The following is a 108,804-nucleotide window of genomic DNA, read 5'->3' on the forward strand; positions in this document are numbered from 1 at the left end:
TTTGCCAGGCTTAGTTTCTTCTCTGGGTTGGTCTGGGTCAGATGGCAGTCGCTTTCGTAAAAAACTAGTGCCTACGCCAATTCTTGGGATTAGTTGCCAAGCGGACCTCAGGCTTCCATGAGCCGTGGTAAAATGCCGGGATAACGCGAGGAAGATGATGATGAACCTTGTATAATAATTGTGGGATGAATTTCGTTTGTTTAAGAAAGGAACGAAACAAAAGAAATACTACTTTATTTGGTTTATGTAAGGTTCTAATTAGATTGAAACGAAGTGGATATTATAAAGCACATTGGGCCTTACAAGGTTAACCTAAGTTTATATTCATACGTAGCTAAATAAGATATATCTATTTGTTATTTCAACTTAATACACACTAAAAATATCGTAACCCTACCAACTAAGTACAGTAAGGAAAATTATTAAATAAAAATCCAATACGCGAAAAACCTTGCGTTTGCAAAAAAAAAAACAAAAAGTACAGTAAGTATACCTACCTTTAATAATATTGATAGTAATATTATTTCATCCTGCATCCAGTAAAATTCAAATTGGGACTTTACATTTTATCACAAAAGAATCATAAAACTGCAGTAGGTATATACCTACTTATATTCATATTATTTAAATGTTGTTAAAAGTTACTGGTAGATATGTTTCTATAATTAGCTTACACGATACGCGTATAAAGGATATCGCACACATATCACATCGGCACTGCCCGGCTTAATTCCCGTGTTGTCACCAAATAGTCAATCAAAGCGCGTGTCGGTCTGGCCATTAAAGTTGAGGTGAATGTACAAATAATAATTCTCTAACTGTACACACAGGTAACAAAAGGTAATACGGGTAATTTCGGAAATTGGGCAATTCCGGAAATTATTTAAAAATCACTCACTGTTGTAGTAAGAGTCCCTTTTCGGAATTAACCCCTACTATTTTTAGTTTTTTTCCTTTCGGAACTACGCGAATACACCTACACATTTAAAAGAGACAACACCTAATTCATTAAAAAATAACCTAATTTAATAAATAGAAACGTTTAGAATAGTATAGTGAGGTAGTAGTATTTTACTCAACGAAATACGATTAAATAAGTAACTGTTATTTATGATTTTAGTGGCCGATTTTTCAGTTAACCCAATACATACGCACTTTTAACAGGGAGTTTCCAAGGCAACAAAAGCAATGGCGGCAAAGGCCAGTTACACCTACAAACTCTTTCTAAAGAGTTTGTAGGTGTAACTGGGTCACAGCAAAATTCTTTTGGAACCCTAATTTTAATCATGATGGCGGTGAATATTTCGTCGTAAGTTCTATAGTTAGCCTATAAAAGCGTCGGATTTACTTCTTGGCTGTATAGTAGTAACTATGGTGAATATCGTAATATTTTATTAAATTATTTTATTAAAAACATAAATAAATCGAGGGGGCATTTAAAATTCCTTATTAAACTAATACTATTCTAACGGTAAAACTTCCGTCCCATATACTTTTTGCACTAAGGACCGAATTATTCGACATCTAAATGGCGCATATTAATATAAAGTCTTTAGGTACTTATCACCATTTTACTTAGTACCGTTTTTGTGAAGTAAACACACAACAAAACCACTCACAACAGTTGATGGAAAACTTGATAGCAAATTTCGTAGTAAAGGAACTATGAATTCTACAATGGTATAAAAAAGCACTATAATACAATTTCAAATACTACTATAGTATAAAACAAGCACTATAATGGGATCTCAAATGCCACTATAGTATAAATTAACACTATAATGGCGTTACTGACAACAAATTAGCACAAAAGTGATCATCACATCACTTTTATAGACCTAAAACGTCACGACTGACACTGCTACTGGTCTACTATATCACTGAATGGCACATAAGATGCGCCATTTCGGCTTTATACAATCTTCTTTGGTCTTTTATAGGACCTTAGGTGGTATTTGGGAAACGTTCTATCGACTACTATAGAACCACAAATTGTTACTTGGGATACTGACGCTTCTAAGGTGGATCCTGCAAGATGTGTGGGAGCAGCGGTGTGGATTCCACGGTACAATATCGTCCTTCCATTTAAATGTCCTCCTCAAGCGTCCATTTACACAGGTGACGCAGTTGCTATTCTTGAGGCTGTCAAATATGCAGACACACATAACATTAAAAAAACAATTATCTTCTCTGACAGTAGGAGTTGCCTGCAGGCAATAGTAGGCAATCAATTAAAAATTAAAGCCAAATTTCCTTTGATTCTTGAAATTAAAGCTGTGCTACGTAGGTGTGAATCGAGGGGCCTACATATTGTTCTCGGATGGGTTCCAAGCCACTGTGGTATTAGAGGCAATGAGGTGGCTGATATATGGGCAAAACGGGCGATTGAGATTGGTTCACTAAAACGGGAAACTTACAGTACTGACCTGTTGAGTTGTGCGCTATCTGATATGTTTAATACATGGCAGAGGCAATGGGATATCTCTAGATTGGAGACTGGTAAACATTATGGCTGTGTACAACCTCGAATTACTCGAAAACCATGGTTCTATCGATTCCGTACTTCTCCAAAGTGGGTAATATTATCCACCATTTGCCGTTTACGCTTAGGCAAAGTATGTACTCCGTTATTTCTGGCTATGATTGGTGTCCGTGCGAACTCATTGTGTGAATGTGGGTTGGATGAGGGCAACTTGGACCACATCTTCTTTGCTTGTACAAAATGTAGCTACTCACTATACGATATATTACCCGAAAATGTTCCACGACCTATATGCTTTAGCTCGCTTCTTTGCCACATGGATACTAAGCTAACTTCTATTCTAATTAAATATTTACAAACAAATAACATAAAACTCTAAATATTGTCTTATCTCTTCTAATTTAATGCGTATAATTCATGTCAATCTATACTCGTTTTATTTTATTCTATACTCTATATTTCTATATTATATATATCGTTTTCTTCTCTTCCACTTCCTTCATGTTGGCACTACTAACGTTCTGTCATCCGCTTCCCGCTTTTTTGCTAATCGTTGTATTCGTCATGTGTTTGTCTGTGATGTTCATAACAATTATTTGTTTTTAGGTTTCTCCAACTACATCCTCCCAAAAATGCAAAATTATTATACCGAACATTCTCCTCGCGTGTGAAAGTCAACACCGACATTGGCAAATCCACCCTGTGCAAAATTGCAGGGAGTAAGCCAGAAAAAAAAAAATAAAAAAAAAATATTGTTCGATAAATGGGCCCCTGTATGGTTTTTAATACATTCATTGCCATTAAGTGCTATGGGTTACGCTCGTAGCGCGTAGCCACGGTTTCGCCGTATGGAGCGCGTAGTCGCTACGAACAATGTACCCGACAGTCGGGTTCTTGGCCCTGAATGTGTTAAGTACCTAAGTATAAAAAGAAAGATACCGCTTGCTCTTAAATAATTGTGCTGAAACTTGTCAAAAGTAATCATTACATTCATATATTTCATATGTATTTATTATTGCGGTGAAATTTCGACATTACTTATTGGTGGACGGAATTCGGAGACGACAGATAACCACGTCCCTGTATTGAAATAAAATTTCTTCAAAACTTTATCAAGTCTGATCTAAGTAGTTAATCGTTAAAAGAATTAGGTAAATAAAGTGTAAACAGCTTCTTGTCTTAAGTTATTTTTAAACACAAGCCACGCTGACTTGAAGTTTTCCAGACCTAAGCTACTTAAGGACCAATGGACTCACATTTATTTGTCTGGCGGGCTCTCCGTTTCTCTTCGTTAGGGTTCGACCTGTTGCAGGTGACACCGGTATAATTATGTATTATGTTACGGAGACTATTCTCTGAGGATTTACTTACCTTTGAGGCCAATTCGAACTTTTATTGTGACATCAAAATGATATCTAAATGATGTCAGTCGCTTATGCGTCTCGCTTGCGCCAATACATGTACGGACAAGTAAGAGCGAAATGGATGCGCGACTGTTCATTCAGACACTATTTTAATGTCACAATGTAAATTTGAATTGGCGTCTTGGACATAGACGAAGATAATGTTTCTTTAACCGCCGATTAAAATTAAAACATGCTTTTATTATTTAAGTCATTTTTAGTTCATTAAAATTAGAAATATTTGGTTACAGTGTAACCTTTAAGTGTAACTATATATGATTAAAAGTTTAAACAAATAATTATTGTGACTCCTGTAGCAATCATTCAGCGCGAAAGTGTAAACGTATTTGCTACGCCGTAACGCTTACCAAGTATATATTTTCAAGCACAAAATTAATTGTGCTACATTCGTAAGCAAAAGGCCCTTTATTCACCCCTTTCTCAGCACTCATCATATTGACTACATTTTGAGTTATTTCTTGTTATCATCAGCGAATTTTTTGTCACAATTTGCCGCCCCTAATAGGCTAGATGACAAATTTTCACTTATGGTATCAATCAATCAGGTTTGTTTTTAGGATCAAATGTCTATATGGGACCCATTGCATTAAAGCAATACAAAAGTCAGAAATGATTCAAATGATAGTCAAAGTCCGACAATCGTACTTCACTCGCGAAACGCTCCTAACAAAACGATAAGTGACCGTGACGTCAAGGTCACTGAGAGTCCATCTTGAAGTATGAACTGTATGAACAAAACAAGAAAACTGCGCTTTTGTTGGTGAAATGTTGCGTTTATGGATATAGTTGCTATACAGTCTTTTTTTGGATAAAATGTGAGGAATCGAATGGTATCCTTACTTATTTCGTTTTTGGAAGTTAAAAAAAAACTTAAATTTTGAAACTTTCAGGTGCTGTATTTTTGTATTATTTCCATATATTTTTTTAATATCCACAATATTGTGATAAATTGCTCATTTGCTATCTATTTTACTAGATTTTGTTATAAAATTCAACATGTGTCATCAATAGTCATCATCCCTATTATCTTGCCGCCCTAGGCCCGGGCCTACCGGGCCTTAGGGCAAATCCGCCACTGATTTCCGTCGCAAGTTTCACGCGGAGCGCCATATGTTTTGTATCTCTAATTTCCTAGCTTTACGCCCCTTAACGTTATCGCATCTCTGAATCTATAGCTTAATATTCTGCGAAACGTTAAGTATTTCAATCAGACACTCCTAGCCCGTTATCATCGAGTGAAACGCAGCATTGATGGCGCCCTGCTGCGATGATCGCCTCTTGTTGCCGAAATGATTGCGAAAACACCGATGATCTGATTAAATAAATAGTAATTTTATTCAACGATCTAACCATCTGCCATATACAGTCTGTTCGGAAAGAGAAGAGTCGTGGAATTTATTGGGCCCAGTAGGGCTACCGCCAATACCGAAATTCGTAAATTGCGGGGATCTTACTCTTTTACTCCAATGAAGGCGTAATTAGAGTGACAGAGAAAAATGCCCGCAATTGACGATTTTCGGTATTGGCGGTAGCCCTCCCAAGTAGCATGGAAGTGTCGGCAACATCAATATAGCAGCCAATTAAGAACTTAGAGTGATTTAAGGGACGTATAAGAGTGTCAGAAAAGATTTAAGCTGTATAAAAGGTACTTTACAGACATTATACAGCTCAAGCTGTATAAAATCATTATAAAGGATTCTGCGGAAGCATGGGGTGCTTTATCAGAATATAAAAAATCTACTATAAAACTAAAAGTGTTGTGAGAGACTACAAGCTAATTCTATCGTAAAAGCTGTATACAGGCTGTATTGTAGTAACACTTGGCACTTTTAGCTGTACAAAAGTATCTGTCAACTCCGTTTTAAAACATTAAGTGTTGTGAAACACTACAAGCTAATTTTATCGTAAAAGCTGTATACAGGCTGTATTGTAGTATCACTTGGCACTTGTAGCTGTACAAATGTATCTGTCAACCCCGTTTTAAAGCTATTTCTTATGGCGTAATCTTACTCTCCTATAAGAATAGTAGTTGTATAACTTCTGTCTGTAAGGGTATTATAAAACCAAATGAATAAATGGCAGCTATAGTACAGCTTTTTTCTGTATTACTGATAGAGTCGCTTATAACAATCTTTTGGCGTAATTTTACACTCGTATAAGTATAGTAGTGTAATGATTTCTGAAAATAAGTGTATTATAAAACTAAAGGAATATACGACAGTTACAGTCTTCTTCTTCCTCGCGTTATCCCGGCATTTCGCCACGGCTCATGAGAGCCTGGGGTCCGCTTGACAACTAATCCCATGATTTGACGTAGGCACTAGTTTTAGTTTTTTTAGTTTTTACGAATGTTTTTAATTAATGACAGTTACAGTACAGGTTTTTTATTTGTTATACGGATCTCTAAAGAGAATTATAACTTATGTACGGAGAACCGAAATACAGCCAAACGAATACGAATATTCTATTATAAAGCTGTTTTAATTACAAAAGCTGTAAAAGACACTCCATTTATTACACAGCACAGCTACTAAGATTATAATGCTCTCCAACTATCCTGTAGGCTGTTTAAAAATTGTCGCCATTTTACAATAAAAAAAAAACGTATTTGTAAATATAATTAAAGAAATACTTACAAATATTTAGCAGACTAACGCCGTGTTATGATTACCAGCTAAAATAAATTGTTTAGCCTTAGAATTAATGTTTATAAATATTTTTGATACTCTAACCTTAAAAACAAACAGTAACTTTACCGATTTTTGATATTTTCCTTATGGTTTCTCTTTGTTATTTTGCAGGCGCGTAAATATTTTGCCAGAAAAGGTACACAGGTTCACAATAAATAATAATCCGCACTTACCAATAATGTAAAATTCCATTCAAGTCCTGTATAATATTTACTTTTACTTTTACCATCCACTATAACACTTTATTGTCGCCATTACTATATTACGAATGAACAAGATTAAGACATTTTAGTTTCTTAAATGATTATTATTCTCTTGTAATTCTTTCTTATAACTCATTTAAAACTTATATTCTTATATCGTACTTATAAGAGATTATCTGTAGTGTTAAGGTTTCCTGTTACACCGAAATATAGCTGTAATGCAGCTATTATGCAGCTTATGTATTGCTTATACAGCTACTCTACAGCTCTAATAACGCCAAAGGCTGTATAATTTGGGCCCTTTTTTTACTTATAAGGGCTGTATAAGCGCTTATACAGCCTTTGTACAGCCTAACTGTACAGCTTATAGTATACAAATAAACTTTAATACAGCTTATATACAGCTTGCAATGCTACTTGGGCTACATACATTCCACGACTCTAACATGAAACATGACTATTAAAGTCTATATGTACTTGGTATCTATGTCGGGTACTAGTTTTCGTTGCTATATAGATACAATACGTTTCGACCAAATGATGACTTTGACTTTTCGTCGGATCCGTCATCCCATAACATTTTTAGACTGCGTTTCTACCAGAGATGAGCCAGGATGCGTAGCGAGGGATGTGTTTGTAAGCACCAATAGAATCACTACATTTGTTTTCCTCGCTCAGCGTGCATTGGTTTTTAAAAACACATCCCTCGCTATGCATCCTCGCTCATCTCTGCTATTTAGAAACGCAGTCTAAAAATGCTATGGGATGACAGATGCGACGAAAAGTCAGAGTCATCATTTTCATAAATTATGGTCTATGAATTAAAAAAAACTCTCGATTGGCGGTTTGGCGGTTTCTGTTTACGATTGCCAACTGGCGAGACCCCACGCTATGAGCGTTTCATTAGTTTAAAAGTAAACAACTTCTTATAATCTCATAATGATTATTTAAAAAAGTTCAAAAGTCAGATGGAGAAAATGAAATATGGCAAATAGAGAAACAACTACGGCTTTTGCCTTTAGACAAGGGGTAAAACCAATTGCGCCGTGCCGCGCTTTCCTTATGTGACCCACCATACAAAATGTAGGTACCTGTTTTTAATTTGAACCTTGTAATATTGAGCGCTGGTGGCCTAGCGGTAAGAGCGTGCTACTTTTAATCCGGTGGTTGCGGGTTCACGCCCCGGTTCAGACCAATGAGTTTCTCGGTATGTACGGAATAGGTATCATTTGATATTTGCCAGGCTTAGTTTCTTCTCTGGGTTGGTCTGGGTCAGATGGCAGTCGCTTTCGTAAAAAACTAGTGCCTACGCCAATTCTTGGGATTAGTTGCCAAGCGGACCTCAGGCTTCCATGAGCCGTGGTAAAATGCCGGGATAACGCGAGGAAGATGATGATGAACCTTGTATAATAATTGTGGGATGAATTTCGTTTGTTTAAGAAAGGAACGAAACAAAAGAAATACTACTTTATTTGGTTTATGTAAGGTTCTAATTAGATTGAAACGAAGTGGATATTATAAAGCACATTGGGCCTTACAAGGTTAACCTAAGTTTATATTCATACGTAGCTAAATAAGATATATCTATTTGTTATTTCAACTTAATACACACTAAAAATATCGTAACCCTACCAACTAAGTACAGTAAGGAAAATTATTAAATAAAAATCCAATACGCGAAAAACCTTGCGTTTGCAAAAAAAAAAACAAAAAGTACAGTAAGTATACCTACCTTTAATAATATTGATAGTAATATTATTTCATCCTGCATCCAGTAAAATTCAAATTGGGACTTTACATTTTATCACAAAAGAATCATAAAACTGCAGTAGGTATATACCTACTTATATTCATATTATTTAAATGTTGTTAAAAGTTACTGGTAGATATGTTTCTATAATTAGCTTACACGATACGCGTATAAAGGATATCGCACACATATCACATCGGCACTGCCCGGCTTAATTCCCGTGTTGTCACCAAATAGTCAATCAAAGCGCGTGTCGGTCTGGCCATTAAAGTTGAGGTGAATGTACAAATAATAATTCTCTAACTGTACACACAGGTAACAAAAGGTAATACGGGTAATTTCGGAAATTGGGCAATTCCGGAAATTATTTAAAAATCACTCACTGTTGTAGTAAGAGTCCCTTTTCGGAATTAACCCCTACTATTTTTAGTTTTTTTCCTTTCGGAACTACGCGAATACACCTACACATTTAAAAGAGACAACACCTAATTCATTAAAAAATAACCTAATTTAATAAATAGAAACGTTTAGAATAGTATAGTGAGGTAGTAGTATTTTACTCAACGAAATACGATTAAATAAGTAACTGTTATTTATGATTTTAGTGGCCGATTTTTCAGTTAACCCAATACATACGCACTTTTAACAGGGAGTTTCCAAGGCAACAAAAGCAATGGCGGCAAAGGCGAAGACGAGTTGATAGGTGATTGTTAACTTTTAAGTGGATGAAGTTTCAAAATCTACCTAAACAGAAATATTTGAAATTTGTCAATATCTTCTTATATTCGATGCCATCTTCTTTTAAAGAAGTTTACTTAATTATATTATCAACAAATATTATCATTTAATATATTTTTAATACATATGAGTGGTAAAAGAAAAGTTGTGAAGTACCAAAATGACTTCTAGACGAAGAGTTTTGATGTATAATATATGTATATTATACGTAGCCGGACCACAAAGTTCCTTTCAAACTCGAAGATTTAATGTATTCATCAGTTAGTAATGACATAGATTCACAAAAAAAAAAATCATAAACAAATCTATCCCGTTTAATATTGGTCAAAATTTTACTAATAAGTAGTAATCATATATTTTTTCAAAACGAGATTGAAAATTAAAAATAGCATTATTACACAATTATAATCGCCTTTAAATGAATCAATATGAATTGAAATTATTTAATACTAACTATGTTAGGATTGTCATTGTGCATAATGTCCTATATAATATTGTGTTATGTTAGTGGTCGGTTGGTACGGGTATATAAGAGGGGAAGCGTGCGGCTCTGCGCGTCACTCTCGTAGCAACTTTCGTAGCCCGTAGCACCGTAGCAATGGCAATGGGGTAAGTCCACATTTCTTAATTTCTAAATGATTTTTAAAACGTGTTATTTCATCATTTAAAACTGTTTTATTCATATTTAGTGACAAACAATTATAGTTTAAAATTTACATTTAGAAAATAAAAGCAGCGCAGACAATGCGTTAATGCATAGAAAAATATTACTTCAAACAAACTTTCATATTCATTTACATTATAGTTTTTTAACAAGTTTCTAGAAAGTTATAAAAGTTATGCCGTGAAGTTTGCAGACTGCGTTGCATTAAAGAAATATTTAATTAAAATATCTTTGGCTCTTCAATTCTGTTTAACATGAATAAATTAATGTTCTATTCATTTTATGCACGGACTACCATTGAGATGGATGCAACATCAACATTCAACATCCCGTAGCAGCCTATTACAAGCTATTGTTTTTTTTCATCTCGGAACATTATACATATTTCACAATTAACATAAATTTACTACTCTTTATGTTAAACATGATTATATTCTAGTTATTTTTCGAAATCTCTAAATTATTTAAACAGTAAATCAATGTATATATTTATTTAAATTTATTCCATTTGAAATTAAAAAAAATATATATTCTCTTGCAATTAACCATGCTAAGTATTTTAAAACTATTGTTACGCATCGTACGAGGACGATAAACCTATTAGAAAAAGCAATAGAACTCTGTACTGTATTTTTTATCGTGATTCTGCTTAGTACAGCCAAGTGTAAAAATATGGGTGCACAAATCATACTCAAAAATATGTACCATACCTCTTATATCAACAAATTAAGAACGATGGGACATATTTTTCAGTAAGTGTCTACACCCATGTGACTGTACCTATTTACTGTGGTACCTAATACAATATGGATAAGTGAGTATTTGAATAAGATTCTCAAAATGTAAAATATTTTTTTACGGCTTATGTATATTAATCTGAATTAAGACCACCACGTGTCCCACAAACTGGGCAGGGCGATAAAATAAGGAATTAGGCGTATTAGGAACACCCGTATTTTTTACATTCTGTAAATCTCGCCTTTTGGTAATTGGACTGCAAAACTGGCACATCGACATTCACTTTTAAACAAAATATAATTATTGTATCCAGTATCACAAGTGAGCTAAGCCTAGAAGTTCTAATCTATTTATAACAAAATGCATACTTAACTTAAGTTTTCAAGCCATAAATAGTTTAATTTGCGTAGTGTGTCTGAAACTGGTAGTGTAACTTTAATACATGTGGGAAATAGACACGTACTATCTAATTTAACTAAGTGAAGTAAAAAACCAAAAATAAGCAGCACCAATAGCAATATACAGGGTGATTCATGAGACGTGGGCAGGACTAATCCTGCACACTCCGTAACTGATAATTGATCGATCACCGTCGTATTTAGGTGAAACAACCACACTTTTTCCTATTTTTTAACTTTTTGGTGAGGGCAAATTTAATCCTCTACAATCATGGTCACCCTACAAGACCTAATTAATGAGTATAAAACCTCTTCAACTTTTTGATTACGAAGAAAATAAACTGTCAAACTTGAGTGAGATACGAGTTTTCAAAAGTAACCAGACCGCGATGACAGTGATGACATTCAATTTGACACAGAATAGCGGTAGTTTAGTATTCTAATTTTAGGGTGACCACGCATGTCGTAAATAAATTAATAACTTTTGTTTTCAACACGACTAGAAAATTAACGTTAACCTCACTAATACTGATACGAAAGTGTTGCTTATAATTTACGAAATGCGCAGTATTAGTCCTGCTCACGTCTCCTGAATCACCCTGTATAGTATGTGTCACCAAAGTATATTATATTTTATCTTAACATCCTTGATAATTGAGGCGAGAACGATTTGAGGAAAATTGTGCCGGAAGAAGCTTTGAGGCAAAAATCCGCGATTCATAAATATCATGAAATTTGTGGCTTCCCCATAATCAGTGTTTATGGTGGCTGAATCCAGGGCAGTATTCGATACGCGTAGTTTGCGGCTGTTACATTGCGAAATGTTATAACATCTCTTTACAATGTCATAGAATAACTTTTTTTAAGACTTTTATTTAATATTCGGGTATCAAATATCTTAATTTTAAATAAATTACACTACAATATTTAATGAGGATAAAATCAATCTATCTAGACACGTGTAATGCAAATACCGTGTTATATTGATTATGTACGTTCATACAACATATAAATTACAATAAGATAGTTTTGTATTTGTCCGTACAGTTACTGTAATACCTCTGTATACAGGATGGAACATTTCTAGAGACTGTGCTGAAAGGATAGTGTTATCTAAGTGATCTACAATCGAGTTATTATAATAGTAAAGCTGGATTTAAAAGTAAAATAAAATCATTAAAATGATATATTATGATATGAAATGATATATAACAGTGACAACCCTACCAAGTTATTTACATTTTAAATTGACACATGTCATGTCATTCAATAGGATCTACCTGCTAGGGTTGAAACATACAGACTCTTGCACTAATGTTTAACAAACTGTATCTCAGAAACGGTTAGAAATATTGACGTGATTAATAAGTGAAAAATAAAGTACGTAGCCTGAAAAATTTCCAGTTTGCGTAAAAGTCCTTCGTTCTGTTCCACCCGATATATTATCTACTATGTAAATAAATGCTAAAAGAATAATTTAGGTAAAAAAATTACAATGAAAGAAATATGTTTTTAATTACACTATGATGCGTTCAAACACCGCAAGTTACGGCCAGCATTGAAAAACTGTTTTGTTAGAAAAAAAATCTTATTTGTGAAAATGTTATTACTTATTGCGTAATAATAACATCAAATTCGATATTGACATCCAAATTTAGAACATCTCTGAAAAGCAACGGAATTTTGATTTGACCTCAATTCTAATATCAGTCGAGATTATGTTTTATTCGAATTGAAATCTCAATTGCAATTATTTGCTATTAGTTAATAAGTTTTCTTGCTTAATGATTGAAGCTAGTGCACCTGTTTCAATTTCATTTTGAAATACGCTGTTAAGACAATATGCGGATAAAATACTACAAAGGAAATAGTATTTGATGACTTTGGTAAGATAATATTGGATTAAACTTTCGAGTTGCTTATGTCCAAGATTAAAGCATTCTCTATCCTCTTCTTTATAATACAAATAAGATTATAACGTTATGGTTTAAAACTGAATTCAATCGTTTTTTATCTCCGTAATAATTTTCTACCTTTTTAAGTACCTATCTATATACTATATGTAGATAGCTTATATACTTTCTAAAAAAAAATACCCACTTAGTGCGTTCAAGTTCCCTGAAAAACTCTGTATACACGGTGTTTATTTTAAAGTCTGTAGAAAAAGTTAGATCACCTTAATTTATTGCAAATAAATAATAAATTATACTGCGGTCAAGCGTTTATTTTTGATACGTCCACTGTATTCTGCCCATATGAATTATTTTTCGTACCTATGTTGTATTAAAAATTCACGACATGTATTTTTCGTAATAATAAAATTCAGCACCCAAAAATTTTAAAATTAATTACACTCTGTTAGTCAAGGTAATTTGATTTTTTTTATATCTTCTCATGGCACTGAAACTCACGCTTCGATTTCATTAGGGTTATATTTAATTTAAAATACACGCTTTATTCTGTACGTAAGCTGAAACGAGACAGACAATTCAGTACTTATCAATTAACTCGCGTTAGCTGAATTAGCTCATTTCAGATTAGGGTTTCATCATTAGATTCAGTTTTATCACGATTTACTGACATATGTATCTGCCCCACAACACATAGCATAAGTAGGTGACATTGGAAAACCAGTTTAAAGTTAAAACTTGTTGAACGAGAACATAACAAAATGGAATGAGTTTCCAAATGTCACTTACGGTTGTGCGTGGTGAAGCAGAAGTATGAATTTGAGCAAAATATTACTAGTGGCTCTGTGAGCTGTAGACCTCGCGAGCTGAGCTTAAAACTGAGTAAATGTATGGCTTCGTTGTTTAGAAGAATTTAGAGAATCTAATTTGACAATTAAAACCTTAACTATCGAACCTGCTTACAAAATTCGGGAATTGGTTTAGAAATGCGACCAGTAGAGTAGAACAGATGGACATACGAAACAATTTTTGGCTAACAGGCCAATTCAAACGTACACTGATATCAGAATGACGTCTAACTGATGTCATTTAGTTATCGTGCATTTCGCTGGTTCTTGTCCGTACATGTATTGGCGCAAGCGAGACGCACGATGACTACTAAATAACATGATAAAAATATCATTCCGATGTCAGTGTACGGTCGGTGCCCCAACTTAAGTATCCACGTCGCCATACTAATTGTATAGAAAAGTGGATAGAGTTAGACCAAGAACAGTCTGCAGAGCACACGCAGTGCCAATGTTATTTGTGCCAGTGTCAAAATCTCTGCAGACTTTTCTTGGTCTAACTCTACTTATGTTAGGGAACCAACATTACCTTTTAATTAGCCTGTAAACTGCAACTGAGAAGCTTCGTGCGCGTTTGGTTTGCCAGTCTTTTCAGTCTTTGTTCCTCCTCGAGTCGCAATAGAAGGAGTTTCATGCTTTTAATTTTAGTCGAGTAAGAATTTAAATATCTAACTAATCTAAATTCTAAAGAGAATAGATTGTATAGGGGACGTGCATGAACTATAGGGGGCAGCACAGGAGCCGTCAGATCTTTGGCGCGAAGCGTAGATGTGTAGTTTATGATTCCGATGTAGCCCACAAGATGGCAGAACCTACTATGCACAAGAAAACGTACCTACGAGAACGGTTGATGGTAGCACTTGCTTTGGCAATGTACATGTGCACATATGTTTCCGATTCAGGCCACAAGATGGCAGGCCCTCCAACGCGCACGGTCCCTATAGGGGGCGTGCGTGAACTATAGGGGGCGGCATAGGAGCCGTCAGATTTTTGGCGTGAGGCGTAAATGTGACGTTTATGCTTCCGATGTAGCCCACAAGATGACAGAACCTATACTATGCATAAGGAAACGTACCTACAAGAACGGTAGATGGTAGAACTTGCTTTGGCAATGTACATGTTTCCGATTCAGACCACAAGATGGCAGACCCTCCAACGCGCACGGTCCCTATAGTAGAGGGTTATTGTCGTACTAAATTTTCTAGTCACTGTAAATCAGTGCTGTAAATTTACTGCCATCTTTCGATACAGGATTAAAATGAAAATGAATAAAAAATATCAATAAATGTATATATGTATGGATGAATGATTTTTTTTTATTTTTAGAACGCCATATGATTTTGACCCATGTTCTTTTACTGATATGAGTAAAAATTGTTAAATATAAAATGGTGTCGCCATCTAGACGAGCATAGAGGCCAAAGGTATGGCGCCGTATATTCAAGAATCAAATTTTCTTTAAAGCGCTAAAAGCCATCATCTCTTGCAAAAATTAAACAAATACGCTTAGCCCGCGCTTTTCAAAATAAAATAATAAAATAAAAAACAACAATTGATACGAAATTTAAGTATAAAAAAATACAAAAAGTTGTGTAGCAGCATACAATTACTGGGGATGGAACCATGGACCTCCCGATGCAAACAAAAAAAGCGAACGTTTGCAAAATGCGCCATGATAGTTCTTACTAAAGCTGACGAAATTTAGCTACTCATTCTCAAGTAAAAACGAAATATCTAAATACCGCCAAAACCAGCGATACAAATTTTCTGAATTTTTGGACATTTAATCTATAAACATATATCAAAAAGAAAAAACTCTTATGATATCGATACGATTATTTGTTTAAGCGCTAGGTATCACGACTCCGCCATTTTTAAAAATTTCCAAAAACCGGATTGACAAAATTTTTTTATTTAGTCATAGAATCTGGTCACAAAATTTCATGACAATCGGTTAAGAATTGCGACCTGTAGAGGAGAACATCCGGAAATACAAAACTAAATATCTAAATACCGCCTAACCCAGCGATAATTTTTTTCTGCATTTTTTGCTATTAACTCTGTAAACATGTCTCAAAAAGAAAAAACTCTTATGATATCGATACGACTATTTGTTTAGGCGACAGGTATCACGACTCCGCCATTTTAAAAAAATTCCAAAAACCAGATTGACAAAAATAAATTATTTAGTCATAGAATCTGGTCACAAAATTTCATGAGAATCGGTTAAGAATTGCGACCTGTAGAGGAGAACATCCGGAAATACAAAACTAAATATCTAAATACCGCCTAAACCAGCGATAATTTTTTTCTGCATTTTTTGCTATTAACTCTGTAAACATGTCTCAAAAAGAAAAAACTCTTATGATATCGATATGACTATTTGTTTAGGGGACAAGCATCCCGACTCCGCCATTTTTAAAAAATTCCAAAAACCGGATTGACAAAAAAAAAATATTTAGTCATAGAATCTGGTCACAAAATTTCATGAGAATCAGTTAAGAATTGCGACCTGTAGAGGAGAACATCCGGACATACGAAAGCAAATTGCTCGAGTCAAAACGTAGACCTTCGCTACGCTTCGGTCAATTAAAAGTACAGTCAGCAGAAGCTGCTAAGCGGGCGATATGTTCAAAATTACCTTGACACGCTCTTATTCTCTTAACAATAAAGTCGCGTCAAGATCATTTTGAACACCTAGCCTGCTAAGCAACTTCTGCTGCTGACTGTACATACAGGGCGATTCACAAGAGCTGGCACGAATGGAATAAATGAGTGAATGAAAATATCTATGTGTGTATCACATTAATCAATAAAATGGTAGCTCTGAGAGTATACCAATACAGGTGTCAGCTTTCGTGAATCAACCTGTAATTCGAATACTTTATGAGTTATTACCATTGAAGAGACTGTGCGAGCAATATAATGCTTAAAACATAAGGACAATGAATAAGTAATAGCAGCCTATGTGAATTGCCTCGCGGAGCATGCCGGGACACCTGTTGCTAGTTGGATTATTCATGCCACATTTCGTTGAGCGCTGAGCTCGGGCAACAGGGGCACACGAAATTCTACTGTTGTGATCAAACTACATATTTAAATATAATAATATAACAAAATTGCAAAAAAATGGGGAAAACGCATGGATATAATTAATGGCGTAAGTAGTCAGACGGCCCGATTCGAACTTTAAGATAGGTATTTGACATATTAGGTCTAGATACGATGGATTAGATATGTCAGCGTCAATAGTGCCGTTTCTTCAAACAAAAACATCACTTTTCACACTGACATATCTAATCCATATCGTATCTTGGCGTAATATTCGACGATACATAAATGTTAAAGTTCGAATCGGGCCGATAGCTTACGATCAAAAAGATGCACACTGATCTTTCTTTCCCACTACGCCAAAATTTCCGCTACATTAAACAAATTACTTACTTCGCGCTACGCCGTGGCATTAAGATTTCAGACGGGATAAATATTTTTTATTTATATCAGTATAAATTGCAGTCACTAATTTAATTTCATAGTGTTGGTTTATAAACAAGTAACATCACTGTGTCGTGTTTTAATTACTAAAATCTGGGAGACCGAGCTTTGCTCGGAAAACGTATAAAAAATCAAAAATGCGCGTTTCCCCAGAGATAACACCTAGCTAAATCGATTTTTCGCCGCGGAAAACCCCCGTAGGTATAGCAAATTTCAACGAAATCGTTAGAGTAGTTTCTGAGATCCCCGAAATATATATATATATATATTGCTCGTTTTAAGGTATTAGATAGATAAGATAGGTATTGGTTTCTATGTATATCAGTCACAGTTTTTTGTTAAATACATAAATAAAACATTTATATATACTCAAATAAATAGGGAGACACCCGTGACACAAATAAGTAAATGCCTTTACCGTTATTTGAACCCGGGATCAATGGTTTCATAGGCAGGGTCACTACACGACTACTACTATACTACGAGGGATTTTGCTGAGAAAAAAATGTATCATTTATATTTATTAAAAAGCTCTACGTTGATGATTTCTTGGAATTTTTAAGAGTCCTTTATAGAGATATTCGTTAGTGTGAAAAGATGGGTAGATAGATACAGAATGCTGTTTCACGCAATTTCTTCCTGCGTTTTAGTTTCGGAATTTTTAGGAGCCGTTTTTGCTACAGAATTACAGTCTCCCGACATCTGTCAGCCCTTCGCGTCTTGGCCTCCAGATTGCACTCGTAATTAAGTGTTTTTACAAGCTAGAAGTTTAATTTTATTACTACCCATTTATTTTATTCAGGTAAGTTCACAGCGTATTTATTTGATATAATAAAGAATATAATAATATGGGGCATCCAATCGATGCAATTTTTTTGACAATTAACTTTTTTTATGTTTTTATACCTGATTAGATACGTTGTAAGTTTTCTGAGTTCATTACGCCTAACTACGGAATTATGGAACTCTTTTTTTATATGCCATAGTGTCAAACTCTGCAAAAGAGCGCTTAGTAAATAATAAATTCAATAGATGCCCGCACTAGGTTTATATTCATCATAACTAATTCCAATGTAACTAATCCATTCTGCGTGGCGCCTTACTTGACACATTGGCACATAACACCACAAATAAAGCTTTATTTTAAACGATAATTTTGTGTCTAGCTAATAGGTCTGAAGCTTTAATTTTAATCACATCAATGTCTTTAGAATAAAATCTTAAATAAAAAGGAATTTGTTAACATTTTGGAGTTATATGCGCACTGTATACGTCAGACCTTCTGTATGGCTCCATTCAAAATGGAAATTTCAAAAAAATAAGTTCAAAAACTAAAACCCGACTACTGCAAATCGCGCTCTAAAAAGTATGAAACAAGATAGAATTCTTATCTGAAATTAAAGATATTCAAAGGATCGCCGTGGACGTATGCCACGATTATAAACTTTAAGGTAAAGTGGCATACGACTACGGCTATCCTCTGAATCTCTGTAAATATATAAAAAAATTATAACTCTTATAATTTTCCTGTATGATAATTTCAGATAAAAATTCTATCTTGTTTCATACTTTTTAGAGCGCGATTTGCAGTAGTCGGGTTTTAGTTTTTGAACTTATTTTTTATTTAATTAATTTTGGGGTCAGGATTTCGTTACTTACTAGTAATATTTGAAGTCACTTTATATTACTTTTGCGAGGGCGTCTTCAGTACAGAAATGCACGCATAGCGCCGCATATATCGGGCTACGCCCGACAACCTTTGGCATTAAGGCGCCTTCGGTGCCTGGCTTTGGAACGCGTACAGCGAGGCTCGTACGTCGGGCTACGCCCGACTCTTTTAGTATGAGGGCGCCGAAGGCGCCCGGCTTTGGAAGGCGTACATCGTGCCTCGTACGTCGGGCTACGCCCGACACTTTTAGTATGAGGGCGCCGAAGGCGCCCGGCTTTGGAACGCGTACAGCGAGCCTCGTACGTCGGGCTACGCCCGACTCTTTTAGTATGAGGGTGCCGAAGGCGCCCGGCTTTGGAACGCGTACATCGTGCCTCGTTCGTCGGGCTACGCCCGACTCTTTTAGTATGAGGGCGCCCAAGACGCCCGGCTTTGGACCGCGTGGAGCGCGCCACGTACGTCGGGCTACGCCCGACTCTTTTAGTACGAGGGCGCCGAAGGCGCCCGGCTTTGGAACGCGTACATCGTGCCTCGTACGTCGGGCTACGCTCGTCTCTTTTAGTATGAGGGCGCCGAAGGCGCCCGGCTTTGGAACGCGTAAAGCGAGCCTCGTACGTCGGGCTACGCCCGACTCTTTTAGTGTGAGGGCGCCGGAAGCGCCCGGCTTATGAACGCGTACATCAGGCCTCGTACGTCGGGCTACGCCCGACTCTTTTAGTATGAGGGCGCCGAAGGCGCCCAGCTTTGGAACGCGTACATCGTGCCTCGTACGTCGGGCTACGCCCGACTCTTTTAGTATGAAGGCGCCGAAGGCGCCCGGCTTATAAACGTGTACATCGTGACTCGTTCAAATGATATACAACACGTCATCATTACTTATTTTTATTTTTTTGGTTCGTGACTTTATGACCTCTAGAGGGCGCCGTGTTCATTTTTTTGTGACGTCATATAGCCTATAACCAGCGGACAATTAAGACGATTCGAATGACACGTCGTTTGTCAAATTTCAATGAGTACTTTAGAAGTTATGAGGGAACAGATGAACATACATACATACATACATACATACATACATACATACATACATACATACATACATACATACATACCCACATACATACTGGTCAAAATCATAACCCTCCTTTTGCGTTACCGTAGTCGGGTAAAAATACCTTATGACAACAGAAGCACCTTTTTAAGTGTCGTAGGTAATACATACCCTAAGGGTTGATTTTATAAGAGAGCCACTGCGTAAAATCACTTCTCACGTATTTATAGCCCACTTCCGTGAACGGGCGTTGATAAAATCAGTATTTTACGCTGCCTTTAAATATAGTAATTCAATAAACATCGGTTCCAGGTAGAAAACTACATAAGTGCATATATGTTGTACGTGTAATAAATAACCCGATGCAGTTTTGCAACATTCAGGGAAAACTATATTACCCGCAATGACGGAACGAGCGTAGCTTAAAATTAAACCTTGGAAGTACTGGGCGTTGTTTGAAATAGTCGTATTATTTACTATTGTTACCTAAGTGTTGAAAGGGGTAAAATTTTATACAGATAACCCTTATTTATATTGCATTAAAGTCAGGAGAACCTACATTGAGACTACCGACCTCCTGCCTAGTTCGCTTAGCATAGAGGTGTTAGAAGACTCTCAGGAGATGCTCTAAGCTGTTTGCCCTCTCAAGCTTTCAAGCTTCAAGGCAGGAAACTTGAACACTATGCACTGCTATTTCAATAGCGTCGGACTTAGTCTCCTTTCCTTCCTGGAATGTTTAATACATATTTACATAACAAAAAATTTACCGCAGTGAGTGAGGTATTTATTCCGTTTTGATATTATTGAAATAGCTTAAAAGTGTTCTGATTCCAGCAATAACCGCTATAAAAGTAAAAAAAAATCATAATTTATATAATTGCTAATTTTACAAAAAGTCAGTAGAGTCTGTTTGGAAAGAGAAGAGTCGTGAAATGTATTGGGTAAATTCCACGACTCTTCTCTTTCCGTACAAACTCTATAAATTGCTTTTTTAAGCATGATGAGTTACGTATACACCGCCTTTGAATTATTCCCGAAAAATAATTCTTCTTTTATAAGAAGGTGTAAGTGTTGCAAATAAACGCTCTTTTGTTATAACATTTTTGTTTTTGTTTTAAGGGATCCGTATCCGGTGATAAACGAAACGGTACTTACGGGGAAACATAAAATGCTCAACTTTAACATAAACTATAAAAGGTAGTTATTGCATGCATACTACTTTTTTTTTGGAATTTTATTTAACTACACAGAATAAAAACCGGTCAAACATTGCATGGTAATATTTATTTAACTAGGCATGGCAAAATTTATTTCAAACTGATCCATCAAACAGAAAACGTCTTACATATATCCTCATAACGAGTTTGTTAGCGGATTAGCCTGTGTGTACAGGCCTTTATTGGCAGCTTTATGAAGGGGCTATTGTGCCCACCTGCTTAGATCTATATAACTTAACGCTTTGATGTAAACTACGTTGGAGGAAAAGGTTTTTATTAGCAGACATGTATCCAAACATATTTAAAATATAAGCGAAGTTATATAGCTATTAAGCTGATAATATTTAAGTGCTAAGATCTATCTTAGGAACATCGTGAACACTTAAATAACCGTAGGTTTGTTCCATCGTCTACTACTATCCACCATGTCACTATCAGGAAATTACTTTTAAGTGGTGATTTAGAAATGAGAAATAATATAATAAATTTAGATTAGATAAATAACGTTCCACAACCCATTTTCCTCGCAATGTTAAGATGAAAAATCTTATGTTTCACTCAGTAGATGGCAGAGTTGTGCCTTAAAATTAAAACGCTTAGGTAGTTCAATTTTAGTTAGAGTGTTAAACCAAAACTTTGCTACCTAGTTAAACAAATATCTATTTCTCGGCAGGTTCACCTCCCGCTATCTGGACTCAGTAACGACCAGCTTTTATTCATAAATAAAATAAATATAAATAGGTAACACTAAATCAATATAAATAGGACATTTACATGACCTAGGTCAGGTGGACAAAATTAGCTTTCCAAAACTAATAAAAATGTACAAAAAATTAAATTATGGGACATAAAGTTAAAAAAAAGCAATTTGTCTAACATTTGATACCTTAACATTTTCCCTAAATTAGGGGAAATTACCCCATTATCACCTGCTGGCAACAATTTACTTGTCAAAGGCATCTAAATTCGCATGGCTTTGAATAGCAAATTGCTCGTTACGGCAGTTTAGGAGTCTGCGAGGGCAACACCATCAACACACCTATACTGTTTCGTGTGCGTTTAATGTTAGGCTAAAAATATTAAAATTTGAAATAATTAATTTTGAACATGTAATTATATGTACGAATCACCTCTTTGTATGCAATCTCCATAACACATCAATCAATTTTATATTCCTCCCGGTCACCTAGTGTGTCAAATTCGTTTTTAAAAAAGGTTACTTCTGTGGAAAATATAATAAGAATTAACGACTCCTACCTACATAATGTATAAATATCCCGTTTTTCTTATTTGAGTCTCAAGTGCTGAAAAAATGTATCCCGCCTGTATAGGTGTGTTTTTTTAATGATATAAGAGGCAAACGAGCAGACGAATCGCCTGATGGTAAGCGATTACCGTCTCCCATGGACACCTGCAACACCAGAGGGGTTTTAAGTGCGTTGCCGGCATTTAAGATGGGAGTAACTACGCTCTTTTCTTGGGGGTTTGAAGGTTGTATCGGTCCGGAATTACCGCAGGCAACAGTTCATTCCACAGTTTAGCTGTGCGAGGCAGGAAGTCAAAGATCAAAAATTTGCTCTTAACTGCTCGATTCGAACTTTAATACACGTCAATTAATAGAACTAGAAACGATATGGATTAGATGTGTCAGTGTCAAAGGTGACGTTTTTGTTTGAAGAAACGTCACATTTGACACTAGGGTTGCCAACCGTACTATATTATATAGTATTGTACTATATTTTGGCTCTCTGTACTATATACTTTTGGAAAAATATATACATACATAAATCACTGGCTCAGTGACCCAAAGAGGATCTTGATGGCCTCTGACACAAGAGAGCGCCACTCTGCCCTATTCTGCGCCACTTCACGCCAGTTGGGTATTCCGAGGGCGGACAGGTCTTTTTGGGCTTCGTCACTCCAGCGGTATCTGGGACGCCCTGACGGACGTTTTCCGCCCGGGTGCCCCACATACGCTCTTCTCACAGCACGATCCTCCCCCATCCTCTCCAGGTGACCGAGCCAGCGGAGTCGTGTGGCTTTGATCTCGCCAATTATATTGGGCATCGCAACAAGCTCCTCTAGCTCCCTATTTTTCCTTCGCCTCCAAGTCCCATCTTCCTCTCTGATAGGCCCCAGAATCTTCCGCCAGATTTTCCTCTCCGCCACTAAGAGCTTGCTCTCTTCTTTCTGAGTCAGCGTCCAAGCTTCACACCCATACATCAAAATTGGTCTAATTACAGTCTTGTAGACTCGAATCTTGGTCGGTCTACTGATCAGCTTGGACACTAAGACTCGATGGAGCGCTGCCGAGCATCTTAGGGCGTTTTGGATTCGGATATCTATCTCTTCCTCCCTTCGGTTGGTATCAGTTACTGTGCAACCAAGGTACCTAAAAAGATCCACACCTTTGTAGGTGGTTGCTCCGACTACTAGGTCTTCTCTTTTCACTCTGGTGTTCTTGTACCTTTAAAATACTATATTTCCGATTAATCGTATATTACACTCATGTTTAGTATTTTATCTAAAAGTACTATATATTTTTTGAAATGTACTATATTTTTGATGCCTTATTCTGGAAAATACTATAATCCAGCAAGAAAAAGTTGGCAACCCTATTTGACACTGACATATCTAATCCATATCGTTTCTAGTTCTATTAATTGACGTTATGTATCTTAAAGTTCTAATCGGTTTGTCTCCTTACTTTGCGATGTCTACACGAAAGACGTGTTAGGCATACAATAAAATCTGTATGACCCACTTAAGTACCTATAGTTACATGGGTATAAGTAAACTTCACCAAAGGTAGTGTACGGCTAACATAGTTGTGAACCTTGCCTTCAGTAAAAGTTTGCTGATGCGAGTGCCTTAGGATACCTACTTATTAGGTACATTTCGAGATTCCTACTGAAGTCGGAACGACGCTGAATTAAATATCGAATACTTAAACTTTTCCATACGCACATCGTCAGTCATAATGACTACTATTATTCTCTCTATTTATTTTTCTTCTTAAGTTAGGTTGTTTATAACATGATTATAAAAGTAAAATACAAAAGCACATAAAAAACAATAAAAATACCGCCTTCTGCATCTGCCCCTTGATCCAACCACCCAGCGAGAGTCTCTCTAGGTGTTGGTCGAGACTCTTCGCTATGAGACCGTTCGCTGACACGACTATAGGAACAATGATCGTCGAGTCAACATCCCACATGGTGGTTATCTCTTGAGGCATTATTATTATTATTATTTGTATGTCTTTCCATATCTCGGGACCATGGGGTCCCGGACCTTTGGGAGGCATGCGTGGGGCCGAAGCCAACAGCACAGAGGCCCTTTAAGACAAGTTTGATGTTATGTAATACACCAGCTAGAACCCATTCACGGGTACAAATAGATACCCGTAAATCGGTCCCAGCTGGCATAGGAGCTATTGTAAATGAGTCAAACAGATCACTGTGTTATGTCTTTCCTGTAGACATACACGAGAGTTAAGGGCTATAAAGGTTAATTTTCTTATTTAACCCTTATCCACGTGAAAAGGTCCTCCTTTTATTTAAAGAACTATGATAAAATCATTACTTACATGCCCACAAGCTGTTAACTATTGCCCACAGGAGAGAAAACTAGTGTGTTCGCGCGAACAGTGCATTTTTCTCTCCTGTGGGCAATCCCCGGGCAATCTCCTCTATAGCCCTTAACTCTTGTGTATGTCTACAGGAAAGATATAACACAGTGATCTGTTTGACCCAAATGCAGTGGAGAAGAGTGCCGGTTATGGTGTTGAAGTTTAATAAAGTTTCTACACGTTATCGAGGCAGGCGGTGACTTGCCGCTAACTAGATGGGCCCCTGAAACTGTCGTCGTAAAGACGACGGAGCAACACCGGTGTAAGCGTCTCAGGGGTGTCGAGAGGTGTGCGCCGCTTTCTACCCAGTGGCTGTTAACAGCCACTGTGCCAACTCGCGTCTTATGCATCTTTCACTTCCACCCCTGGAGCATATAGCTCTTACGACTCCCCTCTGGACGGCCAATGAAGGCAAGCCAGAGCTGAGAGTCCTGCGGGTCCCCTTGGGGTCCACTCCGACCGACGAAGACACGCCGGAGACGGAGACCCTGACCGACTCTCTGGAGCACTCGGGTCCGTGGGGTCGTCACTCCCCAACAGCTTATTATTATCAGAAATACATTTACAAATGAGTAAGTAGCAGGTACCTAAGTGTCGATGAATTTGTGCGAGTAAGTATAATAAAATAATATTATGCGTGCTCGCATATTATACATATATGTTTAAGCAACGGTTGTGATTGTTCACATAATGCATACGCAATTCGATCATGAGACCATTTATATAAAAAATTATATAAGACACTGCTTTATCGAAAACGTAACTTACTTATAGTTAGACAATATCAATTCAAGGATAGTGTATTTTTGCTCGATCAAACGAGCCCGCCGAAGGCGGGCGAAGTTCGATCGAAATTATACGAAGCGTCTCGTTCGAAGATGATAGATAACATGTAGTACTGTTAAGTATGCTTAAACTTCACAACGTTTAGAGATTTAAATTTGAAAAATATTCCCGCGCCCGAAGCTATCACGTCGCGCGCGCCCGTGCCGGACGCCATATATTTTAGAGTAACTATGCGATATCACAGTTTCGTGTAAGATGATTACAGGGATGGGTTTCACTTTTTACGGTATTCATTTGAAATATCACTTCTTTTTTATGGGTGGGAAGTGATCATCTTCGAACGAGACGCTTCGTATAATTTCGATCGAACTTCGCCCGCCTTCGGCGGGCTCGTTTGATCGAGCAATTATACTACGCGTCTCGTTCTCGATGATAGATAACATGTAGATTTTTAGAGTCTGTGATAGAGCTATGTTTAAAAATATTTGTACTCTTTAAGTATAACATTTAAATTAAATGATACAAATATTTTATAACTTCGGCACAGTCTTTATTAATTATTCATAATCAACAAGAAAATAACAATTACAATATTTATGACATGCATATAATTAGCACAGCCTTATTTATCTTTAGTTAGAATACTAATAGCGAACTTATTATTTGTTTCTATAATAGGTTTGTTATAGAAACGTGCGAATGTTGTTGACCCCTCTGTCCAACCCGCAGTTCTTCTAATTGTATCAATGTCTATACCTCTCCTATAAGCAGTAGACACAGAGGCATGTTTTGCACTATATGCACTAAATTTTTCAGTATCAATGCCAGCCTTACCGAGTAAGGATTTGATCCAATGACCAATTGTCTGAGGACTGATTGGATTGTGAGGTTTCACCGATGACAGAAATAGTTTTTTTATTTCCTCCTCTAATTGTTTCTGTTATTTTTAAATAATGAAGGATTATGGTGGCTACACAAACTTTTGGTCGTTCTCTGAAGAAAGGAATCATGAGTAGGGGTTGATTTTTTCCAAGTTTTGATGTCTTTATCCTATCAGGAATTTTTATTTGGAGCCCTGATGAACTTATATTTATCTCATCTATATTAATCAAGGCTATAGTTTGTAACCTATGGGCTGTAACGAGAACTAATAGTGTAGTCGCAATCTCTGATATTATTTTTAGGTTTAGATTCTCTAAATTACCTTGGCTTTCAATATATTCTAAAACTTGCTCGATATTCCATGTTTCTGAGTATTTAGGTGCAGAAGGACGTCTTCTGAAAATGCCCTTAAAAAATCTGGATATAATGACATCATTGGATATGTCTCTTTTTGCTATGAGAGAAATTGCTGATCTTGTAGAATTTAATGTACCATAACTTGCATTTTCGTTGAATCTCATTGTCAAAAACTCTATAACATTAGCACTGGTGGGATCAAATATGTCATATTTATTACTTGTAGCAAAATGTATCCATTTTTTGAGACATCCTTCATATTGCTTAAGAGTGGATTGTGCTATGAGTCTATAATAAAATCAACCGACATCTCTGGAACTCCTTTTTTCAGGTACGCCTCCCTGATAATTTCCCTACCACTAGAGAAAGTTTGTGTGATAGAGGATGTATTCTGCTCCTGCAAGGAGAAAGGAGTAGGTCAGTTGAAGGTTCCAATATTATAGGAGATTCACACAAAAGTGATGTAAACATCGGGTACCACGCTTGCGTGGGCCAATTTGGTACAACTACTATCCCTGTTGCTTTATCATTAATTATTTTCCTCAATACTGGTAATATTACAGCAAAAGGGGGAAAGGCGTAGAAATGTTCTTTTTCCCATGAAATCGTAAACGCATCTACTACTGATGCTTCTGGATCAGGGTAACGGGAGCAAAATGTTTTGCATTTGGTATTAATTCTGGATGCGAACAGATCAATACTACAAGTACCAAATTTTTTTACAATATGCTTAAAATATTTGCCCGCTAGCTCCCATTCGGTGTCTAAGTTCGTATCGCGGGAAGCAGCGTCTGCGTCGACGTTTTCTTTTGACGCAATGTAAGAAGCTACTATCCATATTTTTCTGCTTTCACACCACTGCCATATTTTACGGGCTAATTCACTCAAGTGGGGAAATTTGACACCTCCGGCCTTATTAATGTAAGAAATAGCTGTAGTATTATCTATTCGCATTAGAATTTCACAGTTACTTAGTTTAGAGGCAAAACACTTTAATCCGAAAAAGGCAGCTAGGAGCTCAAGATAATTTATGTGAAATTTTTTATCATCCTGGTTCCAGAATCCACGGGTAGTTATTGAATTGGATTCTGCGCCCCAGCCTGATCTAGATGCATCTGAGGAAATAATTATTTTGTATTTCTTTGTGCGTATGGGGTTAGAACCAGTCAATACATTTAAGTGCCACCAAGTAAGATCTTCTTTGACATAATCAGTAATTTTCATATAGCCTTCAAAATCATCATTATTTACAGTTAACGCTAGCCATTTAGCTCTCTCTAGTCTCTTACAATATATTTTACTATATTGAACTGCATGTGATGCTGCAACTAAAACTCCTAGCAGTTGCGCGAAAAGGCGGATCTTGTACTGATTTCCTACTTTAAAATTGCTTATGAAATTTATAATTTGATTTTTCTTATCATCTGGTAAATCAACTGAGTATTTTTCTGAGTCTAAAAAGAAACCGAGGTATTTGCATCTTTTACTTGGATTTGTATGGCTTTTCTTATAATTTATAATAAATCCTAGTTTTTCTAGAAATGTAATAATACTTTTTATATTATTTTTACAGGATTCATATGTATCACTAATGCACAGTAAATCATCTAAGTAAACTAAGGATAACCAGCCATTTAAGCGTATATTATTCATAACGGGTTTCATGATTTTGGTAAAAATATAAGGACTAGTGGATAACCCAAATGGGAGACATGTGAACTGATATAAAATACCATTAAATCTAAACCTTAAATATTTTCTGCTATTTTTACACATTGGGACTAAAAAATAGGCATCTTTTAAGTCTAATGTTGCCATATACATATTAGGGGAAATTAAGTCTCTGGCTGCTCTAAGATCCTCCATTTTAAAATGAGAAGTTTCTATGAACTCATTTAATTTTTGCAAATTAATAATAAATCTATAAGAACCATCTGGTTTTTCAACTAGGAAGTAGGATGACACAAATTGTCCCTCGCAATCTGAACATACTTCAATAGCCCCTTTAGATAGAAGTGTGGAAATTTCTAGTTCTATCTTTTTAAATTCACCCGGAGGCCAGCTGAGAGTTGGCTCTCGGAATTGAAAAGGTTTGTTTTTGAAAGTTATACCATAACCTCTGATACAATTTATAATGAAGTCATCAGTTGTAATGGTTTTCCATATATCCACAAAATGTTGCAGGCGACCTGCAGTATAATTTACCTCTACTTCTTCGATGCTGGACGGTTTTGTTTTTGTGTTGTGGAGCGTCCTGCATTCTGTGAAGACTTCGTCTGGAAGGGCTTCGGTTTGTATCTCACATTGGTGAATTGCCTCCGTGGATAATAGCCCACCTGTCTGGGTCTCGCAGGTGGGCCTCTCCAGTTTACCTGGTAGGGCTGATAGGAGTAATAGGGCTGTTGGTATGGCTTCTTAGCTGGTGGTTTTTCTGGTGCCTTAAGTGAAGCTGAAGCCTTCTTAATATTTTTGGCATCCTTTACTTGCTCATTTAGTTTGATACCATAAAGCCATTCATCAGAATCTGTCGCTTCTAGGGTAGATTTAATGTCCTTATCAAGATTTGGTGTAATGAAAGATTTTCTTGCAACTGAGTGTTGATGAAAAATATCTGACATAATTTTTCCAGTGTCCCAAAGATATTTCATAAGTTGCATGTGGTCCACTCCTTCTTCAGGGTTTTCCATTAACATTGATATAGCTGCCCCGAGTGAAATTAGTCCGGTACCCACACAATTTTGGGTGTCGGCAAAGTGCTGATCTCTCTTTTTAGCAATTTCTGTTAAGTGGCTCACTATCTCCATATTTATTTTGGGTGCTTCGGTGCGAAGAGGTCCTTCTCTAGAATATTTTTTGATAAGACCCTTTCGAGTCTCCTCTGTTAGACCCTTTGCGATCCAATGAGTCCACTGTTTCTGTATAGTCTCATCAATATTTGTGGTTGCATTAGAGCAAGGTAATTCCTCTCCCATCATTTCTAGGAACTCCTGGTTCCAGTCTTGTGGAGCCTCAGTTGATTCTTGAATATTATCCTCGGGTGTAATAATATCAACATCGGAAGAAGTGGAGAGTTGTAAGTTACAATTATTAGCAGATTTGTCAGAGTCTGTATTAGATATCTCTGGTATATTTTCTTTATTAGCCTCCACAACATCTGCAAATGAAAATATATGTATAATACATATATATGACGTATTACGATATTGCACTTGTAGTGACGCAAATTCTTTTAAAAGTGAGTACTTTTTGTACAAAAAGCGAACAAGTTCTTGTTGAACTTCGTCCGATTACAGCAATAATTGCCGTATTTTAAAGAAAATATGCTTGTATTTCGAATGGAAAAAATAATAAACTCATGTTCGTATAGAACTGAACAAGCTCGTGTGGAGCTGTTCAATATATGATGTTCGCATAGAACGTTCATATTTAGTAGCTTTGACATACAAAACACCTTTATATTCCTTACCTGGAGTATTGTTATCCTTTTTTTGGCTTTGGATAAACTCCGTCATACATTTTGTTAGGTTATCAATTTGTTCCTGCATTAACTTGAGTTTTTTACAAGTTTTTCGATCTTCCCGGTCTTTAGATCGCGAACGTGACCTCTTTGGCATTGTTGAAACGTGGTTGAAACACAATCATCATCATCATCATCATCATCATCATTCAGCCTATATACGTCCCACTGCTGGGCACAGGCCTCCTCTCACTCGCAAGAGGGCTTGGGCTATAGTCCCCACGCTGGCCCAATGCGGATTGGGGACTTCACATACACCTTTGAATTTCTTCGCGGATGTATGCAGGTTTCCTCACGATGTTTTCCTTCACCGAAAAGCAAATGGTAAATATCAAATGATATTTCGTACATAAGTTCCGAAAAACTCATTGGTACGAGCCAGGATTTGAACCCGCGACCTCCGGATTGAAAGTCGGATGTCATATCCACTCGGCCACCACCGCTTCACACAATAAACGATAATAATTAATTAATTTAGTTTCTCGAACGTCAGAAGCTTTGCACAACAAAAACAATATGGCGTCCGGCACGGGCGCGCGCGACGTGATAGCTTCGGGCGCGGGAATATTTTTCAAATTTAAATCTCTAAACGTTGTGAAGTTTAAGCATACTTAACAGTACTACATGTTATCTATCATCGAGAACGAGACGCGTAGTATAATTAGCCTCACAGTTTGACAATTCGGTTTGTTACGATTTCCACTACCGCCGACTATCTCTGTACATCAACAAGTCCTCTCTACTTCATCAAAACAAGCAAGTCAATAATTAAACTTTGTTCTAAAATCCTAAACAAATAAGTTAATATCGCTATGTTCAAAGGACGGATTTATGTTATTATATTAGATACAATGACGTCAAAAAGCAAATAACATGAAAGCCCATTTTATTAAACCGCAAAAGCTAGGTTGTGGCTGCCAAAAAATAGGGATCTGATGAATTCCAAAGTAGTTTTCAAACTCTTGTAAATAAAAATGAATAGGTACAATTACAAATAGTTATTCCTTACAAGTCCTAAAAATAGGTTTTACATATTAACGGTTGTTTCTATCTATGCATATGCTCAGGTAGGCGGCTATTTAATTAAAAAAAAAACCGGGCAAGTGCGAGTCGGACTCGCGCACGAAGGGTTCCGTACCATAATGAAAAAAAAAACGGAAAAAAATGCAAATAAAAACGGTCACCCATCCAAGTACTGACCACGCCCGACGTTGCTTAACTTTGGTCAAAAATCACGTTTGTTGTATGGGAGCCCCATTTAAATCTTTATTTTATTCTGTTTTTAGTATTTGTTGTTATAGCGGCAACAGAAATACATCATCTGTGAAAATTTCAACTGTCTAGCTATCACGGTTCGTGAGATACAGCCTGGTGACAGACAGACGGACGGACGGACGGACAGCGAAGTCTTAGTAATAGGGTCCCGTTTTACCTTTTGGGTACGGAACCCTAAAAACGAGGAAAAGTTGAAATAAAATCGTAGATATAATGACTAAAGTCGATGAATGGATTATCCATTTTAATTAATTAAATAATTAACAAATATTAATGTCATGTTTTTCCACAACACATGAAAAAAAAAAATTAGTACCTGTTTATGTAGATTTTTTTTTGTTTACGTCGGTCGGTTGTCGGGTTTTGAAAAATCAAAATTTTTTGGGCGAAAATATTTTGTATACTTACTGGATATCCACAACAAGCTTTATCAAATAAGGTTATCTTCACGCTTTGCTAAATACGTTGTATGCAAACATGGGTTGTGTCCCCCCAGATTGTTCAAAGAACAACACCGAAGCATGTCGCCTTTGTAAAGCACTCATTCTTTATCTAATTTGTATATATTCCGTTTTCATGCTCCATGGCTTTGTGTACCCTACTTACAGTTTTTAGGGTTCCGTACCCAAAGGGTAAAACGGGACCCTATTACTAAGACTTCGCTGTCCGTCTGTCCGTCCGTCCGTCCGTCCGTCCGTCCGTCCGTCCGTCTGTCTGTCACCAGGCTGTATCTCACGAACCGTGATAGCTAGACAGTTGAAATTTTCACAGATGATGTATTTCTGTTGCCGCTATAACAACAAATACTAAAAACAGAATAAAATAAAGATTTAAATGGGGCTCCCATCCCATACAACAAACGTGATTTTTGACCAAAGTTAAGCAACGTCGGGAGTGGTCAGTACTTGGATGGGTGACCGTTTTTTTTTGCATTTTTTTCGTTTTTTTTTTTGCATTATGGTACGGAACCCTTCGTGCGCGAGTCCGACTCGCACTTGCCCGGTTTTTATTTCACATCGGCAGGCCAAGGCGAAGGTGCACTGATATCAAACCGATATAAATAAAAACCGGGCAAGTGCGAGTCGGACTCGCGCACGAAGGGTTCCGTACCATAATGAAAAAAAAAACGGAAAAAAAATGCAATAAAAAACGGTCACCCATCCAAGTACTGACCACGCCCGACGTTGCTTAACTTTGGTCAAAAATCACGTTTGTTGTATGGGAGCCCCATTTAAATCTTTATTTTATTCTGTTTTTAGTATTTGTTGTTATAGCGGCAACAGAAATACATCATCTGTGTAAATTTCAACTGTCTAGCTATCACGGTTCGTGAGATACAGCCTGGTGACAGACAGACGGACGGACGGACGGACGGACGGACGGACAGCGAAGTCTTAGTAATAGGGTCCCGTTTTACCTTTTGGGTACGGAACCCTAAAAATATTGGAATCATAGGTATCAATTAGCTGTTGTTCGTGTGAGCGTCTCGCTCGCACAAAAAGGTACATGTGCAGTGCTTGTGACTTGTGAGTGAAATGAACTGAACGCGCGAATGACATGCATGTTCGAATTGGCCTGTTTGTCGACTTCTTAAAATTTTTGGACACTGACGTAACTAAGACTTCTTAACTTTTACCTATGGGTCAATTTTTGAAGAGGGTGTTTTTCGACATTTGTATGGCAATTTTAAATTTTTGGAAAATCTGATTTATAATCATAGTTTTAGGAAGGGTTCTTAACAACAAAAAATATACTGTACGAGGCACCACTCTACTTTTTATAGTTAGTTAGATATGGACGTTTGAAGATCGACATTTGTATGGCAATATTTTGCCATTTGTAAGGCGCTTTTGACATGTATATGGCATTTTTTCGACATTGTATGGCAGTATCTACTTTTCTATGGCACTATTTATTATTTTTGTGGCATGTATAAGACCCTAGCGACAATTGTGTGGCACCTTTTCGACATTGGTATGGCATTATGTCGACATTTGTATGCCACAATCGACATTTGTGCAGTCTAAATAGCCGTATAAATGTAGCCAATAATATTTTTTTGCGAAATTTACTATATATTTTAACACTATAGTTGCAACTATTATTATAAAATACACATTTTTATTTCGACTGTGTACCAACATAGTAAGCGTCCATACAAATGTCATTGTAGTCGTACCAAAATATATCGAAAGAGATTCTTACCTGTTTTTAAATAAATTAAACTCTTTCCGCGTCCACATTCGATGGCAATCGACGCCCAACCAACCGCACTATTGCGTCATAAGTTTAATCTAACCGTTATTCAATAGACAAAGAAGATTTTGGGGGGTATCTTTAAGTCATAACAAAACAAGTGCCGCGCGGGACAACGATAAAAAGGCTTCCCTTGATTTATTAAATAACGCATTAATTTATCGAAAAGATTAAATCAATTCTCTAGAAAATGCTCTTTATAAAAATACAGTGTTATTCATAATACCTTGCGTTTTTTTTAAAGTATGGAATGTAATCATGATTTATTTCGACGTAAACAATATAAAATTAATAATACGTTACGTACATCCAAAGTTATGATTTTTTTATTGGGCTATGTCGCCACAGGGACACGCAAAAAACGGCAAATTTCGCCGTTTTTGGAACTTCAAATGCGATTTTGTCAGACACAAATAATATTTAAAGTACCTTTTTACTTTTTTTTAAGCTTGTAATACATTGAATGAAAATATATACATACCCAGTCTTGTAGTCCTACGGACTTCGAGTTTTAGCCGTGGGACAGCAAAAAATGTCAATTTGAAAATTGATTGATTGATTGAATTGATTTGATTGTAAAAATATTTATATTAACAAAATAATAGTCAGTATAGGTACAACACTTAGCTATAAAGCCCCTTTTGCTCGTGTGAGTACCTAATGTGTTTTTTAATACTTATGTTGTATCTTTTTTCAACAAAAAAAGTGGTACCGAATTTACCGATATTATATTTAAAAACATGTACTTATATCCATCTAGAAGTTAAATATCAGCCACACCGCTAATATGTAAATGTGAGCTAGAATCTGAATAAAAATATTTTAGGTATAATGTTAACAGCAACTTGCAACAACTCCAAATCTGGATTTAAATCATACTTACTTTATTAAAAATTAAAACAATCGGCATCGTCATACCAATGTTTGTGGTCGCAATACGTCCGATTATTCCCCGAGGAAATTCCGTTCATTGGATAGAGTTTAATCAAACTTTGTTTAGACATATGTAAGTGCAAACACATTTTGCTTTATTTATTTTTAATTAATTCTATGTTGGCAACAGAGTTCCCTTTTGTTGTTTAATAAATTATGTTAAATTGATATTTTACCAATTTTGAATTTTAAATACGTATATACCACGTAAGTGCTTTGGTGCTATACTGTCAACTTATGTGTAAAGTTTTAATAAATAAATAAAAATAAAAATTGCGTTGATGTCATACAATATCGGCAATAAAAAGCTCTAGTTCTGGGAGTGGGAATGTATATATGTATATTAGGATGCTTTATTTTTACACTAGAAGAAATACCACATTCCGAATCCCACGGGCACTTTTTGAACCCAGAACCCATTCTATAATGTTACTATGAATCTCGCAATCACGTCGCGCTGTAAACACACAAAAAATATTTGTAAATGAAAGGGAACAGTTAAAGCTAGAGTTGTGCTCTGCATATTTATTGTGCTGGCAATTAGTTCACGATGTAATTAACAAGGGCTCGTGGTAACGCATAATGTGGACGCAGCCTAATTCATCATGGCCGCCACAGCTGTCACTTTTTGGCGCGCAAAGACTTTAAATGAAGAGCAAGTTTGAGATATTGTTGAAATTGTGTTTTGAATCTGTTAGTTTTAAATTAGTTGTTTAGCGAGTGACTTCTTAGGGCCACTTGCACCATCCCGCTAACCCGGGTTGACCGGTTAAACCTGGAGTTACTCTGGGTACCAGTACCATTTGACACTGGGTTAACGGTTTAACCGGTTAACCCCGAGTTAGTGGGATGGTGCAAGTGGCGCTTAGGGATTAATAATGCGAGCTACCCGCTAGGCGGGTTCTCTATTCGTAGGCGCTTTTAGCACAAACGGTTAATATCGGTTATCTGGCACTTCTGGCAGTGAATGTGTTAATATCAAAGTTTCACTTGTCAAACACAGTGTAGGACTGTAGTGTACCTAATAATATAAGTTTAAGTTTTAAGTATTAAGAATAAACTTAAATGAGGTACTGAAGTGCGAATTATGTCTAGAAGTAATAAGATTTCATACATAATCAGGACGAGGAAAAAATTGTAAATCTGCGTTGCTGGGTTGCGTTTTACAAAGGTATGTACTCGTACCTAACTTGTAATATCTGTTTGACTCTCTTTCTAACAACTAAATTAGTTAGAAAGAGACACCGAGTTACTGGCTTTTATAAAACGCGACGCAGAAAGCTAGAAAATAAATCAAAGTAATTTGAAAATGGCAAATAGTTTCTAGTTTGGTGGCACATTCTACTGTAGCAACAGTATGCAAGATGCCTTCCTAAGCGTTGCAGTACCTAGCTTATGTGTGGCTACAGTATCAAGTGCTTCTGTAGGCCTAACACATGATTGGCGCGACAGTATCTCGCGGCGAGATAGACTACCCGTCTTTTACTAACTATGTTAACAAAAGAGGGACGCATAGTCTATCTCGCCGCGAGATACTGTCGCGCCAATCATGTGCTAGCCCGACTGGGGTTAACATTTTGCAATTTCAAAATTATCCCGCTTTCGAAGTTAGGTAGGTACCCCAATGCACCTTACACCATGAATTTACACAATAAATAAATTATGTATTTTCTTGGAATCGTTTTACCGCGTTTTTAGAAAGAGGCGTAGATATTTTCAACTGACTTTACCCATGCCATGGCATTAAGTTTCAAGAGCTTTTGTATCCTGATTGATCTACTGTGACTTTATTGAAAACCGCTTTGAATCTAAGCAATACATTTTATTTACCAATTTAATTTCACCTGACATTGATACAGACGAAGACTTATTCTGATGGACGCGCTTTAATACAACTAATTCAGACAAGTGTGCGTAAACAGAGAATCTAATAAGGATGTATTTGGACACTACGGAGGCATCGTGGGGCAAATAAAGCCCGGGGTGTCAGTCGCCTGATTTACTTCGTATTAAAGGTGTCGGGCCAAAGCCGGTGGACAAGCGTGGAATTACTTATCGCATTGTAGGCGCCTTAAAAACTGGTTTGTTTTATTAGTTTTTAAATGTCTGCAAGTCCCAACTATAATGGACATAGAGTCTGTGCGGAAAGAGAAGAGTCATGGAATGTATTGGGCCTCATACATTCCACGACTCTTCTCTTTCCGCAAGGACTCTTAACTTATTTCATTTCATGAGTGGCATTATGTCACTTGCATGAATTTGTAAAGGATTCAACTATTTAGCTATATGGAGCCTAATGGAATTTGCAACTATATTGGTGATATGAGAAGAGTGAACTTGTTTATACATAGATATATTTATTAAGGTTAAGATAATAAAATAAAGTAACAACGGTACTTTGTTGTATTTAACTTTAATCTTTGAAAGTTAAATGAGAACAAACTACGAGTATGAAACTAAAGACCTGGGTACCTTGGATGTTCCGTTTACGGTTATGACCCAGTTAAAGTGCTGAAAGTACAGCTTTATTTTATATAAACACAATAAGGACCTTATGTTACCCTTTTGACCTTATATTAGATTATACGGATGCATTTCTGCGAGTAGGTACCAACCAATATTTACTTATATGCATAGTATTTGACTTATATGCTACCACCCGGCCGTAAATAAGTTTCTTTGACGCTTCATCGGTCTAATTCACAGAAATATGAATATAAGGCCAAATTCCTTATCACTGCGCCATTCACAAATAAGCACGTCACTTCAACAGTCTTTTTGACCGTAAGCCAAAACTTGTAACTTCTTCAAAGATTATTCAGCACGCACAGACAGTTTACGTTATTTACATGCAAATGACTAGTTAGTATTCATGTATACGGGTCACTTTTCGCCATAATTGGTGTAGGCCTCAATTTCATAAGTTTATGAAATATTTACATTTCAAAGAAACGTACGGTTGTTTGAAATCTGATTTAAATGACCTTTCATTTTTGCTTCTATGTTAGGTAACTGTTTTAACGTTTACATATTAATTTATCTTGTTTTTGAGATATATTTTTTCCTTGAAAGCCTTTTTGCTCAATGTATCACTTACTCGTAGTAAAGCAATGCAAGGGAATTAAAAATCAGATTATATATATTTATCTATCTATTTACGAAAACGTTGCGCCGGAAGCTCTGGCCCGGGCACGGCTCGGTCTAACGTGAGTCATCCTTAATTCTTGTGTACCTATACAATACACAAATAAATTGCTATGCCGTGTATGTATACATGTTTACAGCAATAAGTATATTAGGTACTATTTTTAAACATGAGTTTACATCACAGCCATTGACATCGATCGATATTATAAGAGTTTAGTTATTACGGAAAGGTACCATGCAGGGGGGAAAGACAAGTTAAACATCCTTTCTATGCCTGTGGACTCTGTTTTGAACACTGTCAACTCGCAAATTGCATAGAAGAGGACACCTACGGGCCAGTAATAACAAGTCTGCAATCCGCAAACCGCACAATCTGGGCCAACTGTGGCATCAATTAGACTTGCTGCCATATAACAAACTAACGGCCCAATTCTAACAATGCTTATAAGATGTCACAGCGAAACGATACCGGTGTCATTCTTTTAAAATTATGGCTTCAGTCCAGTGGGACTATTTCGCCAGTATCCAGGTGTTAACAGCTAAATACGACGAGTAAAATGTACGGTTAGTACAAGACAGTGTACGGTGATTTTATTAGCTCTTGTAAAGCGATAGCTGAACTTTACAAGTAGCACGTGGACTACCGGCCGTTGACTCCAAAATGGTGGTTAAACGCATTTCAAGATTAATCTTCCATTCACTGCACACTACCACATTAGTATACTGTATAATAAGATTAATAAGCTATCGATATTACACTTTAAACAATATTAATAGCAAAAAACAAAGAAGAAGAAGACATTTTAATACCTAAGCATCGTTCGAATTGGGCCGTAAGGCATTATGTGTTTCTGTGTTTATTTATTTTTTATTTTATTTATTTTATTTCAGGCCCATACATAAATACCTTAAAACTAGCATACATATTATAAAAATATATTAGCAGGCACTACATATACCACGCCAAACAAAGGTGAAGTTTATAGACATAGTGCTTTATTTTCATTGTATTTAGGGATATTAGTTAAAAATACTAAATTTAATATACAATCAAAACATTTCATTAAATCTCAATATTAAATTAAATTATTGTAGAAAGACGTATCAAAAATGTTTACTAAGTAGGTTAAGATAAGTAGGTAACTTTAACTAAACTTTTATTGAGTAGGTTGTTACTAATTATAATTACGTTTAAGACACACTTATCTATAGTAGTTTCATAAAGGATCCAAAGTTATGTGTCCCACCAAAACTATTTATATCAACCCTACTACAAGTTGGTCCGCTTCGTATACTTCGTAGGTTTTAAGTTGTTTATTAGGAAATACCTACTGAAGGAAATTGCAAAAGTATTTGAATGCCAACAGAAATGAATGTTTGGATCATCATTCGAGCGTTTCAACTTCCTCTATGAATGAGTGACATTTTTTTTTTTTTTTTTTTTTTCATTTATTTATTAACACAAAATATTTACATATATTCAAAGAATTATGACATAATCGCTAAGCGACAAAGCTCTTTAATAAAGATTTTAAAATAAACTTCCTCTATTTAACAGTTAATTTTTTTTAACGAATTTGATGGCGTTTCTAGTTATTTCGAACTTGAAACCTGTAATCAATTTGAATTTGGAATATCTGCAAATGAATGATGATAGAAATCAGAAATCTATCTGGGTCAAGCAAATCTTGTCAGTAGCAAACGGCGGCAAATTTGAAAAATCGCGGGTTAGCAACACTGTGTTCGAATAATTCGAAAATCGCGTGTCATCTGTGTTTTATCTGTGGAATGTGGATCGTGAATGACAGCCATAATCTTGTTTGTTTACATTCTGAATCGTTTCTATTTCAAGAGATATTTCTGCTGTCACCATTAAATACTAATATATTATATAAGATTGTGCATGCCCTTAAGCAAAGCTAAGGTGCCTACAATGCCTACAGTGCCAACTGAGAAATCTAATAAAATATTAAAATCCAGTAGGTCTACCTGCGGAAGCAATGATTTTATTCATACATTCTTGTTTAACGGCATAGTCCGCTTCTAATTTTATTTTGAGATCTTCAAATTTCTTAATAATTTTGATAACATCGTTTTTACACCGCTTTTAAATTGTCCGTCCATATTAATAACAAAACAATTTCAAAAATTGTCAATAAACCGCGAGTGACAATTTGAATTGACGTACGTAGGGTGCGCGGAAAAAAATGATTTGGTTCGATGTACATTGCTGCTTTCTTAGCGCAATACTGCTGTTTGAGTGTTGCCCTACTTTAGTTTGCTTTACATTGCTACTGACAAGATTTGCTTGACCCACTATACCTACCTAAGCTATGTAAAGGGGCCCAGTGATTAACAGTCCGCCGGACGGTATCGGCCTGTCAGTTATTCGGAACTGTCAAAATTTTGTTCTAACTGACAGGCCGATACCGTCCGGCGGACTGTTAATCAGTGGGCCCCTGATGGGATTGTAACTGCGTAGGCAAACCTCATGTCTCTCAACCATATTAGTGCGATAGAGTGAGAGATGCGTTTCGTTCACTGCGGCGCAAACGGATGTCATTCTGTTTAGGCCCCCTGTTCAAAGAAGCTTGCTATAAGTATTTTAATTTTTGTATACGTATCTGTAAAAATGCCTGTATTACTTAAAGCAGGTAAGTAGATTGAAAGTACCTATACTATTCATAAATTATTAAGTACTAGCGACCCGCCTCAGCTTTGCACGGGTTACACAAACCTTAACAAATTATATAGGTACCTACCTAAACCTTCCTCAATAATCACTCTATTGATAAGCCTCCTCCACACTCGTGCGCGAATCGCGGCGCGAAGCCGCGATTCACGCGCATAGTCTGGAGGGGGCTATAGGTGAAAATCCGTTTAGTAGTTTTTGAGTTTATCGCGAACATAAATACCTACACACCAACAGACAGACGCGGTGGGGGACTTTGTTTTATAGTGTAGTTGATTTGAAACGATAGAATTAACTATGATACATAGGTAGGTACCTATTAAACTATGTCAATAGTGCAAAGGGTTCATGTACTTCGCAATGGGGTTAAAAACTAGCAATTTCCCATTACAGAGGGTACTTTACTTATACTTTGGCAAAAACCCAAAAGTCGTTGTCAGTAAAAAAAGAAAGAAAAAATGTAGGCACATTGCACAACCCTTCGCGCCTACATTTTTTCTACTGGCGCAAATGGCTTGCCAAATTCTAAAGAAAACCATCTTTTGTCTACAGGGTCTGTTTTCCGTTGACAGTTAAAAACGTTTTTTTTTCATAAAATATAGAATATAAATAAGTACAATACAATACAGGTAAATTTTGAGGGATTTTCGTAATTGTGAGAAACTGGTGGTGAAACAAAAAAGGATACCTAAGCATGTTTTTAATTAATACCAGTCAATATCTACACTGCAAATCTAAACGACAACTTGGAAATTGAAACACGACCTTAAGCATAAGTAACTATTTATTTACCTGGAGATTAGCAAGAAATCGATAGACTCTACCTTTAGGTACTTAAATGTGTACGTTTGTTTCGAAATACAATCAAATTGTTTTGACTTGCGTTGTCGCTTTGAATATGGTGGCTTGGATCTATTACGAATTTATAGTCTTAATTGTTTACGAGTAAACTTTTGAAATTGTTTTCATCTGTGGTGAAAAGTTACTCTTTGTTCTCAGTAAAGTTTTAATGCAAAATAACAAGTGTATTGGGTTCTTTTATAATTAAAGGTCAAGGTTCCTTTAAGGTCAGAAAAACAAATCTTTTTTTGTTTATAGGTCCAATTTTATTTCTGACACGTGATTTTGTTATACATAATTTTAATAGGCACTCTACAGCATGTATGAATTGTTACGTAGGTACTAGTAGTTTACCTCGAACTGTGAACTCGCGATTTAGTCACTCGTGCCACCTTCTAAATTCTAATTCTTCGCTAACTGAATTAAATCATCATTCGCTTGCCCTTACCCCATTCATTTGGGGTCGGCGCAGCATTTTTTTTTCTTCCATACCTACCTCTCTCTCGCCCGTCATCTCATCATTCACTTGCGTTCGCTTCATATCATCTCTCACACAGTCCATTCACCTTTTCCTCGGTTTTCCTCTCCCGTTAATTCCCTCCACATTCATTCGTAATATCTTTCTCGTCACATCCCTCCGCATCACATGCCCGTACACGCTAGGCGATTCGCTAACTGAACTAAATAGCGTAAGTTTTAAAGTGCCATCTTTCCTGACGTAAAGGGTAAACTATACATTGGGTCCTGAAATTGCTTGCTGTAATAAGGTCTTTATTTTTCATAAATAAAATTTCTCACAAACTATGTGACCAGTACCTATATCAAGACCCCTAATATACTTAATCAATTTTGGGTTTCCTAGTTCCATAACCCTCAAGGGTCCTAATGATGTTAGAGTCACTACCTATTTCATTTTGAGTCAATGTCAATACCCTGTATTCTTATTTTAGCTCATCAAACTCCTGAGTGAGGTCATGTAGGTGAGGAGTCTTATACCTAAGTTACGAGTATTACGGATTTTAAGATCATAGGTAATTCCACTGGTGCGTCCAAGAACTCGACTCGACGTATTCTCGCTTATGCCACTAAAGAGAATACGAGGCTTAATATCCAGTTCTTCCGCGTCACCGGCGGGGGCGCGTACGCATCGCATTGATAAACTGCAATGCCGTTCAACCGGCGACGGTTATAAATATAATTAGATAAGCTTTGAAAATAATAATATAACCCTTAAAGTTACTTTTAAAAATACACGTCATTATGTGTTTTCGTGTTTTTCAGTTTTAATTGAAATGTGATGTCTTTTTACAAGTAAGTCATTTTATTAGGTAAATTAAGTAAGTATTTTCACGTTGGGTTACGTTACATATGTATATACGTTAATCAATACATTCATACTAAATAATTGACACAGTTTTTTGCTAAATTGATTGATTCTCCAATTATTCTTTTTTTTGAAATTTTCCTTTATTTCTGCTAATTTATGACCAATTTGATAAAAATAGTGCTCGTAATCATGCCCTCCATTATTATAAATAGCTTTGTTTTGATTTGAGGACGTTGAATTGCATTATCAGTTGCATCATAACTACGTAAGAAGTAATTTAAAAATATTGTTCAATATATTTCATGGTAAACTTAAGTTCGTATTATTTTGGTAGGTAAGGTAAACGTACTGGTGCTTGACGCGGTCCCAGTACATATCATCTTGAAACTTAAGCCATTGTCAATAGAGGTAACAGCAAGGTGTCATGTCATCTATTGGGCATTAGCATGTCGAGCACTAGTACGTTTACCTTATAGGTACTTATACGAAACTGCGAATCTGACTTATCTGACATACTATAACTAAAAGTCCAAACATAACCAATCAACCTGTTAACGCAATATTTTCCGGTTTGTATGAAAATCTTTTTGCCTTAAATATTTTTACAGTTTGATAGATAGAAGACCAAGAAAGAAAATCTTAGAATGTGCTCCATGGAACCGGATTGTGTGGAAACACCGGAACAAATTGGTTTTCCCCGTGTTATAATAACACAAAGCACCTTAACCTCTTACCGATACGAAGCTATTAAAGTTCAAATTTCAACAAATATTTTTTATTACATGCAGTAAGGGGTTAACGGTAGATCATATTTGAATAATCTGTTGTCTTCATACCGTGCACTGTTTTGCACGTGCAAAATTTAAAGAAAGAAGTGCCATATACTTATATGCACTTAAGCAAAACTTAAGTATTTAGCAGGGTCTAAGGTAAGGTGCGGTAAAGCGGAGTTTCGAAATTGTGTAGATCCCTACCTAAACCCGAATATAAATCGACGTAATGGATGCTAAGTAGCTGCAGAAGTTTGCTAACTCAAAGTTAACTCCTGGGGGCCTAGCCAAGATGACAATCGTGTGCGCAACGACAACAAAATGCTTTCTGTCACACTATCACTCTTACAAATTAGTGCGATAGATAGATATATAGATAAAATCTTTATTCAATCACAACTTACATAACAAGACAGACAACGACAAAGACAGATAAGGAGACATACCTATAGGTAACGTTTTGTTGTCTTAGTGCAAACTATTGGCATCTTGGCTAGGCACCCTGGTGTGCCTTGCATACTCACGCCCGTTTACTGTTAATTTGAGTGTAAGTACTTCATAACGCCGATATTAAACTCCTAAGTGGATCGGAATATGCTCTGAATATTTTATTGCGGTGACCCATTTTATTCATTCTTATGAAATCCCAACTTGTATGTATACTGTAGATACCTACTTTAGTCGAAGTTGTCCATAAAATATGGTATGACAGTGATATAAAAGATGACAGTTAAACCTGGATAATTGAAATCTCAAGGGATCGGCAATTTTGTGTCAGTTAACCAGGTTTTTCATTTAAGCAGGTCGTGCCAATTAACCAGGTTCAAAAAATCGTTGTTTCAATTATAGAGGTTGCGTCTGACAAATTTCTTTTATGGAGGTGCAAATAATACGTTCTGGATTTCTGGTCTATATATTATATAACTTGTACTTTTACATTAGGTACATTAATTACTACTTTATTTTCTTATAATAGGCCCATAGGAAATTCATCACTATAGGAATTTGGGCAAACTCTAATTTCTTGTATAAGATATGCGCTTGTGCTCACAGTTGCTCACGAGGCACTTGGCTATTTGCGAGGTTCGTTTGGTTGCAATGATCGCGTTCGAGGTGGCAAAAATGAAAAAAGTCGTAGGTTCAAAATATCAGTAACAGATATTCTTGATAAAGACACACATAAATCTCCTTACCGAGATTTGATCCTAACAGTTAGTTACTTCTTAGTTCTTACATTAGATACTCAACTGTTGTGTAAGGGCCGAAGCTAAGAAAAAGCATACGAGCAAGAGGCTTCCAATTATCTTAATAACATGAACTGGTCTCAATCAGGACCGGATTGCCCATTAAAGTTCATCGCCGGTCAAAATTTCAAGTAAAAAATAGGTATCCTGCTCCGAAATAACGACCTTAGTTATAACGACGAATTTGGGTAGTAAGAGAGAAATCACTGCAGGGTAAATCTTATTTTAGGTAGGTTTTTTTTACTATTTTAAAAGAAAGCATAATAGTATTTTATACAATCGTGATATAATAGAGAGTTTTTCAGTCGAGTACCGTGTTTAAGCAACGAAGCTTGCTGAGTTGCCTAAGTATGGTACGAGATTGAAAAGCTTGATTATATCACTATTGTATACAATACTTTTTCTACGAATCAACAAAAATAATACTTTAAAGTAGTAGAATCATACAAACAAACCAAACCAAAAGTATTCTAAAATACGCGAGCAGTTGCGATACCTTCATACTGGTACGCGCCCCGGCCGCCGCGTTGGTCAACGACACCTTCTCTTATAAGAAATCTTAATTCAATAATTACAGTCGACGAGTAGAAAAATAAGATAATTTCTTTGAAATTCGCCGTTTTTAAAAATGCTTTATAGTTTTCACTTCTGCTTTCAGCGTGTAATAAGACGACAATTTTAATTTAATTTTGAGGTCAACCTCCTCGGTTTCAATATTCTACATAGATATCTATGTCTTATTTATCGTTTACTTATTCCAAAAAAACGATCCAAATATCCGCATCCAATTAAAAAAAAATACTAGATACATTGTAATAACATTCTAAAGCTTATACATAGAAAAACGCGGACACATTCTCCGCCCCACCTACTAAATAAATACATAGGTACTTACCGATTTTCAGACCTTCACATTTTTCCCTGTCCTCTTGGCGTGAAATGCTCCGATAAACAATTGATTTTTCATCTCTCATGTTCGGAAAGTTCACCTTTCATAGGCTGATAACCGGGTGGAAAATTGCATTTCTCACCCTAGGGTGGAAAGTAATTTATTTTTAATTTTTACTTCGAGCAACGGCTAACAGCCATATGAGTGCCATATTATTTAGTTAAAAGCTCTCATATTAGCTTCTGCATTACTGAAATTGGCGCTGTTTACATTTTCATCGGAAAAAAATCTAAAACCATAGACAATCCGATCTTAAATTGGGATGTGTCTGAAACGGCCTTAATGTATACGCGCCTTAAAAAAAGTTAAACTGAATGAATGAATGTAATGTAATGATAATATTTTAATAAACATTCATTGTCATTTATATTAATTTATTAACAATTACTTAATGTTTATATATGGTCAAGCAAATCTTGTCAGTAGAAAAAGGCGCGAAATTCAAATTTTCTATGAGACGATATCCCTTCGCGCCTACATTTTTCAAATTTGCCGCCTTTTTCTACTGACAAGATCTGCTTGACCAACTTTATTTTATACATTTAAATATTAAATACAAGTAGTATAATTTTATACACAATAATAAATATTTTGACAGTAGCAACATTTTTATTTTCATAAAATAGAAAAAAAAACTAATTAGGAAAGGCGGGAATAGGTATTCACTAAATAAACTGTTGACTTGTTGAGACATTACTTGCTCTGGTTCAAAATGGATTTTTCAAGTGATTCGAGTGACATAAACATAGAATTACCTCCTGAATCTGTTAAAGAAGAAGCAGAAACAGTGGTTGATAATCTTTTACCTGCATCTTCAAAACAAATTAAGATACCTAAAGGCATACGAGCACTTCATGAATTGGAGAAGCGTTAAAAAATTGAAGTCGCTGTCGGAAAACGTATTTTTGACTTATTTCAGTAAATTGTCTAAATCATTACAACCTTCCACACTTTGGAGCAATTACTCTATGCTTAAATCAGTGATGAATACAAAGCATCAAGTGAACTTGAAAAACTTCATAAATACTTACCAATAATAAACCTACATTTCTCGTGTTTGACTTTCCTCATAGTCGAAATGAAAAGTAGAGTGTTTAACTCGGGTAAAAGTAACCATCTCACCCTCGAACTATTGCGGGGAACTACAAAATATCACGGGTGAAATGGTTCACTTTTCACCGTTGGTTAACAATCTACTATTCAATGGCTGTTGTGTCGCGGAGCAGGATATTATTACTATTTACCCTCCAAAGTTTGATATTTAGGACGTGGCATCGCCACCAATCGTGTAAGTAGGGACATGATGACCACGTCACGCCACTTTCTCAAGCCGAATCGGGCCTTTTGTAGCAGACATAATTTGATAAGCTGCGAAAATAACTTTATATCTGTGTCAGACGAATCGGCTCGGACGTATTAGCGATAATTCCGGCATAACGCCGCAAAGCCTCACAAACTGAGCTTATCTCGCCGCGTTGTCCTTTTTTGGCCTTGTTTGTTGGGATGATTAAGCAAAGAAGATATTGTTAATTATGTTCTATAAAGTTAACCTATAGATAAATTCCCACCCTACATTCTAGCTTGTAAAGCTGTTATATAAGTTGGTCACAAAATAAGTGCATTCCCGTTGCCAGGCAGGTTTTGGGATTGTACTGAGCAACTTTTACTATGGGGCCGGAAATCACAAAAAAAAATATGGCTGGTCCATTTTCTATGGGAGGGTAATTTTTTTTCGCGATTTCGTTGTTGGTCCCATAGTACCTAAAAGTTGCTCAGGATCCCATGACCTCCCTGGCAACGGGAATGCACTTATTTTTTCGCTTATAAATATTTTCCATAATGTCAATATCCAGGGAGGAAAATGAGGACTACGTTTGTATGGAGAATCGACTGTCCCCTATAACTATCAAAGCGTATTGTATTTCCATACAAACCAGTTTCGAGGCGGTCGTCCCCTGTCGTCTTTAAAGAAAGTAATAGTTACAAGAAAATATATATTCGAGGGTCACCAAAAACGTCGTATAAATTAAATGCAAAGAAGGTTGGTAAAAGGCAATAAGTTTTGCGTTTCAACTCATAGGCATTCCAATATAACACGTAATATTTGGAATTCTTCGGATCGGTTTCACCCAAATGTACCAATGTGTGGAAAACGTTGGAAGCCAAGTATGTGCAATATTTAGTTAGTAGATACCTATGCGTGGGTTTTTAGTATTTCATATGAGTTTGTTTGACAGAGCAGGGGATAAAATAGGGGTGGCTTGGGAGATCGGTTAGCAAAAAAGATTTCGACGAGTAACGATATTATTAATATTCGGTATCATCGGGTGATAAAACAATATTATTTTAATTGTTACGTTTGCTCGGCTAGAAGTTAAAGCTAGGAAAATGCAATAACTATGTTCTTGATACGCAATACCGTATAATAATATCCTTGTTATTCTGCGCTTTATGTAACTGGAGACTCCCTCAAAGAAATGCGGATGCTTTTGCATTCTATACTATTCTTTATGAATGTACGTAGTTTCTTTTAGCGTAAAAGCTCCTTTGAGGGCGGCACGGGCGGGCGTGTGGGAAAAATCCCAATTTTATTTCACTCTACACGAACTGACCTGATAAGCGATAACGCATGACCTTTGTCAAGACGCTGACACTCGGAGTTCTACGCTACATTGGCCAAAGTATCTTTAGGTACTATGATTGAGGAAAAATGATGAACAACTGTGAAATTACTAAGTATTGGCCAAGAAAGAAATAGTTAGGTACCTACCTACCCATCTACTTATACTAGTTATACCTACCTATTGTAGTTAAAGGGTAATTGGAGTGGTCAACTATTTCGTATTGTTAGCGTTTAGATCTATAGGCCTACCTATCGCTCATCTTAATAAATGTATTAATTACTTATATCATTAAAGACTATCATAATAAATGTTGTTTTATCATATATTGCATTAAATAATTGCATAAAAATACATATGGTGTTGTCCCCGAGTCAGAATGCTGCGTCACTCATAGCAAAAAGTTAAAACTAAAATGAAAAAAAAACCGACTATAAAAAGGATAATAAAATAAAACATTTTCCCCTTTATATGCACTTTAGTAGTCTGTTCGAGATCCTGAAAACGGTGAAAAATAAAGATAATACTCCTAAAAATACGTGTGATACCTCATTAGATTCGTCATGATGCCTAGAAAAATGTATTCGAAGCGTGTATTAGCACACAAAAAATATCAAAAGTTATAAACAAACAAGGGGGGGAAAAAGTAGTTATGTTTTATTTCCCCAATATCTCAAAAAGTATTAATGTTTAAGAAAACAAAATTAATATTATAAAAGAAGAGGATATTTAGAATAAAACACTCCATACTTGCAGAACTGTATCTCCATTATTTATACTTTTTATTCAACACTGAACACAGCCCTCCGCGCCTCATTTTCGGGAAACGCGCGTGGCGTGAAAAAGCGATTACGTAACATTAACTATAATTTTAAAGGTATTAAATATTCCTTGAAAAATTTAAAAGAAATATGGTGTATTTAGAACATGTCAACAAATGTAATAGTTGTAGAAATTTATCTTAAAGTTATTTTTTCAACAAGTTAGGCAATTGTTAATGAACAAAATATTCTCGAAATTCCTTCTTTATTGAAAACGAAAAAAAATAGTATAAATAACTATTGTAAAATTTCGGTGCATTCTAGAGCCTTTCTCATATACACGCTTAATAAGATCACGTTATAAAAGTTCTGAAAAAAATAATAGTTTGGTTATAATATTGTTTTATATTTTACAATTTTACCTTGATTTTTCGTTTTTCGTCAATTTTTTATGTTATTCTAAAACTTATTTTAAGCAAAGTATTAATTTTATTAAAACTTTTATAATGTGATCTTATTAAGCATGTATATGGGAAGACCTCTAGAAAGCGACAACATTTTAAAATAGTTATTTATACATTTTTTTTCGTTTTAAATAAAGAAAGAATTTCGAGAAAATTTTGTTCATTAACAATTGCCTAACTTGTTGAAAAAATAACTTTAAGATCTATTTCTACAAGTATTACATTTGTTGACATGTTCCAAATACAACATTTTTTTTTTTAATTTTCAATCAATATTTTATATCTTTAAAATTAGATTTAATGTTACGTAATCGTTTTTTCACGCCGCGCGCGTTTCTCGAAAATGAGGAGCGGAGGGCTGTGTTCAGCGTTGAATAAAAAGTATAAATAATGGAGATACAGTTCTGTAAGTATGGAATGTTTGATTGGAAATATCCTCCTCTTTTATAATATTAATTTTGGTTTCTTAAATATTAATACTTTCTGAGATATATTAGGGAAATAAAAAAAATCTACTTTTTTCCCCCTTTTTTTGTTTATAACTTTTGATATTTTTTGTGTGCTAATACACGCTTCGAATAAATTTTGCTAAACATCATTACGAATCTAATGAGGTATCACACGTATTTTTAGGAGTATTATCTCTATTTTTCACCGTTTTCCGTTTCTCGAACAGACTATTAGTAACTAATAGGTTAATAATACCCCCAAACAACTAATGGAATTATTTCTTTCTTATCGAACAATAGAGTCTGGCTACTGAAATATTACACAAATGTTTGGCGGGAAATTCAAAAAATCTTGGGCTGGTCACACTTTGTGTAGTAGGAATTATAGTTTTGATACTAGAAAATATTTTTGATTTTCTGTGCACATGTAAGGTAAGGATATAAGTTAAATATACGTTGACGTGCACTCAAAGTCAGTTCATATAATTTCTACCACTATGTAAAGTACAGTCAACAATAAACACATATGTTAACACTTTCTCACCATATACCATTGCAACAAGGCGAAAAATGAATTGTAGTGTAAATAAGACCTAGCTCGATAATACCGTAATATTAATCCATCACCAAAACAAATACATAAGTACTATGCCAAATATGCTAAATGCTAAGTATCAAAACATTTATAGAGCACCAACCTCCTAATTTGTTTACATTTGTTTAGGAGTTGTAAACATTGCAGTTTTTCGTTATACAACGCTACACGTCGACTTCGCACATTGTCGTAATTACACTCAGCGTCAGAAAAATCGCACATCTTAACTTTTTTCTTTCAAGCGGTTTTAAACCTTATATTATATAAGGCAAGATAAGACTATGGGGCCTCATTTGAAAGGTTATGAAACCCTCTATTGGGAAATGTCGTAAAATTGACGATCTACCCCATAAAAAAAAGATAATTTTCAGGAAAAAGGAATCAACGTGTATTCAGGTCAAAATTACAAAGAATAAAAAACACTACAAAATCAACAGATACAGAAAAAAATAAACTTAAAACCTAGTGCTGCCTCCTCTTGCCCTCCGAGTAGCTGCCATGCGCTCAGTTATGACTGTCACGAGTGCCACGTTGCGTTTTTAAGGAAAGTTGTTCCACTCCTCAATTATGGCGTCTTGAAGCTTGTCGAGAGTGGCAGGAGCAAGATCATGTGACCGCACCCTCCGTTTTAGCTGATCCCAGAGATGTTCGATTGGGTTCAGATCAGGGCTCCTTCCTGGCCACTCCATTACGGTGATCCCAACCTCACACGGGCGTTGTCATGCATAAACTGTAAGTTGGGTCCAACAAAACCAGCATATGGGACCACATGCTCCTCCAAGATCTCCGTTATGTAACGCCGAGCAGCCAGGGATCCCTGGCTGTGACCACCTTCAGAGCGGGAAATGCACACGAGATCAGTTTTCCCGTCGATCGAAATGACGTCCCAGAACATGCGAGATCCACGCCCTTAGCAGACGGTTTCTTCGGTGCAGGCTTGCGTGAATTGCTCTCCCTGCGTCCTGTATACCCTCCTGCACCTGTCGTTGGTGTAAGGGCACTCCCTCGTCTCGTCAGAAAAGAGGACATTCCTCTATTGTTCAAACGTCTAATCTTCGTGCAGTCGGGAAAATTGCCTCCAGGCTATTCGATGTTCTGGCTTTAATTGGGGGCCTGTAACAGCTCTACGGGGCAACATTCTCTTCCCTTCCAGCCTTCTTCCGATCGTAGAGATGCTTACTGATGTTATTCGAGCTGCTTGAAGCCGCTGCTGCAGCTTAACAGCGTCGGAGAAACGGTTCTGCAAAGAGTTCGATACGATAGAGTTCTAGCGGAAGAACGGCGTTATCTTCCAGATCCAGACTTCCTGATGTAATCATCAGTCTCCTGGAACCGCTGCAAAACTCAACGCACTCGGAAACCGCTTATGTTAAATCTTTCAGCATCTTGATACTGCCATAGTGCTGTTTGCAGCATTGCCACCTCTTGAGCTGCTTCTTCTGGCCTGGTATCCATATCAAAGGGTTTTTTGATGCTGTAACTGTTCAGTAGTGACCTCTGGAGAGCGAATGACCCATAACAAACCTTTACCCCTCATTTTATACACGTCCATGTTTGCACAAGAAGGGACCCATTAAAATCGGATCTCGGTCCTTTTTTAAACAAAACGCCGATATTTGGTGATGGTTGTTTTTACGGAAAATGACGATTTATCTTTTTAAAGGTAATTAATTGCGCTTTTAAATGATACCAATATTGACAGGGTACCATACATAAGATAAGAGCTATATTTTCTTGAAACGAATTTTTGGTGAGGTGCGATTTTTTCGACGCCGAGTGTATTTACGAGCTTAAATAATAGTTTGCGAACCTCACTCAGTATATATGTCGCAGTCGGATCGTATAATCCGCCGTATTACATTACGGCTAGCCGTTTTCAAAAACAGGGGCGTTTTGAAATGCGGCGGTTTAACGATTAGCCGGATTGAATGCGGCTGAATGAGAATCCGCCGGAATGTATTCGGCGCCATACGTTCTTCAACACGGCTAGCCGTAATGTAATACAGCGAGTCATTAGCCGCCGCTTTGACAGTTTATAGTTCCCATTTTTAACACCCGTGGCGCTGCCTCACAAACGCTGGGGTGTCCATCAAATCTGGAGTTCGTCGGACAGTTTCTTTTCAAAAAACATTTCCATCGCAACTTAAGTAGACGGAGCCCCGCTTCGCGGGGCTCCTATTTCTGAGCGGTTTGCCCTGAAGTTTGCATCTGAAGCTACCTAACGAACCTAACCTACCTACCTATTGATTAGTGAGACGTCCGTGAAAACATTACACTTTGGGGAAAAAAGCGTAGGTAGGTAAGTAGGTTAGGTTCGTTAGGTAGCTTCAGATGCCCGAAGGGCAAACCGCCCAGAAATAGGAGCCCCGGTTGCGGGGCTCCGTCTATTTAAGTTGTGAAGGAACTGTTTTGGAAAAAAAAACACATGTAGTGCGGTGGGACCATGGTAAAAATAAATTAAATTGCAAACATTGTCAAACTCCGGTTACGTAGGCGACCGAAAGAACTGGTCACTCTACAATCTAAAATAGTAGTACGATGCGGCTAAACGTAGGCCGCCTTATTAAAGAACGTATCGCAATGACAATCCGGCTAATCGTCGAGCCGCCGCATTTCAAAACGCCCCTGTTTTTGAAAACGGCTAGCCGTAATGTAATACGGCGGATTATACGATCTGACTACGACATATACATTATTCATATTATTTAAAATAAACCCCTTATAAACCGCAAACAATTTGAATGAATGACATAAATTGACAACTGACTTTTAGCTTTTTTTTTAATCATAGACAATTGGTGATACAACAACGAAATATCTGTCAACAATTTTTGGCTAGCCAGACCCTACCAGGGTTGACTTTCAGTTCGTCAGTGTGTTGTCGCTGTTAAGATTTGGCTTAGCGCCCACTTCAAACATATCAGTAGCAGCTAGCACATATAAAAGCACGTATCCTTTTTGAAGTAGTTTTTAGGGTTCCGTACCTCAAAAAGAAAAAACGGAACCCTTACCTATAGGATCACTTTGTTGTCGGTCAGTCCGTCCGACCGTCTGTCTGTCTGTCAAGACCCTTTATCTCGGGAACCGCTGTAAAAAAATTAAACTTCTAAGTTAAGGTAAAAAAAAAGATACGGCCGTTTATGCCGCAAAAACGTATATTTCGACACTCTCAAGGGAATCAAAATGTATAGGGTACTTCTTGGCAACATACCTTACTACTCGGAGTAATTAACAATGGAGCCGCCATTAACAGGCGTTCCCCTCTGTCGAAAATAGGCGGCCAATGGTCAACCACATGTCAACCATATGTATGGACTGACGTTTATCTGACATGACGTACCTATACATTTGATGTGCCCCTCCCCCGCAAAAAACGGCAGACTATTTTGTACCGAATATTTTAGACATGGCGTCTCCGTTGGTTATATCCTCTAAGCCTTACTAGAAGTAAATAATATAATAAAGTTGCTTGTTAATATTGGAAAAGCAAAATTCTTTCGATGTGACCCATCGTAGTCATTGATTAGTGTTAGTTAAAGTGCGAGTTCATATATTATCTGCTATTTGCGTTTAGTAGCAAATGTATAACTCGCACTAAGCTTTAATCAATGTATAAACAGGCCCTATAGGTAGGTAGGGGGTGTCCCCCCCCCCTGATATTGACGTTGATGTTTCATGTTAAGAATTACAGATGGCGCTTCAAAATGGGTACAAAAAAAATGGTTGTCTGTAAAGTCGGTTTACGGACGATAATTTTGCGTGATAACGTCATAAAAAACATTGATGAAAAATTGCATACTTTGGCCGTAACGTTACCATGGAGATCTGTCCACAACGTTACCATGGAGATCTGGCCACAACGTGACACTTTTTCGTGCATGCTACCGGTGTTCATCGATTTATAGACGTTATCACGTCAAAAGTTCCACGAGAGGGCTCTCTTTGTCCTATATATATTATTATACGACTCTTTAGGGTACTTCCACTACTTCCTGTTGACCTAAATCTATAAAATTTGGCAAGTAATATTGTCTTACACTACAACTTACAAGTACAGGGAAAAATCTCAATACTATAAATTTCTAAAAATATAAAATAATAAGTTTTTGTACGGAATTAAGTTAAATTGTACCCTCGGTGGGCGAGTCCGACTCGCACTTGTCCGGTTTATGTTGTTATGTGACCTCTAATTGGCCTTTTCTAAGAACTTTCAGTGTTGCCCATCATGTATGTTTCACGTATCGTCTTCATGATTAAATTGCGAGTAGTCGTTAACGTCTCATCGAATATTAAAATTTATATATTTATACATATGAAGGTACTATTCCACTTAAGTAAATATGGAACCATACCCTGCAAAGATGCCGAAATATTGTTTCAGCAGATTTATCAAAGAATCTTTTATACCTAACACGAGTTGAATAATGGAGTGTTCATTTTCGTGACACACACAATAGCTAGTGTAGTAATTCGGTATTTCAAAACCTTATTTACGAAATAGTCTTAACAGCTATAAAATGGATTACTATATCTAATGTATTTCTAAGAATGTAGTCTCCACAGTCAACCTGAAAACGGAGAAGTATAGGATGAATATGAGAATCTTCACCTTCTCCTGAAATAAAGATTTCATTATTAAGAAATATTAGAATAGGTAGGTAGAATATTAGAAATGTATCACAATATATTCGTAATTATAAAATATAAGTACATACATATTAAGATTATTAAAAAAGATAGATCTCAAAATTTAATGATTTTAATGAGAACAAGATCGATTGAGACTTTGAGATGAGACACACAATTATCACCTATCGGACCTACATAGCTAATTCTATTGACAATTAGGCCGGTAGGTTTTCGTATTTTATTGGTGCCTACTATAGCAGCGCTTAAATTATTTTCCCACTTTACTTCCGACCCTTCTTCTTATTAGAGGCAGTCACATAATATGTTTGCTCTTACGCAGTTTTTAATCTAAAGGCATAATCAGTACCTATAAAAATGCTTGTGCCGTACACTGGTGGTATCCCGCCTTAAAATATGTCTCGCCCTTATCCACTCTATTAGGAACTGTTATTGAAATTGCAGTAAGTACATTATATTAACATATTAAACAATTTTTTTAGAGGTGACGCGTGTCGTGTTTGGGCGTTGTGCGCAGTGGCGGCGCTGGCGGTGGCGCACGCGGCGGCGGCGCCCGCGCAGCTCTGCTCGAGCGCCGTGGAGGACGACCCGCGCGCCACGCGCTTCTGCCAGGCGCTCAACACTTTCCTCGAGCTGTACGCCGAGGCGGCGGGCGAGCAGGTGCCGGAGTATCAAGGTAGGTACACTTATAAGTAGTGTTTCTTTTATTTTCTTAAGATCGCTATCCTATATCCGACTTCTCTACGATACTTCAGTCTCGTTCGGATGCAATGGCGTGTATATAGATAAATACGATACGTGTCATGTAGGCAACTAGGAAGTACGGTAACCACGGGTAATAATTAAAAAATAAAAACTTTTTACCTTAGCACAAGAGCTAACGACCTAAACTTACCTATCAAAGTCTAGTAGTCGCAGACCTTGTATACTTAGGCTTAGTTTTTAAGATACCCAAAGGAATGCGATTCTGAGAGCAAGACACTGATTTTAAAGCCCCTTTGTAGGTAACGACGAACAGCTGCCTGGCACCCGGATAAGAGTAGTAGGTATTTTACAAACGAACTACAGGGGTTTCATTGCTCTAAAAATTGGACACCTTTTTCCAGGGCTAACTCTCCATCTATCCTTACTCCTCAACATACACTCTTGCAATACATACTTATAGAACCGTATTAGATTTTTTTAAGATGTCTGAATTAAGGGAAGGGCTCTTGTAACATTTGGTCACCTTAAAAAAATCTAACTATACCCCTCTGTGCTTGAAGATAAAATATTGACGGCGTCTCTTTGTCCAGCCCTGGTGCGCGACTACCCCCAGCTACTGGACTCCGGTATGAAGCGACAAGACGTGGTGCACTCGTTCCTGCGCTTCGGCCGCCGCCGCTGACGCCGCGGCCCCCGCGCGCCCCGCGCCTAAGACTCCCGCCGACACGCTCCTTCGTCCAAAACATTTATAAATATTTATACTAACTCTATGTCTGGTATCCGAAACTAGCGACCTCTCTCTCCAATTTAAATGTTAGCGCTGTGTTATTATAAGTAACGATATTGTTGTCAACATTTTGTCGCACTTCGTTGTAGGTAAGAGTAAATATAATTATTAATGATGTTTTAAATAAATACATATTTATGACAAGCTTAGCGATTTTTATTCAAATATACTTACAAGGAAGGGTACCCAACTGTCCGACTCCGATTTGACTTATTTTGATATATGTTATAGAGTAGTCTAAAATAACGGACACGTATTTTTTTTAGCTGCCCAAACTCAACCTGTTAGGAGAAAATGGCCTTCAAAGTACTGAAAATTGACCAAACCTTCTAATTTCTGAGAAGAGAAATGTTCAAAAAAATTGATAATTAATTACTGGTTTCGTTATATGTTGGAGAACATGAATAAAGAATGGGGACGTGTTTTGTCATTTCACCACAAACTCATTTTTTATATATATATATATATATATTTATTTATATATATTATTCTCCAACATATAACGAAACCAGTAATTAATTATCAATTTTTTTGAACATGTCTCTTCTCAGAAATTAGAAGGTTTGGTCAATTTTCAGTACTTTGAAGGCCATTTTCTCCTAACAGGTTGAGTTTGGGCAGCTAAAAAAAAATACGTGTCCGTTATTTTAGACTACTCTATAACATATATCAAAATAAATCAAATCGGAGTCGGACAGTTGGGTACCCTTCCTTGTTAGTTTAATCCATAATAATCTATACCTACTTTTTTGATGATTTTTTGTTGAATATGTGATTAAAAATATAAACATTTAGCAACAGTGGCATAGTCTAATAAAACATGGTCTTCTATTCCCAGAGTGACACAGGCCTACGTCACAATAATATGGCCGCTATATATAGCGCTATCGCATATTATCATATAGCGCTGTCGCATGATGACGTAGGCTTGTGTCAGTTAGGTGACCTAGAAAAGACGGGAATGGAGTACCAGGCGGAGTATATTATTATACCATGAACAGTGGCAGTAATTTCTTAACATGATAATCAGGTAAAATGGTAATTAAAACAAAAATATATTGTATAATTTGTGTATTTTCTTAGAATACAAATACCATAATCAAAACAATACGCTTGTGAGGAACATGAACATGTTTTTACAGCCAAACAAAGTAGATTAAGACTAGAGTTAGGCAGTGTGATGGAAGTGTATTTAACGTAAATTAAGGCCTCTAGGGCTATGGTCTTATTCCGACAGAAAGTCATCCTGCTTTGATTAATTAGATGATCTTGAAATCAGTAAAGATTTTATCGAGTGATTTCACATTTCATCTGACTCTACAAATTAGTATTTAATATTGAATGAAAAACATAGTATAAGAATACTGATATGAGAAACTTGAGAATATATAGGCAGTTCACCTGTCATAACATACGAAACAGTTTGGATGGAAATACATGTCCGATTGTACGTAGACGAGTACTAACTTATACACAGTGAAAAGGAAAACATATTTAGGTGTACATATCTACTATCAACTACTGATAAATAATATTTCGGCTAGTCAGCAATCCAAAATAACCGCATTACTTCATTTTCTTACGCGAAAAACATTGCAAGTTCTTAATTGTAAGCTACGAGTATTATAAGACGGTATAATAATATCATTGTTTTAATAACTGTCATTGTCAACAGCATGATGTCGGTCACTTTACACTATCCTTAAAAACCTGTACCTACCTATGTTGTGAAAAAAAAACACATACAAATTTCGTGTCCAGAAGCATCAATCAAATTCCAGATCAAGAAACGACGATTCTACAAACAGAATCTATAAATGTTAAGAGTTACAGCTTGACAAAAAAGAGTAGAAATTAAAAAGTGACAACACTGTAGTGTCGTCCCGTTTTCTTATATTTATTGGTTTGAAAGGGACGGCACTACAGTGTTGCCACTTTCGTAATTTCTACTCTTTTTTGCCAAGCTGTAGTATCGACATGGGTACGTATGTTTATGTAGTAGACATATTTATGTAGCCGCCATGTGACGTTGATGAATAGACTACAAGGACATTGGTATTTAAATAACTGTAAAAATCTTAAAATATGTACAAATGTTTTGAACTACTTTTGTCTTGTAAATATAATAAAAACAGACAAATACAATAAATAGCACCAAAATTCAAAGACAAGTAGGTACACAAAAGAAAAACAATACTACTATTGACTCCACGTACCTACGCCTTATGGCGTCAGAACAAGTACTAGGTAGTAGTACTCTGGGCATGGAAAATTGACATGCCATATAAAACGAAAGTATTCAATTATAATTAAAGAAAACTTGTTTTTTCTAATTATAAGTAAAGTTTAAATATTTTAGAGTAACTATTCTAATTGTCATTTTCATGCATTTTTTTGGGTACCTAGAGTTAAAATTGTTTTAATAACTGCCCTTACATAACCGCTCACGTAATTTCAACTATACAACCTGTGGCAAGCATTAAACCAAAATTTAGGGTTGAAAATACTTAATATAAATAACACTTAATAAATAAGAATTAAATAATAAAATCCTCTACACATTAACTTTGTAAATAACTAAGATATTTCAATAATAGGATAGCGCACATATAAAATTAAAAAAAAAATAACAAAGTACATCATACGACGATAGCAAAATCAAGCTCTATTATGTATTTCAGAAAAAAAAATCAAAAATCGCTGCGGTAAGAAACTTTTTCAATGCTAAATAGGTGTTTTGTCTATTTATAGGATATTACCGAATTTAATACGAATACGTAATTGAAAATATATTTTTTCCCGCTTATTTTCAATTAAGTCCTTTACATATCTATACGAGACACAAATCGACTGAAGAAAAATTTATAATAACTTTAACAGTCTCTCTCAATCTCTTAAAAACAACATCGATCCACATAGTATGTGACTGTATGTGGCACATACAGTCACACTCAAATATAACATAATACAGTTTATTAATTACTATTTATTACTATTAATTGACAGGATTTAAAACGTGTCCCGAGTGCATACACCGTTGGCCCGGTTAAGCTCGGTTTTCCTAGGATAGCGGTGCCGTCATACAGCGGCCGTCTCCATACAAAATAATACGGCTAAATATGGATGTCGTAGTATTTTGTATGGAGACGGCCGCTATATGACGGCACCGCTATCCTAAGAAACCAGAGCATTAAACCATAGATTCCATTGCCTTATTGAAGTGAAACATATTGACGGGTTATTATGAGCCACGGTATTCATATAGGACGATTCAATAAAACGCATGAGGAATATCATCATCATCACCATCATCTCAGCCATAAGACGTCCACTGCTGAACATAGGCCTCCCCCTTTGGGGGGTGTATGCCATAATCGCCACGCTTGGCAGGCGGGTTGGCGATCGCAGTCGAGTACACCGAATTTGAGGGACGCTGCTGCCCGTCCACCGGGCAATATCATAAGGGAGTAGAATATAAAATTAAATTGATCATGGTCGTACTGATACTATAAAAGTCTGTGAGCTTCAAAAAGTAGTAGGTATTTATATGAAATCAGAAAGTTTACTCTCTTTACTCTTTTAATTTTAGATACAGGTTCTAAAATTAACTAGTGGCTCTGTGAACTGTAGACCTCGCGTTAAGCTTAGAAAATGTAAAAGTGAAAAAACTTATTTGAGTCGTTATCACAGTGAACTTGCAATGGTCTTAAGCGCCATTAGCGTCTATGGTATATCCTTTATGCTAATTTCTACATTTTGAAAAAAAATCCAAAAATTGGATCGACAAAAAATATATTTCTTCATAGAATCTGGCCACAAAATTTCACGAGAATCGGTTAAGAATTGCGATTCGTAGAGGACAACATCTGGACATACGAAAGCAAAATGCCCGAGTTAAAACGGAGACCTTCGCTAACGCGTCGGTCAATAAAAATACACTCGGAACAGTCGGAACAAATTAAAACCATATTATTTGAAACAACAAAGAGATATAAAGATGAGTTCTACACGTTAAGCTGACATAACTCCATATGAGTAAAACCAGTAGATAAAAGAATTTCTCTAATAAATTAATATGAATATTTTCGTTGATTTATACATTATAGTGGTAATACAATAAACTTCTATAGCAGTTAGCCATCACGGACTTTTACAAAGTAAGAAGAGAACGATAAGTGAACAATCACTTATGGTTTTTTAAATCTACATAGATTTAATAAAAAAAAACCTTAATACGTCATGTGCACCACGTCGCCTCCTACAGATAGAAGACATTGACCCTGCAAAAAAAAAGTTTATGAATTTTTGTTGCTTTTTTAAAATGTTCGCATACAATTTTGCTACATCGACTTTATTTTATTTTATTAAAATGTACACCATTAGTTAACCCTCGGTTCATTGTTTATAGTGTGGACTGAATCCACAATTAACAAATTTAAAACCATTGTAATATGAACAAGGCTGCTAACTGCCCTGCAATCCCTCGACTAAACATTAAAACGCTCGGTAACGGTAACGTGAAAGGTAATGATTTTCGAAGTAACATTGTACATTATTTATAGCGTTTTGTTCTATAATATAAATGTGTTTCTATCTTCTTACATCTGTGATGCTTTACGCAGCGTACGAGTTAAACACAGACTGACAAAGGTAGATACTAGAATCAAGCGTAAAGCTCGTAGCGTGCGTTCCGTGGCCATCATGTAAGTCCAAAGTAAGTAAGTTGGAACAGTACCTGGTTCTTGTGCGCGTTGTCTTGCAGCATCAGCTGCGTGATATAGAAAGACGTCAGAGCATTGCCGCCCAAAGCCGCCGTGTACGCACGAGCTATTGCCAGCACCTGCCACCAATATATATTAGCATTAGTAAGTAACAGCGATTTTAATAGATTTTTCATGAGCGAAAGGGTCGCATTTTTGTGTTGCAGGACCAATCTTGCAAAACAAAAATGCGACGCGATTTAAAAAATACAATGTTGTGTCTGTTCGGAAAGAAAAGAGTCGTCAAATGTATTGGGCCCCATACATTCCACGTTTCTTCTCTTTCCGCACAGACTCTACACAATGAATTCATAGCCAACTATGAATCTTGTCCATAAATTCTTTTTCATAGCCAACTGCTAATAGTCAAATAAATAGTCAACCTTCATCAAAAGCAAAACATGATTCGTTTTGTAAAACACTCTTGAGCAACGTCAAAATGTAGAGGATTCCTACTTTTTGCAATGATGCGTTTATCGCAGCGACAAATTCAAATTAGGGCTAGCTACATACTTTCTGACAGAAACTGTGTAGCTAGGGTATTTGACTAGTAGTCAAATACCCTATTGAGCCACGGCGGTCAGACACATCGGATCAACACGTGAAGGTGAGTGACCTCGCAGGTGAAGGTGTGCAGGAAGCCGCTGAGGCCGCCCAGCTCGCGCACGGCCGTGGTCTCGCGCACGAACAGCAGCCGCAGCGCGCACTCGCGCCGCAGCGTTCCCGCGCCCGAGCAGTAGCACAGCGACGTCAGCGACACCGTCGTTGGCACCTAGAATATCGTCAGCCCATAGGATCCCGTGTAGGTGAGTCACCTCGCATGTGAAGGTGTGCAGGAAGCCGCTGAGGCCGCCCAGCTCGCGCACGGCCGTGGTCTCGCGCACGAACAGTAGCCGCAGCGCGCACACGCGCCGCACCGTGCCCGCGCCCGAGCAGTAGCACAGCGACGTCAGGGACACCGTCGTTGGCACCTGGAATATCGTCAGCCGTGTATACGTGGCCTATTTTGTCGCTTGTTTCGTTCAAAAATCTAAGGCTTCAATCGTAACTATTTATAGTTAGTGTAAGTAGTTTGACATCTAGAATTATAAATTACTGACTTGAGAATTATTAAATGCTGACTTAATAAAATATGTTGCTGTCGAGAGGAAGATTCGCCGTAAATTACTGGGCCCCAAATGAAAACCGGATGGTAGTTGGACAGTTAGGAACCGCGAAATAGAAGGCCTAATAGTGGCTGAACCTAACATCATGCGGTATTAGCCCATGTTGAGAGAATGGATGAAGATCGGAATGTGATAAGGGCGTACCTGGGTCACCTAGCAGGAGGAAGTTCATCGGATGGCCTTGGTATCGTGGCGTTGTCATGAATCGGAGGCCAGACTGAATTGCTAAAGGACGGAGCTATATAACTTATATAATATATTCCTTATTGCGATTCAGTTTAGGTCCTAAACAGTATCGCAATAAGGACATCATGGTAAGGCCCCAAGTCTCATTTTGGGTCACTGAGCCAACGGAGTAAGTAATACTAACTTGTCCATTCGTCGGAGCGACGGTCTTCTCCTCCTCCTGGCTCTTGACGAGCTGTTCCTCGTCCAGGGCGAAGATGTCGTCGTCCTCGGCGGGGTGCGGGGGGTGGCCGTTCTCACTGGGCTCCACCTTGCTCGGGTCCACCAGTCGGATTGCGGCCCCGGACACGACCAGCTGGATCTCATCCTGTATAACAAAAATGCGTTATAGAATTAAAAAAACGGTTTGTCTTTTTTTTGTTAAGCGTTAAGGCCTAACAAGTGCCAGGCGAAATTTATATAGAGTTAGACCAAGAAAAGTCTGCAACGATTTTGATAGCACACGCAGTGCAAGTGTTATTTATACGTCATAATTTCATAGAAGTTTGAAGTTTAAAATAACACTTGCACTGCGTGTGCTATCAAAATAGTTGCAGACTTTTCTTGGTCTAACTTTAAGTACAACTTCTAGTGCAAGGGAAGCATGTGCATATATTTATGACGTTTAGTTTCCGCTTCAACTGCTATAATTTGCGCAGATCAACGTAAAGCCTGATCACAGCAGAGTGCAGACACACGCCTGTAGAATCGTTAGTTTTCAAGCTCGCCTTTTACGACTAACTTTTTGTATATTGTATGTGAAACCGCACGTGCTACCAGCATAAGATTCAAAATGAACCAAAGGAAAAATATCTTGCGAGGCTGAGTGATCCCTACGGTTACCGAGTGCCGGCGAGTCGAACGCTACAGAACCAGTCTAAAATGTGTCCTCGACATGCGTAACAAAAGCGCGTTCTCGGAGAGATCGCTCAAAAAGCGTTGGACTAGCCCACGCTCAGGTGCCAATAATTATACGCAAAGCGGGTAAGGACCGGGTCGGATCATACCTCGGGCAGCTCCAGCTGTATCCTGGGCGCGAGCAGCGCGCAGGGCCTGAGCCGGCGCAGCTTGTAGGCCACGCCGTCCAGCGCGCGCGCCACGTGCCGCTCGCCCGCCGTGCTGGCGCCGCCCTGCCCCGACAGCTGGAGACGAGCTCGCCACACCTATATTATACATACCTCGGGCAGCTCCAGCTGTATCCTGGGCGCGAGCAGCGCGCAGGGCCTGAGCCGGCGCAGCTTGTAGGCCACGCCGTCCAGCGCGCGCGCCACGTGCCGCTCGCCCGCCGTGCTGGCGCCGCCCTGCCCCGACAGCTGGAGACGAGCTCGCCACACCTATATTATACATACCTCGGGCAGCTCCAGGTGTATCCTCGGCGCGAGCAGCGCGCAGGGCCTGAGCCGGCGCAGCTTGTAGGCCACGCCGTCCAGCGCGCGCGCCACGTGCCGCTCGCCCGCCGTGCTGGCGCCGCCCTGCCCCGACAGCTGGAGACGAGCTCGCCACACCTATATTATACATACCTCGGGCAGCTCCAGCTGTATCCTCGGCGCGAGTAGCGCGCAGGGCCTGAGCCGGCGCAGCTTGTAGGCCACGCCGTCCAGGGCGCGCGCCACGTGCCGCTCGCCCGCCGTGCTGGCGCCGCCCTGCCCCGACAGCTGGAGACGAGCTCGCCACACCTATATTATACATACCTCGGGCAGCTCCAGCTGTATCCTCGGCGCGAGCAGCGCGCAGGGCCTGAGCCGGCGCAGCTTGTAGGCCACGCCGTCCAGCGCGCGCGCCACGTGCCGCTCGCCCGCCGTGCTGGCGCCGCCCTGCCCCGACAGCTGGAGACGAGCTCGCCACACCTATATTATACATACCTCGGGCAGCTCCAGCTGTATCCTCGGCGCGAGCAGCGCGCAGGGCCTGAGCCGGCGCAGCTTGTAGGCCACGCCGTCCAGCGCGCGCGCCACGTGCCGCTCGCCCGCCGTGCTGGCGCCGCCCTGCCCCGACAGCTGGAGGCGAGCTCGCCACACCTATGTATGTAATGAAGAAACATAAGTTTAATAGGTACATCGTTACCGAAAACGGTAATTGGCTTTCAACGGTTGTGCCTTACAAAGCATATTTCAATCGATTAATGTTTTTTTTCTGCAAAAGTCGACAAAAATTCTATCAAGTATTTGACCTGAGATAGGTTCTTGAAACAAACCTGTGCAAATGCCTGCGGTGGCGCGCCAGGAAGCGCTTTGGAGCTGTTGGTGAATACCTGCATGTGCGGGCGCCGCTTAGCCAGCACCTTCGCGGTCTCCACCTGCCCAAAATATACATCGCATTTCGTCACATTTCAATTGTTTAATGTTTTGTTTTTGCAAGTGGCATTAACGAGTAACCACCCTGTTTCTGTTTGTAACAAATAGTAGTAATAACACAGAATAAAAGCCTGTGCACACCGGCTGCGTGTGCGTGACGTGCACGTGCGCGTGCGGCGTTGTAGTGCACAAATTCTTATGAGAGACGGTACACCGCTTGCGTGACGTGTGCGTGTGCGGCTCCAACATTTTAGCGCACGCGCACGTGCACGTCACGGACACGCAAGCCGGTGTGATCAGGCCTTAAATAATAGTACTAGGTACAGAATATTCACTCTCTAACAAAACGCGTCTGTTACGATTAGGACAGATATGACCGCTAGGTGGCGCAAGCGCCACGCGCCCTACTTGTACTCTGGCGTGGGACGGATGTACTTGTAGCTACTTGTTGCGACACGACGAAATCGCGGAGTGAGCCACGCCTGGTAATAAGCAAAAAGTACGCACAGTGTTATTGTTAACATTTTCTCTAATTGCACAACATCGATCAAACAGGCGAAAGGAGTCTGCACATTTCACGAAATATCTTGACTTACATCTTCGGTCTCGTCAAGTTCCAAGTGTCCTTTCGGCGCAATGGTTGAGCGATGGCGCTTAGGCACCTCGCTCATCCTCCATCACGGCCTTATTCTATATTGTTCTAGAATAACTGATCTCTGATTAATTGGGAGGAGGAATTCTCTGGACGCTCATTAGATGACTCACTCGACTTCTTTTACTCAACTTGTAAAAAAGTAAATACATCCCCAGTAAAAAAATACATATTGACACGTTTCCCAAATGGTATTCGCCCGCACTAAAAAAATGTATTAAGGAGAAATTAAAGTATTTAAAAAAGTTTAAAATTTATGGTAATAGATCAGATTTAATTTCCTTCAATGTACAAAGGGACCGGGTTAAGAAACTGGAACATGACTGTTTTAACGCATATGTTCACCGTATGGAGAGTAACATTGCAAAGGACCCCAAGCAATTTTGGGCCTACTTAAAGTCACGTTCCAACTCACGCGGTATGCCTAGCTGTTTGAATTATTGTGATCGAGTGGTCAACACGGCTGTTGACATATGTGAAGCATTTTCCCAATATTTTCGTACTACATTCTCGACATCAAATTCCGATCCAATAACACCCGACGACTCCATGTATGATTCTGTTGCCCATATATCTAGCGTTGAAGTCAACTCTGACCTGCTCATCAAACTGCTGTTGAAACTCGATCCATCTAAATCAGCTGGACCAGACGATCTGCCAGCCCAGTTTCTGATAAATTGTGCGAAAACTATCGTTGTGCCCGTAGCTTTATTATTCAAACGCTCTTTCACTGAATGTAAGGTTCCAGCACTATGGAAATCCGCCTTTATCACTCCGGTCCACAAAAAAGGCCCTAAAACAGACGTAACCAATTACAGGCCGATTTCCAAATTGTGCATCATTTCCAAAGTACTTGAAAAGCTAGTTTACAGTCAAGTCTACGGAGCAATCAGAAATTGCTTCAATCCAAATCAGCATGGTTTTCTTCAACGCAGATCTACGGTCTCTAATCTGATATTGCTTAATAACTACGTCACAAGTGAAATGGTCAAAGGAGCCCAAATAGATGTTATCTATACTGATTACAGCAAGGCGTTCGATAGAATTGATCATAAATTGTTAATTCTAAAGCTGCATAAAATGGGCATTCATGGTGACTTGCTGCGATGGTTTTCATCATATATTGACAATAGATCACAGGCTGTTGTCGTTAACAATTATATATCAGGCTGGGTGACCGTTCCAAGTGGTGTCCCTCAAGGATCGTTACTGGGACCTCTCCTCTTTAATGTATTTGTTAACGACATCTGTGATTGCTTTAGATTTTCTAATTTACTCTGTTTCGCAGATGATATGAAAATCTATGCTAAAGTAAAATCTGCTCATGATTCTGTCCTTATGCAAGAGGACCTTTCGCGCCTAGCTTCCTACTGCCAGTTAAACCGATTGGAACTTAACCCATCCAAATGCTTTACATTAACCTTCTCTAGACAGCGATGCATAATTCCAACTACATACATGATTGAAGGTCAACAGCTGCAAAGAGTCCAGTTAATGAGAGATCTGGGAATTATTCATGACTCTAAATTATTATTTGACTCCCACATTAATGCTGTCATATCTAATGCCTCCAAAACACTAGGGTTTATCATGCGTAGCTCCCAACACTTCATTGAAGCTAAAACTATTAAAATTCTTTACTGTACATATGTTAGGAGTAAACTTGAGTATGCATCACAAATTTGGAATCCCCGATATCATACTTATATTGATAGACTAGAACGCATCCAGAAGAAATTTATCAAGTTCCTCTGCATTAAACTTAAATATCCTTATGCATCCTCCAACTATGTCAATATTTGTAGGAAGCATCATCTCATTCCGTTGCATACACGCCGTGAAATCTCAGACATAGTTTACATTCTCAATATTATAAACGGAAATATTGATTGCCCTGAGTTGTTGGCTGAGCTCTCTTTCAGTATTCCATCCAAATCTACAAGAAATTTTCGACCCCTTGCTGTTCCAAATGCTTCGCGTAACTACAGACAGAACAGTTTTTTGATACGTGCTAGTAAATGTCTAAATAAACTCACGAAGGAGCATGACATCGATATTTTCAACAGCAACATCCAAACTGTGCGGCGTATCCTGACAGAGGAGTTCTTTAAATGAGCATGGCTTAGTGGAATGTGAAATTTCATTGTGCTGTGTTTTTTCTTTATTTCTTTTGAATCTTCTTTAGTAATGCGAATTCAAAATTAGTTACTCTGCCTTTGGCGTTGAAATGAATGTATAGTGCAATAGTGCTAACCACCAATTGTTTTTGTTAATCTGTATTTCTTTTGAATCTTCTTTAGTAATACGAATTCAAAATTTGCTACTCTGCCTTTGGCGTTGAAATGTATGTGTAGTGCAATAGTGCTAACCACCAATTGTTTTTGTTAATCTGTATTTACTGGTGAGAACCTGTAATTGGCTTCTTGTATCACATTTATAAAACCTATTAACATGTTAACAGCTGTTGGATCTCCGAATAGTAATAAATAAAATAAAATAAATAAAATAACACTCGACTTACGTCCTCCGCTTCGTCAAGCTCGAGCACGCAGGCGTCTTTGTCGGCACACAGGTCGAGCGCTGGCACCTCGTCACCGCGCTCACCGTCCGCTTCGGTTAGGGCGACATTCGTGCTCATCTCAGGAAGAACTGTATATGAAAATAATAGTTCCGTGAGTATGAGTACACTTGGCACTAGTGTCTGTGGATAGCGAATGTTGAATTGTTCAATTTATTACACCTTCGGCATAAAACTACATACATAGAATCGCCTCACATATATGTATTGGGTTTTACTTTTGTTTTTCGTTTTGTTAGACAAACTCTATACATTATGCACCAATCTCTCGAACAACTTGTATGCCGCATGGGTGCATATTATATTTATCCAACTATAACTACGACAATTTATTAAAAGTAATTTGTACATCTTAAAGTTAGAGTGTAGTTTGTCTTACCAACGTCGTATCCATTCGCTGCCTTATTGGCAGTGAACGCGTCCCATAACGCCTTCTGAATTTCTAACGCTTCTTTGTCGTTTTCTGTTGCCTACGAAAGAAATAACTACGTTAGTGGGGATTTAAGCCCATATTTAATTAAGTCACAGATTCTACGTCCTAGTATATTTAACTTTGAGAGAACAAACAATGTTAGTCGGTATATGTGTATATGCATATGTAATATGAGACTTGTGGCCAGATTAAAAAAGGGACGTCTTTTGTATTACTGTACTTATAAGACTGTACGTAAGTATAAAGGTAAGGGTACCTTAATCCTCGGCGGCATGGGCGGCGGCAGCGCGCAGATCCGCACGGCCGTGCCGCTCGCGATCGCCATGACGCAACGCTCGCCTACTGCCACTTGAGTTTGCAATGAGAACAGGGCGTTCGCACCCTGGAAATTAGGTATAAGTTAGCGACTTCTTCTAGCGACTACTAAAGAGAAGAGCCGCTAGGGAACATCCCAGTTCAATTGAGTCCTATTTAACCAAATATGTACAACATCAGTATTCATACTAAGCGGGACACTAATGAACACATCTATTTTAGATAGTTTATCAACCTGCATCCTCAGTTTAGCCAGCAGCAGCTTGTGCAGCTCGTACTCGAGGAAGGGCAGCTGGTCGGAGATGTCCCGGGCGCCGGGCTCGGCCTGCGGCGGCGCGCGGCGCGCCCGGGCCGCCACGGCCGTGAGCGGCACGGCGGCGCTGTAGGCCGCCAGGCTGGTCGGCTTCGCGCACGTTGCGAGGAGGACCGCTGGAACGCGAGCGCGTCTGCGAAAATTTTACATACGCCGAATTTATACAATAGTAAAAACTGGGAACTGACATCCATATAAATGAACATTGTTTTTTCATTGGAGCTTACGAAGGTTTTGGGATAAACTGGCTCTAAAAAGTACACAGTCAAAAACGACGCGACAATGGTGCGGCGTAGACGACATCTGGAGTGTTTCTGGCTTTGGCCAGCGAGGCGGGGCGTAGTGGTCGATAACATATTTAGCTTTCTATTTTACCTGCCTGCTCACTTAAATTTGGTTAGCCTTTTGTTTCCAACCATACCAACTTAGCAAGCCTTTAGTACATACAGTCAACTATGCTATTTATACCTGCAGCCCTGGCAGACGGAGAGCTCGGCGCGGTAGGGCCCGGCGCCCGGCGAGTAGGGCACGTGCGCGAGCGAGCACGAGTCCTCCTCGCGGCGCTCCCAGCCGCACTCCAGGTCGATCACTGCGGCCGTGCCAGATGCGGATAGCACGCATACATCCTCACTACAAAACAAGAACAGTGTGTGAACACCATTCAGACAAATATCCACTGCTGAATATATACTTTTCTTAAGAATCGTCACAATACTTTGAATTCATCTAGAGAACTAGTAGAATATTCAGCAAATTGTGACATTCGTACCAAACATAGTAATCATTTTCAACTTTGTAAATCGTAATTCTGTTACCATATGGCTGTCGTCTCGGTGTACGCTATAACGGCGTTGCAGCGCAGTGCGCGCGCGTGAGCTCTGAGCTCAGTCCGCAGCTCGGCCCACCACGCCGCACGAGAGCTACTCTCGCCACCGCCGTCCATCAGCTTCACTGAACGGGCGCAAACTGTGCCGCCTGGGAAACCAAATCATCATAATATAATTAAAGAGGTAGAATTGACAGTGTAAAAACTGTAAAGCTAGAACAACATAGAGTAGTGTAAACTTCAAACAACCTTCATAATATTGTTCAACAGATCTGACGTCACTTACCAATGTGAACGATGAAGCCTGGAGGATACTCCGACATAGTAAGGAACGGATACTCGAGCATCTCGAGGTTGTTGCTGTTCATCGAGGGCCGCAAGATGGCGCCGCCGCCGCTGCCCGTGTTGCCGACTGACGCGTTTAGTGATCCACCTGGTTTTACACACGAAATCACTGGATAAAAAGTCTTCGTAAGGATTTTATTTCATCGAACTTCAGAAGTCTAAACTTAAGTCAAGACTCAAATCTTAGAGACTTAATATCATTTTAAAAAGGCAGTAAAAATATAGTTTGAAGACCGACCTCGAGATTTGTAAAGTGAGTTAGACAGTATTCTCAGATGTCTTGTGATAGGCACGAATTAATGAGTGTTTATAGAAAAAGTTACAAACTAACCCTTTGGTGTAACACTAAGATCAGAATCCGACGACCGACGGTGAATCCCTTGCGGCGTGGACGCAGCTTCCAGCGACGAGTTGGGTGCGTGCGCTTGCGCCGACCCGATCCCGTCCCGATTGCCGTACGACTCGTGCCGAGCGTGCCTCGGCGAACCCTTCTCAACGTTCTTCTCTCTCTCCCGCTCCCTGTCCCTGTCAACATCGCACGCTGCATGCGAGTTATCACACACACTAGCCTTGTTAGTGTCGCTACACTCACACTTATCATTACATAGACATGTACCGTCGGTGTCTATACTCTCGGTTTGGTCTACACTAGTCTCTGGTAATGAGGGGATGGTCGCTAACTTGGGCACGCCGCTAAGGACCGGATGAAAGTGTTGCAACATAGGCGCGGGTGGAGCGGATGAAACGAGGTTAAAGTCGGTTTCGTTGGACATTTTATGCGACCCGTTTGAACGTACACTATCCTGCCTGACAAGTTTCTTATGGTTTGTGTCATCTACGAGTAATTCAACTTTTTCCAAATCAGAATGATTGATAGTTTTATTCGAAATGTCTGCAGACATATCCTGTTGCTTAGATTTCGAATCACTCGCACCTTTATTTCCGTCAGAAATAGTCTGAGGTGTATTTTCCTTTGTATCTGTCACATGTTCTACGTTATCTTTAGATGAAGTATCAGTTGACTTTATATTTTCATTTTCAAAGTCCTTTCTATTTCTGGCCTCTTCGACTTTCTCTAATTTTTCGTTGACGTCATCAAAGAACTTCTTTTCGTCCTGTTCCGCTGGGTTTGGCGATGTCGGTACTAGCAGATTCTGTACTTTATCAATTAAAATCGTCTCCATTGCAGTAGCAATCAAGCCACTTGGATTAATATTTGGTCTTTTCTTGAAAGTTCTGTGCTCATGTGGATGGTAATCGTCTTTTCCATGGTTAGGAGAAGATGGACCGCTCACAGAAGCCCTGGAAACAGGTTCAGAACCAATATACATCGAGACCCTTGAATGCGTGAATTCATCACTTCTATGAAGACGATTGTTAGTATCAATACCTTCCTTGTCAAGACTAAGCAAATCAGAATATGACAGAAAGGCGGATCCTAGTACGGTTTCGCTGGGTGCTTTAGAAGGGACATCAGAAGCTGATCCGGGTTGGCTCAAAGCAGGTTTCGGGTCGCTGTGTTTTCTTTTCGGCAACAAGGAATAATGAGACAGGCTTTTAATCATGCTGCTTTTGGATATTTTCGAGATCTGGCGTTTGATCTTGGATGAGGAACGATATACAAAGCCCTTCTTCTCTACGGGAGACGATGGGGCGCTGATGCTCTGTGATAACTTCTTATGTGAGAATGGGTTGTGAAATTTGAAATGGAGACTATGAGATTTCGGTTCTACAAACGTGTGGGTTTCTTCAACACTGCTCGACGCTTCTGGCAAATTAAGTCCCGAGGTCAAGATTTCTGTTTTCTTATCATTGCTGTGACGATCTTCACGTTTGTCTGCTTCAGGAGTCTCTTGAGATGATTCTTGTGGACTAGTGTCGCTTTCAATAACTTGCTGATTTTCGTCATCTTGAAGATCAGGAGTATTACATTCCAACACACTTAATTTTTTATCCATTTGTGCTATAAAAACTGGATTCACTTTGTTATTAAGGACCGACTTTACTACTGAACTTGTAGTTTCATATGTTTTTTCAGTATCAGTTTTAATGGAGCTCTCGTCATCTTCTTCAGAACTAGAGAATGCTTCTGAGCTATCTGCAGACAAGGCAGACGAAACTGAGCCGAAATAGCCAACATCTCCAGGAAGCTTAAGAAGATTTTTTCTAGCAACTACCGGAGTGGACGGACAAGATTCAGATAATTTCCGCTGACGACCCTCGGTTGGCTCTGCTTCCTCGTCAGTAGAGACGTTTACCAAAGATGAAAACTTTATAGCTGGTAATGTCCTCTTATCACTACCGAGAGATTTATTATCATACGATTCTGAATCTCTGTTAGCTTGTTCTTCATCGGATACATTAATAGTGGGCTCGGATTCACTGGTCCGTCTTAGAGTCGAGCTCGGAGAAGGGTCAGAATCTTGAGTTTCAGAGATGCGTGCGAGACTCGTATGAGCGTGAATAACTGATCTAGCAAGCACCGACGCCATACCAATGCCTTCATCTGATTTATTAGCAAAAGCTTTCCTCAATTTGGGCGTTTTTAATCTTGTTAATTTTTTGAACTCATTTTTTATATCGGATAAAGATATCTTTGACGTATCGGAAACATTGGACTTTATAGATATTGTATCGTCGGCTTGATCAGATTTTCGTGATTTCATACTGCCGAGTCTAAATATATTGGTTTTAAAATGTTTTATCTTTTTCAAAGGCCCCATATCATTGTAATCGTCATTGCGGTTCAGAAGCCTGTTCAAATCTGTTTGATCCTCGGACAAGTGCCTCATGCTATCATGAGGGCCATATTCATTTTGATAAATAGAATAATTTCCTGTGTAACTTTTGATGCTGGCTTGTCTGGATAACTCGAAGCTTTTCTCATTCTCTTCATCTTCAATATTCTCAGTTTCGTCAAGCATTGACGATGTTTTCGGGTTGAGTATGTGCAGTAATTTCTGTAGCTCTTCTTGATGAGTTTGGAAGTATTCGTTCAGATCGGTCGTACTTTCGTTTTCGGTCGCTAAAATGTCCAAGTACTTATTGAGTTGTCTATGTTATGAAGCGACACGACACACCATGCAAACATAAATTCATGAGTATTTTTAAAACATTTCATTTTTATAGTTTGTTTTTAGTTGGAACGACATTTAAATGCACATTTAAAGCGGTGCTTTTACTAGCTGATTATGTTTCCATTTATTAAAATGTGCATTTGTGCAACCATTTTTGTTTATTCGATTGTTGACTCCTAACTAGTATCGGTTTTGTAAAAATCAACCATTAATGAACCGATCATTGATATTGGATCGCATATTAAATGAACATAAGACTCACTGTTGCGAGCAAGGCGGCACGCTGGGAGGTTGGTTGGGCATTGGCGACGCGGTGATGCTGACTGCTGTACCTGTTCAATCAATCAATCAATCAATCAATCATTTATTTGCAGATAAAACATAGTAGGTACAATGCATGCAAATACAATTATATTAACATTACACCACCGGTAATGTCAAAATTAATTACAAAAATCAAAAGAATAAAAATCCATTACAATTAAAACCATAGTAAGAAATAAATTATATGTATATTAAATGTCAGTTAATTCGTGATTACCAATAAAATTAAGAAAGTAAGAAAATAAGTTAAAACACAAGAAATACAAAAGAGAACACATAATCAGAGTTAAAATATAAATGTCAAATATTAATTTAATCTAAAGCTCTAGCAAAGTATTCTTTAATGGAATAATAGGAATAATAACTAATAATAGGTTCATTTAACATTTAATTCTAATGTGAAGACCTGATTTTCCATTACTGATTGACTGAATGATTAAGACTGCAGTTAGATAGTTAAAGCGTAGTTAACTCTGACATAACGACTATATTATTAGTCGCAGTAGTTTGTTGAATAGTAAATAAAACATTCATGGTCGGGAAGAAAAGCATGTTGTTCATAAATCTTTCATTTTGCATTTATGTGTGATGATTAGGTATTAAGGCCAGGCTACACTGAATGCGTATGCTGCACGTCTCTGGCTCTCTGCGTAGGAAGCCTGAGCCGCGCGGCGTTACGTATGCTGTGTTCCTCAGCCTTAACCCTTTGAACGCTAAGCGTATTATATACAACGCACCATCATAAACCTTATCGGAATTCATGAAGGTTCACATTGAACTGTAACAGTGTGCGACTGAGGCTGTCTTTGAGATTTAAAAGGAAAGGTTTAGATTAAAATACTAACCGATGGCTCTGGCGACGACGCCCGCTTCTCCCTCCAGATCGAAGTCTTGCTGGTATCCCACAACTGCGTTGGCTCCCAACTCGGCCGCCTTAAGGCCTACCAATCGTTGTACCTAAATGTGAACATTCATTTATTTACAGTATTTACACAAAAATTCCTGATTACTTGCCAAGCGGACCCCAGGCTCCCATGAACCATGGCAAAATGCCATGACAACGCGAGGAAGATGATGATGACACATTAATTCCTGATATAGGCTGTATATCGCGGTACCTATTGTTGGTAGTGCGACTGATTTATTGTGGCGTGACATGAATGTTAAATGTAAATATAAAGCGGTTATAACACTCCTACTATGCATGTTCATAGCGATATCCCGCTCCCACACTGGAGCGGCATGCAGATTCACATCTAATGCGAAAATCGCCTTACGGGGTATATTTATATACATAGCGGGGAAAGAAAGTGTAGAAATCTATACAATTTTGTCTCAGGCGACGCCACTTGGCACAATTGTTTCTTGGATCATACTAAGCTGATCTAATGACCTAGCCACGAGATTAACTGTAGTCTACCCCCCACAAAAAGGGAGGAGGCAAAGACCGTTCCAGCGGCTTTTTATTAGGGTTCCGTACCCAAAGGGTAAAAACGGGACCCTATTACTAAGACTCCACTGTCCGTCCGTCTGTCCACTCTACTGTCTGTCACCAGGCTGTTATCTCATGAACCGTGATAGCTAGGCAGTTGAAATTTTCACAGATTATGTATTTCTGTTGCCGCTATAACTTTTATTTTTATTTTATTTTATAACAAATACTAAATAGTACGGAACGCTCGGTGGGCGAGTCCGACTCGCACTTGTCCGGTTTTTTGTTATTTCTATATAAACTTATAAGTACAAATTAAGCAAAATGTTTCTAAACATTATTTTTGTTAATACCTGGTTACTCAGCTTGATGAATGCCACCTGCCGCGCCTCGTTGGAAGCCCTTGGAGTTCTGATCTTGTCGATCCACTGGTACTCGGGGTCATCGTTGACTACCAGCTCTTCAACAAACCCGTGTATAGCTGTGACTTTGTAACCGGGCGGTATCATCGGACCTGTAGAGTAATTTTAACATTGTATTATTGGCCGAAGTGGTATGGCCATGTCATGAGGAGGCCAGAAGATCACATGACTAGACAACATTAACATCAACATCGGCCCCAAAAGATCGGGCAGAGATAGACCCCCTACTACCTGGATGTCCGTCATAAACAAAGACCTTAAGAAAGCCCAAGTAGATGTTTCGACGACACAAAACAGATACGCCTGGCGAAGAATGACGAGGAGAGCCGACCCCAAATGATATGGGAAAAGGCTAGGCGAAGAAGAAGTATTATTGCGTTACCTATGCGTTGAACACCTGTTTTGGATATCTTTACATTACTTCTGCTTTTAAAGGAATATATTTAAGAGTCAGGACATATTGCAGACGAAGGTAAACATTAACAAAACAGGACGTTCAAGACGCGTCCGGGCAAGGCCTTCGAATTGAATGCACATTAATTGCCAGTGACAGGCCAGGCGGGTTCTCTCCGAAGGCTCTATTGCGTTACAAGACGAAAATCAGGTAGCGCATAAATGCCTTTTCATTTTCACGTAAAACATTAAAAACTATCTAGTTGTGAAATTGTTACTATAATAACTACAAGAATATGTAACTACATATTTAGTTGTACCTATCTATAAGTCTGTATCTTTAGGTATTTAAATAAAAGTATCCAAACAATTTGTAAATCTTCGGATAGTTATAACATTTATTGGTTAACCGACCAATTACAAAACCGCCTGGATCAGTCACTGAATGACCTGATTTCAACCTACATTATTTAATGGTGGGATGTTTTCATCTACCCTCAACTGGCTTAAGGAGCCATTTGAGGGTAGATTTTGTTTACTTTTATTGAAATACCTAAAGATACGGAGTATAGTTGTAACATTTCATAGGTCGAATGGACACTCACAGTGGAAGAACTGTACGCCGCAGCTGGAGGTCTTGTACTTGTTGAAGTCCGAGAACAGCTCCACCTTGACGATGACGTTCAGCTCGCCGCGGATGCCGTGCATGGTGTCGAACACCGGGATCCATCCTGACATCATGGCTCCTATAAAGAAGCAATATAATTAGTCATTTTAATCGCCATAGATAGAATTTTTCATCGAGTGTGTTCGTGTCGCCGGCGGTACGAACCACGAAGTTTCGTCTTATTTATCAGACCGCGGCGAAATGAACCCGATCTTATATGTCTTATATATTGGTCTACGGCGGTTAAAAGGTCAATCCTTAAACAGCGTTGTGAGGCTTCTGACAATCACTGCTCGTCATTATTCCGTGAGGACTAAGGAGCAATGAAAAAGGGTCACCAAGTAAACAAATATTCATGAACGTCATCCGTTTCCATATTAGTGCATTACTAAATTAAGTCTATTGTGGGACGTGGGACTGTGGGTACGAATGTCATAGTAAATTTTGTAGTCACCGTCTTTCGACACAGGATTAAAACTAAAAATGAAAAATATGATCATCGTGTTTTAGAACCAATTATTCTTTCATTGATATGTGTTAAAATTGTTAAATATCAAACGGTGTCGCCATCTACACGAGTATAGGCCAAAGGTATGGCGTAGGGTGGTTCACGTTTGTATGGGAAAAATTCAATCTCTAGTTAGAAGAAGCGGCACCCCCTCATTTTGTTACACTTGTTATGTTGACAAAATACGCCAAGTTTTGTAATCTTATCTCAACTACAAGGGGGTGCTACAACACTTTGAAATTTTTCAAAGTTGTATGATATCCAAAAAAAAAAGTATTTATTATTCAGAATTTTATTTAAGTATCTGGTTTCACACTATTTGCACATGTGATTTATAAGTTTTTAAGTAGAAAACATTTTTATTTCTATTTTTTATAATTTTTCAAAAGTAAGATTTTTATTTTTTTTTAGATTTTTATGTAAGTAGTGGTTTTCACATTAGTTGAAAGTGTGATTTAAAAGTTATTAAGTAAAAAAAAAAATTATTTCTAGTTTTTATGACTTTTTTAGGCGAAATTCTAAAAAATCTTACTTTTGAAAAATTATAAAAAACAGAAATAAAAATGATTTTCTACTTAAAAACGTATAAATCACATGTGCAAATAGTGTGAAACCAGATACTTAAATAAAATTCTGAATAATAAAAACTTTTTTTTTTTGGATTTCATACAACTTTGAAAAATTTCAAAGTGTTGTAGCACCCCCTTGTAGTTGAGATAAAATTACGAAACTTGGTGTATTTTATCAGCATAATAAGTGTAACAAAATAAGGGGGTGCCCCGTAGGAAAATAAAAAAAAATGTTTTTTGAACCACCCTAGTATGGCGCCATCTATTCGAGCATAAAATTATCTTGATTTCCCGAGGTACGTTTTTTCTTAGACTTTATATATCTTATACGTAGTTACATACATATCTTTGCTATTATTTATTCTGTGCTATCCGTGCGGTAAATTCAACCTTATCTCGTTGACAAACGGTTCATACCTCCGTGCGGCGCGGCAGCTCCTCCTTTCGTGTTCGCTACCCTAGCCAGCAGCGGCGCAAGACTGATGACGACCTTTCCGATAGCGTCGTTGGCAGAGTACGTGTCATGGTCCATCAGGCGCAGCTGCAGCGGCTCGTCTTGCAGCTCTGATTCGTCCACCTGCGATAGTATCAAATGGCATAGACTGATGTTACTAGTGCGTAATTCCCGGACATTTTCCGTTCCCGGGTGCCTGGGAACTTTTATTTGCGTTCTAGGGAATTCCCGGGTACCCGGGAATGGTGAACTCTACAACAGTTTTGGGTATTTTAGCGTCAAATTTCTGGTAAGCAGCAGAATGTCAACAATAAAGGGTAGTAATTTCGAAATAGCAGCACTGTTTTTATAGCCTTAAATACAAATTGTAATTCATCTCATTTTTAAATCTGTTTCATAAATCATAAATTATTTATTTGCAAGTTTGTTTGACAGTTTTACGTAAGTAGGTAATAATAATAATCTTGTTCTTACATGGAAGTAAACATCTCCAACAAAGGAACATCAACATCAAGCATCCATTATACGTAAATCGTATTTTAGCCAATAACACTGTTTAGTGTTTAGAACACAAATAAAGAGCTACCAGACGGTCGCCAGACATTTACGAAAATAAACCAAACATATGGCATTTGTATCTGAGCCAAGTTTTGGAACCAAATATTATGAATCTGCCTAGACTAGGTTAGTAAGTACAGTCTAGATCTCTGTAACTTTACCTACTTTAAATTCTAGTAAGATTGCAGTGACTCAATATCGCACAGGAAAATTCAATTATACAATATATGCCATTTGAATTAAACAGAAAGAGTATTTTATAATTTAATCAAACATTAAAACAGTTTAAATTCGATTAAAACGATTGTATTTCGTGGTTGCGTGCAGGCTGAGTTTGTTCAAAACAAGAAATTCAAAAATACTTAAAAGCTTCATAGAAAAAACACAGAAATTTGGTAAATTTTTGATTGTTTTTCATATTTTAACATAGGTAACATAAAGTATTTTCAAATATTAAATATTACTTAGTGCTTTCTTGTTTAGTTGTTGAATAGGTAATTTGAATGAATGACAGGCATTATTGTCAAACATAATATATATGTACAATGATTCCCTCTGTCACATGCCATTTTAGTTATATAATGAACATGGCTTGGCAAAGAATTTGCTTTTAGTGAAACATAAACAATAATGCTTTTACAAGTGGTATGTGGGATGCTTCTATGTCACAATTACTTTTAATTTAGGATTACCACATGGTTGTAATATTGATAAAATAAAGTTACTTCGTTTTCTAAAACACACAGCCTACATCAGGGGTAGGCAAACATTTAAAAAGAGGAGCTAAACATAGTGGAGATCACTAGTTTTTTCAACTTAAAGATCCACAGGTATTGTTTTCAGTGATCTAATAACTCTTAAGTGTTAATATTTTGGGAGATTTGAAGAGCCACCATTTGTACCACAATGTTCAATGAACCACATGTGACTTGCAAGCCCCACTTTGCCGACCCGTGGCCTAGATGTCAGTATAAAGTATACCCAGTGGCGGATTTACAGTCTTTGCCACCCTAGGCCTCTGCCCTGTAGCTGCCCCTTTCTCAGTACTTATTACATTTTGAGTTATTTCTTGTCATCATCAGTGACTTTTTTGTCAGCCGGGTTTTTTGCCGCCCCTAATATTTCACGCCCTAGGCCCGGGCCTACTGGGCTTTAGGGCAAATCCGCCACTGAGTATACCTGTTAACTCTGTCATCATTATGATAAAAAATAAAACATAAAATTAACTAAAAACCATCAATCAATCACAAACTAGATGTACCTCTGCCTTTGTTGCCTCTTATTTGTGATAAGTTTTACACATTTGATTTCCTACCTTAAGACAATGAACACAAAGTTTATATTACAAAACTTAAACATTGGTAATGTTTTTAATACTGTTTACTACTACTACTACTACTACTAACCTGATCTTAAAAAAATGACATAAAAATATAATAACCATTTTTCTGTCACAACCTAGTGGTAATTTACACTTAATATTGGTGTAATGTAAACTCATTATTTATCATTATCACCCGTTATTTCTTCCACAATTTCAAAGATTAAAGTGGGTCTCATGAGACAGCTTTTGAGACATACTTAGTTTTAGTAATGACTAATTATGTAGAGTGAAAACATAATTTTATAATACAATTAAAAACTACCTATTGAATATTTAAGTTAAAAAATGCTAGAATAAAGTTAATCCCAGTGGAACTTGCATGAAAACGTGTATTTTATGTTATAATAACTACTTGTGTGTATATTATATTATCTGTTGTTTACCTCAAACCGATACCATTCTGTACTGCTCCAATGCGGGTTTAGCGATTTTCTACATACATCAGTTTTGTGTGTAACACTCCCAAACTTGATCTCCACAAAGGCATCCGTGGTGTCACTTGCACGGTCCATTACCGGCAGGTTACGCCCGGCTAGCACCTTCACTTTGATTTTCCCAGGCATATTGACTTAAAAACAACTCTTATTATTACAACATAAATTAACGTTCAAGTGTTATTCAAATATATCCAAGTTTTCACAACATGCTAACCCACATTATCACCTCTTCACACAATAGATTAGCACATTTTATCCGAAAATTTCGAACACAAATATTGATAGGAATCTTATCAAACAATACATGTGTGTAGACGACGCACAGATAGATTTGGCGATAACTACGTCTTTATCGTATTATACTGAAGCGGCACTAATATTATGAGCGTATTTTGCCAATATAGTCAACTGTTTGCTGCACATTTTCGAGTAAAACAATGTTATGTTGAGAGAAAATATTTGTGTCTCGTACGCATTTGGGATGCGTATTACGCGACGGTGTAGTATAAACACTGCACCTTTAAGCGCCTCTGTAATGTCGAAACTGTTCTAAAAGTAATGAGTAGGTTTATTAATAGACAAATGAAGCTTTTATAAATAATTTGTAAATGATAGGTGCAACAGCACGAGCACGACAGTGACAATACTGACAATTAGTAGTGACAGCTGACAGTTGTCAATTTTTTTTATTCGTCCTTCTGGACAGGCTAAGACCATAGGCCATACATCCTCGTTTTCGGTAAGATTAAATTTCATAAGTCGGTTTTATATAGCTGGTCAAGTAAATCTTGTCAGTAGAAAAAGGCGGCAAATTTAAAAAAACGTAGGCGCGAAGGGTTATCGTCCCATAGAAAATTTGAATTTCGCGCCTTTTTCTACTGCCAGTCGAAAAAGGCAGCAAATTTAAAAAATATATGCGCGAAGGGTTACCGTCCCATAGAAAATTTGAATTTCGCGCCTTTTTCTACTGACATATAGTTATAAAGTCTTCCTTTTTATAAATCCATAAGTCAAATCTAAAGCCCCCTCCAGACTATGTGCGTGAATAGCGGCGCGAACATATCGCGAAGTTGACGTATGACTCCACACTCGTACACTTCACGGCGATTTCGCAGTTTGGTTTGCGGCAATATGGCGGAAAAGCATCAGCTGACCGAGTTTAACTGTTAGTTATCTATGGCATCATACGTGATTTAGCTGTTTTTCCATTTTGTTTTATTGTAAAACCCATGGTCTAATAAAACATGGTCTTCTATTCCCAGAGTGACACGGGCCTACGTCACAATAACATTGCCACTTTATTTCAACATAACATGTTACATGGGTACATTATACCTATGGTTAATAAGTAAAAATATTTCTTTATAATTTTATAATTTTCATTTATATGTATTTTATCTTAAATTTTACAATAACACGTCATTTTTAATTATTCGTTAGCAATATCTTCCGATTCACGAAAGAAATTTCACACGTTCGGGTAATTCTGTTCACATTACTGGCAACACAGGATAGCGCTGTCACATTTGACAATTCGGATCTAGATAACTTCATGCCCTGACCGTCATCCTTGTCGAACGCGTGTTAATTGTTATTTCCTTCTCGCTCAGTGTCAGCAGTCGCAGTGTTTTCCAAACTTTTCACGTCGTAAGCTTGGTAATTAATGTGTAACTGTGAATTAGTTTTTCAAACGTTTGTCTTGTATAGATAAATAAAGTTTAATTTAATACATTAGATTTGTTTTATTTTACTATGTTTCTACATGAATAACTTAAAATTAATGCCGTTAAAATAATTTTCACCGTTGGTTAAAATTCTCCCACATTTTAAAGTTTGAGAACCTGTAAACAGCATGATGACGTAGGCCCGTGTCAGTTAGGTCATACGCGAATCTCGGAATAGAGTACCAGGCGGAGTATATTATTATACCATGGTAAAACCGTAAAATATAGCTGCTTAATATAATATAATCATAATATAATTAATATTTATCTTGCCACAGAGGAGTCAAAATATTGTGTAATGTGGAGTCTTGCAAGTTAGCGCTTCGCGTCTCCTTTGACGCGGGCCGAAATACCGACAAAAAACGGAGAACAAGGCGCGAAGGCGTGAACAATCTGCGAAATCGACGCCACACTCGCGTTCGCAGTGTTGCCAGGTCCAATCTGAAAAATCCAGAAGATACATGTCCTAAAAATCAGGAGATTTGAAATAAAATCAGGAGACAAAAATTTGTCATAAAAATAATTTTCATTCATATAGTAAGGCGTGTCCAGACTACTCCAGACAGAGGTGATCAAATCGACCGATTTGATCAGAAATGAAATTGGTGGCAATTTCCAATTTAATCACCAATTTAAGATTTTTGTGCTATTACAGCCCCTTAAATTGAATAAATGCCCCAAAACGAAAATACTGGCGTCACAAATTGGTATTCTTGCGTCCGCACTCCATTTTATCGGAAATATCGCTCATAATCGGTCATTTCGTTTCGTTCTGAAACTGTGGCAAAGGTTGATGTTACACTTACACACTACCTACGATTGAATTTATGGCCGCCCTACACTGCACTCTAAAAAATGAAGACCAACTAAGATGGTAATATCACTATCGGTAATATCGCTCATAATCGGTCATTTCGTTTCGTTCTGAAACTGTGGCAAAGGTTGATGTTACACTTACACACTACCTACGATTGAATTTATGGCCGCCCTACACTTGGCTTGAAGAACCCTGGCGTTAAATTTATGTAATAATATTAAATGATTGTGAACTTCTAAAATCCAGGAGATTTTTCGGTAAAATCAGGAGATCAGGAGATACACCCCGAAATCAGGAGATATCCTGGAAAATCAGGAGATCTGGCAACACTGCGCGTTCGCGGCTTTGGCCGCGATTCACGCGCATAGTCTGGAGGGGGCCAAAGAGAATATAATCACTACGTTTTAAGAGACGGGACTTCCATACTAGCGACTTGATTGGTCTGTGTATATGTTTGGTTATCCAATCATTACCAACATGTACGACAAAGAACTGTCAAAGAACAATAGTACCAACATAACATACTTAAATAGTGCAGTATGCTACACGCTTGCGAATTTTATCGATATCGATAAATTGGGGAGGGTGGAAACATGAGCCCCTGTCAACAAATTTCGTACTCGAAATCAGGTTAGAATCGAGTTCACATTTAAGTCGTATGTTATATATAGTGATCTTTGAGTGGACTAATACATGGTTGAACTTAAATGTGAACACGACTTTTATTTGTTAAAATAAAAATATGTAAAATGATTTTTTTTTAATAATTTAATATAATTAATTTAAAATACATCCCGACGGTTCGACGGTCCACAGGTAACAGAGGAAAATGTGTTGAACACACATTTTCCAGCAAACAATAACACAGCATTTAGTAGAGAACAGAGTATCTATGACAGACGTTTTTTTTAAGTAGTGATGTCCTTCACACCTGTAGATTTCACATGTAATCGAGATTGACCGTGGTTCTTTACAACTGTAATTATCTATGTGTATTTATAAAACACCTGTAGCCGTTCACAGTGCATTACAGGTGCCTGTAGCCTGTACTCTTGTAACCTGTAACTTGTAACTTTATAAAACTGGGCCCTGATTAAATGTTTTTTTTTTTTTATATTATATTCTTGAATAATAAAATTAAGTCTTCCATTACAACTTATTTGACCCACTGCGTGCATCTGAAAACATTTAATAATTAAAACAGACTCACATACATTTTCTTATATTTTAGGTTAAAATCTTAAATAATAGGGAATATTACGCAACACTCTGCGTAGGTAGCGCCACTACCACTATCTGTCACAATCTGGGGGTCTACCGCGAAACAAGAAAATAAAAATTTCGTTATCTAACCTCTCTATCACTCTTGCACATTCGAGCGATAAAGAGGCAGATAACTAAATTTAGATTTTCGCGTTTACCGGTAGGCCCTTGTTAACAAACCGCCTTGATGCATCAATGTCATAATTTATAGTCTGTGAAAACTTGTCAAAAAACAGTTTAAGGCAGAGTATGTATAAGTTAGTCTATGAATTTTCTAGAGTCGGTAGTGCTGCACTCTGGCGGCAGAACATTGCAGTAATATCCCCTATTATTAGATTCCAAAAATATATAATAATATATCCATTCCATTAATACACAGATGATAGATAATTTTCCACTAAAAATATTCGGAGAAATAATTATAGTGATGTTGTATGCAAGTTACCAGGAAATTCACTCATTTTATTTTATTTACTATTTACATTGATAAAAAATTAGGCTGCAGTCGATATCGATACTTTGTATCGATACTTGTAGTACATCCCTAGTTCACAATGAAAGTGGATATGAAATATCTAATTTTCGATGTGTTTATAGCCTGCTACACCAAAATAAGGCTAAAAGTATCTATAGCAATACTTACCGGTCTTCATCTAATGGAAATTTCGTCATAAACTTCCTTTTTTGCTATTTTCGCGAGTGTATCAATTTCCACATATTTCGCACTGAAACAACTTAGTTTTCGGTGGCATTTAAACAAAATCTATAGACTCACTGTATGTTCTTATCACGTTTGACTGTTTTGGAAAATAACGAAAGCTTTTAAAAAAGAAATTGCAAGTAATACGTAAGTAAAACCTACGAACCGCCATGACAAGCTACAAAGCAATGTGGCTGACAGTTGACATGACAGATGAATAGCACTGACGTTTTATTTTGTTTTTTTGGCTATGGCTAGGTCACTATAGTCCATACAAAACCTTTTTTTGTTCCTAGTTGCGTCAGCCTGGTGACGACTACCAGCGATATCTACTATTAAGGCCCCATCACACGACAGCTTAAAAAGCGTTGCGTCAAAACCCGACGTTGGCGCTTTTTTACCGTTTCTAATATTTGTGTTCATATGAACGCTTAAAAATCACTTGCGAGTCGTACTGCCACGTATGCATCTCAGCAAAGCCATACTTTATTTGCTATAACGACGTATTATTTGAATATAGCTTGAATATTTCAGGAATTAGTAAGCATAAGTTGACATTTTTAAGGTGAAACTAATAATAATTTTGACGATTGCCACCAAAAATTGACACTTGACAGCTAACTGACAGCAGCGCCGGCGCTTTTTTAACGCTTGTGAGAACAGATCCACGGAGTTCCGTATGACCAATTCAATTAACGGCCAACGCTCCATCCATCCATTTGTGTCATTCAAACGCTTTTTTAACGCGCGTCGAAAAAGCTGCCGTGCGAACGGGGCCTAACCGTAAGAAAACCTAGGTACAACAGTATTCGGTAGATGGCTATGCAGGGATGTTGCGAATATTCGCATCCGCATCCGCGGAACATCCGCATTATTTTCAACATCCGCATCCGCATTAAATCGATGCGGAGCTAATGCGGATGCGGATGTCGAACAAGTCGGTACAGGAACGTCTTAGCGGCGGTGTAAGGCCCCATTCGCACGACAGCTTAAAAAGCGTTGCGTTAAAACCAAACGTTGGCGCTTTTTTACCGTTTCCAATATTTGTTGTTCATATGAACGCTTAAAAATCACTTGTGAGTCGTACTGCCACGTACGCATCTCAGCAAAGCCATACTTTGTTTGCTATTACGACGTATTATTTGAATATAGCTTGAATATTTAAGGAATTTGTAAGCATAAGTTGACATTTTTAAGGTGAAACTAATAATAATCTTGACGATTGACACCAAAAATTGACACTTGACAGCCAACTGACAGCAGCGCCGGCGCTTTTTTAACGCTTGTGAGAACAGATTTTTAACGCTTGTGAGAACAGATACACGGAGTTCCGTACGCTCTATTCAATTTGACGCCAACGCTCAACGCCGAAAATCGAACAGTGCTCGATAAAAAAGCGCCGCGCTTAAAAACCGCCTTCGTGTGAATACATACATGGTTATCCATTTGCGTCATTCAAACGCTTTTTTAACGCGCGTTGAAAAAGCTGCCGTGCGAACGGGGCGTAAGTGCTAGGTAATTTCGTCATTACCTATTAAACGAAATCGTCTAGATCCAGAAAAGTCTGCCAAGTTACTGTTTATTAAATATAATGCACCTATATTCTTGCTCAAATACTAAACCTTACTAAAAATGTAATATTTAACGTTTTTTAAGTACCTAATCTTGACATCCGCATCCGCATCCGCGGATGTGAGCCTTTAAATATCCGCACCCGCGGATGTCAAAAAGTCTGCATCCGCAACATCCCTGGTAGGCAGATACATAGTTTCATCTAAAAGTTCGGTGGCCGTTTGCGTGACTGTATCTGTCGACGGATTTCGTTTGCAATAAAATGTACGCACCGCGTAAATAAATACCTACTCATTAATAGGTAATACAGAAAATCCGAACAAAACCTCTGATGTCGTCTAAAGTAGACCCCGACTACCCACTTTTGTCTTTCTTATTTATTGCACATCCATATTTCTTATTCTGATTTGAGCGAGGATGATAACTTCGATGATTATATTATACACAACAAGCCGTAAAGTGCCTAGATAATCAAATAGGCAACGAAATTATCAAACCCAGCAAGTTGAGAGTAAAAAGAAAATGGCGCTGTAAAGGCCTTCGACAGTTTTACGACCGTCTATAAAAATTGTCCTAACAAGAGACATTTTAAATCTACGGGAGTAGACGATAAAGTTGATAATTCGATGAACCGTGATGATAAATTTTATAAATGCGATGATGAAATTTGTAACATGTAATTTTTTCACATATATCCTTAAAAATAAGTAGATAGAGTCAGACCAAGAAGTCTGCAGCGATTTTGATAGCTCACGCAGTGCAAGTGTTATTTTAAACGTCTTGCACTGCGAGGGCTATCAAAATCGCTGCAAACTTTTCTTGGTCTGACGCCTTAATGAAGACTATTTGTATAGAGTTTGCAGTGTCAGAGCCACATAAAGGCAAATTCCCATGAAAGTCATTCCACAGGCACTCCACTCTTTGTCACTCCAAAGTCTATGCGAAGTAGTTTACCTATTTAATGTAAAAATTGAGGTAATTCAGGGAAAGAAAATAAAAATATTTCTTTCTTGGAATGTCGTTTAGTTATAAATTATGAGTCATTTACTGACAAAAAGTTTAGGCCACAGTTCAAATTTTCAGAAATATGGGGTTAAACCTATCGGGTTATCGAGGCTCACGATGTATATATGTCGCAGTCGGATCGTATAATCCGCCGTATTACATTACGGCTAGCCGTTTTCAAAAACAGGGGCGTTTTGAAATGCGGCGGTTTAACGATTAGCCGGATTGAATGCGGCTGAATGAGAATCCGCCGGAATGTATTCGGCGCCATACGTTCTTCAACACGGCTAGCCGTAATGTAATACAGCGAGTCATTAGCCGCCGCTTTGACAGTTTTTAGTTCCCATTTTTAACACCCGTGGCGCTGCCTGACAAACGCTGGGGTGTCCATCAAATCTGGAGTTCGTCGGACTGTTTCTTTTCAAAAAACATTTCTTTCGCAACTTAACTAGACGGAGCCCCGCTTCGCGGGGCTCCTATTTCTGAGCGGTTTGCCCTTCGGGCATCTGAAGCTACCTAACGAACCTAACCTACCTACCTATTGATTTAGTGAGACGTCCGTGAAAACATTACACTTTGGGGAAAAAAGCGTAGGTAGGTAAGTAGGTTAGGTTCGTTAGGTAGATTCAGATGCCCGAAGGGCAAACCGCCCAGAAATAGGAGCCCCGCTTGCGGGGCTCCGTCTATTTAAGTTGCGAAGGAAATGTTTTGGAAAATAAACACATGTAGTGCGGTGGGACCATGGTAAAAATAAATTAAATTGCAAACATTGTCAAACTCCGGTTACGTAGGCGACCGAAAGAACTGGTCACTCTACAATCTAAAATAGTAGTACGATGCGGCTAAACGTTGGCCGCCTTATTGAAGAACGTATCGCAATGACAATCCGGCTAATCGTCGAACCGCCGCATTTCAAAATGCCCCTGTTTTTGATAACGGCTAGCCGTAATGTAATACGGCGGATTATACGATCTGACTACGACATATATATAAATAAATAGCTTAATCTTAATTAAATATGAGTTTACACATGCGTATAATTAACAAGTGCGTCTATTCCACATTATCCAACTCTTCCATTTTCTGATACGCCTGCTTCAACTCCTTAAGCAAGGTCGTCACTTGCGACTTGTGAACCAGCAAGGTGTCCTGCCCGCGTTCACCAGTGACATCCTCCGAGTGTAGCGATAGCTTTATTGTGTCCACTGTTCCTTCGGGTCCAGGGCTCGTCGTTATGTCTGTCAGCCTGTTGACTGAAATAAAATAATATTTAATGTGTTAATACTAATGTTACTGCTACTGAATTACACAACTTTATACTTTCTAAGCCCCTTATTTATACAACTTAGCAAACCTTTGTTAAATTAACTTACAAGCACGGATGTCAAAATGACGATACGGACAAACGATTATCGAAAGCTTGTGAGTTGACATTATGAATATAGGTAACGCCATAAGTATCTGTATTTCCTGGTAATGTTGCGGCTGCTTTATTTAGCGCACAGCCGCAAGCGTAAGTGTCCCACTCAGTCCAAGGTCACGAATGAGCTACCACGAACTGACTGCAGCTTCGCGAACAAATAAAGGCAAAAGATAACAATGTGCACTCACCCATGAATCCGCTAGTCAGTACTTTGGCCTCATACGCCTCCCTGCCATTGTCTGCCGCTTCAGCCAGCGCTGACGCGTGTGTCCTCGGCAGACCGAGTACCAGGAGATCACGAGTTAGTTGGGAGCCGGGGCAGCCGCCGCGCCAAGTCTGCCGCAACACCCAGCGAATGGCTGCTGCAGCTCTGGCGGATTCCTCGCGAGACGCTAAAATAGATTATTCGTTTATTAATCCACTTTGATCGTAGTGTTCTTCATTTTGGAAGAAATAAGTGTATACAGTACGTTGGGATAAGATTGAATGGTTTTTTCATGAGGGGTAAGATAAAAAGCCGCCCGTAATGCTTCGTTATTATGGGCGGCTTTTCATTTTACCCCTCATGAAAAAACCATTCAATCTTACCCCAACTCGTCACTATTAGTCTTTTTTTAAACTGCACATCAGAAAACAACATTTCGTGTTCGAATTTTGTTAACAGCATAAATTTGATGAGCTAGAGACTCCCTAAACTAGAGTTCCGCCAACTCGCCTGTCAGGTCAAATCGTTTATAGGTTTAGCCATGCTTTAGCTAAGTAGCTAAAAAACCGGACAAGTGCGAGTCGGACTCGCCCACCGAGGGTTCCGTACTTTTTAGTATTTGTTGTTATAGCGGCAACAGAAATACATCATCTGTGAAAATTTCAACTACCTAGCTATCACGGTTCGTGAGATACAGCCTGGTGACAGACGGACGGACGGACAGCGGAGTCTTAGGGTCTCCCCTGATATATCGACGCGCATTCGGCAAAAGCCGATAGGAAAAAGCTTTATGTCCACGCAATAAGAGCGAAAAAGCCGTCGACGCGTCGGCAGGCGCCGGTCGATGCGCGCCGAGCCGAACGACGACTTTTTCGCTCTTATTGCGTGGACATAAAGCTTTTTCCTATCGGCTTTTGCCGAATGCGCGTCGATATATCAGGGGAGACCCTTAGAGTCCCGTTTTTACCCTTTGGGTACGGAACCCTAAAAAGTACAGTCATAGTTAGTAATGTACAGTTACTGTAATACCTAATACCTCTGTATATATCTATTATGTAAATAATGCTAAATAAATTAGCTGAAAAATGCTGCTACGGTATGCAACACGGTATATTTAATGTCCAATGAAAAGAATCTCGTTTGCTCAAATCGGACTTCACCTCAGTGATCTACTTCCCAACCCGTAGGAGCGTGTTGCCGCCCACCATTTAGCAGTTAGTCACTTGACTTGCGGCCCGATTCGAACTTTAAGATATAGATGGTCAAGCAAATCTTGTCAGTAGAAAAAAGCGCGAAATTCAAATTTTCTATGGGACGATATCCTTTCGCGCCTAGATTTTTCAAATTTGCCGCCTTTTTCTACTGACAAGATCTGCTTGACCCAGTATACGTCAGTTAATAGATCTAGAAACGACATGGATTACATATTGTCAGTGTCAAATGTGACGTTTATTCAAACAAAAACTTCACTTATGACATTGACACATCTAATCCATATCGTTTCCTAGATCCATTAATTGACGTTTCTTAAAGTTCGAATTGGGCAGTTGCACGTGTATCATGGACATCGTGGTATGTACGCGTTGAAAATGTTGTATATTGTTTTTAAATTTCTAAACAAAATGTAGGTATTAGTGAAATTACCCATATCTTGTTCTGCACTTATTTTTGGATGAAAGCCATAATTTAGTTTTATATGTGGCTCAATGAAAGGATAATACAATTTCATAATGGCTTCACGCATATCAGATAGAGTGAATTAGTCCCTTCATGAGGGACGCTGAAACTTTGTAAAACCCGAACTAACTCGCACAGTCTAGTTTTATGACAATAGGTGCCAAGTTCCACTGTGCGTTTACAACTTGGCGAACTCATGTTCACTAATGTTCCTTTGCATTCATACAAAATTATGTAGGTTTAAATATAAGTACATCCAGACATAATAAATTACATTAAAGTGTCACTCAGCTTATGAATACAAAGTTTTTATGCAAGTGGAAATAATTAACCTATTTAGGTGGTCCAAATTAAAATCATAAGTACATACATCGATTAATATTTTTTTAAACAAACACAAATAATGTTAGTACTATAAAAATGTTACTTACATAAACTAGTGGCCCTTAATATATCCATGATTCCATCTTCCTAGAAACATAAACTCATGTTAAATTTATACAGTACGTTCAAATTCAAACAGCAACATTCCTAACTGTACATCGGTGGACCTTATTACAAAAGGCATAAGGTTCATCGATGCACAGTTAGGTAACAGTGTGGGCGATGGTACCTACGTACAGTCACAGCATCCTAAGGCCTCATTCTGACGAACGCTTTTACAACGCGCGTTAGAAAAGCGTTTGAATGACACAAATGGATACATGTGTATTTATTCACACGATGGCGGTGGCGCTTTTTATCAAGCGTTGTTGGATATGCGACTTTAAGCTTCGGTCGTTAAATCGAATTTAGCGTGAGGATGAATTTAAGCGCTTTTATGACGCGCGTTGAAAAAGCGCTCGTGTGATGGGGCCTTAAGGCCCCATTTCGCACGGGAGCTTTAAAAGCGTCGCGTTAAAACCCGACGTTGGCGCTTTTTTACCGTTTCTAATATTTGTGTTCATACGAACGCTTAAAAATCACTTATGAGTCGTACTGCCACGCATCTCAGCAAAGCCATACTTTATTTGCTATTACGACGTATTATTTGAATATAGCTTGAATATTTCAGGAGTTAGTAAGCATAAGTTGACATTTTTAAGGTGGAACTAATAATAATTTCGACGATTGACACCAAAAATTGACACTTGACAGCCAACTGACAGCAGTGCCGGCGGTTTTTTAACGCTTGTGAGAACAGATACACGGAGTTCCGTATGATCAATTCAACGCTCAACGCCGAAAATCGAACAGTGCTCGATAAAAAAGCGCCGCGTTTAAAAACCGTCTTCGTGTGAATACATACATGGTTATCCATTTGTGTCATTCAAACGCTTTATTAACGCGCGTCGAAAAAGCTGCCGTGCGAACGGGGCCTAAAGGATAGGGTTTTTTTTAAAGTTTACGAATACCTAATCATAATCAACTAACTGGGGGGCAATTTTTGAAATTCGACCGTTCGATTTCGTGTAGTTCGTTCAGTAATATCTCCACTACTAGGCATTTAAATTCTACTAATAAAGTTGAAAACGAGTGGTCAATACCGCTCGATTCCCAATTTCTATCACTCGTATTTAAAAAAAAATTAACATATCGCCGTTTTCCAGTGTTGGCCGAAAGTTAATCCAAATTGAAAATGTTGGCCATTAACCATTATAAATTGAACCTTAAACCGTAACGGACGATTACAGTTTACGATTCAATTTATAATGGTCAAGGGCCAACATTTTCAATTTGCATTAACTTTCGGCCAACACTGCCGTTTTCCATAGATTTTCGAGTGACGAAATCGAGCGATCGAAATTCAAAAGTCGCTTCCCTGACGATAAAATATAACTATGAGAAAAATCTTGAACAAAATGTATTTGTATTTCCATTGTCACCAAATCGAGAGTTCAAATTACTTAGTTATAACTGCAAAGTGCGAAGCAAAGTAGTAATTAGTTGTAAGTGCAAAATAAGCAGTAAGTGCGTTGTACGTACCACTGAAGGTCATGAATCTTCAAAAGATCCACAATGAAATTACCTTGTGACGAAGAATAGTGGGTTTTAGTTATAGCAAAAAGCCAAATGCTATTTTCTCACAAAAAGCGTGGACTCACAGAAAGGACGTTTTTCCGTATCCATGTAACTAAATGCGTCTACCTATTCTTGAACATGTTGCTCAGAAATATTTATATCACTATTTACAAAAGAAACATACATAGGAACGTATTTTTATATACATACATATTAGTGAATGTACCTATAAAACTCTAATAGGGTAGAAAAAACGATGCATTTATACGTGAATATGAAATACACTTTGTGTGAATATTTTTCTATTCCATAAACACACATTTGCAACATTATTTAGTCGCGTCTTTTAAAATTGAATTGAACTGTCTTAAAATATGATATTCCGAGTGAACAGCAATATTGTAACTTTATTTCGGACTAAAGTCTACAGACTTCTAGCATACTAAATAAACGCTATAACTTTAGCTACTTTATTATTTCCTCTAAAATTCACAAACAGCAAAAACTATGTAGCCTATGTAGGTGAGTACGTATATAAAGGCCGTAACACACTATCGCACCGCACCGCGACCTTGGTGCGTCGCATCTATAAGTGAGAGCAAGAAACAGATATCTCTTTCTCGCTTTCACTGTCGCGGTGCGGTGCGATAGTGTGTTACCACTTTAAAGAAGTCTGAAGTTATGTCTAGAGGGAAGTCCGGGCAAGACTAATGTACTCACAGGCAGCTTGTCCACGATGTGCTGCAGCAATGCGCGGAACAAGGCGGCGGGCAGGCTGCCGAGCGCGTGCAGCGCCGCCAGCGGCCACAGGGGTAGGCCGAGCAGCACTTGGGTACTCACAGGCAGCTCGTCCACGATGTGCTTCAGCAGCGCGCGGAACATGGCGGCGGGCAGGCTGCCGAGCGCGTGCAGCGCCGCCAGTGATCTTGATTGAACTGAGGTGCCCAATGGGGTAGTTTGTAAGTACCGCCTACCTTGGGGCAGTTTACGTTGGGTCATAATTGAGCGGACAGAATGCTTCCATGTTATTTCCATTCACTGTCGGAACACGACGGCAGGCAGGCTGCCGAGCGCGTGCAGCGGCCACATAGGGCAGGCCGAGCAGCACTTGTGTACTCACAGGCAGCTCGTCCACGATGTGCTGCAGCAGTGCGCGGAACATGGCGGCGGGCAGACTGCCGAGCGCGTGCAGCGCCGCCAGCGCCCACAGCGGGCAATCGCCATCCGAACAGAACTTGAATTTCTGCAGAGGTAAATTATGGTGTTCTTATGAACCAATATGCGAAGCTCTTAAATCTAATTTTGGTGAGGGTTTTATATTAGGTTCAGTTCCTATGATCCATGTTACCAATATATACTTACCTAGGTAATTATTCTCAAAATTTGAGCTAGTCGCGCGTTGTTGGACAACCCCCTAATCTAATAGATTCAGCCTCAGGCAAAACCGCCTACAGTGTAACATAAGTATTATATATTACGTACATAATTTCTGAAACCGTAATTCAGTTGAGTTTTCGCTTTGTAATTTATAAACCTTAAATTACTCACGTTTCTCTAAAATACCAACACTGATTAATAGTTTATTGAAAACTGTCAACTAATTCTAAAGGGAACTCGGAAGTAGGGAGACAGTGTCGTTAGGTGCGTTATACATATGTTCATATCATATCGACTCAACCCTCAGAGACATCAATTTATATTAAAAGATATACACGGTGGCTAAAAAATAACTGCATTCCTGTTGCCAGGCAGGTTTTGGGATTATACTGAGCAACTTTTACTATGGGACCAACCCCGAAATCGCGAAAAAAAAAGTACCCTCCCATAAGAAATGGACCAGCCACAATGTATGAAAAAGCCAATTTTTTTTTCCCAATTTCGAGGTTGGTCCCATAGTAAAAGTTGCTCAGTATAATCCCAAAACCTCCCTCGCAACGGGAATGCAGTTATTTTTTGGCCAACCTGTATTTGACGACCTAATTTGAGACACACTTATTTTATAATCCCAAAGAAAAAGTGAACCTCACACCCTCACACTTAAATATAATTCATAGTCATAACGATTAGTTGTTAACACGATACCAAGTTACCAACACATAGTTGATAACACGATACCAACATATAATGTAGGTGTAAACAAGACATCATACTTACCATAACAGTATGTCAGCCCGTTTGGTCTGAAACACAGATAACAGTTAAATTATCATACAAACTGCAAACACGTACGACTCATATACGCAAGTGAACACACCCCGTTAACTTCATGTACTTTGTCATACGTAGGTCACTGTCATTTAGTATCTACAAAATATAAAATTTACACGTAGGTACCTATAGACTATAGTTATAGACGAAGTATAAACAGATAAGTCACCTCACTCAAGCAATTACTAGTTTTTACGCTTTTGTAGCTTTTCTAATCATTAATATCTCCGTCGCTTTGACGGGGGCAGCTTCAAAAACGAGTGCGATAAGGACAAATCCAGCTTAAGCGAAAAATTCTGCGTAAAATCTCAGAATTCGAGGTTTCTTTCTTGACATTTTCCTGCTCTAAAACTTAACCAATCGTAACGGAATTTTGGGAAAGGAATGAGAAATAGTCCGGTGGCCGGCTGCATGAAACAAACCTCATCAAAAAATAGAATATACCTACCCTGTAGAGGTACCTGACATTTAGTAGCTTCCAACGCACTTGGTCGGCCTAGGCTTAACCTGGCAGATTTTGTACAAATGGCAAAAACGTTGGACAAAAATTCATCAAAAAAAACCTCATCGAAAAATAGAATGAAACTTATTTAATTACACAAACGGGTCTACCGCGATATAATTTCATTGTTTTTACCTTTAATTCCGACGTTTCAGCTGAGTTGCACCAGCTGTGGTCACGGAAAGACACTTTCACTTGTGGTCTTTCCGTGACCACAGCTGGTGCAACTCAGCTGAAACGTCGGAATTAAAGGTAAAAACAATGAAATTATATCGCGGTAGACCCGTTTGTGTAATTAAATATGTGTACAAAACGCGAGAGTTTAAAGTGTTAGAATGAAACTTGTATGGTAGGATACCTGACCTTGAGGACAGTAAAAAAAAATTGGTCGGCCTCACCTTAGCCTGGCAGTTTTTGCAGTCCAACCAGATTTATTGGGTCACGTGAGAGCTACAATTTACCTCATCGAAAAATAGAATGAAACAAACGGATTATAATAGCTAAAATAAGCCTGTTGACGTATGTCTTGGTCGGCCTCACCTTAACCTGGCAGTTTTTGCAGTCCGACCAAATTTATAAAAAAATCATCAAAAATTTTTTATCGAAAAATCGTATGAAACTGGTATGGTACGATGGCTGCCTTTGAGGACAGTAAAAAAAAAGTGGTTGGCAAAATCCTGTGTTGGCAGGTTCCTGTGTCCGACCAATTTTGTGGTACCACGTGAGAGCTACAATTTTACCTCATCGAAAAATAGAATGAAACAAACGGATTACAATAGCTAAAATAAGCCTGTTGACGTATGTCTTGGTCGGCCTCACCTTAACCTGGCAGTTTTTGCAGTCCGACCAAATTTATAAATAAAACATCAAAACATTTTTATCGAAAAATCGTATGAAACTTGTATGGTACGATAGCTGCCTTTGAGGACAGTAAAAAAAAAGTGGTTGGCCAAATCCTGTGTTGGCAGGTTCCTGTGTCCGACCAATTTTGTGGTACCACGTGAGAGCTACAATTTACCTCATCGAAAAATAGAATGAAACAAACGGATTATAATAGCTAAAATAAGCCTGTTGACGTATGTCTTGGTCGGCCTCACCTTAACCTGGCAGTTTTTGCAGTCCGACCAAATTTATAAAAAAAATCATCAAAAATTTTTTATCGAAAAATCGTATGAAACTGGTATGGTACGATGGCTGCCTTTGAGGACAGTAAAAAAAAGTGGTCGGCCAAATCCTGTGTTGGCAGGTTCCTGTGTCCGGCCAATTTTGTGGTACCACGTGAGAGCTACAATTTTACCTCATCGAAAAATAGAATGAAACAAACGGATTATAATAGCTAAAATAAGCCTGTTGACGTATGTCTTGGTCGGCCTCACCTTAACCTGGCAGTTTTTGCAGTCCGACCAAATTTTTAAAAAAATCATCAAAATTTTTTTATTGAAAAATCGTATGAAACTGGTATGGTACGATGGCTGCCTTTGAGGACAGTAAAAAAAAGTGGTCGGCCAAATCCTGTGTTGGCAGGTTCCTGTGTCCGTCCAATTTTGTGGTACCACGTACCACGTGAGAGCTACAATTTACCTCATCGAAAAATAGAATGTAACAAACGGATTATAATACCTAAAATAAACCTGTTGACGTATGGCTTGGTCGGCCTCACCGTAGCCTGGCAGTTTTTGCAGTCCGACCAAAATTGTGGTACCACGTGACAGCTACAATTTACCTCATCGAAAATAGGATGAAAAAAAAAACGGATTATAATAGCTAAAATAAACCTGTTGACGTATGGCTTGTTACGGACGGCTTTCATAAATTCAATGTGGCAGTGTGCGGCAGAATCCACTTGCATCAAATTTGATGCAACACATTGTGGCTGGACGTTAAGAGATGAAATGTATAAGATCAAATGGTTTGAAGGACACATAACGCCTTTGCGAGTCGAAGAAATAACAATAGATAAGTCGGAGTCTGGGGAAAGTTCGTCAGACTTCGACTCCGAAGATGATTATGATTAACAGTAATTATTAACAATAAAAGGGTTATTTCCACTAGTTACCACCAAGTTCTTATCAGTGGTAACTACTGGGAATTATTTTCCCACCTTTTACCAGTGGTAACTACTGGGAAAAAAAAATCCTAGTAGTTACCACCAACTCGGTTTGGTGGTACCTACTGGGAATTTTTATTCCCAGTAGTTACCACTGGTAAAAGGTGGGAATTTCTTTTCTACAAACCGAGCTTCGAAGGAGAAATGCTACAGTTGATGGAAAAAAGGCTTATTTGATGCAAAGATAATCACTTAATATATGTGAGCTTATCTTGTGTATTTTACCGTTTATTAAAATTTTGGAAGGCTCACGTGCAGTTTTTCCTCTTATATTACAAGTGTTCGATTGAAAACTAAGCTTTGGTGTATACCTGGATCACCTGCATGTACAAGAAGGCGTTTCATATACGCCCGCCCATCAGATAGGTACACAAAGTCATGATGCGTATGGAATACAGCATGTGTGGCCAAGCCATTATGCCCTAAATTATGTACTACTTCGTTAAAACTTAGCTTACCTGTGTATTTACTCTTTCCAAAATATTTATCTTCCTTAAAATGCAGCCTACACAAACGGTCTTTGTCATTTGCCTTAGTTTTTGGTACTCAAAGCTTTTTCTCACCGATTTATGCATATCGGGTCCTTGGAAAAAAAGGGAGATCCTGTAGGTATATTTCCACAATTTGTCGCACACTATTGCAGTATTGTGGAGAAAAAATAACATACAACCGAATTGATAACCTCCTCCTTTGGGATTTGGAAGTCGGTTAAAAAAGGAGAATGTTTACAATTTATTGGAAACAATATATGTGATTTGACAGTGACAGCAACTCCACTATGGAGGCGCCACCTGGCGTGATAAAATGTCAGTTATGCCTCCTCATTCTATCTGTAGTGGAAAAGTAGGATATACGATTCAAAACTTATCAAAAATTGATGAAATCTTTTTATTTTTGACATCTGTGAGACATCATCTCAACGTAAGTGTTACTCTGAAACCACGTCAGTAGTTAGAAAACGTTATTTAGATATTAGATAGATTTATGAATAAAATTTGAACTGAATGTTTTCTTTTTTTTTTAAAGCCCTCTAAGACCTCCATGGACTCATTTACTTATGACTTTTTTCAGTTAGCATTATAAAGTTAAGTTCAAGCTGCGAAGAAACCATATTTTCAATATAGAAATTATTATTCTTTATAAATGTGGTCGGACTGCAAAAACTGCCAGGTTAAGGTGAGGCCGACCAAGACATACGTCAACAGGCTTATTTTAGCTATTATAATCCGTTTGTTTCATTCTATTTTTCGACGAGGCAAAATTGTAGCTCTCACGTGGTACCACAAAATTGGTCGGACACAGAAACCTGCCAACACAGGATTTGGCCGACCACTTTTTTTTTACTGTCCTCAAAGGCAGCCATCGTACCATACCAGTTTCATACGATTTTTCGATAAAAAATTTTTGATGATTTTTTTATAAATTTGGTCGGACTGCAAAAACTGCCAGGTTAAGGTGAGGCCGACCAAGACATACGTTAACAGGCTTATTTTAGCTATTATAATCCGTTTGTTTCATTCTATTTTTCGATGAGGTAAATTGTAGCTCTTACGTGACCCAATAAATCTGGTCGGACTGCAAAAACTGCCAGGCTAAGGTGAGGCCGACCACTTTTTTTTTTACTGTCCTCAAGGTCAGGTATACTACCATACAAGTTTCATTCTATTTTTCGATGAGGTTTTTTTTGATGAATTTTTGTCCAACGTTTTTGCCATTTGTACAAAATCTGCCAGGTTAAGCTTAGGCCGACCAAGTGCGTTGGAAGGTACTAAATGTCAGGTACCTCTACAGGGTAGGTATATTCTATTTTTTGATGAGGTTTGTTCCGTTTGTTTCATGCAGCCGGCCACCGGACTAAAATGAATTAACTAAATCTGAACGTATTGGTTTTCGCGTTTATTGTTGCCGATTTTGTTTGCTAGGCGTCTGTTCATGGCGCATTTATATGGTAATTATTAGCGTATTAAAAAAAAAACTAGTTCTTATAAAAACATAACTATATCAGAACACAACCTAACAAGTAATAATAGTAATGTATTTGATAGTAACAGCTTTTGACAAAAACAAGGTTATTAGTGAATACTATATTAGGTACCTACTGTTGACCGACTTGCTAAATCTTTAACATCATTCCTTTATTCTGTTTACCGAACCCCCCTCTGCAGCGACCAAACATCTCCAGCTACGGATTTGCCTTCAAACTGACAGTTGAGACAACGGGGAGGCAAAGTAGTGTAACATTATTATGTCAGAAACTTCGAGCAACACCGGCTTCCGCAGGTCAGAAATCTTTAAGAGTAAAGCCCGCTCCACAGTCGTGCGCGAATCGCACGCCGCGATTCGCGCACAAGTGTGGAGCGGGCTCGAGAGTTTCTTTTAGTGTAAGTGACTGTTGCGGATTTTATCGCTGTAGTTTTTTTGTGACGATGCCTGTAGCTGATTGTAAATTTGTGTTCACCTGACGAAGCCTACTGCGTTGTGAATAGAAATCTTTTAATTTGAATGTTAGAAATCTTTTAAATATTGAATTAAATTATAAAAATTATATAAGTAGCCTGTTCTTTTAAATTATAAAATACAACGCCCTACATTTTCTATGTAAGAAATAAATACGCGTACCATGTTCCATACCATTTCCTATTAGGCAGAAAGCTGTGTTCACCAGGGACGTCCGCGGTAAGTGATGGGGGTTTGTTCAGTAGGTATTTATGAATGACTGCTACATTGGAAGTTTAGTCACGCGATTGGCGATACTATGAAAGACACAAATTGATGTGAATGGTGGACCTAAGTGCTTGCCGATGTGTTAAAACGTGAGAAGAGTTTACATTACAACATCTAAGATGATGATGACTTAAAAAAAGTTTTACAATATTACGCAGCGCCGTAATCATTTTGACAAAGAAAATTAATTTGATATCGAATAAGGATCATATTCACGGCTTTGTTTTCTCATAGGTTCTGGGGGCCAATTTTTGAAATTCGACCACTCGATTTCGTGTATTTCATTAAATAATATCTCCACTACTATATTATTATAGGCATTTAAATTCTACTAATAGAACTGAAATCGAGTGGTCAATACCAATAGATTCCAAATTTCGATTGCTCGTATTTCAAAAATTATCATTTCAGCGGGCATTACATTATACAATTCGCAGTGCGCTAATTAAGTGTTGCTAGGCGAGATAAAAAAGAGCTTGTCCATTACACTACACTAGCCAGCGACGCTAGTTAGTGTCTTATTTTCATTTCAGCAGTCATCATCGTTCGAATCGAACGTCGCGATTCGGTGGAAGGTCGCGTTTCGGTCGAATTCTTTGTACATTTCGAGAAGGACTTTGTTACCATCATTTCAAATGTCTTTGTTCTTGTAATCTTTATGTTTTTTATCCCATAAAAATGGCAGGTCTTTATAAAGTTCAATCATGTTTAGCAGTACTTCCTTTTCCCTAGTCTGTGGCTGCGTCATTTTGAACTGAAATGCAATAAATAAAACAATAAAACATCCATACGTTCGAGTGCGTCGGTGGCGTGCCGACAACTGACCTTACACAGTAAGCGCTAAGCGCGCTAAAACCATTTACACTATGCGTTCTAGTGCGCTAGATAGCGTTAGTGCGGCAGAGCACATGCGATCGCACTAGATTGGGTCACTAACTGGCTAACTGTATTTACATTATACTAAATTAGTGCGCTAACTCAGCTAGCGCACTGCAAATTGTATAATGTAATGCCCGCTTTCGCCGTTTTCCACCGATTTTCGAGTGACGAAATCGAGCGATCGAAATTCAAAAATCGCCCCCCTGGGCTACAACCGCGAAAATCGAAGTTCGCAAATTGCGGGCATTTTTCTCTGTCACTCTAATTACGCCGTCATTGGAGTAAAAGAGAAAGATCCCCGCAATTTGCGGATTTCGGTTTTCGCGGTAGCCCCTCTGGGGTTTTATACCTTTTTTACATAAAGCTAACCTCATAAAAATATTCACTTAAAATGTTGTGGTGGTACCAAAAAAAATTTAATGCACTGGTTTTATCGTTTACTCTTCGCACCTCCTCTACTATCTTGCTACGCCCACCTTAGTTGGAAACTCTTGGCGTTGATTGTGTAAGAATGGGGCGGATTTCCGATAGATGGAGTAAGGATTAAATTATATAATTTGAAGCAAAATTTGGTAGGTGACACAATTGCTATGAAGGGGTCCTCCTTCAAAACTTCTCATAAATTACAACAAACTTTAAGTAGCTATTTTAATTAACGTTATTGAGAAGATAGTCAGTTTGGTGCGACTGACTCTAAGTATTATAACTTATTGACCGAGCGTTAGGTCTCCATTTCAGCTTGGACAAAAATGATTTCGTATCTCCGGATGTTCTCGATTACAGGTCGCATTTCTCAACCGGTTCTCGTGAATTTTTGTAAGCAGGTTCAAGAATTAAATAGATTTTTTTGTCGATTCAGTTTTCAGATTTTTCCAAAATGGCGGAGCCATATGGTTTCGCGAGGTCTACGGCTCACAGAGCCACTGGTAATTATAGGTAGTTATGACTCATTTCATGTTAGAAACATTAACTTATGGGACTAATTTATGATTTGATGTAGAACAGATAATATACAGAGAAGATAATATATGTACCTAATATTATCTTTCTGATCGGCATATAATTATCCTTACCTACATAAATGTTATCGAATAATACTGCTTGTTGTTTATTGAACTGGCTCGGTAGAGGAGACCTAACTAGTACCTAATAAGTACGTCAGATTACTAGATATTAAAAAACTGAGGTTTATACAAGAAAGTGGAGAGATTTGAGTCTTCAGTCAATGTGCGTTCCCTAATATCACTATTAAAATTACCTAATCAAATTACACACGGTCGTTACTAGCATGAACACTCACAGTCTACCCACATAATACGATCTACATAAGTAGGACATTTGCATAGTATCTCCCAAACTAAATGTAGATCAATTACTAACGAACTTATTGCGAGAAATTCGGTACTGCAGGTTTGATACACATCTGATATATAGGTACAAGAATTATTATAATACTTACGCCAGATAGGATTGCGATTTAAAACCATTAAACATTTATAAACTGTCCGTCCCTCCAAGGTACAGATGAAGATGCAATGTAATTCGCACAAACAAAAGGACAAGTTGGTTTATCGTGTTTCTATGCGCTAAAAGATTACTTTAGATACACATAATATAAATGTGACGTAGATGCTCGGAGGCCATCGTCATAGCATCTTAAAAATGTTTTTTTTCTACTCGTCGACTGTAATTCTTGAATTAAGATTTCGTATACCAAACTGCAATTGGGTATTTTTAATGTATGGGCTCCCAACTCAACTATAATATTCATTTCGATACGGTTTAGTCAACTATAATGAAATTGACCAATCACAGCTCGCCGCGATCAAGAGGACGAAACAAAACCATAGCTCAAATTACTTATTTATTTTAGTATGTATTAGAAACAATTACCTCATAGGTCAACAACGCGCATTTTACACCCTTAATATAGCAACATCCATAGACTACGAAAACCACTTAGTGTTGCTTGTTAGTCTCCATAGGCTACGGTGGCCAAAATCAAGAAAACAACTTTGGATTTGTAATACATACCTTTATGAAAAGTATATTGATCTAAGAACGAATTTGATTAACATTGCTCTTTACATTTAATGTAATGGCCGTTTTTACGTCTATCTTGTTCTCCTATCGACTTAGGGACATGAAAAACTATTGAAAAGCAGCGTTTTTTTTTTGTTTTTTTTTTTGTAGTTTGTTACATGTCGTGGATGGCGATCACAGCAAGATTATCGTGGCAATGTTAGAGTTAGACCAAGAAAAGTCTGCAGCGCTTTTCATAGCCCACACAGTGCAAGTGTTATTTTAAACGCCAAACTTCTACGAAATTATGACGCATAAATAACACTTTCACTGCGTGGGTTATTAAAATCGCTGCAGACTTTTCTTGGTAACTCTACTGCTGCAGCGTTACTGACTTTGTCTTGTCAAAGTCGGTACAGAGTTAGCTGAGACAGACTTTAATCATATTAAATCATGCGTAAAGGAGGGCTAATCGTAAGTATGCGTATGTAAGTTTAATTACTGAACTAAGTATTATCTACAATTCCGTGGCGGCAGAAAAGCTCTCTAGTTTGGGTGTAAAAATAAAGTATAAAGTCGACTCCATTCCCCTTGTCCCCATTGTTATCGTTCAATCAATTTAGGCGTGCTCAGGTGTTTGCGCGTCACAACTGCTGGGCCATCGGGGGCCACTTACCGCCGACGCCAATCGTCTTGCGAGATAACTCTTAATAGGTTAACCTGGTGGACGGACATTTTGCAAACCAACTGGTAGGTTATGTGTTATGTAATATGTATTTAGCTTGTCAAATACCTCGGCTATATATATAACTAGCTATTTAATACGAAAATTATATAGGTAACGATAAAGAATTAAAAATAAATGAAAATTATACACGTTATCGTGGTTTTTCCCTATCAAACCAACATTAACTTTTTAAGGTTTTGCATTTGGCTGGGCTTGCACCTGCAAATATAGTATAGTTTCCGTGTGTATTTTTTCATGGCATTAAACCCTTGATTAAGACGTGTACAAAATGAGAATTACAGTTTTGCGTCAACCTCCTTTAACACATTCAACACCAAGAACCAGACTGTCGGGTACACTGTTCGTAGCGACTACGCGCTACATACGACGAAACCGTGGCTACGCGCTACGAGCGTAACCCGTAGCACTTAGTGGTATTGAATGTGTTAACACATTCAACACCAAGAACCCGACTGTCGGGTACACTGTTCGTAGCGACTACGCGCTACATACGACGAAACCGTGGCTACGCGCTACGAGCGTAACCCGTAGCACTTAGTGGTATTGAATGTGTTAAGAAGGTTCTTGCTGCTACGGGCTACGGCGTAGCACCCGTAGCCGTATGTAGCTTCAAGTAAATTTACATTCTAACTCGTACAATATTTAAGACATTTAAGTACATATTAATCTTAGGTTGTTAGATAATTCCTAATGATATGATGGAATTATAAGTACATAGTTATCAGAATATACCCGAAGTCCGGATGTCCCAATAATAGATGACTTTAATTTCCATGTATTTCACAAATATAGGGAAAAATGCAGAGCCCAATCTGTGTACAAGGTAAACTCAATCCTCGAAGGATATGCTCCTAGCTAATGAAGGAGGGGGGACGGGCGCAGGATAATATTTTCCCGAGACGTAGAAAACACTTCCTAACGTACATTGTTATACGTGGGAGGAAAGAGTGCTTCTCATGACTCAATAATCCCAAAAAAAGCTAAGATACTCACCTACACTGTTGTTTCATTACAAGTTTCCTACTAGGGAATGCAAATCGGTTATTTTCGGTTATTTTTTGTATGGAAATAATCGGTTATTAACCGAAACCGCGGTTATTTCCATACAAAAAATAACCGATTTGCATTCCCTATTTCCTACTATTGGCGCTTCAACAAATCTTGACTGAAGTGGGTGCCATTTATCCCTCGGTTAACAATCTACTATTTCAAAACAAATTTTAAAACCCTATACAGCTCTTTAATCTCAAATTGTTACTTCAGTATCTGTGAAACCCACGTGTGACTTTGATATCCGAGTAGACCAAAGTGCGTCAAATTAGAGACCCAAATTATTAGCCGCCTAATTTGGCACGTTGGCAGAGGAACGTAAACACAACGTAAAACAACAAACAAATAAGTACCTACCTGATCGAAATTAAACTTTCGTGGGACATATTTTAAACTGTTTAGATGACAACGGTTTCACTCATTTGAATTTTTTGAGCACTAGAGCCTGAAGAAGGTCCCCCGACGCGACGGGCCCGTAACATGTCGCCAATAGCGACTAAGCATTCAATTTAGTGAAACCGTTGTCGTCTAAATAGTTTATTTAATAAGTACCAGCCTTAAAATTTTACAAGTATCCGTTTTTTTGTGTTTTATTGCGGAAATTGGCAATGTGGAGTAAACTAGGTATTTCTAGGTTAAATTTCCAATGTATCTACTATTCGAAGGTAGCAATATACGAATTAACGAGTTACTATTAATCTAAACACAATCTGCAAAATATAACCTTTTTGTTACATCATTACAATTAATGATTGCTCGTCCCTAGTTCCAGCACTATACGCGCTGGAAACTTTGTGGACTTGGTGTTCAAGTGCTTTCAACACCCCATTATAATGGTTGCGAATATTCGGGATCGATTCCATAAAGAAGTACGCGTGCATTGTTGAATGAACTTTTAAGTATCCGAACTTTCCAATAAGTCTCGAAACCGAAAACACCTAAATAAAGATCCCTTTTGTATTTTAAGTATTTATGTAGGTAGTGGTCTCACGCTCGTAACTACTTTAATGTGTTCTACAGGTGTTCAGTGTTTATTAGAGTCGGACCAAAAATCTGCATGCCATTTGCAATGACAGTGTGGCAATGTCAATGATTAATGTCAAATTCCAATGAAAATACGACGTTTATAATGACACTCCCTCCCTCACTCCCTCCTTGTTGTAGCCGCACAGTACACATGATCGTATATATTTAGGTACAATAATACATACAAGTAATATTCCGTTTTACGTCTTGTAGCCCGTAACTTACGCAAACGGAGGCGATTTTCGGTTTAAACCCAGTAGCGGGAAACCCTAATAACTTATTCGAATAAAAGACTTAAATAACTATTATTGAACATTCGTTCAAGTTTAGACCGAATGAATTATAGTGACCTATTTGAACCACTGTATATATAAATCGTACCTACATTACTGTATGTACAGTTATACGTTATCTACATTAATTTTAATATATAAATGAGTATGAATTTAGACCAAATCTTCCTACTTATGGCTGTTGCCGGTGTGGATGAGGAGGATTTCACACTGGTATCAAGAAAGAAGAAGGCGCGCACGGCGCCTCGTAAGACTCAGTGTGGTACCGCCGAACCGGCTAACTCTGGCTTGCGGGTTGCTACACCGAGTAAGGCGCTATATGTGTCGCGCCTGCACTACACCGCCACGGCTGCTGAAGTGGTGGAGTACGTACACCAGAAGACCGGTTACTCGCTGAGGGTGTTCCAGCTTCGATCGCGCCACTACGTGCACTTCAACTCTTTTGTGGTGCGCGTGCCGCGACCGCTGCAAGAGACCATCGAGTGCGCCGACTTCTGGCCGAAAGGTGTCGTGTTTCGGAGGTTCCGGGGCAAACTGCCGAATCCGACACAAGAACAGCCGATTCAACGGAGCCACGCCGTTTTGTCGCATAAATAGTGTTTAGTTTTTAAGTTTATAATATATATATATATATATGTATGTTAGTCTGTAAGGTATTTGTAATATGGGCCTTGTTGCCTGATTTAAATTTTAAATAATAATAATAATAATAAGCAAAAATGCAACACTTAGGCAACCGTGCACACTCACAAACACTAATCGCATAGACATTTACATACATACACACAAACATCCAGAAGACTTATAGGCTAATCTTGTTTAAGTAATTAGAATGTTAATTTTATTTAAGCATTCCTTTATTTTTGTACATTCTGCCATTTACTGAGTGCCACCTAGTCCATCCACTGGGTCTTACTGAAAATCAGCGTCGCGGTACGTGCCATGTGGCTCATACCATGACACCTAGCTGAGTGAGGACCATTTAGCGCAACTTTTCATTTTGTGTAATTATTCTTAGTTTTAAGGTTATGTTATTGTGTGCTAATAAATGCTTTCTTCTTCTTCTTATTCTTATTGCCGAAGTAATATTTACTAATAACGAAATAATTGTTATTAAAGACCGATTGAATTGTAGATTGAAATAAGCTGTAGCAGTAGGTATTCAGTATTTTTCTTGATGAGAACCCCTTGACCTATAGTTCGTTCTTTTTAGCATTAGAAAGAACTTGAAAGAAGGTAAGCGATCTTGACAAGTCTTTTAATTGGAAAACGCTTTTTAAAAATCAATACCTATTACTTATGAAAGCAGAAGAATATAAATGATAGTATTAGATTCATAATTGTTACATATTTGCCGTAACTTATTTTTAAAATGTGTTTTTCAATTAAAAGACACATCAAGATTGTTTACCTTATTTCTAATGCTAAAAAAAAAGAACTATAAGAGAATACACATCGCAACCTGTACGAACCGTTATTTATTTACTAAGTAGTAAGGCTTGGGAGTCCCCGTGAGCGTGTCTTATGGAGGCTTATGGGGCCCGCGACAAACACGCTGGAAAACACTGATTTATAGTACTGCAGAAACATATTCTAGTTAACACATTCAATACCACTAAGTGCTACGGGTTACGCTCGTAGCGCGTAGCCACGGTTTCGTCGTATGTAGCGCGTAGTCGCTACGAACAGTGTACCCGACAGTCGGGTTCTTGGTGTTGAATGTGTTAATGATAGCTAAAGATTTATACTACATGTTTTGTTTTGTTTGTCTTTCCCGTTAACGAAACAATTATTAGTGCTCCCGAGAACGCAGAGGC

General features: G+C 38.0%; 4 protein-coding genes across 10 annotated transcripts; 1 reads left to right on the forward strand and 3 right to left on the reverse strand.

Moving 5' to 3' along the window:
• Positions 1-9,857: 9,857 nt before the first annotated feature.
• On the forward strand, positions 9,858-57,055 carry LOC134796340 (myosuppressin-like). Of its 2 annotated transcripts, none has more exons than XM_063768497.1 (3): positions 9,858-9,896; positions 55,900-56,093; positions 56,713-57,055. In XM_063768497.1, the coding sequence occupies exons 1-3, from the start codon at positions 9,886-9,888 to the stop codon at positions 56,802-56,804; spliced, it is 297 nt and encodes a 98-aa protein (XP_063624567.1). In that variant the 5' UTR covers positions 9,858-9,885; the 3' UTR covers positions 56,805-57,055. The 2 variants fall into 2 exon arrangements, with proteins under 2 accessions (XP_063624567.1, XP_063624560.1); XM_063768490.1 differs by lacking the exon at positions 9,858-9,896 and adding an exon at positions 42,815-42,901.
• On the reverse strand, positions 26,004-30,561 carry LOC134790846 (uncharacterized). Of its 2 annotated transcripts, XM_063761828.1 has the most exons (3): positions 30,397-30,561; positions 29,136-30,084; positions 26,004-27,327 (listed from the first exon to the last, which is right to left on the reverse strand). In XM_063761828.1, the coding sequence occupies exons 1-2, from the start codon at positions 30,542-30,544 to the stop codon at positions 29,138-29,140; spliced, it is 1,095 nt and encodes a 364-aa protein (XP_063617898.1). In that variant the 5' UTR covers positions 30,545-30,561; the 3' UTR covers positions 26,004-27,327; positions 29,136-29,137. The 2 variants fall into 2 exon arrangements, with proteins under 2 accessions (XP_063617898.1, XP_063617890.1); XM_063761820.1 differs by having other exon boundaries at positions 26,004-30,084.
• Positions 57,056-60,505: 3,450 nt separating the features above from the next.
• Positions 60,506-81,673, reverse strand: LOC134790857 (C2 domain-containing protein 5). 5 transcript variants are annotated; one of them, XM_063761865.1, is made up of 21 exons: positions 80,988-81,673; positions 78,626-78,785; positions 77,070-77,210; positions 76,003-76,163; positions 75,063-75,174; positions 74,156-74,225; positions 72,554-73,870; positions 71,148-71,341; positions 70,758-70,904; positions 70,461-70,620; positions 70,114-70,275; positions 69,568-69,778; positions 69,274-69,399; positions 68,964-69,054; positions 68,528-68,655; positions 65,255-65,356; positions 64,752-64,907; positions 63,206-63,388; positions 62,485-62,640; positions 61,645-61,749; positions 60,507-61,189 (listed from the first exon to the last, which is right to left on the reverse strand). In XM_063761865.1, exons 1-21 carry the CDS (start codon positions 81,165-81,167, stop codon positions 61,139-61,141), a joined length of 4,113 nt encoding a protein of 1,370 aa, XP_063617935.1. In that variant the 5' UTR covers positions 81,168-81,673; the 3' UTR covers positions 60,507-61,138. The 5 variants fall into 5 exon arrangements, with proteins under 5 accessions (XP_063617942.1, XP_063617935.1, XP_063617927.1 ...); XM_063761857.1 differs by having other exon boundaries at positions 60,510-61,189; positions 71,148-72,118; XM_063761850.1 differs by having other exon boundaries at positions 60,515-61,189; positions 71,148-73,870; positions 80,988-81,172; positions 81,256-81,673.
• Positions 81,674-89,122: 7,449 nt separating this feature from the next.
• Positions 89,123-101,717, reverse strand: LOC134798072 (uncharacterized). The gene is made up of 6 exons (XM_063770408.1): positions 101,688-101,717; positions 94,503-94,671; positions 94,269-94,402; positions 91,859-91,898; positions 89,734-89,937; positions 89,123-89,375 (listed from the first exon to the last, which is right to left on the reverse strand). Exons 1-6 carry the CDS (start codon positions 101,715-101,717, stop codon positions 89,176-89,178), a joined length of 777 nt encoding a protein of 258 aa, XP_063626478.1. The 3' UTR covers positions 89,123-89,175.
• Positions 101,718-108,804: the final 7,087 nt, after the last annotated feature.

This window comes from Cydia splendana, chromosome 1, assembly GCF_910591565.1.
Source record: "Cydia splendana chromosome 1, ilCydSple1.2, whole genome shotgun sequence".
In the NCBI taxonomy this organism is placed as follows: domain Eukaryota; kingdom Metazoa; phylum Arthropoda; class Insecta; order Lepidoptera; family Tortricidae; genus Cydia; species Cydia splendana.

Bases quoted from the DNA above. Each gene is read 5' to 3' on its own strand.
- LOC134790857 (XM_063761850.1), bottom strand. From the start codon at position 81,167: ATGCCTGGGAAAATCAAAGTGAAGGTGCTAGCCGGGCGTAACCTGCCG. The intron at 70,905-71,147 runs GTTAGTTTGTAA...GTGTAAAACCAG, and splicing joins TCTTAGTGTTACACCAAAGG to GTGGATCACTAAACGCGTCA. The intron at 62,641-63,205 runs GTTAGTATTACT...ACGATATTCCAG, and splicing joins TCGCTCCGACGAATGGACAA to GTGCCAACGACGGTGTCCCT.
- LOC134790846 (XM_063761828.1), bottom strand. From the start codon at position 30,544: ATGCCAAAGAGGTCACGTTCGCGATCTAAAGACCGGGAAGATCGAAAA. The intron at 30,085-30,396 runs GTAAGGAATATA...TTTCATTTGCAG, and splicing joins AAAGGATAACAATACTCCAG to ATGTTGTGGAGGCTAATAAA.
- LOC134798072 (XM_063770408.1), bottom strand. From the start codon at position 101,717: ATGACGCAGCCACAGACTAGGGAAAAGGAA. The intron at 94,403-94,502 runs GCGCTCGGCAGC...AACTGCCCCAAG, and splicing joins GCCCTATGTGGCCGCTGCAC to GTAGGCGGTACTTACAAACT. The intron at 89,376-89,733 runs GTGAGTGCACAT...ATTTTATTTCAG, and splicing joins ACTGACTAGCGGATTCATGG to TCAACAGGCTGACAGACATA.
- LOC134796340 (XM_063768490.1), top strand. The intron at 56,094-56,712 runs GTAGGTACACTT...CTCTTTGTCCAG, and splicing joins GCAGGTGCCGGAGTATCAAG to CCCTGGTGCGCGACTACCCC.